General features: G+C 36.6%; 1 protein-coding gene and 1 pseudogene across 1 annotated transcript; both read right to left on the reverse strand.

Annotated features, from left to right (window-relative positions):
• Positions 1-53,930: 53,930 nt before the first annotated feature.
• Positions 53,931-83,720, reverse strand: LOC149160602 (uncharacterized; annotated as a pseudogene).
• Positions 83,721-85,568: 1,848 nt separating this feature from the next.
• LOC149160603 (plastid division protein PDV2-like) lies at positions 85,569-98,478 on the reverse strand. The gene is made up of 2 exons (XM_089434652.1): positions 98,227-98,478; positions 85,569-86,213 (listed from the first exon to the last, which is right to left on the reverse strand). The coding sequence occupies exons 1-2, from the start codon at positions 98,476-98,478 to the stop codon at positions 85,569-85,571; spliced, it is 897 nt and encodes a 298-aa protein (XP_089290778.1).
• Between the last annotated feature and the right edge of the window lie 45,701 nt (positions 98,479-144,179).

Raw genomic sequence — 144,179 nt, forward strand, 5'->3', positions numbered from 1 at the left:
TTTATTTGTTCTTCATCTAGGCTTTGTTCCTGGAATATATCCTCTTCTTTTGACCTTTCTTGCTCCTTTTCTTCTTCCTCTTCACAATCTATGTAGAATAATTTCTTCTCAGCACACTTATGACCTTTTGTGTATTTGCTATCACAATTGTAACAAAGCCCTTTTGCTCTTTTTTCTTCCAATTGTTGTGGTGTCAACCTTGTAGGTTGTGGAAGACTATGGGCAACAACACTTCCGTCTTTATAGTTGTGAGTGGTATGCTTCCTAGTTGCCATAATTTTGCTTTCCATTTTTCTTGCTAACCTGAATGCCTTCTCTAATGAATCAGGTTCCCAAAGGCGAACATCATGTTGGATATTATCCTTTAAAGACCCTATGAACACATCAATCCTATGCTCCTCTGGAATATCTTTTACCCTTATGTTCAATTTTTGGAACTCCTCAATGTGCTCCATTATTGAACCCTTTTGTTTGAGACTTATCAATTGGCTAAAAAAAGTGTTGCTTTTTGTATCCTCATAATGTGCTATCAATTCTTCCGTAAAAATTGCCCAAGTGATAAATTGTTTACGAGAACAAAGCCATTGATACCATACAAACTGATTTGGTTCCAAATATAAAGTTGCCATACGTACCTTTTGTGTGTTTTGCACATTATTGAGATCGAAGAATTGCTCCATCTGTAATATCCATGTGGCGGGATCCTTGCCATCAAACTTCCTCATATCGATTTTTGGAACATGGTGAGTCTTCGATCCAACATTAGAGTCTATGGAATCATGATTAACATTTCTTTTGTTCTCATCATGAGTTTCCTTTACTACCTTTTCACCATTAGTGACCCTTTCTTGTAGCAACTTCTTTAATTCATCCATCTTATCATCCATGCCATCAATTTAGCGTCCATGCCATTCACCTTAGCTTCCATGCCATCCATCTTAGCTTCCATGCCATCCATCTTAGCTTCCATGCCCTTTATCTTAGATTCCACGCCATTTACCTTAGATTCCACGCCATTTATCTTAGATTCCACGCCACTTATCTTAGCTTCTGTTAGCTTTTGTGAGCGTGACATTTGTTGCACTTGTTCTTGTAATTTTGATATATCATGTAGCATTTCTTCCTCTTCTTCATGAGTCATGCTAGAGCTTTCAGGTTCCTTACTAGGTGTTTGCATTTTCTTTCCTCGGGGCATCAGTTACCGATAATAATGCTTTACTATGCCCTTTGAATTCCGTTAAACCAAGCTTACACAAAAATTTAAAAAAAAACTACACACCTTTTTTCACTTTATAGAAGCCTGATATTGAATCTGATGTATCTCTGTAATTTCGGATCATCCAGTTCTGAAATTGCTACCTGTAGTAGCCTTCTGCGTCCTCTTTCCAATGCCACAAGTCTGAGCCAAATTGGATTCTCCAAGGAAGAGTTATGTGAAATCTCCCACAGTGACTTGCTTTTAGACTGGTTCAGTAGAGCGAACTTGTACGACGTGCCACGAGTCACTGTTTCAACCTTTGAATCTGAAACACACCCACAAGAAACTACAGTCCGTCCTCTTTCTGTACCTTTTTACGAAATTTCAATCCGATCCTCAGAGAGAAAGTTATGACGATTTTCCCCAGGTCACCTGTTTTGAATGTAATTCAGGAGTCTGCAAAAAGACCAACTTCCTCAGATCATATCTCCGAAAATATCGCGCGAAAAGCTCTGAAATTCGGACCCAAAGTTCAGCACCAATTCTTCTCAAATGGGTTTTTTTTGCGACTTCTGAAACGTCACAGAAAAAAAGTTATAGCGAAAATTCCACGATGACCTGTTTGGAGCAGCGAAACCCTAGAATCCAAAGCTCTGATACCAAATGTTATGAAACCAGCTCACAAAAAGATAGAAAAGATAGATCCACGCCTTAGAATTCAGCCTCTTCGAGGGGGCAACCTCCTTTACATTACATAAATGAACAATTCTTGGATGATACAAATGACAAAACCTCCTTTCTATATATAGGAGTCTAAGGAGTCACAATATAATCCAGCCGACCTAACAATAATAATATAAAGCCACAAAAATAACAATAGAGGGATTCTATGGGGCACAGAAATAACAATATGGGGGTAATAGGGGCACAACAATATAAATAAGGGGTATAACTACAATAGTAATGGGGTAATCACTAGTATTATAGGGACCCAACAAAAGGTTTTTGTGAAGTCCGATGTAGCTAAGACCGGTGCTTGGTACATTGCCTCTTTAAGATGTTCAAAGGCCTTTGTTGCTTCCGGAGTCCATGAAAATGAATCTTTCTTCAATAATGTTGTTAGAGGTGCTGCTATTCTCCCATAATTCTTAACAAACTTGCGATAATACCCTGTCAACCCAAGAAATCCTCGCAGATGCTTTATGGATGTGGGGATTTTCCATTCCTTAATGGCTTTAATTTTGCTAGGGTCTACCTTAACTCCTTCATGAGATACAATATGACCCAAATATTCCACCTCCTGGACTCCAAAGAAACATTTGGATCTTTTTGCATATAATTGTTTCTCCTCCAATAGTTGTAGCACCCTGTCAACATGTTCAACATGATCCTTCCAAGACTTGCTCTAGATTAGTATATCATCAAAAAATACTAACACAAATTTTCTAAGGAATGGTTTGAAAATTGAATTCATCAAACCTTGAAATGTTGAAGGTGCATTGGTAAGGCCAAAAGGCATGACCAAAAATTCATAATGACCCTCATGAGTTCTAAATGTCGTTTTCGGAATGTCTTCAATCTTCATTCTGATTTGATGATATCCTGAACGAAGATCCAACTTGGTGAAGTAAATTGATCCATGCAATTCATCCAGTAATTCATCAATAACAGGAATGGGGAACTTATCTTTAATAGTGAGCTTGTTGAGCTCCCTATAATTCGGACACATGCGCCATGATCCATCCTTCTTGTGCACCAATACTACTGGAGCTGAGAAAGAACTTTGACTCGGTTGAATTATGCCAGCCTCTAGCATTTCTGCAACCATATGTTCAATTTCACTTTTTTGGACATAGGGATATCTGTACGGCCTGATGTTTGGAGGAACACTTCCTGAATCAGATGAATAGCATGATCATGATCACGCATAGGTGGGAGACCTTTTGGAGTCTCAAATACCTTGGAATGATTGTCCAGGACTTTTTGGAGATCTCGAGAAATAGATGATTCCAATGTGGAAACATCTAGCGAACATAATTGTGCAATTACACCTCTTTGCTCCTTTTTTAGAAGCTTTGTCATGCCATTAGAGCTGATTAACTTCCCTAGTTTCCCTGCAATACCCCTTAATTCAACTTCCTTTCCTTCCGTAGAAAATTTGATGAAAAGTTCTTGAAAATTAAAAGCTATTGTACCTAAGGATTGTAGCCATTGGACTCCTAGTACAACATCGACACCTCCCATTGGAATGGAAAGCATTGGGCTAGTCAATACATATTCTCCCATGGATAGCTTGATATTATGGCACTTTCCAGAGCAATTTATTATTCCTCCATTTGCAATCATCACTTGACACTCTGGTGCTAGATATAGGAAGCCATTCAATTCTTTTGCTACCCTACAATGAATAAAATTGTGGGTGCTTCCTGAATCAATCAATACTATTAACTTTTTCTTCTTGATTTGTCCTTCTATCTTGATGGTTTGAGGAGTGGTAATTCCCGCTAATGCATTACAATATATGGTCGGATTTATTTGTTCTTCATCTAGGCTTTGTTCCTGGAGTATATCTTCTTCTTTTGACCTTTCTTGCTGCTTTTCTTCTTCCTCTTCACAATCTATATAAAATAATTTCTTCTCAGCACACTTATGACCTTTAGTGTATTTGCTATCACAACTGTAACAAAGCCCTTTTGCTCTTTTTTCTTCCAATTGTTGTGGTGTCAACCTTATAGGTTGTGGAAGACTAGGGGCAACAACACTTTCGTCTTTATAGTTGTGAGTGGTATGCTTCCTGGTTGCCATAATTTTGCTTTCCATTTTTCTTGCTAACCTGAATGCCTTCTCTAATGAATCAGGTTCCCGAAGGCGAACATCATGTTGGATATTATCCTTTAAAGACCCTATGAACACATCAATCCTATGCTCCTTTGGAATATCTTTTACCCTTATGTTCAATTTTTGGAACTCCTCAATATGCTCCATTACTGAACCCTTTTGTTTGAGACTTATCAATTGGCTAAAAAAAGTGTTGCTTTTTGTATCTTCATAATGTGCTATCAATTCTTCCGTAAAAATTGCCCAAGTGATAAATTGTTTACGAGAGCAAAGCCATTGATACCATACAAACTGATTTGGTTCCAAATATACAGTTGCCATACGTACTTTTTGTGCGTTTTGCACATTATTGAGATCGAAGAATTGCTCCATCTGCAATATCCATGTGGCGGGATCCTTGCCATCAAACTTCCTCATATCGATTTTTGGAATATGGTGATTCTTCGATCCAACATTAGCATCTATGGAATCATGATTAACATTTCTTTTGTTCTCATCATGAGTTTCCTTTACTACCTTTTCACCATTAGTGACCCTTTCTTGTAGCAACTTCTTCAATTCTTCCATGTCTGTCTTCAAATCTATCTTCAAATCTGCCATGTCTCTCTTCAAATCTGTCTTCGAATCATCCATCTTAGCTTCCATTCTCTTTATCTTAGATTCCACGCCACTTATCTTAGCTTCTGTTAGCTTTTGTGAGCGTGACATTTGTTGCACTTGTTTTTGTAATTTTGATATATCATGTAGCATTTCTTCCTCTTCTTCATGAGTCATGCTAGAGCTTTCAGGTTCCTTACTATGCGTTTGCATTTTCTTTCCTCGGGGCATTAGTTACCGATAATAATGCTTTACTATGCCCTTTGAATTCCGTTAAACCAAGCTTACACAAAAATAAAAAAATAAAAACTACACACCTTTTTTCACTTTATAGAAGCCTGATATTGAATCTGATGTATCTCTGTAATTTCGGATCATCCAGTTCTGAAATTGCTACCTGTAGTAGCCTTCTGTTTCCTCTTTCCAATGCCACAAGTCTGAGCCAAATTGGATTCTCCAAGGAAGAGTTATGTGAAATCTCCCACAGTGACTTGCTTTTAGACTAGTTCAGTAGAGCGAACTTGTACGACGTGCCACGAGTCACTGTTTCCACCTTTGAATCTGAAACACACACACAAGAAACTACAGTCTATCCTCTTTCTGTACCTTCTTACGAAATTTCAATCCGATCCCCAGAGAGAAAGTTATGATGGTTTTCCCTAGGTCACCTGTTTTGAATGTAATTCAGGAGTCTGCAAAAAGACCAACTTCCTCAGATCATATCTCCGCAAATATCGCGCAAAAAGCTCTGAAATTTGGACTCAACGTTTAGCGCAATTTCTTCTCAAATGGGTTTTTTTTGCGACTTCTGAAACGTCACAGAAAAAAAGTTATAGAGACAATGCCACGATGACCTGTTTGGAGCAGTGAAACCCTAGAATCCAAAGCTCTGATACCAAATGTTATGAAACCAGCTCAAGAAAAGATAGAAAAGATAGATCCACGCCTTAGAATTCAGCCTCTTCGAGGGGGCAACCTCCTTTACATTACATAAATGAACAATTCTTGTATGATACAAATGACAAAACCTCCTTTCTATATATAGGAGTCTAAGGAGTCACAATATAATCCAGTCGACCTAACAATAATAATATAAAGCCACAAAAATAACAATAGAGGGATTCTATGGGGCACAGAAATAACAATATGGGGGTAATAGGGGCACAACAATATAAATAAGGGGTATAACTACAATAGTAATGGGGTAATCACTAGTATTATAGGGACCCAACAGTAACCCATAGTGACCATGGGAATTGTGGTCAACCATGATGAAACACAATCATCTATAAGTAAGTACCAATAAACAATAGTCAACCATACTCAATATTATTGACTACGATTGACATGGCCAATGGAAGTCAACATGGGCATCATGTTAGACCATAGTCAACTATAAGCATCATCTTCAACATGCCCATAGTCAACCATAATCATCATCTTCAACATGCCCATAATCAGCTATAGGTATCATGCACATAGTCAACACAGGAATAGACATTAGTACAATCTTTTAAGTTATTAACTTTATTAAATTTAGTACTTAATATTTTATCTAATTTTAATATTATTTGATATATAAAAAATTTCAATATTTAATTTTTAATATAACTTTTGTAATTATATTATAACATTAAAAGCTCATATCATTTATAATTGTATTATGAATTACTAAATTAACATTTATATTAGTTTAACTTTAAATTCCATAGAGTTCACAATCTGATGAACAACAAACAATGTTGGAGTGTGGTGAATAACAAATGCCATTGCAATGTGATAAACAACCAATGATGTCGCACTATGAAAAACAACAAACAATGTTGCCATTGGACAAGAAAATGATCTCACATAGCTAACATGGTCAACCATACTCAACAGGATCAATCATAGTCAATCGTATCCAACATGGGAATCATGTTTAACCATAATCAACATAGGTGTCATAGCTAATCATAATCAAGATGGATGTCATGGTGAATCATAGTGACCATAGGCATCCTTAGATCATCGTGGCGTCATGGTCAACCATTGTTGACCACAATCAACTATATGTAAATGTTGACAAAGATAACCAACAATGTAGTGTGACAAACATAATTGATGTCATAGTGTCACGAAAAATAAATGATTTACCTTGTAATGCCAGAATGTGATGAACAACAAATGATTTTTCAATAAAGAAGAAAAAATAATGTCACAACATGATGAACAACAAATGAAATCACAATTTGACAAATAATGAATATCATTTCAATGTGATAAATGACGTACAATGTCGCAACATGACAAACAATAACTGTTGTTTTAATGTGATGAACAACAAATTACATCAGAATGTGAAAAACTTCAATCATCGTCACAATTAGATAAAAAGTTCATTTCTCAATGTGATCAACAAAACCATTGTCAATCATGACCAATCCTTGGTTAACCATGGTCAAACACAGTCAAACATGGTGATATGTGGTTGAGCATGGTCAACCATAAACAAAAAGTTCAACCTTGGTCGACATGGTCAAGATGGCCAACTATGTTCAATCAAGGTCAAACATGTTAAAACCACATTCAACAATTGTGTACATGATCAACATTGTTGACTATGGTTCACTATGGTCAACCATGGTTAATGTGGTCAAGATGGATAACTATGGTTAACATGGGCGTCATGGTCAGCTATGGTGAACCATAATCATCTATAAGTAAATGCTAACAACCCCAGAGTAGTATGTTCAACCAGAGTTAACTATATGATGACCATATTCAACCATGGTTGAATAAGCTCAACCATGGTCAAACATGGTCACTAAGTTCAACCATGACTAACCATGCCCATACAAGCTCAATGATAGTCAACCATGTTCACCAATGATCAATCACAATTAACGTGGACAACATGGTCAACCATTCTTAACCATGGTCACATTGTCAAACCATGGACTTATGGCCAGCAAAGACAACAATGGTCACATATGATCAACCAAATTCAAACATGGTCAAACCAAGGAAAACCATGGTTTACATGGTCAAACATCATTAAGCATGGTTAATATTTCCAACCACACTCAAAATTAATCATTTATTGTCAACTATAGTTATACAAGTACAACCATGGTCAAGCATAGCTTCACCATAATTTAACCATAGTTAGCCATATGTTTGCCATAGTTAACCATGGTTGAATAAGCTTAACCATGGTCAAACATCATCGATCTTGTTTGTCTATGGCTAAACAATCTCAACCATGGTCGACCACTTTCATACATGGTCACCCATAATCAACAATGGACAATATGGCCAACCATGGGTTACCATGGTAATTACGCCCATGAAATTAAAACATGGTCAACCTTTTTCATGTATGCCCAAACAAGCTTAACCATGGTCTACCATTTTCATCCTTAGTCAACCATAGTCAACCATGGAAAAAATGGTTGACCATGGCCAAACATCATCAAACCATGGACAACAATGGTCAACATGGATTACCATGGTCACCTATGGTCAGTCAAGGTTAACATAGTCAAACTAAGATCAACTATGGTCTCAATGGTAAAACATCATCAAGCATGGTCAACCATGATCAACCATAGTTAACCATAACCAATCATATGTTGAATTTCAATGATCTTGGCTCTAGGTTAGAATCTTAGAATCTTTGATGCTACCAAACCAAGAATCTCAACAAGAACTACTTTGCACAATGAAAAATATAAAGCAGTAAATCACATATGCACACGTATACACATTTTTTCATAGATATTGTACAATAATGTACAACCCAATATTCATTATATTAAACCAATTCTGAATAATACAAAAGTATATTGTATACAAGATACAATGACAAACACGATGTACAGACTCTATGTCGTATCTTGTCCTATCAATCCTTTGCTTCCTTATTGCTCTCTAACTACCCCTTAGTCCTTCAAAGAACAACACATAGAGACTCCAGGAGGGCTGCCACCTAACACTATTGCACATCACTTTTGTTGTGTGTACATGGGATGATCTAATCTGCTGTCTAGGTTGGCCAATTCCCTATCTCTAATATGTGAGGCTAGCAATCACCTTTTTCCATCAAAGTGTTGCACTTTCGGAACCAATCTTCACCCAACCTTCAGCTCTTCTTCACAACTTCAAGATATATTGTCTAGGGATACTTTGGGTAGCCCGCACTCTTCCCTCCACTAGACCAATGGAACCCAATATAATTACTACAAGATTTGCAACTAGTTGGAGTTTCTTCTCGCCAAAGACAACTCCAATACTTGGTTCCCATAGGCTCCTCAACAAAATAATTCAAAACAAGTCAAATATTCACCCCACACATGACACAACTGATGATCCAATTTTTTTGTACTGTTGTTGTTGGATAGGGCATGTGCAGGCTGCAACAAACCTCAAATAACCACTCAAACAACCTCCCTTTTTCTACGACCTAGGCAAGGAAGCTTCCTCCTTTTATGTGTTTTTGTTCTGGGCACTTTGCAACCCCTAACACCTCCATCGCGGGGGCTTCACTCATTGAACCTATAACATAGCACGTGTGTATGGCATACTAAACAATACCCTTAATTTGACTACATATTGGAAAATACCTCTGAAAATCAAATTATTTAACCCCCTACCAATATAAATCCAATAAACATTCCCAATTTATAAAATCCCTATTTTTACTAAATATTGTATGTATCCATTTTTTTATTCACATTTTTTATACCGTTTTATTTTTATATCCCTCGTATAGTGACATGATACCTCTCTTATGACCCCATATGCATTCTACAATGCACCTTTCGTCTTTTTATATACATTTTGAATGCATATTAGTTGCACCTTTCTTGTTTTCATAGTCATTGTAAATGCATATTAGTTCTCCCACAATGTAATTACTTAACCCACACTCAAGCACATCTCACTATGATTTGTGGCATTTAATGGCCAAGAGGATACGTACCCTATTGAGACACCATACCTGAGAGAGGAGAAGGTCCCCTAGTTTCCAACATACCTGAGAGAAAGAAGAGAGGTCTGCACCATGAGAACAGAGGGAAGTCCGCTCCACCAGACCATGAGAGAAGGAACCATCACAACTTGACACATCCACCCAACATGCACGGTACAGTACTACAACACGATATGGCATCGAATGATACACAGTGTGAGGGTTAGGCACACTGCCTGCTCATTGATAATACTTGCTACTTATCGAAGGGAAGTTCGAGCTTAGAATGAAAGTAAGGTTATTATTCTTTCTTTGAGGAATAGGAAGTGGTAATGAAAGGCCTTTCCTTAAGATCAAGCTCTTCTTTTATTTTGAGGGAAAGTGTAACCTCAAGCTCAAATTCAAGCTCAAGCTCAAGGTCAAGCTCTTCTTTTAGGGACAGAGAGGTAACATAAGGCAGTTAGCCTTTATGGGAGATTAGGTTTCAAGGCGCAGTGAACAAGCTAGACTGATTCTACTGAACAACCCATCCAAGCAATCTAGCCATCGCCATAGCCATCTCACCGTCACTGATCCTACAAGTTTCTTGCTCTTTCCTATTGATTAGTGTTGGGCTTGTTGTTCTTGTTGTAATGCTCTCTGCGTGTATTTTCTGTTCTACTTCCCTTCTTGATTAAGCTCTGTCATTGTTTTGTCATTTGACAAGAACTCGATTTTTTTTGTTTTCCATTGGTTGTTTCATAGTTGGAAGGTATCATGGGGGTGTATAATCTCTGAGAGATAACAGAAATAATGAATACAACACTGAAGTGAAGAAATACTTTCAATATTTATAAAGGAAGAGTATTATTCAATGACAGTTGGGGAGGGAGGGCCAGCCAACATGATAGGATCGACTTTATTTGATTCAGATAAGATGAAATTTCTTTGATTCCAGATATAGAAGCATTGTTTTCTCTCCTACCTAGAGAAGCATTGTTGGCTACGGCACACAAAGATCAACCATGTTTTAGGAAGATTGATTATGTGCATGTATATAAAATAACATATAAATTGACCTATATGATGATGAAAAATCAATTGATGAATCTTTATGAATAGGTTTGCACCAAATAAGGTGTTCAAGCACAAATCTAGACCCTCTAGATGCAAGACAACTATCTACAACCAAGGTTGGGGCCCCAAATCTCAAATCAAGGGTGCAATCCCAACCTAGACATGCTTAGAAGAATAGGATGGAAAAGTACCAACACATGCACTCTTAAGGGAATAACATGAAAGCATGAAATCACCTTTTGATTCACTGTCATCTCACCAATGAGATATGGACTATCACTCATAGAATATGTAAAATGCAACAATGGATTGGAGATAACACAGAGGCATTAAATGAATGGACTAGAACTAGATCATAAGACAAAATTTTGGTTGTAGAGGTGATTTGCTCCATTTGGCTAGCTCAAAACAATGGTGTATTCCAAAATAAACCTCCACACGTCTACAATATTTTGTGTATAATCTTCTTCCGGAATTATCGCATCCATTATTTTTAGAATTGACGTTTCGAGCCATCCACCATGGCTCATCATCAGGATAGATCTATAAATGTGAAAGACAGATCTCATGGGAGATGGATAAATAGAGGAGTGAGCTATGTGGCGTGTGAAATTTTGTGAGCCGACCATGCTATTATTTATAATGATAATTTTAATTAATTTAAATTTTAATTAATTTTTTTTTTTTATAATATTAATAATTTTAATTAATTTTTGTTTTTAACTAATTTTGTTTTAGAACTTTAATTAATTCTAATTAATTTTATTTTTATTTTATGATTCTAATAAGGATGTTTAGATTTCTTTTTAAGGCAAGCATTACCTTATCGTGCACCTCACTAAAGACAAGGCTACCTTGCACTCTCATACCTTTGAAATATAATTCTAAAGGTCACAACCAATCCATACCCCACATTGGTGTATGAGACCACCTTACTTGTGGGACAAGGGACCCACCTCAGCACAGTGATTTGACCGCTAAGTCAATGAAGGCATACATACTCTACCCCCTCTCATTTTAAACCTGTGACCTCTTAGGAGGAAAGACATGCTCTTAGCCATTAGGCCCACTCAATCCAGATATAGTGGATTTCTCTTTAAGGTATCTTTTACATAATGAGTGATTACATCAAAACCACATTGGAACTAACATCATATAAGAAATAAAGATGACCCTGGAAACAATATTAAGAACTAATATTACTTCCTTGAAATAGGAATGACCATAACATTTCTATAATTAGAGAATCTCTTGAAAATTTAAGCTAAACAATATTAAAGTAATGTCTTGAACACCAAGAACCAAGAACCTTATCACCCTATAACGAAGCAACCTATGCAAGATCAAATTTAAGGCCTAAAATTTCAATGAAACAGAAGGGAGACAGTTTTGTGCCGTCAAGCAAAAAGTAAATCCACACTTCCCCTAAACTCTATAAGTACACTGGTTCTTGCCACTAATATAGTGAATCCCTTTCTATTTTCCATGACCAAAGTTTATAAATAGAGGAGATACAATTCACATAAGTACCAAAACATTGATAAGTATCTATAAAAACTACAACAACCCATTAACATTATTAATAGAATTATATACAAAATAATACCACCAACTAAAGCAGTATCGTTCCCTTCCTTTCCCACCTCAATTCCTACAGGTTATCACATTCACTTCAATAGAATGTTATCCTTACTCCATCACGAAAAATGTTTCATGGTCTACATAAGGTATATCTGTTATAATACATGAAGAACACAAAGAAAGGCTTGTGGAAGATACATATGACACTTCAAATCAACAAAGCATGCATCACTAAATCAAAAGAATTCAAGGTTAAACACAAAAAAAATAGCTTTAGGACCCACTCCAACAGTAAAACATATATCAAAAATGCAGGAATTGTTTACTTTTAATTTTTAAGATGTTTTAAGGGTTCCCAATAAAATGCCTATAAATCAGCTATCTCATTAAAACAAAGAACATGATCCAACAACTTAAAAATGATACTAAGAAAATATAATGAAGCCTCTCTTTGTAGAATAAGAAAGACAAATGAACCATAATCAAGAAGGTATCAACAGAAAGACTCACCCCAAACTGATTATGCATAGGTGTTACATTTGAGATTTTCTCCTGAATCCTGCTCTGTTTAGGTCTCAAGCTTCATGAGATGCAACAAGATAGAGACCTCGTCTAGGTTAAAAATCTAAAATCAACAAAATCTCAAACAAGAAAATTAGAATATTGGGGATACACCCAAACACCTCTAGGCTTTCAAAGCTATAGATATAATGGACTCTGAGAAATAACATTTTGCATCTCCTTGCTTTAGAGAATGTATAATAGGAAATACGAACTATAAAGAATATAAATCTAACCATTTTCCATACTACTGATAAATTGAATATATTGAGAACTAAATATAGCTACATAAAAATTCATGGATAATTTGTTACATCAATAAGAAAAGACTAATAAAATCATATGCAAGGAGCTAAAAATTGTAGTGAACATTTATAAAAAGAACTAGATAAGTTAAATTTACAAAAAGTAAATTGATAAGAAATGCAAGTCAAAGAACCAAAACCATGGCAACTAATCAGTGACTATGCAACTGTAGCAAAAGTCGCTGCAAAATCCAGGTTCCATTTTCTCTGTGATATGTAGGATAATAGTAATCTATCATTGTAATATTAAAGAAACACTCCTAGAGTTCTCCTCCTCTCTTCAAACTCTAAACCTAGGGCAGAGATCCCAATGAATAATGTGTAAATTAAGAAGCTAACCTCCAACAATGCACAAATTTAAACCATAGAAGTTCAGTTGGATGCATTAAGTGGGGGCTCAAGGGTCTGTTTTACTACAGTGTGGTTGGAAATTAAACCAATCTCATCTGCCATTTTTCCTACTTGACCTTCAAGTTTTTTTTCCCTTGGGTCATGCATTTCCTTCACTGGCACTGCATGTTTGACCTGGGCACAGTTCTCCAGTGTACTCGTACCATCAAAACCATTCTCCTTCGTTACATCAATTGAATCTTTCTTGGGTTCCTGAGGCTCTCCCTTACTCTCCAAATCCCTGTGCTTTTCTTCATTCTCCAGCACATGATCTTTCTTTATGGCACCTTCTGCCCCTTGTGGTGCCATCTCTTCTACCTTCACAACCATTTTATTTATTTCTTCATTTTTGGACCCATTTATTTTTTCTTTGTTTGCTATTTCCATTTTTTCATCACTCTCTTCTTCTCCTTCCTTCTTCTTATCAAGATCATCTTCTCCATTCCCTTCTTCTTACTTTTTGTGATCAACATCTTCCCCTATTCCAGCCATATCTTCCCCATGATGGGTATCATGCATTTCCTCTTCCTTACTAGCTTCTACTTGTGATTCTTGTTTCTCTGCATCTTTTGAATCTCCTTTTTATTTTCTGGATCTCTTTGGTTTTTTCTTCAATTCACTTTCTGGTGTTTTGACTAGTGATTCCTTTACTTTTTCACTTATCCTTGAAGATATCCTTGTCAGTGTTACCTCATCTATGGTACAAAGAAAATTTCAAATTATATTTTCTAAAAGATACATGCCAATATCCTCAAAAAAAGGGTATGGATTTCAAATGACAAAGAAAACAAAGACATGTAAGAACATAAGTTCAAATCAGGGAAAACCAATAAAATAACAAACATTACCTGTGCTCTGAACATAGTTTAGATTAGGAAAAACCAATAAAATAACAAACTTTACCTGTGCTCCAATCAAATTCAGAGATAGATAGTCCTCCTGGATTTTCGTTCAAGTACTGCTCTATTTCCTTTTTTGTCTTGAATTCTTCACTTGTTGAGGTGATAAAAACAGCTTCATAATTTTTGGGTGTCCCACCCTTCTTTGGAATATCTTGGAAAAAGAATTTAGAGAATTTCAGCACAGCACAAGATAAACCATTGAATCTCTACAATCAGTTTAGAAATTCAGAAGAGCAACTCATATATGAATCCAAAACCTGTACTATGCACACTGCATCTACATTATAAAAATTCTTAAACAATTGAGCAATAAATAATCTTTAAGACATGGATTTATTTGACAGCTAGTTAGGGCTTAATCTTTTAAATTTTCCAGTCAAAATTTCAATTTTCATTGTGACAGGAGGGAAATAGCTTCCTTTGGGAATGACACAAAAGAAAATTTAAGTATTTTAGTTGGAAAAGCTTAGGGCTGAAATTTTAACACCATGTTCAAGCACCTGCGTTCTCATTGTAACTTGAGAGGCCCACGCTAACACCTTATCTATTCACTGTTTTCTCTGGCACTCCTAAAGTATGAAACTGATTTGGTGAAACATGGGGCTCAAAACCTCACTTCATGCTTATTAAGCACCCAGTCGCTAATTATTAGGCACCCACATCCTCTATGTTTTCACCTGCATTTCCAACTTACATCATTTATGTGAACACTGTTGACAGTGCCACCAATAATTGTAAAAGAGAAATGTACAGGGTTAACAGGAATACTCATCATGGATGGATATGGCTGGCACATAAGGAAAGGAGATAGGTGGAAGAATATACGCCACTGTGAAAAAAATCAGTCTATCTGGCTGAATAAACTATTAAAAATTTCATTCTACAGTTCATGTCGCATATAAGTGATGGTGGAAGCACAAAAGTATCTATGAAAATGTCTTACAGTAAGCACAAAAATATCACTTGTTGAAAATCACCTGAAAAGGGAGGTTTGATATCTAACTCAAGGTGGGCATTACATTATATTCTCTAGTGCAATCTTCAACTAATGCTGAAACATCTGCAAATTGGTTATGCATTCCACGTCCCATCAATACCCCTTTTGCCCCAAATAGCCTACGATTAGCATTGGTGGACTTCAAGGTTATGGTATCCCAGATATAAGGGGCATTGGTGGTGGTGCCATCCAAGTAAACTTGGTTGTGTTTGCAAGCCTTCATGGAACCATAACATGTTATCGATGGGGTTTGGGAAATCTCTCTGTAATCTTTCGAATTACAAGGAACATATGCTAAAGATGAGGATTTTCTGGGTTTGAAAGTGGGAAGAGGCTTTGTGGTAGCAGATCGGATCTTGGGATTGCAATTCACCCACACAAGATCACTGTGTGTGTCTGGAACCATCATAGCTTGTTGAGGAGGGGTTCCCATGTTCACACTCATAAAGTAAAGAGTAGCTCCCATGTCTACTATACCAGAGGCTATTGACATTTCAACACCTGAAGTTCCAAGCCTCCTGTGATGATAAGAAGTATTCTGGTATTGCCGGGATCTTGTTCTAATGGAGTCTACATGTAAAAGTGTCTATATCACCTTGTGTCTGCTTGTCAATTGCTCATGGATAATCTTTATCTCCATCTTCAGACTTATGTCTTCACCTCCATTTGCATGTTGCAGCAAAAACACACAATTCAGGTTGAAAAGAAACACAAACAAACCATGTTTCCCCATTTTCATGTGCATATGAAATAAAGCAAAATCAGTGTCACCCAAAACATGAACCAATCTTGCTTTGTACATGGGTAATCAATGGTTTTATTTATAGTTTAGATTAATGTTAAAATAATAAATTACAACTAATTTCAATAAATGGAAACACAATAGACATAGTCGGCATGGTGTTGAAAACAATATTTTCTTAATAATAGATACAGTGCATAAATAGTCAACAAGGTGTTACAAAGGAAAAAGAAAATAGATATAGTTATTGTATTCAATAGCAAGTTATTATTAGTAATGCTCCAAATAGCTAACCAAAATATGGCCATTTACAACACATCTACCTTATGCTGCCACATCCACCTATAGATAACATGTTGCTGGGATGGAAGTCCCATGCTCTTTGTTGCACCAGCATTTACTATGTAAAATTAGTTAAGCAATATGTAAAATATTAGGATATGACTACAAGATAACCTTGAAATAGTCAAACATTATGGATAAAAAAAATATTTAATTCATAGAAGGCAATAGAAAGTAATCAAAAGTGTACATAATACAATTTGTAATATAATAATCATTATTGAAAAACATAAAATCAAATTGAAATTTAAGAAAATACACCAATACCAGTAGTGAAGAGAGATCTGCTCTTGAGATGGCCAATAATAGACTTCTTGTAATTGTTTCAGAAGCAAGGCATGATTTGATTATAGACATCATTTCCTTACATGCTTCTATCATTTCTTTGAATAAGCCCTTGATCAGTCCTAGATGCAACTCCAGAGAGGTCTAGATATAGCTCAGCAAACCCTTCAAATTTTGCAAAAATGATAAATCTTACAAAAGGTGAGGATAAGGATACAAACAATCTACCTTGGATGTATTTTGAATATATATAGATTTCTTTTAGAAGAGCCCTGACTAGAGGCTTAAATGAGCATCATATTATTCTAGAAACCATAGAGAAAAAACACAATAATGTCCTCCAACTTCACTTAGAATAATCCCAAATTTTGTCCACAAAGATGCCATTGAAAATACTTAGGTCAAATACTACTGAGGTCTACCAAGAAGAGGGCCCAAATAGGTCCTAGAACAGGCCTGAAATTAATACAAAAATGCCTTAAATGAGGGGGTCTCAGAAAGGTCGAGAAGGGCCTCAGGAAAGGTCTAGTCTATGCCTTAAATGATCCAAAAGGAAATGCAAGATAGATATGAATTCGCCTCATAAAATAAATCATTTCATAATGACGCAAGATCCTTTCAAATTTATTCAGAAGTTCCTAGTAACAAGGGTATGAACTACATGATATTCAAAGTGTGATATTAAAATTAATTCAAAAGTGCCCTTTCAAAGTGCTTATGTAGTAAAATATCATTTATTGCAATAATTCATGAATTCTAAAATCTTACCAGATGCTGTAGCACTCATTGTCCATTGTAATTTAAGTCTTATTTTCAATTTATTACAAAATGAGAGAAAAATCAAAAACATGAAAGAAATGGTTGATTTTATATTTTCAAGGGCTTTGAAAGTAATAAACCCACGAGAAGATCTGGGTCGTTCGATCAATAGACCACAGATCCAACGGCAATCGCATAGTTAACTAAGAATGGGTTTATTTCAGAGATCAGATGCAATGATGTATCAAACACAGTTTAAATTTGCTGAAGTCCGGGTTAATCTCAGCCATCCATCAGAAGAGGCGGGATCCATCAGATATCGGGTCGCAATATCAGGTTGGAAAGTGATCAATTTTCATGTTTCGATCGGACCTGATAAATCATCAAATTCAGTTTTATTTCCTATCGGGTCCGGAGATTGGGTCAGCAAAGTCATCGGGTTCTGTCTTTAATATCAGACTTGATGAATTATTAAATATAGTTTATGTCCTATCAGGTTCGGAGATCAGGTCGGCAAAGTCATCAGGTTTAGTCCTTAATATTGGACCTGATGAATTATTAAATACAATTTTATGTCCTATCGAGTCCGTAAAGGAGTCAAAGGCACATTGAAAAGGCAGATGCGACAGGTTTTATGAACTAGTGTTAATTCTTATTATGTTCTGTGGGCCCGCCATCGTTTAAATGTCATACAAGTTCGACAAGATCGATCAAGGGATAGTTTGATAAGTCCTTTAAGGAATTTTGTGGGGAAGCAATGAGCACAAAGGTTAATCAGAGATCGATCCCCACAGTTGACTATGATGTTAGCACGGTTGACCAAAATGTGCGGCTAGGAATCACCGCGGGGTTTCAACCTCGTTGATGCTCTCACACACTCTTTACCCCCGCATTGTTCCCAAAGATTTCCACCCTTCATCCATTACTCTGTTAAGGCTCAAGATACGGCTTCGAACAAAGAATGGCCATAATCTTCTAAGTTCTGGTATTTCTTGTTATTTTATGTTCTTTGATGTGTCTTTTACCCTCTGTGTAATATTCTGTAATATTTTTTACTTTACACAGTTAGGGAAATAATTAAGTAGTTTGACAGTTTTGGTGACTACCAACTGTCTCATAATGTATAAAAAGGGAAAATTTAGAGAGAAGGAATTCGAATTTTGGAGAACTTGAATACTAGGCCAGTGAATTCCTGATACAACTGTTGATTAATGAAAGAATCAGAAGTTTTCCATATATTGTTGGGTATGATTTTGTGACTTCTCTGTTATGTTTCATCTTATGTTTTCTTCAATTATGGTAATGAAGCTGCAAGTCTTTATTTTCTTATGTAAATAAAGTTAAAATTCCTTCAAAGAGCGCTCTTATGCTTGAATTTCACACCTTTGTAATTTTTCTAAGTTATAGATAGTAGTTTCTGTGTAAGACAACATATTATCTTTAACTTCTCCAAGTGTCACGGATAGTAGATCCTGTGTAAAACAACATATTGTCTATGACTTATTCAAGCTTTTCTTCATTCATCATTTATATTCAACAATCAAATTGCATTCTGATATTTCCTTGTCACCTAAGTATTGAGGGTTAAAAACCAAGCCTCCCAGGTCCTTCATTTGAGAACACAAGATATAATTAAGAGACAAACAAGTGACAATAACTATAAACATTAATGTCTTAAGAACAATTTCTACATAGCCAAGAAATTGGTTTCTTCAGGTACAACATTAATTGGTGTCGTTGCCGATGAGAGAAGACAAAAAAACTTTTCCCTGGGTTTTCAATAGTTTCCTCTGGTTGTTCAATGAGGAGGAAATTTTTGGTTGTTTTGGATAAAAGCAATAAGTCTGGCTCTAAGACGACCCCATACAAGATCAGACACCTCTTAACAGAAAGTTCAATCCATTTTAGATCCTGAGAGGATAGTTCTGAAGAGGGTTGGAAGGCCGAAAACTCCACTTACACCAAGTCCTACACTGTCTGCACCAGGTAGCAGTTCATCACAACGAAATTGATGAATGTTGGAAGCAGTTTTCTAATTTTATGCAGGCAGAGCTACATAAGAAATATTATTTGAGATCGAGGAAAAGATCTAGAAGTCAAGAATATGAAGGTGAGAAGCAAGTTTCAGCTCCCTTACAAAAGGTGACTCCACAAGAACAAGAACCACAACCTACAAAACAATTGAATAAGAACACCAGAGGGTGATAGGTTTTAGCAGTTGGTTGTACGTTAACACCTGTGACCTTCACTTTGGATTTTTCTTTTCTAGGATTTAATGGATATCTCTGCATTCTTAGCCAATAAATTTGGCCCACTGGATTTTACTAGGATCACTGGCTATCCTCATCATATGCCTACATTTCATGAGTGGAATGAGTATCTTCCAAGATTCAGTGGAAATGAATATGAAGATCTGGTTCAGCACCTCCAAGAGTTTCATGAATGCATGGAGCAGCAGAGCATCATTCATGAAGATGTGAAGATGAAGTTGTTTATGTTTTCTTTGGACCAAGAAGCTAGGGTTTGGTACAGGTCTCTACCTCGTTCAAGCATTTCATCTTTAAAAGATTTCCATTTAGTGTTCAATTATTTTTGTAGAACTTCTTATTCACACAAGTTTCTTTTTGAAGGTTGTTGTGAATATTATGATTCTAAAGAAATTTTAAAAGCTCATGATAATCCTGCTGAAGAAACTAATGATCATGTTGATAATATATCAAGCATTCAGAGAGGTTATAACCAAATTAATTATGAGCAAGTCTCTAAAAGCAAAGAACTATCATTTTCTCAAAATGATGCGGAAAAGTTTTAAAAAAAAAATTCTTCAATAATCTCACAAGCAGAGAATTGGTTGACCCTATTCCAAGCAAATCAAGAGAGCATTCAAATGGAGAAAAGTTCAAACATGCATCAGGAATTTCTGCCCAGCAGTAGAGAAGAGGGAGAAATAATTAAGTTGAAAATAAATCCCTAGAGATCTTATTTTGTTAAATTTGATGGTCCTCCTATTTATAACAAAAATGGTTCAGATGAGGAACAGGATGAAGGTCTTCAAGTTCATCAGTTAGGTGTTGGACATAAAGAAGAAAACCAGCAAGTGGGAAATGTTGGACAACAATATATTGAGCCATTTATCGTAGCAAAAGAGGCTATCTTATATAAAAAGAAAGTTGATAAAGAGATTGTACATCATTGCATTGAAGAACACAATGGTGCCCATGGATCAGAGGTAAACAATCTATTTGAAGTTGGCCGTATGTCATATAGTGATGTGAAAATTTTTTCTTTTATTTCCTAAGGTCATAATTACAAATTATTTTCAATCGAAGTTCAAAGATGAAAAGTGGAGACATAAAGGTGACATAGATCATTTTCTTAAAGATGTTGTTGATTGTTTTATTTAGCATATTATCCCAATAGAAGGTTTATTTGAGCAAGAACCTTCATACATACAGATTTTTTCTTTTGGAGCTAATCAAGACCATATTTTCTCTTATACTTATGAAGATCACATGGTAGATTACATGGAGAAATCTATTAGAAGCCTACACATACCATTTTGTGGATATATTCCTAATTTTTGTTGTGAGTTGCCGTTATGCATAGTTTATTTTCCGTTCAGGATGAATGGTATTTTCAAAATTCACTAGCAGAATGGTTCTAGATCCGGCACTCAGATGCTAACCTAGTATCATTGGAAGATTGACTTCACCTAATTGAGGTCAGTCATGTACATAGGTAGGAACCTATACATAAATAAGCTCAGATGTTGAGCATTTGGTTTTTAGTTGCAGTTCTTCAGTTTAATTTTAGCTGATAAATAAGGGTGACTATCCCAGTTGGAAACCAATTTGCATAGGTTTTAGATTTCAAGAATGTCAGGTTCTAATCTTTCAAGTTTCAGGGTTTTCAGAATTTTGGACTCCATGCCCAACTAAGGCTACTGATATACTATTCTCAACACTTTTCTATCAAAGCACCAGCATCCAATTATTGTAGATACCGAAGTGAAATTAGTGTACAAATTCCATAGAATTTAAATTGATTAAGTAATATATGACTCCACGCCCGAGGTGAAGGCATTGATCTACAGTTCTTAGTGCTTCTGTGGCAAAAGCACTATCCCCAGGTGGAGCCAGATGTTGTAGCACTCATTGTCCATTGTTATTTATCTCTTATTTTTAGTTTATTACAAAATGAGAAGAAAAATGAAAAAACATGAAAGAAATGGTTGATTTTATAATTTCAAGGGCTTTTGAAGTAATAAACCCGCAAGAAGATCTGGGTCATCCTATCAACAGGCCACAGATCCAACGACAATCACATAGTTAACTAATAATTTGTTTATTTCGAAGATCAGATGCAACGATGTATCAAACATAGTTTAAATTTGTTGAAGTCCGGGTTAATCTCATCCATCCATCAGAAGAGGCAGGATTCGTCAGATATCAGGTCACAATATCGAGACGGAAAGTGATCAATTTTCATCTTTTGATCGGACCTAATAAATCATCAAATTCAGTTTTATTTCCTATCAAGTTCGGAGATCAGGTCGACAAAGTCATCGAGTTCTATCTTTAGTATTGGACCTGATGAATTATTAAATACAGTTTATGTCCTATGGGGTTCAGAGATCCGGTCGGTAAGGTCATCAGGTTCAGTCCTTAATATCGAACCCGATGAATTATTAAATATAGTTTTATGTCCTATTGGGTCCGTAAGGGAGTCAAAGGCGCATTGAAAAGGTGGATGTGACAGGTTTTATGAACCAATGTTAATTCTTTTTAAGTTCCGTGGGCCTGCCATTGTTTAAATATCATACAAGTTCGACAAGCGCAATCAAGCAATAGTTTCATAAGTCCTTTAAGGCACGCTGCCGAGAACCAATGAGCATGAATATTAATCAAAGATCGACCCCTGCAGTTGACCGTGACATTAGCACGGTTGACCAAAATGTGCGGCTAGGAATCACCATGGGTGTTCAAACTCATTGATGCTCTCACACACTCTTTACCCCTTGCAATGTTCCCAAAGCTTTTTGCCCTTCATCCACTGCTTCGTTAAGTCTCAAGATATAGTTTTGAATAGAGAACGACCATAATCTTCTAATTTCCATTATTTCCTGTTATTCTATGTTCTTTGAGGTGTATTTTACCCTCTATGTGATATTCTGTAATATTTTTTACTTTAGACAGTTAGAGAAATAGTTAAGTAGTTTGACAGTTTTGGTGACCACCAATAGTCTCATAACGTATAAAAAAGGGAAAATTTAGAGAGAAGGGGTTCAAATTTTGGAGAACCTAAATACTAGGCCAGTGAATTCCTGATACAACTGTTGATTAATGAAAGAATAAGAAGTTTTCCATATATTGTTGGGTATGATTTTGTGACTTCTTTGTTATGTGTCATCTTATGTTTTCTTCCTTTATGTATGGTAATGAAGATGCAGGTCTTTATTTTCTTATGTAAATAAAGTTAGAATTCATTAAAAGAGCACTCCTATGCTTGAAGTTCACAGCTTTGTAATTCTTCTAAGTTGCAGATAGAAGTTTCTGTGTAAGATAACATATTATCTTTAACTTCTCCAAGTGTCACAGATAGTAGACCCTGTGTAAAACAACATATTGTCTATGACTTATTCAAGCTTTTCTTCATTCATCATTTATATTCAACAATCAAATGGCATTCTGATATTTCCTTGTCACCTAAGTATTGAGGGTTAAAAACCAAGTCTCCCACGTCCTTCATTTGAGAACACAACATATAACTAAGTGACAATAAATATAAACATTAATCTCTTAAGCACAATTTCTACACAGCCAGGAAATTGGTTTCTTAAGGTACAACACCAACCATCTTGGAGATTTTGGGATAATGGAGAGACCAATAAGAAACAAAAAATTGGGAACTAGCTCTATGTCACCTCCCATTGACAACCTGCCTCATTGAGCAATGCATATTTTTTTCTTCTAGTTGTGTTCCTGGGAGAGCTCATAGGTATATTATGTATGAAATTTTGTGAAAAGTGGCCACCAAGTGGCCTTATTTTCCTTTTTGGAGGTGATCTGTCATACTCTAAGCACTCTGCTACGTATTTTCCTTTTCCAAACCATGAAAGAGAAATGTATGTGTTAGTGTTAGTCTTTGCAGCCTTCCTCCAATGATCAAACATGCTCTTAAAAAGTGATTTTAAGGTGTCAAGGTCAAATTTTGTCATTTCAGTGAGTCTTCAAGTAAAATTTGGTCACTAGGTATTAGGTCTAGGGTTTTCTTTTACTCCTTCCAAAGTTGTCCAAATGTTAGTCCATGTCATCATTCAGTTGAGTGTACCATCATTCAGAGGGTTGTCATCATCATGCCAGGTTCCAATGGGTCATTTTACACCTTGTTCATGCTTCAGTTGTGCCTAGGTAAGGTTCATTTCTCTCTCCTAGGATTTTGAAGGTAATTTCTCTTGGATGGTCAAATCATCAGTAAAACTTGTATCCTGATGTTCATACACCTTTCCCTATCCTTAATGTACCTTATTAAACACTTCCCATCACTGAGATCCCCCAAATTCCTCATTTTCGCACAAACCCTAGTTTCTTGCTACAACTTGGCAATTTTCTAGGCTACACTTGTGTTTTTCCCTTTTGGACCCCTTCCCCTCACTCAATATTTGAAATTATACTTTCCCCTACTTTCTAACATCCCTCCCTATTTCCCAAAATTTTCTCAAGAATTTAGAAGCCCTTTATCCCCTTCATTTCACTTCATTTCGACAAATCCCTTGTTCCACACATCAGGATAGGTTTTACTCCAATGATGTTTCTGAGCAAGAAAAGATGAATTTGGGAAAACTGAGAGAGGTTTTTTTCCACAATAGGCCAAGGAAGAAAATTTTCCTTCACTTTTTACACAGGTGTCATGGTTTTAGAGAAATGTCAAAAATACAGTTGCCTCAGGAGAACTGATGTACCTCTGAAGTGACCTTGGGAAAATCAAGTTTTCTCCTAGCTTGGTTGGCCAAATGACTTGCTTGATGAGTGAAATGATAAACAGAAACAAATATATTTCCAATGAGCTATAATGATCTCAATTTGGAGTTGAGGAAGACCTTCAAACGTTGACTGCAACAACACTCTGCCTTGAGGCAGCCTCATTTTTCACATTTTGACCAGTCTTGGGAGATTTGATTTTTGACAGGGCAAATGAACTCCAAATTGAAAAATTCTAGTTGCATTGGAAATTAGACTCAATAATATTTCCAACGCGCTATCCCACTCCAAATTTTGATACCAGGAAGGCCTCCAAAAGTCTCCTGTAAAAAGCGCTACACATTGGGTTTAGTGGCACGACGCATTGGGTTATGGCGTGGCGCCTAGAGCTGCAAGCCATTTTCATCACAAATTCATCCATATTCTCAATTTTCTTGGTTTCCTCCAGTCTAAAGTAAGTCAAAAACTCTCCAAATGCCAATGAAAGTGTGTCTTAAGATGTTTATGATGAGTTAGTGAAAAAATTTCAAAACCCTACCTCCTTGCAATTTTTGTTCAAAACATGATTGCTTAGGGTTTGGAAATTTGTTTTCGTTGCCATCACTGCCTCACCTTTTATTCCCTCACTTCTTTTCTAGTTTCGTTCACCCATTTTACTATCCCCCATATCCCTAAATTCATTCACCCCTATCCCCAAACCCTATCCATATCCCTAAACCCTACTCACATCCCTAAAACTCTTACTCCCATCCCTAAACTCTATTCACACATACATTTTTACACTCTCTTCCATGAACTCTACCCATTTCATTCCTCCACCATATTTTCACACTGTTATCCACAAAACCATCCATATACAACCACATTTTTCAAAACCAAAGGAAAACAATCGAAAGACACGGTGATTATGGGTATGAGCAAGAGATTGAACATGACTGGGAATCTTGGCTTGAGAGGACAAACTTGCACTTGGGAAAGGATGCTAGAGAAGGCAAACAACGCAAACACTATGTTGAGGCACATGGCCCATCATTACTTGGTGAGAAACAAGGTGTGCCAAGCTAGAATAAGGAGATTGAAGGCAAAGTTGAAGAAGAGATCGAGGCAAAAAGCGCAAGATAAACTTCAGATCTTGGCTAAGGCTTCCTTGGCCCAACACAACACTTGATGGAGAGCACTCAGTCCAAATTTAAAAAAAAATTGGACGCTTTTTGCATTTTTTAAATTTTTGGGCTAAAACACACAAATTTCTGCCCAATGCGCTACGCCACCTGGCGCTCGCTTTTGATGGAAGCCTCCAAATGACAAAAAACTCAAAATCTTTGGATTTTTCTTGGAAAAATATGATTGTCTACCAATGTCCAAGAAATTTTGACAGGTTTTGAGCCCTCAAAAAGGTCAAAAACACTCAAAAAATGACCTTACTGCCCCTATTTTGACACATAGGAAGCAGTTTTGGGAGAACTGAATTTTGGAGGGGTAAATGGAGGTCAAATTCAAAAATTGCACTTGGGTTGGAAAGTAGACAGGCATACCTTTCCAACAAGCACACTTGGAGCAAATTGGGATGCTGGGAAGGCCTCCAAAAGTGACTCCAAAAAATCACTACGTATAGAGAAATCAGGCGCAATGCATAGAGGAAATTTTGCTTAGTTTGACCAAGTATACTCTGTTTTTCGCCTAGCTTTTGCCATTTTGAATTTTTCACCTTCTTAGTGTCAAATTTTTGATGTAATTCAATGTACATTGATGGATCATGATGTAAATATGTCAAATTTTCACTTATGGAGGTAGAATCATCTATTAAAAAGTTGTTTGAAACTAAATGAATCAGTTCCCTTGTTTCTAGAGGCATGCTGTTCCACTACCTAATTTCTAGTTCTCAGTTTAGAATTAGTTGGAACAGCTCCTAAACATGTGAGCTCGACCCCCAGAGGCTAGGATTAGCTATGGTTTTTCTATATTATGTGGTTTTTCAGTCAATAGTTTGGTTGGACTTTTGAGAAAGCCTTGAGCTTCATTGTACACTCATATCAGCATTTTGGCTAAGGAATTGAGACCAGGATTTGCAGCACTCTTTGGGATTCATGTGACAATTTGTCTTGGTACAGTGCTTTCTTTTGTAATTTTGAATTTACTTATGTGTTATGTATGCCATTATCTATCTTATTTCTTCTTAGCTAAATCAAACAAGGGAGAAGGTAGAATCCATTGAAATTGCAGTGCTCTACCTAGGGTTTTCTTTAGTTTTTGATGTTTTCAGTTGTTTGAAGAGGATCCCTAAGCTTTCTTTCCCTCTTTAGCTCCTCACTTGTCTAATCTCTCCATATCATTCGATTTGAAGTGCAAAAATCAGTTGCCTACCTTGCCCCATTGAGATCTCTGCAAGACTGAGCCTCATTCCCCGCACCCAAAATTTGCCTTTCCATCTGAGCCAACAAAACATCATTTCATTCAATCAAATTCTTTCCCACACATACCTAGCCTAAAATCAATCAGCATATCAGTCATCTCAGGCCCTTATTGATCATATTTCGCTGAGATTGACGAGGAGAGAGCCCTCTCCCGACCTGGTAGGGCTAGCTACCAGCTTAAGCATGGTTTGATGTTGGCCCTGGATCCTACCTTTCTCAGCCTGAGGTAAATCTAGGCACTAACAATTTGCATTATTTCTTTGGAAAAAATTAAAATAAATTAAAATTTAAATACCATTCACCCTATCAAATTCTTGTCCATTCAAAAGTTGCAAAAAGCCAGGTACCATTCACCTTGAAATAGCCCTTGGATCATATGAACACATTGTAAGGCCCATCAAATACATGTATATCAATGTAGGCAAAAATAAGAAAGCAAAGTGCCATCACCCAAACAATCTACTAGAAGCACATATCTCAATAAGTTGCAAACAATTTAAAAACAAACTACCATCACATGTCCAAAATCCTTTACAGATAATAATTAATGTTAATTTTGTTTAGTGAAAGCACTGAAAGGAAATGTCTAAAATATGATTGAGGACTAAATTGACAATAATAACCAAGTGTAATTCAACTGTTGTAGACCCCATCCATATGGCCAAAACATAAATACTTCCAAAAAGACTCCGATGGCACATTTGAACTACATACTCTGATTTATATGTCCAATTTAAAAATAGGAAAGCCAACTACCACATAAACATTCAAAATAAAATGCACTTCATGTGCTAAACGTTGCTTTGGTGTAAATCTGTTGACTTGAGTGAGCAAAAACTATCGTGACTGAAGCTTGTGTCATTAGATCCTTGATATCCTTTCTAGCAAGTGAACCATTACTCTAAAAATTCAAGGAAAATGTTAACATTAGTGAGAAGAACCACATACTTATCCACAAAACATATTGATGAAAAAGGAACCACCTCTTCTTGTTTTTCATGATTAAATGGACCAACTTCAGAGGGACCAAATTAACGTTTGAATGAAACACAACTACAAAAGGATGAATGGCTAGTGAAAGAAACTTACACCAAAAAGCAGGTAGCAAAAAAAGGTTGAGTTATCCCAAACATTCACCATTTGAATTATTCACTAGACCTAAAACCAAAAAGTACAAAATTAACCTCAGATTCATACAAACAAATCAACAAAAATACAACCAATAATTATTTATAAATGATCCAACATATGGAAATACATAATGAAAGAGAAAGTAGAATGTTTTGAAAATCTACCTTGTTCAAATTTTCACAAAATCTGAAAAAACTTTGTAATCACATTCTTCTAATTTGTATGTACCATTCCTAACATTGTATCATAAGTTTGTGATTGCTATAACAGTTTCAAGTTGAATAAAAGCATGATCTGCCAAATCATACATATACATTTGTTGCCCCTTTATTCTACTATACCAACATAATTGAAGCTCGATGCCTTCTAATCTATCCAAAAGGTCAATGTCATTATGGTAATCAAACACCCTATTACCATCCTTCTTCCTTATTCTTTGAACTGTTCCAATGTACTAGGTTCCACAAGAAACACCTTGTTTTGTACTTTGAGGAACAACTTTTCTTGTAGTGTGTTCAGTGGTGGGAATTGAGTTGCTTTCAAACAACACCCCACAATCTGATCCAAATCCAAAGCCCATTGAAACACCCTTTTGTGAAGCCTTCCCATCTCGCATAAAGTAGACCCAATTTCTCACTTTTGTCAACCTATCTTTGGATAATGTTGGATTTTCATTCAACTGACTAACCAAACATGCTTTAAATGTATCCTTACCATCAAGATGCACCATTGGCTTTATCGTTTTGCTTCCATTTTCATCAATGGAATCTAAAATTCCATCCAACTCGTGTCTCCACTCACTTTCCATTATTTGCAATTCACTTTCATTGTGTACCAACGATGATGAATATTGGAATATAGAGTTGGAACAACTCGGTGGAGAAGCATCAACTACTTCATCCACAATCTAGAATGTTGGATAATTTTGATCCTCTATCTGTGGTTTAACCCACCAAGAATACTGTGTAATTTTCTCGTTCAATTCCAAGAGTTGATCAAATGTCTTATGCATCATTCAATCCAATCTTAAGGGCTTCTAAAATTTTAGAGTACGTGGATATTGAATCATATTGTGACAATATATCAATGTTTTGTATTGTTTCTTGGTGCAATCTATTCCAAATGCTTTCTTGCTTCTTATGAGATTTATGAAAATGAAGCCCTTGGGGATTTGATTCTTCTTCAACAACTCTATTAAGGGTTCCAACAACATGAAGTAATTCAGTGAAATCATAGGCCCTCTCCACTCCAACCATCCCACCAACTTTACCAAAGAAGTTATCACATACATCTCACCTAGTTAGGTGCAAAACACATGGAAAGTTAGAGTAATGATATCAAAACAATCTCATCAACAAAATTGCAAAATGGTAAGAAATTTTCACATCTTGACATGCTTATGTGCTAACGAAATTTATGTTGACATTAGTATGAGATTGTTTTTGTACCAAACATAACCATAATGTGAAGAAATGATGAACTCGTGAAGCATTTTGCACCCTTTCCCAAAGGCTCAAAACATGAGACATAAAGATCTCAACGTAGTCAGCGACAACCATTAGATACGTCTCTGTAGCTACTGTCCTCTCTAACTTTCCACTTGGTGTACTTCTCAACTCTTTCAAACACTTCTAAACATGCCTTGAAGCAATGCATTGTGCGAATACCCAATTTTGTCGATCCATCCTCTCTATATCGTCACCCTTAAGCTTGTGATCATCCACTTTAAAACTGTGATAAACCATTCTGACATGACCAAAACTTATGTAATCATTTCCTAAAACCAATTCTCATTGACCGCTAAACAAAGGATTCACTAGCTTTTTTTCATTGTGGATGTAATCTTGGTCATGCAATCCTGTTACATTGCAACCATTATATAACCCGGTTAGCCTCCACTCTTCCCAAGGCATTTTGATATCGAAGACCTGATGTTGAAGAATAATCCTTCAACATAAGTTGTCTTCTTCTGCTATCCCTATCCGAGGAATGACCAACAATAGGTCCCAAATTATTTTCCACGTGTTTCTTCCACATAGATTCTACCTTTTCCCATTGTTGATAAAAAAAATTGCATTGAACCTATTGCATGTTGGATTAACAACCACAACCAAATGAGGAAGCTTTTCATGTAAAGGGTTTGCAATAATAACAAGTTCATAATGGCTAATAACATTGTTCTTAAAATCATTTTCTATAATCTCATAGCCTACATCTTCGTCACCAACTCTCACCAAGAAATTTGATTGGCATTGATGTTCTTCTTTCGTACCACAAGACCCCACCAATGTATCACCTTTTGCTACCCACCTGACATATTTTTTCACAATTGTTTCATCTTCAATGAGAAATACAGGAATTGGGCCATCTATACCATGCTTGGATTTATAAGAAGCATAAACTTTTCCAACTTCCTCAAAAATATGCTCATTCTCCCCTCGGATATATGCTAACGACTTTCTAACTTGCCTTAGAGTCATAGATATTGAAGGACCATCCAGATTCAAGCTAATAAAGCTACGTAATCTAGGACCTCCCCATAACTTGATCATCTCATAAAGGGATTTTGTGGATGTACTATACCTTCTCCCTGCTTTTGCATGCATCAATTTATGAAAACTATCCTTGAAAAATTCCCAAACTGCATCTTTACCTTGTAATTTTCCTTGCTTATGTGCCTCACACACATCCTTGCAAAACCTAAAGACATCCTTCCTTTCTGTCGATTCAAACAACTTTTCCTTTAGGGATCTCACTCTAATAGAGAGTAAAGCAACCTTTGTCCTCTCCCACCAAAGAGATCGCATTGTTGATCTATGGTTAGCATTTGTAACCCTTACAACATTCTTCAGTTCAATTTGAGTCAAATATTCAAGTCTTCAACCTTTTCCTGTATCTCATTCACCTATTTTATTGGTGCACATTGATTCACGATATAATCGCATCCTGAAGTCATCACATTCTGGAACCAACTTACAAAAGTTGCATGTTAATGAATCAAATGGGATCCCTGTTTCAGAAGCCCTCTGGCAATGAATATGCCTATATGTACCATCAATACGACATTCAATACCCTCATAACATAACATGATCATGGTATGCTTCTCTATGACCCATAATTTTCCACCCCTTTGATCATCCATTAGGACCTTTCTTTCCATTCTCTCCCCATTTCTATCAATATAAGGATACCAATACCCCCAACATTGTAGTAACAAGGGAGATAATTGAGCTGTAATAAGATGACAACAAACAAATAAATTTGAAGTAAGATAAATAAAATAATATACAAATTCATATTCAAGTTTAGTCTAAGTTGTTAATTAACACACTTGAAGTAGAATGATCTGCACTTTTAGAACCCCTATGTAATACAGATGGTGATAATGGGACCAAGAACCCAACCAAACTTTGTTGGGACTTATAATTGGTAGGCTTCTTGGATCTCCCAACCATGCCACTCCTCAATGCAATATCCTCATGTGAACCCTCATTTGTAGTAGTAGCAGTGTTTTTCTTTGGTTTCATGTGTTCATTTAGAGAAATGACAATATTACGACTTGTCAAAACTAAACAAAACCATTTATTGCATCATGTACATTCCACTCTCACTTTTTTCTTGTCCTTATAGTCTGCAAGTGTTTCTTCCACCACCTTCAACAAATTAGGCTCTTATGTCTTGTTGAAATCATCTAGAAGTTTCATTGCTTGATCAATATGAAATTGATCTCTAATCATCACTATGTGTTGTACTTTGTTACATGAAGGAATTTCACTACTACTTGGCATTGATAGGCGTTGTTGATGGGCTCCTATTTTCATATGATGGTTTTTGAAGTTGTGTGTTGTTCGCGCTACCAAGGATACATCACTTGTTCCATAATCAATGCCACAAATTTCACAATGGATCTTTATTTTAGATTTTCCCTTTTCTGCATATACTTTGAGAGTAATTTTCTCATTGACAAACTCTTCCATTAAAATTCAAACTATTTTTTCCCAAGATGCCAATACACTAGGATCAACAACTATGGCTTGTTCCACTGACAAAGATATATTTTCAACTCTTGGTTGTTTATGCATAGGTCCCTCCACATTCACTTCAATGTTTTCAAAGATTTGTATTGTTTCCACTACATTTGAACACTCTTCTTCCACATAAAATGTGCTTAGTTTCCTCTTGATGCCTACAAGTGTTGTACAAACTTTCCATTTTTTGTCTTGCTTTGGATTTAAACCTATTCCATCCTAGATAAAATCAAAAGGGTATCCAACGATTTCGTCATCCACAATTTCATCATGAATTTCAACAAATGTACAACCTTCTCGACACTTGACCATGCCAATGATAGAATTCTCTTCACTGGTAGCAATTTTATAAAACAACTCCATCTGTTTTTGCACATAAATAAATGAAAAAGTAAGTAAAATTCCACAAGCATATTGGTTATTATAAAACAAAGAGAAAGGAACCAAGGTATGAAATTTCAATTCAAAGCTCCAAAAAACATGAAGAAATATTACTATTTGGATGAAACACCTTGATTCAAAATGTACTATTGATGGATTCCTCAAATGGAACTGAAACGAGAAATAAAACATATTACTAAAACAGATTTGAGAGTTAATTTATTGCTCCACCAAAACTCTTTTCAGCCTCTTCGGTGGGTGTTAGAACGCATGTTCTCCACCATTTAAAGCATCTAGATTGAGCAAGGCCAATGTGGTTTATAATTCTTTAACTCTGATAATTTCTTCTTTTGAAGCGCATTATGCAGTTTGGGGCAAAGAGAATGCAAAGGATAACATCAAATTTGAGTTCTATAATATCGAGTACACTCCATGTCAGGATCCAGTGAGATCACATAAGTTCGATAGAACTAGGTAGATAAACGAGTCACTATCTAGAAAAGGAGGAGGCCTTGAAATGCCCAGGTTATTGTGCATTTCAGTGTAAAAATCACCATCAGAATTTGATGGAGTTTTGATGGTGTTTTCATAAAAAAGTGTTTTCAATTTTGTTAGGACCGTGGAGAGTGGAGACTATTTTCTTTGGTTTATTTCAGTTAGAGACTCTGCCTCCAGTTTATGGTCCCTAGACCATTTTATCCTCTAAAAATGATGGTTCATTTTCTAGGATTCCTAATGAAAGAAGATTCACCCATCGTTCTTTTCTACTCTCTCAGCACATCACATATCATAGGGTCCCTATGGATGTAGATGGAGGTACATAAAAGGTTGCATGAAACCACTAGAGGTAAGGGCTATAATTCGTTTCTTGGCTTCCATTCATTGTACATAACTTAGCTATGCTGTAGATAATTCTAAACTTAAAATGTCAAATTGATTGTGTTCTTGACTTTTGCGTAGGCATAAAGGCACTTGCAACTACGTAAGGGAGCACAAAGACATTACTTGCAGTAATTTCAAGAGAAAGAAAGGGAAATTCTTGCAAGATACAACCTGGGGTTAGTTGGATTGGAAGTTACTTGTTCAAAACTTTCTGATTTGGTGTCAAAAGTGAAAAGTGAATGTTTTAAGTCTACATTCTCTGATTTGACATTCTCTATTGCCTAAAATATCTTGTCTATTTCGAGAATCTCAAATTTCGGTTCAATAATCCTAGCCTACAAAATGTTCTGGATATAGTTTCCTCACTTCGAATGGCAGAAGCTGCATATAGAGAATTTGAAGGTTGGTGTTAGAAAACAATCACGGTACCCATATGATATAATAGTGCAGTTTTAGCATGAAGAAATAGAAAAACATATGAGGCTGCAAGAATTGCCAACAGAAGAAAACTTTTCTTCTCCTTTATTTAGGGCCAAGGACTCTTCAATATTTTTTTGCATGAGAAGGCTACTAGTGACATAGCACAAGCAGAAGAAAATGGCAATCGTTTAATGGGTGAAAAGGGGAGTGTGTGAATGAATGGAGTACTTGTTGTTCGACCCATGGCAACAACATTAGGATTTTCTATTGTTGTATCTTTGCACAAAAATAACCATCATCTTCTTCTTTTCACTTTAAGTTTTAGCCCTCATTGAATCCTTTAACAGGATAGGCATCGTTCAATGATGCAAATAATGCAATTATACAACTATACACTCTGAAAATTTGATCTTCAATTGTTCTTTGTACCACGGAGTTGGTTCAAGACTTCTTTTAACTTTCAAAAGTTCATATAAATTGTAATGCATGCCTAAGTGGATTTGGTTTTCTTCATTTTCCAAAAAGAATTCATGTTTTCATGGAAGACTTTATGTATCTACTAACTAATATTGTATTTGCAAAGAATCTCATGCATTTTCATTGAATCTTGTGTTGGTGAAACTCAATATTTAAATTGTCATTAAAAAAATATTCTAGTTTAGTATGGGCATACACATCAGTCCCTCTCCCTGTATTTTACCTTAATAGAAATAGGTTGAGGTGACTTAATGAAAATTATGATTCAATAATGTAAGGCATTATGTGTTTTAACATGGGTGGGTTGCTGACTTGGCATTCATATTTAACCAGGGCTTATTATTAATATATGGTTGTAGAGTCACTATCAAATGGTTTAGTAGCAAATTTGAGGAAGTTATCAATCTTGAGTTTGTGAAGCTCATGATTCAAAACTTCTCTTCATACTTATTATGCACTCACTCAATTGTTATTAGGCACCAACATTCTCCTTTAAGTCTACACCAATAACTTATGACACTTATATGCACAATGTTGTCGATGTCAATGATCATGGTACAAGAGAAGCTTCTAGGGTTAACAAAAATATTCACAATGGATGGATATTTAATATATATCTATATATATATATATATATATGTTTGGTTATTCAGTTTTTTAATAATAATAAAAAGTACACGACAATCTGATATAATATGAGATTATTCTCCTTTTACATGAGACTATAAGAGAGAATACAGTTCGAGAGAGGACTCGAATTGGTGGAGGAAATTCATATTTTAACTAACATGGATTTCAAACTTACTAATTTCTAATTTTAAAACAGATAAGAGATAACGTTGATTTTCTGGAGAATTCACTATGACACATGATTCTTGTGCTCCAAAGCTAACTTTGAGAAAAATCTGAAAGAAGTATAAGTCTCCAATCTGAATAAATTAATGGTTTTTCACTGAGAAGATTTAAAATCTATAGGCTGAGAAAAAAATTGCCTTTCAAGGACTGGAGCTAAATCTAAAAGGTTCTTGTAGCTGAAGGTTAAACTAAAAGATATTCTAGCTTATGGGCACGCGTGTGTGCTTTGAATTGTGTTTCCAAACCTGTCTTCAAAGCAGATGAAACCTGACTCGATATTGAGAGCTTCTATTGTAGAGGAGTTTATCTCCCTATAGATGTAGAAGAAACAAATATCCAGAAATTATTTTCTTATATCCTCAATTTTTATCTTCCAATCAGCCAGATTCAGAACCTCCCGATGTTCTTTTCCATCTAACCAATCTATAACACATTTGGAGTCTCCCAAAATTTGTATGAAATTTATATTTTTTTGAGAGGCTAGGAGCAACAGAGCCCAAACAACAATGAGTTTTGGCTTTCTATTTGTTCTGAATCCTAGCCCGATTTTGAAGTGAATCGATTTTCTCCCCAGCAATTTTATCAGTCTCCCCCCTCCACATTTGAAATCTTGAGTTGCTCCGCCAAAGAAGCCCATCGGGAGATCCTGAGAGATGCAAGGAAAGGGATCCTTCTCAGTGTTTTCTTGCTTTGTTTCGAAGGATATTCCCTGAAATGAGACACAATATTGGAGGAATGAAGGAACACACTGATATTCAAATTCTTGAAAATGAAGCTATTTCCGAGTATCTAGATGCCCCAAACCACAAAAATAGGTAAGGTGCAGAGAGGTTTAAAGTTTTCCACCCAAAAAAGAAGGGTGTCTTCAAAAGAGTTTTGAAGAGCATTTTATTTTATGCCCATTTTTAGAACCACAGTCTTCCAGATTTCCTTAGAGATGCTACAACTTATGAGAAGGTGATCCACTATTTCTTCTTGAAGTCTACAAAGACAACATTGATTTGGCCCTACGAAACCTCTTCTCTAAAGATTTTCCTAGGTTAAGATTTTGTTGTGGAGGGCTAACCAAGAGAAATATTTCAGCTTTTTTGGGCCATTCCATTTCCAAATGTAGTTTTTCCACCAATTGGAATCTTGATTTACAGTGGAGTATGCAATAGCTTCATAAGCTAGGGTTGTTTTCACTCTGCCTACAGTGGCATCCCAACTCCACATGAACAAGTCCTTTGATATTTTTATGCAGACTCCATTGATGGACGATTCCTTTATGAAAGAGTCTCATTTGTCAGCCAAAGAACCCATCAATCCAAGATCAGCTGAGGACAACCACTGGCTATTTGAATTGGGAGAGTAGGTTACTCTCTTTACTTGATTTAGATATTTGTAGCCTTTGGAGTTTAAAATGGATGGATATAATTGACATGTAAGTGAAAAGGAGATAGAACAATCTATGCCACTAAGGAAATATCACTTTATAGGGTGAAATAAACTATCAACATTTGTGTTATGTACTTCCTATTCCATACAAGCGATGGTGGAATTTTTCCAAAAGGTTTCTGCCAAATGGCTTAATAGATTCCTCTTTAAAACTATTTTGTTTCTTTGGAAAATGTAGCCTTCCTTCAAGCAAGAATGTTTGTATTGTGTCATGTCAAATCCACCAAGGTACTTTCGTCAATTATATTTTGAGATACATATTTCTATATTCGATAGAAGTAGGTTGATAAATGGATAACACCACTGCCTAGACAAGGAGGAGGCCTTGAAACTCACAGGTTATAGAGCATATCAGTTTAAAAAACAACATCAGAATTTGACAAAGTTTCAATGGTAAATTTGTAAAAAAGGGTTTTCATTTCCATTGGGACTAAGGAGAGTAAAGACTGTGTGCTTTGGTTTATTTATGTTAGTGATCATGCCTCTGCTTTGTGGTCCCTAGACCATTTTATCCTCTCCAAATGATGGTTTATTTTCAGGAATAATGATGCAATAAGAGAAGGAAGATCTAGCTAACATTACATTCTTTTATCTCAACAAATTGCAGATCATAGGGACCATGTGGATGCATATGGAGGTACAAAGAAGGTGGTGCCAACCACGATGGGTAAGGGCTATCCTTTCCTAGCTTCCTTTCATTGTACATGGCTCTGTTATGCTATAGAGAATCCTGAACCTAAAATGTCACATTGATTGTGTGCCTCTCTTTTGAGTAGGTCCGAAGACACTTGCAACTCTACACAAAAGCATAAAGAAAGTACTTGCATTCATCTCAAGAGAAAGCAAGGGAAGCTCTTGCAAGTTACAACCTGGGGTCAATTGGATTGAGGACCATTGTTCATTCAAATTTGATTGATTCTTGAACACAATTAGATACCAATATAGGTGTGATTGAAAGCTAGGGCTTTCTTGGAACTTAAACGGTGGACATATTTAAGCTTTTAGTTGATATTTGTACCTCTATAGAAGAAGAGATTGACTATGTGGAAGTTTTCATTAGTAGAAGCTACCAAAACTAGATCAACCACAAATCATTTGTACCCTGAATATGCACCTAAATTTGGATGAGTTATTATTGGTTCATTGGCACTCGATCTAGAAATGAAATAGGTTCCACCTTATGAATGAGGGGGTTCAATATTTTCTTCAAACAAATAATTCTCCCTAATCTAGGTCACTCTTCAATCAAATAGTTTGGCAACTCAAAAACCTGTGAGAGAGCCTCCACCATTTTTAAAGTTAAAAAGTGAATGTGTACGAGATAAATGTGCCTAAAATTTTATTTTAAAGACATTCAGTTGCTTCTCTCTTCTCGAACACTAAAAAAGGTTTAATTTTTACAGAGAGTCCTTGAGATTATGCTAGACAAGAAAAGTGTCGGGGAGGCATAAATGGAGGGATAAGTCTTAACTAGATACATATATTCAAATATAATATAATATTACGTGACTTTTAGTTTTTGAGTTTTATTTTTTTAAGAAGCCTTTGGGATTCTCAAAGACTATTCAAGTTCATTTATGACTTTTCATATTACTTGTGGATGAATAATGCAAATTTTCCATAATGTTTAAATATCATATTTCAAACCTTTTTTCTTTTAAGGTGTATGAGAGTGAAAAAGCAGAGCTGAAACATGTAAGTAGATAGTATCCAATAGTCAAATATACTCTATGAATAAATATATTCTAGGAATATGATGTTTTAAGGAAGATCACAAACAAATGGTAGGAGAAGCCAAATTGTTTTGATGAATGGTTGTTTAAGGTTAACTAGAAACTTTAGAAATTAACTTGAAATAGTTCTTAGAATAATTACAACATACTTATAAATTGATGTCTTATGCGAAAAAGAAAGTGCTATCTAATGGTGTTTCAAATATGACCACAAATTGTTGAGTGTGTTTGTGTTGTTGATAGTAGAGAGTATTAGAGTATTTAGTAACTCTAATAACTCATCAATTTGAGTCATTTTCTCAATAATTTGAGATCAACAAATGAACGGTGTTGGCTTCTACCAAAAAGAACCTACTTACTGCAATTCAACTAGCAAGACAATTTGCAAATTACAACTCAAGTTTCACAGAATTACCTCTAACAGGTCAAAAACCCTTCTCAAAGGAAATAATTTTCAACTTTGGGGTTATTGTTGGATCACCTTTCCTTGTATCCACTCACAACTTTTTTGCTCCACAACTCAAGCATGTCTAGAAAAAAATTATGGGAATCTTAGAACTGTGAAGGAAATAATAAAAGTCACTAAAGAATTTATGAGTGAAGATAATGAATCAATGCATTGTAGACCATTGTTCATTCAAATTTGATTGATTCTTGAACATAATTAGATACAAATATAGATGTGATTGAAATCTAGGGCTTTCTTGGAACTTAAACGGTGGACATATTTAAAGTTTAAGTTGATATTCTTACCTCTATAGAAGAAGTGATTGACTATTTGGAAGTTTTCATTAGTAGAAGCTACCAAAACTAGATCAACCACAAATTATTTGTACCCTGAATTTGCACCTAAATTTGGATGAGTTATTATTGGTTCATTGGCACTCGATCTAGAAATGAAATAGGTTCCACCTTATGAATGAGGGGGTTCAATATTTTCTTCAAACAAATAATTCTCCCTAATCTAGGTCATTCTTGAATGACTATGGGTTATTTTGGTCTCCATCATCAATCAAACTTGATCAAATTGATTAAGCAATGGATCCAATCTCTTATCAAACTAATAAGAATGTGACCAATAAGGATCCCTTTTCAAAAGAGTAGGTCTCTAAAACAGATAAGAAAAACATGTCCCACTTGGTCAACTGAATTTGATCAAAATTTGAGAAATTTGAGAAATTAGAATTAATGAAAGACTATGAGATTTTTGCATATTCATCCTCCTGGGTTAACAATTCTTCTTTCAACTCTACTTTTCTTTTTCTTTTCCAACCTACAAAAACTTTCTTATGTTTCTTCTATTTCCAAAAAAGGGAGTACATATTAGAGAAGCAATTAATAACATACTATTATGCCATAAATTCTTGACTAGTGACCTAAAGGATCCAATTCAAGACATGAATGGTTGAATTTAAAAGGGTATTTAATATTATGATCTTCGAAATCCAAAGTCAAGGAATAGAGAGGTAATCTAAAATTCTTTCTGGACTAGTCCATGATCTATATCTTCCAAAAATTGCAGCAAGATGGCCTACTTTCAGGAACCTATCCAATATATTAGCTATTACTTCATCCCCAACCCTTCCATTTCTCCAGTTTGATTCCAAAGAATTAGGGATAACATCAAGGAAATTTTGTTCTTTTAACATCTCTGAAAATTAGGTTATCATGGGGATCATAATGGGCTCTAATCTTTGAAGTTTCCCTAGTAGAGGTAGTGAAGTTCAGATCCCCTGCCAGAATAAGGGACTGATCCATTAGAAAACCACTCACTTGTATATGGTCCCAATAACCATTTATCTATCCATAAGGCCCATAATAGTTGGCCAACTTTATAGGATGTGACAAACCCCTTAAAAAACCTTATATTATGATTCCTATTGAGGATGAAAAGGCCTGTAAATTTGTAGCCATGTGATCCTAGATGGAGAGTAGCCCTCTTGCCAATCTCGCAGATATTTTTGAATATACATTCCATCTATGGCATAGATTTCGAAAGGCCTCTCTTTCTTTCTCTCCCAAAACCATTATTTCTAGCATTAGAATTACAGATAGTCCTTGCAGATCACATGCAGATCAACCAGTCTCTTAAGGGAGTTGAATTTGTGGGCTCCCACTACCTGTTGATATTGATGGACATCACAATCATGAGTAGTGTTTATCTAAAAAATCGGAGGAACAACTGCAAGAAGAATTACGAAATCTCAGAAATGAGCATGCAACTTATTTTTCAACCATAAGTATCCTAGAGAGTAAGGTTGAACAATTACAACAAGAGATAGATACGAAGACAACAAAGTTTGTAGTAGATTTGGATGCATTGTTGCAATCTAAAAGGGAACAGGAACAACGGGCCAAAAGGGAAGAAGAAGAATTAAGAATGGCTCAATGGAATAATTCTACTACAACAGAATGACTTTGGGAAGAATTTAAGAGGCTTTCTCAACATATGTCATCAACATTCAATGCTAATGAGAAAGTGGCAACACAAGCACTTAAAAAGAATCTTTTGAATTCCTCCTATAGAAAACCAATCTGCAAGAATCACTCAGAAAGGCTAAAGAAGAGATTGCATCTATGAAAATTAAATATCATGACAATCTGTAAGAACTTATGAGCCAGTTAGGTCTCTCAAAGAAAGAGAGTGAAGCATTGTCATCAAAGCTACAAAACATGTTGGATGAGATTGAGAAACAAGTGAAGAATGAAATTAATTATAGGAGTCATATTGAAGAATTGTTTGTGAAGCTAGCCATGTTACAAACTGATGTTCAAACCCTTATGAGTGAAAAGAGTGAACTTACTCAAAAGGATCATGAGTATGAGAATCTAAAAGCTGGCCTAGAAGATACTAAAATAGCCTTAGATGCAACTGAAATAGCCTTAGATAGTTCCACAGTAGAGAAGACAAAGTTAGAGGCTACTTTACAAGAATCTTACCATGAAAACTATGCTCAGAGATTTGAATGAAAGCAGTAGGTCTCGCTCAAGATGGAAAGGCAGAAAGGTGGTCAGACCAAATTAAACTCAATGAATCTCACTACCCACCTGATATGGAAACACATATCCTTTTGTATCTCTTTCTGTAACCGAGTATCCATTTCATTCATCATCCCCACCTCATCTTGATTTTTTGTATTGATCGCCAATGACAAAAGCTCACCTTGCTTTCCTTTCTTAGTATTATCCTTCCATCCAAGTGCTTTTTCCTACTTACCAGGTATCTTCAGTTGCCGTAACTTAAGTTGTTGGTAGGTCTCGCTCATGTGCTCGTTGCAGTTGGAGAAGCCTGCTATTATTCCGCAGTTGATGTGGTTGTTAGAGAGAATTAGTCTAAGTGGGTAGTTGGACACGGGTTCGAACAAGCAAGAGGGAGGGCAAGGATTTGGGGAGTGGTCCTGTTTGGTTCAAACTTAGAAACACAACTCCTCTTAGGGTTTAAGCGCAGAAAAGCTTAAGGTTGTAGGTGGGTTGCAGAGAGGCTCGACTCCAAAATGCAGCTCTTTCCCTCCACCAGTGAGATGTAGCTCGATATTCTCATATTTTCCCCTCCACTTGGTGTATTTTTTCCTCCTCTTGGTCAAAAAATTGTATAAACAATACCTTAGATTATATATATTATTGTATGGTATATTAAAACCCTTTAGGCCCTCATTATAACCCCAATATATTATTTTGTGACTTTTCCATTTTTAATGCGCCAATATGAATGCACGTGATATAATATTGGTTTGTCAGTGATGCCTCTGTGACCTCCACGCTGCCTTGTTTTGGAGTGTCTAGGCTTGTGACCTACCATAGACTTGTGCTACCACCTACAATCCACCCAAAACATCCATACCTTACCTCTTTTCTGCCTCAACGAGCCCTTGAAACAACTCCTCCTTGCCTCGTCTTTCTCTCCAACATACGGATCAGACCTAAACTAGGTCTGAAATAACCCTCTCCTCCTTCGTTGGTCTACCTCTCCTTGCTGTGATCCTAGAACATAAAATCCTCTCCTCCACCGAGCTCTTTTCTTCTTGTGTTTGTTTCACAAATGGATGCTCAAATGCCTCCTCACCTCTTATTTATACACATAAGAGGGCTCCTCCAAAACTCCATCTAAGGGTTGTGCGGCAGCCAAGGAGGCTTACTAAGCTTAAGCTGACCTTGACTCTTATGGTGTCAACCCAACAATTAACTTCTAAAATTCATATCTCACTAAGGACAGCTCAAAATCCAATGTTTGTCGAGGCATTAGATTCTCCTTTCCGCCCTCTACCATCTCATGCCATCACATGTCCAAATTTCTCCATGGAAATGCCCCAAACACGATTGGTACAAAACCCAAAGCTTGGGTTTCAAGCCCACAAGTGACTTTTGTGGATCTTTTCCCTCCAAACCCAAAATCCTAGGGCTTGGAGTACCTCCCAAGCTACTAAAAAAATCAACATCATAGTCAACTATAGCTACAAATTTACAATCATTATCCACTATAACATGACCACACTTTATCATAGTTAACGAAGATGAACCATGGAAAAAATTGTCAAACCATTGTCAACCATCCTCATCACATTGAAGTATGGTCAATATGCCCGAACATAGTCAACCATGGTAAGACTTTATCAACATGGACAACTATAATTAACCACGAACAAACATGGTCAAAACATGGTCAACCATTTTTACCCATGCTCAACCATAATCACAATAGGCAACATGATCAATCATGGTCAATCATTGTCTATTATAACATATAAGAAATAACTTTGGTTTAACACGAATATTCATGGACACTCATAGTAAACCATTTTTTGAGCATAATTTACCCTTGTCATCCATAATCTTATCATATTTAATCATAGTAAACTAAGGTTAACCATTATTTCTTAATCCTCCCCATGGATTTCGACCATCAACTATGGCAACCATATATTAATGAAATGGTTGATATACACCAATCAACATCATTTTCCACCTTTTGTATGCCAATCGATGCCATTAATTTCAAAAGGTGGAAAATAATGGTGATCAATGCATATGAAAATTTTTATTAATGTGATTAAGCTACTATGTTGTCAACCGAAAATAAATGATCAATGTTGTGGATCTATATAGTAGCTTATTTGTAATTGTTAAAATATTAAAAGAAACTTAGAATTTGTATTATAATGGTTTATTTTTATTATTTTAATTAAATACATAACTAAAAATATTGATTTTTGTCTTAATAATAGTATTAATAATAATAATAATAAACTCTTTTGTTTGTCTTCTAAAAGATACGTCTCTCTTTAGAATAATTTATTTGATTATTGTAATAAAAGGTTGTTTCTACATTTTAGTGTGAGAGAAATGTGTAATTCCTTCCCTTCTCATTATGGATTTGACATATGGGATTTAAAAATATATTAATAACAAAAGAAATATCTCAATATTAGCTATAAAATATTTTTAATGACCACTTTTAAAGTAATTGAAAGTAACATGAATCACTCTTTGATGGGGGTGTGAGTTAAGAGTGGGATGTATATTTCAAAATATGTGCCACAAGCAACACTTGTCTCATCCTTGTCCTCACATCTCATGGAAATCGTTCTCCTAGAATTACCAGCTCACGTCCCCTCATTATAAATGCATGGGGGCAGTTGAGTTTTGGTGGAGGTACGATCTTATCCTTCACATCGTGGTTTATATTTTCTCCATTGCAATGAGACAGGTATGTTTGGGTGGATTGGACCCAGCCTTTGGTGAATTTGACAGTGGTTTCTATGTGTTCATTGATGAGTGTATGAGCTAAGAGAGGAATGCTTTTTTCAAAATGTGTGTCGTGATTAACATTTGTCCCTTCTAGGTCTTGGTGTGTCATGAAAAATGTTCTCCTGCTTGGGGTCATCAACACATGTCCTCTCATTATAAATGCATGGGGTTATTTGAAGGGTGGAAAATGTATGACGTTATCTCGGGTGGTGGGGATGATGCCTCCTTACCTTGCTTCTTAAGGTTCTTTATTTTGATACACTGCATGTCTGGGCTGCTTGGCTCCTTCCTTTGGTAAAATTGACAACAATTTTTGTTTTGGTAGTAAGACGATATCTACTTAGTTCATTTCCATAATTTTTAGGAGTGTTAAATTAGGTCAATCTTCTTCATTTTTTTTTGCACAGTACACTGAGTGGGTCGGTCTTCAAATTGGTGGTTGTTCTAACCACCTCAGGACTCTAAAGAAATAATTCCATAGGTATCTCATTTAACTATCCTATCTTGATTTGTGGTGTATGGTATCTGGGCAATATCTCTGTACAGTTTTAATGATAACAGTATACCTTTTAGTTTAGTAATGCAAATTCAGGTTTCCAATGTTTTAAGCCTCTTGTATCTATCAATTTGGGTCTCATTATGTGTTGGGAAATTAGTGTGTCACAAGTTTAAGGGGTAACTATTTTCATTACATCCCATTACAGATCTTAGGTGTTGAGTATATGGTCTATCTCAATCTCAAGTGAGTTATTCACCTTATAGTGCAGTTCGTTTCAATTTATTTTGATTGTCCTTTGTGGGGTTTTCAAAAGTGTTTTCATGTAGTATGTCAGGTTCAGTCAACACTTAATGTTCTTGGGTTCCAATTGTGGAGTCTAGGAGACAACCTACTTGTGCTCTAGTCAACCTTCAAATTGCTTAAGGTTTGTTCTTTTGTTTGTCCTATTGATCATTGTTTATCCCATATTTGTGTGGAAAACTCGTTTCTCTCAGTAACTATGCCTCCTCGATAGAGAATGGCTAGTCGTAGAGGATGTAGGTTTTAACCCCGTACAGAAATTACATGCATACGAATTCTAAAAACACAGAAAATAAACAATGCGAGAGCATAACACATAAAACACATATACACAGAGATTTTCCCCTAGATCCCAAAACCGGGACTACCAGCTTGATTTTTCATTATTTTCCTTTCAATGTTACAATACATATTTATACATGCCGAAGCATCCAATACCATGGACTGAAAACAATTGTGTCCAATACCATGGACTAAAAAACCATCACATCCAATACCATGGACCGAAAACCATCACGTCCAAAAAAACATGTGCGAAAATCATGCACAAAACCATAAGTGGGTCCACCCAACCTAACATAAGGTCCAAAACCAAAATTTTCTGGGGCACTGCCCAGGACCCCATAAAGTGGGGTTACAGGTGCCCTTCAAACCCCCTGTTAACTATGTGGAAAGAATATAACACAACCCAACATTCTCCCACTTGTTGTTCTCTTTCCACGGGCGGCCACAAGAGAGTTTAGTCATTTTTCCAGCTCTAAAATGCCCATTGTCTCTCTACACCAAGAGAACTTCTCAGAGCTCATAGATTTTTTCAATGCATCTGCAGTATTCTTTAAAGTGTCCATATTTACCAGCAACACCTTTTTGTCTTCTATCATATCCCTCACGAAGTGACACTGAAGATCAATGTGCTTTGTCTTTGAATGATATGTAGGGTTCTTTGCCAGGAAAATTGCACTTTAGCTGTCACAGTTATCCTTATAGCTTCTTGTACTAACCCCATACTTGAACACAATCTCTGCAACCAAATTGCTTCCTTGCTTGCATGAGTGGTTGCCATGTATTTTGCCTCTGTAGTTGACAGTGCCACTACAAATTGTTTCTTACTCATCCAACTGACTGCACCTCCAAATAAGTTAAACACATACCCACTTGTAGATCTTCTCTGATCCAGATCTCCAGCCCAGTTTGCATCAACAAAGTCATCAATATCCAACACTCTGTCCAATCCTAGTCTTCCTCAGTAGCACAAACCATAATCACTAGTGCCACGCAAATACCTCAAAACCTGCTTCATTGTTGTCCAGTGCTCCTTCCCTGGTTTCGACATAAACCTGCTCAATACTCCCACTACATGTGCAATGTCTGGTCTAGTAAAGACCATTGCATACATCAGGCTACCGACTGCACTTGCATATGGAACACAGGACATGTCCTCTTCCTCTTCTTGTGTCTTGGGACACTGTTCAGCAGATAACCTCACACCTATAGGAATAGGAACCTTCACCGGTTTACTATCCTGCATATTAAACCTCTGCAATATTGTCTCGACATACTTCTTCTAGTTTAATCAGAGCTTCCTCTTTGCCCGATCTCTTTAATTTGCGTGCCCAAAATATAGTTTGCAGCACCAAGATCTTTCATGTCGAATTTGGAGGAAAATTGGGTCTTCAAATCCTAGATAACTTCTTTGTCATTTCCAAGCAATAACATATCATCCACATACAAGACCAGATAGATAACACGGTCACCAATTAATTTATAATACACACAATGATCTACTTTGCTTCTGGTGAAGCCAAGTCCTCGTATAAATGTATCAAATTTCTGATACCACATCCTTGGTGACTGTTTTAACCCATATAGAGACTTCTTTAACTTACATACTAGTTCTTTCTTACCCTTCACCACAAAGCCTTCAGGTTGCTTCATGTAGATCTCCTCTTCCAGATACCCGTGAAGAAATTCTATCTTCACATCCATCTGTTCTACCTCAAAATCAAAAGCAGCAACAACAGATAAAAGTAATCTAATAGAAGTTACATTGGCAACAGGAGAAAAAATATCACCAAAATCAATTGCCGGCACCTGGGAATAACCTTTTGCTACCAACTAAGCTTTGTATTTCTCCACTTTTCCTTCTGCATTTGTCTTCTTTTTGAACACACATTTGCTGCCAATGGGTTTCCTTCCAGCCGGCAACTCCACCAGATCCCAAGCCTCATTTTTGTGCAAAGATGCCATTTCATCAACCATGGCCTCTTTCCAGAGTTTTCCATCCTCTGAATCTACTACTTCCTTCACAGTCCTAGGATCATCGTCAGTAATAAATAAAGAAAAATTTGAACAAAAAGCAAATGGACTATACCTTTCAGGCCGCCTTCTTTCTCGAACTGATCTTCTGATAGCCGGAGTTTGTGGCTCTTCATCTTCTGATTCTTCCTCCTTTAGCTCAAACTCTATCTTCTCAGGTTCCTTTCGTTGGACTTCATGTTTAATAACATCTTTCACCTCTCTGAACACCACATCTCGGCTATACACAACATTCTGTGTGACTAGGTTCCAAAGCTTATAACCCTTTAAACCATCCCTATACCCAATAAAGATGCACTTTTCAGATTTACTATCCAACTTGGTTCATTTCTCCTTTGGAACATGTACATATGCATCACATCCAAATACCCTCAGATGTGAAAGAGAGGGTTTCTTACCAGTCCATACCTCTTGTGGAGTCTTATCCTCCAATGCTCATGAAGGTGACCTGTTGACCAGGTAACATGCAGTATCCACCGCCTCTCCCCAGAATTCCTATCCTAACCCAGCACCACTGAGCATGCTTCTTGCCCTTTCCATCAATGTCTTATTCATTCTTTCTGCAACTCCATTTTACTGAGGTGTATATGGAGTAGTCTTCTGTCGTGATATACCACACTTTTTACAGAATTCTTCAAATTCCTTACTGCAAAACTCTCCACCATTATCTGTCCTCAACACCTTTATCTTCTTCTCTGTCCGGTTTTCCACCACAGCCTTAAATTATTTAAACCTGTCAAAGACTTTAGATTTCTTCTTAAGGAAATATATCCATGTATTCCTTGAGAAGTCATCTATAAATGATAAATAGTACACAGACTTACCCAGTGATGGAACCTTCACAGGTCCAAACACATCATTGTGCATAAGCTCTAATATATGTTTCATCCTCTTACCACCAGAGGGGAAACTCACCCGATTTTGCTTCCCATATACACAATTTTCACAGAAATCAAAATCTAGAGAGCTATTACTCATACTTCTACCATACCTTTACCATGAAGTATTCGAAGGCCCTTCTCTCCAATATGTCCAAGCCTTTGATGCCACAACATGGTATTTTCTCCAGAGACACTAGATTTTCTACTCCACTTTAAAGAACCATAGAACTGTTGCACCCATCAACAACAGTGCTACCTTGCAGCTTGTACAGAGTTCCAGTCCGAACTCCCGCATCAATACTAATGCTCCCCGAACCATCTTGTAGGTATCCTTCTCGAACACTGTTTTTACACCTGCATCATCCAACTTGTTTATAGAAATCAGATTTATGGCCAATGTAGGAATATGCAGAACACCCGAAAGTGTTCTAACCCTTCCACCTTGCAACTTCAACTTTACTTTTCTGCGACCAATGATTCTAGCCTTCCTATCATCCCCCAAGAAGACATCACCACCATCGTATTTCTTGTACTCACAAAACCACTCTCTATGGGGAGTGAAGTGAAAGGATGCACTTGAGTCAATCAACCATGCCTCATGATCTACATGTGTACTTGAAGAAGCCAAGTACACATCTCCACCTTCATCTGAGGTGGTTTTCGCCTCTACAAAAGGAGCATCATCAGATCCCTTTCCTTTATCAGGAGCTTTAGATTTACAGTCCCTTTTGAAGTGCCCTTCCTTTCTACATTTCTAGTACACCACCTTTACAAGTTTTCCTAGAGATTTAGATCTCCCACTCGATGACTTATTTTTGTTTCTGTTCTGGGATCGTCCTCGTACAGACAAGGCATCACCATTCTGGCTCTCCATATTTTTCGTCTCATCTCCTCCGTTAGCAAGGATGAGACTATTTCATCAAAATGCAAGGCAGTTGCATTGCTACCTATTGCAATAACCAGACTATACCACGAATATGGTAGAGAACACAACAAACTGATGCACTTATCTTCATCTAAAATTTTAATATCAACAGATGCTAACTGACTTACCACAGTGTTAAACGCATTCAGATGCTCTGTCACCGAGTCTCCATCTTTCATCCTCAGGTTATACAGCCTTTTCCGCATGAAAAATTTATTCACCAAAGACTTAGATTGGTACAAAGTCCCTAACTTGTCCCATAAAGCCTTTGCCGTAGCTTCCCCTAATAGATTCAGCAATACTAAATTTGAGACACACAATCGTATTGTGCTCTTTGCCTTCTGATCCAACTTCTTCCATTCTTCATCGGTCACTCCTATTGGTTTAGTACCTAGATCTACCACGATCCACTGATCTTTATCCACCAACAGATCCTCCATCTTGAGTTTCCACAACTCAAAACTCTAACCATTAAATTTCTCGATCTCTATCTTTCCACTGCTCGCCATCTTCTTTCACCACCAGAATCAATCTCACAGATCTCCCACTGAACAAGGTCTACCACAGGCCCGAGAAAAACCCCTCAGCAACAAAGGCATCCCCTTGAAGCCAAAACATCTCTGATACCAAATGTAGGTTTTAACCCCGTACAGAAATTACCTACATATGAATTCTAAAAAAATATAAAATAAACAATGCGAGAGCATAACACATAAAACACATATACACAGAGATTTTCCCTGGATCCCAAAACCGGGACTACCAGCTTGATTTTTCATTATTTTCCTTTCAATGTTACAATACATATTTATACATGCCGAAGCATCCAATACCATGGACCGAAAACCATCGCGTCCAAAAAAACATGTGCGAAAATCATGCACAAAACCATAGGTCGGTCCGCCCAACCTAACATAGGGTCCAAAACCAAAATTTTCGGGCACTGCCCCGGACCCCATAAAGTGGGGTTACGGGTGCCGTTCAAACCCCCTGTTAACTATGTGGAAAGAATATAACACAACCCAACATGCATGAGTATTTCTACCCCCATTGTCGAATGATGTTTGGTTGGGATTCAATTTCAAATTATTTTGATTTGGTCCCTCTAGAAGGCGGGAGGGAAATTCTCCACATTGAATCAAAGGAGTTTGGTGACCGTCCATACTTCTTTAACTTTGAGGTGCGAGGAGATGGCCTTAAATGGATTCCTGATCTAGAGAAATTCAGAAAAAGAAGACTACATTTTCTAAATTCTCTTATAGTACACAACAATAAATGGATACTCTATTATGTATGGTTCTTAAAGATAATAAAGTGCATAATTATAATTTTTTTGCATACAAGTGGATATTATACAACTTCTCTAGAATGTATGCTTATGCCTGAATGATATGCTCTCACATTTGAGCAAGTCCAAAAATATGTGGCCTTTGACTCTCATTTTGAGGAGCTCACCGATCCCCCAGTAGTCATCAATACTCCACTTGCTAAAATATCTCCACATGCTAATTCCTCTCTTCTTTCTCCAATTATTATATTAGATTCATGTGGGATTTGATGTTTCAGCTTTTTTACTACCTCTAGTGACATTATCACTCTACTCCCTCGAACTCTTGTAGGTGCTCTTGGTGTCTTCTCTCATGATATGATAGGCAATACCATTACCCATTCATCTCCCTGCTGAGCATTAAACAATCATTGCAAAACGCTTAAGGCATGGAGGCCACCTGTTCTACTTGTTTACAATGGAAGGATATTTGGGTGCAGGTGAAAATCCTTGAGAACAGGGTTTTCTGTTTACATAGGGCATACACGGGAATACACTGAAATAGTGGAAAATCTGACTGAAGCACCAAAGCCAGACTTCAAACGATATAAAGTCCACTCTATAATCCTCTCAGGTCTGCAAGTCGCATTGGCTACAGGTCGTAATCCCTTTGTATTCCACACTGTTGATCTGCCTTCAATCTGACAGTTCGCATCCAACCCGAAACATCAAGTAGTCGGGTCAATCTCCACCGTTGATCCACGATCTCCAATCCAACGGCTGACAGCCATTTTGGGTGGCCTACTTGCACGGAGATTACCTGACCGAAAAAGCGGTTTTCTCTGCGATCTTTGTTTTCCGATAGTTGAAGACTTGCATTTTTAGAGGGTTTAAGATCCATTTTGGATCACTTGTGTATAAAACCAACTAATATAGCCTTTCCAATCAAGCAATGAATAATAAAACCTGGGTGATAGTAATAAATATTAATGAATATGGGAAACCAATTTATTAGCCTCGAAAATTGTCTTACACATGACATGACATTAGACTTACAGATGGTGCACTAAGTGGAAAATAATTACAATAATACGGAGAGTGAGCTACAAAGACCTTTCCCCTACCTTCATATGTCCTCATCTCTCACCATTCCCGCATATGAATCATTCTCCTCTACTGGATAGGATGCATTTAAGGTAAATTGTATGGTTATTAGTTTTGACAGATCCTAATCTTTCTCCTCTAATTGTGTTGCTTATCACCCTAGTTCACTTTGGCTTAGGGTTTCCCTGTTTACTTTTTAGCCTCCCATTTCCTACAAAAGATCTCTATTTATCATGATGGAAATTCTTTGGCATCTTGATCTCAGGTGGGATTCCTAGACCAAACTTGCAAACTCAACCTCATTTCTCACTTAGGTTGTGTCTTCTTAGCTTTCATAGTTTGTTATATGCCTCTAGTACTTTCAATATTTTGTGTTTGTAAGTAAAATTGGGGGTTACATCCCCTCCATTTTAATCTCAGGTCCTCCTTTCTTCAAATTATTTGTATGACATGTCTTCTCTTGGTAAAAATGCATCCTCTTAGAAAAAATCTCTTGGTGGTGCATATAGGTAAACTCTCTTCCTCTATGTCTGGATATCTCTAGGGCTTATGGTTCGATTAGCTTCTATCCTCATTCATCCACTCATATCTTTAGCCCCTTTATGTCATCATCTTGGCCAAAAAGTGTAGTAGGAAGGCTTCAAGGAACATTAATTTAGTCACATAACATGGACTACTCCAAGTTAAGGAAGACAAAAGAAGCTTTGGAAAGTCATGAAGCTAGAATGGCCTACTTGACACCTAGTGGGAAGATATTTCTATAAAACTTGAAGGATTGGTAGCCAACCTTCATCTTCAGTGACTCAAAATCATGACAAATGAAGTTGTCATGAGTTTCTTCATCGAGCTTAGATATGGAGAATGAAGTTCATCATTTCACACAATCCATCAATCAATCCAAAGTTCATCTTTGTCATCGTGAATATGTCTTCTTAATACTCTGTTCACTCCTCCAATGGAGAAATTGTCCAAACAAGACAATGAGTAATAGTAGTAGAAGCATACCAAGATACTTTATCATTAGGTGGATGCCTCTACTGCTAACTCAACAGAGCACGAGACTCCTCATAACTAACTCTTCCTCCTTTTGAATTTTGAATGTACTTTCACGTTTGTACTCTCTTAGAACCTTTTGTAGAATTAACATCTCTAAAGTTTTCAAATTTTAATATATTGTATCCAATATTTACCAATACTTTGAGGACACTTCTTAAGATCCAACTACATTGTTCTAAAATGTATTTAAAAAAAAAAAAAAAAAAACCTAATAGTGTACTTCCTAAATTTTCCTAATTTCAATTCTAAATATATATTTTTTTACTTTGTTTTCAAATTGGTAGAAGCCTACTTTTGTAGTTTTCCTAAAGTATATTTTTAAAATATAAAATTTTCCCAATTTGGAATATATATATGAATGAAAAAAAGAGATTATGATAAGGCCAATCAAATAATTTAAAAAAATGAAAGAGATTTTCTCAAAAGGTTTTAAAGAAATTTGGGTTAATTAACTTGAAACATCAATGTCGACGATTGACGATTGTTCATTAGCTCAGTCCATGAAAACAAGGATTTAATAATTGAAGTATTTCAGATCGATCTCTGAAGATTCAAGTCGTACAAGATGAACATGTTAATAGTTATATTCAATTGTAGACATAGAAGAATCTCTCTTATTTTCTCAATTCTTGGAAAGCATAATAATGTCTTCGCCATCGCAACTCATAAGACAACCCGTATCCATTGGTAATGTCTCATATTCAGTCCTTTTTACTAGAAATTTTGACATATTTGTAAACATTGGAGGAATCTATCACTGGTTATTGAGAGTTTATTGAAAAGATAAATCACAGGTATACAGTCTGCAACTTGAGCTTACTCTATCAATGAACATCCTTTGACAAGTGAGGAAGGATGAAATTTAGGTAAAACCACAAGTACACTACTTCCTTTTTAAAGGTATTGAATTACAACTGACCTTTAAAGGAGGGATTTTTTTTTTATATAATTTTTCTTTCTTCACAAAGAATGAAGTAAGAGTCAAGATAATCACTACAAAATCAAAGAAAAGTTAAAATGATCAGTATAAAAGTCGTTCCCAATGAAACATCATGTCATTATGAGATTTGAAACCTTGAAAAAGTTATTATTAAACCCTCTCAAGTTCTTGCAATATAATTGATTAAATAATAGATTTTATAAAAACATAAAAACATAATTTGTGAGAAGTTATTATTAAACCTTCTTAAGTTCTTGCAATATAATTGATTAACATTTAAATAGTGGATGTCATAAAAGCATAATTTGTAGAGAATAATGAAATACCAAAATAATATGTAAAATAACATTACATATAGAAGACAAAAAAGCATCCTAAACCTTTCATCTTGTCAAGTAAGAAATAAATTATATTTATTCTACATTCATTTTAGGGAGATTATCATTAAGCCCTCCAAAGCTTTTAAATAATAGATTAACAATTAATTAATGGATTAACATTTAAATAATGGATTTCATAAAAACATAATTTTTACCGAAGGAACATTACAAATCTCTAGAAGACAAAGGAGGATATCGTAAACCTTTCATCTTGTAAAGAAAGAAATATATTATATTTATTCGACATGGCATATTTATTATTGTTGTTACCAAGTTATACATTGCTTAGCCAGCTCTGCAAACTATCATGTACCCTTACCAAGTTATCACTGTTCTGACAAGTTAAGGTTCTGACCAGTTGTTTGGTAGGAAAGAACTCTGGCTAAAGGAGCAAAATTCACTTTACGAATACCTTTTTTGGTTAGCTTGTTCTTTACCATAGTAGTCGAAACCACGACAGTGACAACATAGGTGACTACAAGAGCATCTTTTGCTGCCAAAGAAACAACATGACCTATTGGCTTTTGAAGCCTTTGTATGTTCTGGCATGAAACTTTGAAAAAAAAATCCCTTTCACTCTGTCTAGTCATTTTCTATGTATACATCAGGAACTAATCCCTTGCATGTTGTTGGAAATTGAAAACTAATTAACGTAAATTTGAGTAAAATTATATTAGCTATTGAAAAGTTAGTTTTATACTGAAACAACAGTTATGTACCTGAGTAAGCTCATATAAAACTGATGAATGCACAAACTATTGGAGTGGAGAATCATTTATTGATTGAATAGAAATTCCAATCCCTTGGCCCGTGGATGTTTCCTTGACACCCTGTCAGGGTTTTACCACGTAAATCTTGAGTTTTTACTTGTGTGGTTGTATTCAGTTTCATTTTCTTTCTTGTTTAGTAACCTCTTGTAACTACAAATGGTATCAGAGCAGTTGAGTTGAGTTGGAGGTCTTGGAGAAGTCGAAGCAGTTGAGCTGAGTTGGAGGTCTTGGAGAAGTTGGAGCATTTGAGTCAAACCATTGTTGTATGATCTCTGTGTGTGTGTGGTCTGATCTCTGTGTGTGCGTGAAGCCAGAGCTGTTCTCTACATGGACTGGCGAGGAGGCCCGTTTTTTGCGTGGACTAGTGAGGAGGCCGTTTGCTGCCTGAGGCCATTACATGCTGTTGTGTAGCCTGTGTGAAGCTAGAGTGCCATATGCATGTGAACCTGTGTTGACCACCATTGTTTCCCATTCAAAGTCATGGCCCTCTGCATGCTAGTTGAGGAAGAGAGCCTGTGTACCTAAGCGTCTCTGCATAGAAAAATTGTGAAGGCCTATTGATTGTCAAAAACTGGAGCAAGGTGGCCCATTCATGCCTTTGCGTGTTAGCCCTCCACGTGCTGGTCGAGGCCCATTCCAGAACCTGTCCAATTTTTGCGTGCGTCGAGGAGACCCAAGGGAACCATTGTCCAGAACCTACGTGCCGACGAGGAGAAGCGTGGACCAGGCTGCGTGGTTTTTCTATACCTATATGTTACCATTGCTAGGATTAGAGGTTGCGTGGGGTTTATACCTGTTGCTGGCCACCTGCGTGTTACCATTGATGGGATCAGAGGCAACGTTGCATGAAAAGTACCTGTCGAAGAGAGATCATCTTGGAAGGCCGAGTATTTTTTTTTCAACAAAATTTGTGAATAAATTCAGGGTTTGTTAAAAGATTTCTTTGAATTGAAGAACAAAGATTTTTTTCCCAGGAAATTTAAATTAAATAAAAGGGAATTTGTAGTTTTTCTAAGTCAATTTAAAAAAAAATGGGAAAGTAAAAATCTGATTTTTTTTCAGTTGGGGAATTTGTGAAATTTTTCCAGAAAATTGAAGTAGGAAAAATTAAAAACTTGGAAAATCCTTTGTTGGAAGAAGACAATCAAAATAATTTTTTTGAAAGAAACCCTAGTTGAAAGACCGAAACCCTAGGAGGAAAGAAATGGCCAAGATGACGAATGCAAAGTTCGAGGTGGAGAAATTCACCGGCAAGAACAACTTTTCTCTTTGGAAACTGAAAGTTAGGGATTTGCTAGTGCAACAAGGGTTACACAAAGCTTTGGACGAGGCAAATAAGAAACCTGCTATCATGAAAGATTCGAACTAGGAGGACTTGGATGCCTGAGCTCTCAGTACCATTAGGTTATGCCTGGCGGATGAAGTTCTCTTTAACATTGTTGAAGAGAGTACAACTTCAGGCTTATGGGAAAAATTTGAAAAATTATATATGACAAAGTTGTTAACCAATAGAATTTATTGGAAAAGACAACTGTACAGTCTTCGAATGAAGGAGGGTTCAAAAGTTGTAGAGCATTTAAATGTTTTTAATACACTTATATGCCAATTATTAGATATGGAAGTTAGAATTTAGGAAGAAGGCAAAGCTATAACCTTGTTGTGTTCTCTGCCTGAGTCATGGGACCACTTCGTAGCTTTAATCAGTTTGAGCACCACTGATTCTTTGAAATTTGAATCAGTTGTGGGAGCTCTCTTGTCTGAAGAAGTACAAAGGAAATCCAATACTGAAACAGATGCACCAGAAGCCATGATAGCTAGAGGACGGCCAAAGGAAAGAGGAGAAAAAACAAGGGGGTCTTCCAGATCTAAATCAAAGGGCAAAAAGTGTAAGGAAAAATTTTGGCACTGTAACAAAATTGGACACCTTAAGAAAGACTGTTGGAAATGAAAAGAGTCTGATAACCGAAAGAAGGAAGCAAATCATGTTGCTTCAGGTATTGTTAGTGTCAGTGTCTTCACACTACCATCAGCGATCAAAATTCACCCTTTTGCATTTCATACTAGTTGTCCCATTCTGATGAGTTTCATTCCATTAGGTCATGGATATGGTCGGGTTCATTTCAGTTTTTTCCCTCATGACATATATATGCTGACCTCCTTTCATACTTTTCAATCCATGATTCGTGTTTATTTTCAGTTCATTTCATCAATTTGGTTTTAGGTCTTAAGGTTTCAGTCTCAGTAGGTATTAGGGTTTTACCATGGTCAAATTTTCAGTAACTATTGATTAATAATGGTCAGTAAACACATGAGGATGACAATAATCATCAAAAAAATTTTAAATCTATTAATTTGTAAGCTTAATAAATTTTTCACCTCAAAACTAGTTTTGAGGTGAAAACAGATTATTGGTATATTATTTGTAAATTTCATGTAATTTTGTTATTTCTCATATGTAATTAATAGTTTCATGCTGCTCCTGGTTACCTACTGATATTTCCAAGTACAAGTCAAAGAAATCAAACATCAGTTCACTTGTTCAAAGCAAAAGATCAAGCATCCAAAAAATAGAGTATTAGAAAAGCAAATAGACATTAAAAAGTGGGTTTTAACATTAAAAATAAAAAGTTGAAAAGCTATATAAAGGTCATCCCTCTCTCAAGTCATATCATTGTTTGAGTTGAAGTCCATGAGCTAAAAATGTGATTTTGAAGTGTTATTGAACAAAAGGGTTGCATTCACTGTGTTTTTGGGGAAATCTGACTGGTGCTATGCACCAAAGGCGGCGCTACGCATAGAACGGGCGCTATGTACTTGGTGATTTCTACAGTGTAAAATTGAACTGGCGCTATGCACCTCGGTGAGTGCACTACACACCTGGCAGCTAGGCTCCAAATCTTTCCAACTCGCCTCAATTCGCCTTCAAACTTCCAAATCACCTCTTCGCAAGTAAGTAACACCATCATTCTTGCTAATGAGGGTTGTTGCATCAGTTTTTCGTGATTTTGTCTCTCAAGAAGTCAAACCCTAGTTTTCACCAAACTATCTCATAAATTTAAAAGTTCACTCATATTTTGTTGTCCTTTCTCATCTATTTGTTGTTCCCCAAAACCCCATCCCCTCATATATTATTCCCTAAACATCATTCCCTCATACATTTTCCCAAACCCTACACATACACCCAAAACCCTACTCACTCCCTAAATCCCTACACTATTCCGACACCTTACTCACTCCCTAAATCCCATTCCCACTCTTGTTCACCCTCACCTATTTACCTATAAAATCTCTTCATACTCATCTTACATTCATTCACCCTATCTCTTCATTCACCATAAGAGAAACATCTATAAAATAATGGAGAGGGACAGTGAGTATGAATTGAAAGAAGAAATCCTTAGTGACAGTTCCAAGGAGAGAGACACACAGGACAGGAAGCCTCATAAAGGAGGAAAACATATCAGAGAGGAGCCTACCAATTTGAGGGAGTTGCAAGCCTTCCCATTTGCCATTAATTTTTTTAAACATCAGTCATGCTTTGGTTTTTGTGAAATGGTGGAAAGGGTTAAATTTCATCATGAATTAGCAAGGTTGTTTGTGACACATTTGGACAACAATGAAGTAAACCTTGCTGGAGTTACATTCACTTTGTCACCAGCTGTTATTTCAAAGGCTACAGGTATTCCAAATGTGGGTGAAAAGTGGAACAAACTTTAGGACATTTACAGGGAGTACTATGAGCCTTACATCAAGGGTAAATACCATAACAAACTTAAGAGAGTATTCCCCTCTAAATTCTTGGAGGACAGGTTTGCTCCATTGATGAAGATCATCATCAAGTACTTTACTTGTGAAGGTAGGTTCTCCCGACTGTATGCCTACCACATTAGACTGTTGATGCATTTCACTAGGGTGAGAATGATTAATATCCCCTACATATTCAGAAACATTGAGAAGATGGCACTCATTGTAAAGAAGAAATCATACCCCGAGTAGTTAACTAGCATTTACCACTACTCTTTGATTAAAATCATTGTTTTACATCAGCTGAACCTTCTTAACATGCCATGGGAGATTTTCATATCTCATGAAATGTTCAAAGGCCCTCAAGTCTTTTCATCAGTGCCTCATGAGGAAGGTGGAACTTCAAGACATGAAAAGGTCCAAGAGACTAAAACTGTTGGAGTGCCAGTATTTGTGACATATGAGAGAGGTACTAGGAAACTTTTTGTAGCTACCAGGCGAGTATTATCTCCACAAGGTGTGTAAGGGGAGTCGCCTTCATCTTCAGGTTACAGGCAAATGTTATCTCCACAAGGAGTGGAAGGGGCTTTTCCTTCTTCTTTAGCTAAATAGGTACAAGTACACAAGGGCAAAGGTAAAGGCAAGAAAAAGATGCATAAGAAGGATCTTGGATATGGGCAAGAGAGAGATTTTGACCTTGTTGATCATGAGGAGACACAAGGAGTTGATGTCATTGACTTGGATACTTAAGATCCAAAGACTGTCAAAGACATGATCATTAAAGAGAAAGAGGCTGAGATACAAGCTTTATCTGAAAATTTAGAGAGGGCTAATTGGGTCATCAAATATCTAGAGCAAGAAAGCAAAGAATTGGTCGACAAGCAAATTCTCATGGAGCTACAAATGATTAAGGAGAACCGGTAAAAGGCTAACAGGGCAAAGGTCAAGTTGACTTCAATTGAATAAGAGATCGAGAATGACTGGGAAACTTGGCTTGAGAGGGTCAACATACACCTTGAGGGGCTGATTGAGAAGGCTAATAGAGACAAGAAGATGCTTCATCACATGGCCTACCACAACATGACCTGCAACAAAATCTGCAACATAAGAATGAGAAAGCTTAAGGCTAGGTTGAGGAAGGTCTTAAGGAGCAAAAAGGAGCAAGACAAGTTGAAAATCTTAGCTGAAGACTCACTATCCCATAAAAGTAACTAATGGTGGTGCCTTGTGCCAAATCTAGGCAAGTTTTGATAAGTTTTTGTCATTTTGAAATTTTGAAATTTTCCAACACTAAAAATTGCCCTAGGTGCATAGCGACACCAGCGCTAAGCTTTTCAGTCGAGGTCTTTTTGAAGAAATGACTTACATATCTAGATTCAACATGATGAGAACATCAATCCCAAAAAATTGCATCAATTTTGGAGCAAAACTTGGTCACCAAAAGGTCAAAAAACCATCAAAAAATGACCTCTCTGCCTCTTTTTGGACACACAGACGTAGCCTTGTGATATTTCACATTTGAGGGGAAAATGGCCTCCAAATGAAACAATTCAAGATGTTCCACAAACTAGACAGGAATACCTTTCCAATGAACTATCTTGGGATCAATTTGGCTAAGGGTAAGGCCTCCAAAAGTAGCTGTGAAGGGGCGCTATGCACCTAGCCAGTGGCGCTACGCATAAAGCTAGTTTGCTCAAAAATCCAGTTTTTGCCTAGGTTTTCTACAAGTTGACTTTTTCTCTCATCATGGATGAATTTATGATTGTAAATGATTCTATGCTATGTAAATGTAATTGTAAAATTACCTTAGAGGGCAGATTCATCATTTTGAGGTGGTTTGGGGGTTAATGAATCAGTTTCCATGCTTATAGAGGCAAGCTGTTCCACTGCCTATATTCCTGCTTCTTGTTTGGAAGTGGTTGTAACAGTTCCTTATCTCTTGGATTCGACCCCTGATGGCTAGCATAGGTGTTTTGATTGTCTATATTATGTACTTTTTTAGTCATTAGCAAAGGTTGGACTCTCTTGGATGCTTTGAGCTACATTGTACATCTTTACAGCAGTTTGGCAAGGAAATAAACTAGGATTTGCAGCTATTTTTGTGGGATTCTTCTGGTAATGTGCTTTTGCATAGTTTCTTCTTTTGTCATTATTTTTTTCTCATGTGTTATGTGTGCCAAAATCTAATTCATTCTTCTAAACTAAATGAAATCAAGATAGATAGGTAGAATACATTGGTTACAGTGCTCTGCCTTGGGAATCCATTTAGTTTTTTATGTTTTCTACAGTTTGAAGAGGATACATGATCTCTGCATGCCCTCCTTAGCTCCTCATCAGTCTTAAACCTACCATCTCACTCAGTTTCAAGTGCTAAAACACCTACCTACCTCGCCCCATAGACCACCCTGCATTCCTGACTTGATTTCCCAGACCCAAATCTGCCTGCTTCATTTGATCCAACAAAATCATCAAAATAAATCAAAAAAACCTAGAGCTGCTATACCTAGCCTAAAATCCATATTTTCAGTCATCTCGACTGAGATTGACAAGAAGAGAGCCCTCTCCCGACCTGGTAGGGCTAGCTACCAGGTGAAGCTTGGTTTGTGGTTATCCTAGGATTACCTCCCTTCAGCCTGAGGTCAACCTAGGCTCTAACATAGTGGCAACCATACTGGGGAAGAAAGACAAATCACCCCAGTACAATTGAGAAGTTCTAAACTTTTGGATGATAAGTTTAGAATTCAGTAGGCTGAAAAGTGGAAAGTTGTAAAGAAATATAAAAATCTTGAGAACTTTGAACACACTGGCTTCAAGAAGATACACCAGGTCCAATCCCAATCCCAATCCTCCTCCCGTATTTGAAAATCCTAATTTCATTCCACAGATACTTAGACAAGAAATTTTATCAAGTCCTAGACCAGTGTTCAGATCTCATTCATGCCCTGTGGAGTGGTTGTTCCTTGAAGATCTTTCTTTTAACGAATATTTTGGTCTCTCCCTGTTTATAACCACATCTGAGTGTGAATTGTTGGACATAGTTGCAGACCAGAATTCACCAGAGAGCTTGAAATCCAATGACCCAACTTGATAAGTAATCGAAATCTTGAAAACTCTCCTCAGTCGTCCCTCACTACTGATCGAATTCCTGAACTCTCTGATTCGGCTTCAACATCTTTTGCCTCTCCATCATTTCCCCATATTTCAGAGAATCATCCGACATCTCCATTTATACCTTCCCTCCCTCATCAGCCTATCATTACCCCTCAAATACCCATCACTTCTGCTACATCAACAGTTCTTGCTATCATAAATCCTCCTCTTTCCCCAAGACCAATTTCAAATCTGCCTCGAGTCATGGTTGCTAGATATGCACCTCTCGTTGCCTTAGAATTTGGATGATATGCCCACTGATTACCAAAGTAAAATACCATTGTTTGATGCCACTCAAAGTATTACAGCACAGCACCATGTTGATAGGATGAATGACTTCTTTGATCTTCATGAGGTAGATGTCGAAAATGTGTCCATGAGATTATTTGTGCAGAGTTTTGGAGGCGAGATTCGAAAGTGGTTCAAAGCATTACCAGTGGGATCTATCAATACTTTGCTAGTTCTCCATAGACAATTCCTAGACCGATGGGAGGTAAAGAAAAATCCTCTCCAAATTCTATCTGAGTATGAAAATATTAAAAGGAATGTAGGTGAAAGTGTCCAAGATTATTGCATAAGGTTCAATACAGTTTATAATGCTATTCTAGCTGACATTAAACCACCGATGGGGTTAGCATTGATCAAATTTCTCGATGGCTTCGATGTTGATATGGCGTATCAGTTGAGAGAAAGAGATCCTACCACACTTGAGGATATGCAGAAGAACGCAGTGAGTGTAGAGGCAAATTTGTTGGCCAAAAGAGCAAGGATGAAAACTAAAAAGAAGGTGACTATAAAGGAAGAAGCATCTTCCTCAGATGTTAAGGTAGATCATATACTCTGGAAAATTGAGAAAATGTTTGATTGGTTAACAATTGCAGACAAGCCTGAAACCACAATTAGAAATCCAAACTTCAGAGGACAGCAGCAACCTCAGTTCCAGATTAAAAAAAGGGACCAGAAGGGACAAGATCAGTCATCGCAGTAGCAGGTCAAAACTCCTTTGCAGAAAAATTATGTACATGGAATAGAGTCTGAAGATGATGATGATCTAGTGGTGGAAGCAAATCATTTCTTTACTGCGGATGGTTTGCCCATTTATCTCATGGAAGATGAAAAATATTCAGACATCCCTGATGTTCAAAAGTATGAAGATTACATACTGGCAAATGAAGAAGTTTTGGAGGATGAGTCAGATGACTATCAGCAAGGATATATGAACGCATTGATAGCACAGCAGAAACAATATTCATTGAGAAGCAAAGATGTACGAGTTAGCGTGATTCAAAAGAGAAAGGAACCACAACCCAAAAATGACTCCTCAAACATTTAGAAGGGAAGGAGCCTGCTGACCCAACTTCCAGCAAAGAATCATCTACAAATGAGAAGACCAATCAGCAAGGTGCAACAAAAGAGAAAGTCAAAAAGAAGGACCCTCCAGTCAAAGAGGTAGATAAAGTTTCAGATTTTAGTTTGGAAAATGAAATTGCTAAATTAAAAGTTTCAATTCCTTTCACTGAATTGATGAAAAACAACAGTTATAAAAACCAAGTGTCCAAAATTTTGAACATAGATCCTTTATCTGATATGGTCAATGTATAGGATGATCACCCTGAGCTCATCTTCATCCCTGCTTTAGAAGGTCAGTCTGAGGATAGTGAAGTTCCTCCATTTTATATAAGCCTTAGATTGCATGAGTATGTCCTCCACAATGCCATGTTTGATTCCGGAGCTTCCCATAATCTGATGCCAAAAGCCATTATGGAGAAATTGGGCCTTGACATTACTCGAAAATATCATGACCTGTATTCTTTTGATTTCGGTAGAGTTCGTTGTATTGGTCTTATCAAAGACTTGGTGGTATCTTTAGACCAAATCCCAGCAAAGAATGTTCTCATGGATGTGGTTGTTGCGGATATTCCACCACGGTTTGGTATGCTTTTGTCTAGATCGTGGGGTGCAAAGCTTAAAGGGACTTTACAACTAGATTTCTCCTATGCTACCATTCCCGTGTTTGGCCAATTGAGAAAACTATATAGGGAGAAGAAAATGAAGTACATGATTACAAGCAAGGAGAAACCACTTAATCATCCAATTAATGTTGTACATACAGATTTAGAGTCATTTGTATTATATTCAGATAGTGGTTTGAATGATGTTGATAGTCAGTTAGTTGAAGTAGAAGATGTGCTAGAGATTTCAGAAAATTTCAGAGCAGTCCTTGATCAAGAAAGACAAAAAATTGCAAGTACCTCTGAGCAGTCCACATTCCGGCAGCAGCAGAAAGGTAATGAACAGCAGCAAATTGAAGAGATCAGTCAAAGTAAGAAAGAGAATGAAACAGAATTTCAGCATTTAGAAGAAGAAGCAGGCCTATGGAGCATGGATTTTGACGGAGCCATGGGTAAGGATGGTGCCGGCATAGGGATTTGGATTCGCAACCCTGTTTTCCAGCCAAATAAAGTCCCTAGTAATGTTAGAATTTGTTCATATAAATTGGCCTTTGACTATTCTAACAATGAAGCCGAACATGAAGCGCTAATTGCAGGTTTGAAAATTCTCAAAATGCTGAATGCAAAAAGGATATCAGTATATGGAGATTCGGAGCTGATAATCAAACAAGTTAAGGGTGAATATCAGGCCAAACATCTACGGATGAGGGCCTACCAAAATGCAGTTTTGGATATCTTAAGGATGTTCCTAGATTATACCTTGAGAGTCGTACCTCGTGCCCAAAATTTTATTGCAGATTCACTTGCTACTGTTGCAAGTAATTTGAAGATTCTGATGAATTCCAATAACAAATTTGAGATCCATGTCAAGCATCGCCTTGTTGTTCCAGATAACTTAAGGTATTGGCAGGTGTTTTGGGATGATAAAGAGATAAATAATTTCTTGCAGAATGAAGGAAACTACAAGGATGCTTCCATAGATGTTGATCATGATACCGATGAACCAGAAATTGAGGTGAATCAAATGGAAATATTGTAGCTGAAGGATAATATTATTCCTAAAGGTCTCATACCTTTAGAAGAACTTTTTGATCAAGATGATGTGGCTAGGAAGCCAAGCTTGGTGCCTACAGACAAAGGTGTTGAGGATGTCAATCTTGGAACATCTGATAAGCCCAAGTTTGTGAAATTGTTGAAGACATTGTCTCTAGAGGTAAAGTCTAAATATGTTAGATTTTTATCTGAATTTTTTGATGTGTTTGCTTGCGATTATTCAAATCTAAAGGTGTATAACAAAGATATAATTCAGCACACTATTCCCATCAAGCAAAATCAGAAGCCGTTCCGACAGAAGCTGAGAAGAATCAATCCCAAATTGCTGCCGTCCATTGAAAAAGAGCTAAATAGATTATACAAGGCTGGTATAATTGTCCCAATCAAATTTTTTGATTGGATTTCGAATCTTGTTCCTGTGAGAAAGAAGACCAGGGAGATCAGATTGTGTATTGATTTCCATAATCTAAATAAAATTTCATTGAAGGATAATTACCCGTTGCCGAAGATGGATCATATCCTCTAGAGAGTGGTTGGAGCATCGTGCATGTCACTACTTGATGGATATTTAGGGTATAATCAAATTTTAGTGCATGAAAATGACAGAGATAAGACTGCATTCACCACCCCTTGCGGAACATTTCATTATGCTAAAATGCCATTTGGTTTGAAAAATGTTGGAGCCACATTTCAGCGTGCAATGGACATTGATTTTTCCAATGAAAAGGATGTATTTATGGTTGTATATTTATATGATTTGACAGTGTTTTCAAATTCAGATGATGAGCATCTTCACCATTTGAGGATTATGTTTCAGCGATGTAGGAAATTTGGGATATCACTCAATCTGAAGAAAAGTCTCTTTGCCATGGATGAGGGGAAGCTGCTTGGCCATATTATCTCAAAGGAAGGAATTCGCATTGATCCTTCAAGGGTAGAAGCAATTCAGCAGATAGATTTTCCCAGGAACAAAAAAGAGATACAAGCTTTTAATGGTAAGATGAATTTCCTACGAAGATTTGTACCCAATCTAGCTGAGCATTTGAGAGAAATTACTAATATGTTAAAGAAGGACAGCGTGGTAAAATGGACAGAGGATGCTATGAAATCATTTAATTTGGTAAAGTATGCTTTATCTACAGCCCCAATTTTGATTAGTCCCGATTATACACAAGATTTCATTTTATTCTCATTTGCATCTGAGCATACCATGGCAGCAATTTTAATGCAAAAGAGAGATCAGCTAGAAAAGCCCATTGCATTTTTCAACAGGACCATTAGAGATGTTGCTTTGCGGTACAATATAATTGAGAAACAGGCTCTTGCTCTTGTAAAAGCTTTGAAGGACTTCCAAGTGTATATTCTACACTCCCACGTCATAGCATATGTTCCCAATGCACCGGTTAAGGATGTGCTAGTACAAACCGATCCGGAAGGAAGGTAGGGAAAATGGATTGCAGCAATGTTAGAATACGATCTGGAGATCAAGCCTACAAAGCTAATCAAAGGACAAGGACTGGAAAGGTTAATGGTGGAATTAAATTTGCATGCTTTAGATATAAATATTATTCCAGCCATGTCCGAAGATGAAGAAGAAAGCTCCCTGATTCAAGTGTCTGAAATGTTCCTTCAGTCACCGTGGTATTCAGATATTGTGTATGTACTTCAGCACCTCTCACCACCTCTGGAAATGACCAAAAACAAAGGTAGAACTCTTAAACTTAAAGCTACTAAATTATGCATTTTGAATAATGCCCTTTATTGGAAGGATACAAGAGGTGTTTTGCTGAACTGTTTAATTGAATATGAAGCCCAGCAAGTGATGAGTGACTTTCACAAGGGTGATTGTGGTGGTCACTTGTTCTGGAAGACAACAACAAACAAAATATTGAGAGTAGGTTATTACTAGCCAACCTTATTTTCAGATGTTTACAAAATAGTCATGAGCTGTCATGAATGTCAGGTCTCTCAGGGGAAAAGAAAGTTGTTTCCTCTTCCTCTAAAACCGGTTGAAGTTAATGCACCATTTCAGCAGTGGGGACTTGATTTTATTGAGGAAATCCATCCAACATCATCGGCTCAGCAAAAATGGATCCTAACAGTAATAGACTATTTTACCAAGTGGATTGAAGCCATCCCAACCAGACAAGCAATTTTTGGAATCAAGTATTTTATCTCGTTTTGGTTGTCCTAGTAAAATCATCACAGATAATGCAACTGCATTCAAATCCAAGAAGATGATCGATTTTTGTAGCAAGTATAAGATCACCTTGGGTCACTCTACAACATATTATCCGCAAGGTAATGGTTTGGCTGAATCATCCAATAAGTCATTGGTGAACATCATCAAAAAGTTGCTGGAAACAAATAAGAAAGGCTAGCATAAAAAGTTAGTTAATGCTTTGTGGGCTGACAGGGTGAGCCAAAAGAATTCTATAGGTATGTCCCCATTTGAAATAGTTTATGGCACTAACACAGTCTTTCCAACATCTCTTACAGTTCCGATTATGAAACTTTTACAGGAGGCGGGTAGTGAGGAAGATGATTTTCAGCAAAGAACCAATCAGATGATCCATTTACAGTAGACAAGGGAGGAAGTTTTCCAAAACACTTTCAGATTGCATGAGAAGATCAAAAAGATCTATGACCAGAAAACAAAAGTAGATAAATTCCAGCTTGAGGATGTAGTATTACGGTGGGATGCTAGGAATGAAGATAAAGACAAGCATGGTAAGTTTGAAAACTTATGGAAGGGGTCGTATAAGATTGTTGCATACAAAGGACAAAATGCATTTCTACTCAAAGAGATGGATGGAGAAGATTGTTCAGGAGGACCAGTCAATGGTAGGCTCCTGAAGCACTACTTCTTCTAAGGTGATTTATGGAATCATGAAGTGGTCATTGTATATATCGTTTTCCTTTCATTGCAAGTGTTCAAAAGTTATAATTCATTTCAGCTTGGGGACCAAGGTGAAGGCTATAAAGTTGAGTGAAATTGTATCAATCTTTGAGTCTTGAGTCAATTTTCATACTGTCAGTTTCAGTCTTTGAAGTATATTGACCGTACTGCCCAATGGATGAGGCACTAGTCTACTTATCCCAGAGATCTATGGTTCTTGGCACCTCCAAGGAGCTACCATCCCCATTGGAGCCAATGTTAGTGTCAGTGTCTTCACACTGCCATCAGTGATCAAAATTCACTCTTTTGCATTTCATACTAGGTGTCCCATTCTGATGAGTTGCATTCCATTAGTTCATGGATCAACTGATGGTAGGGTTCATTTCAGTTTTTTACCTCATGACATATATCTGTTGACCTCCTTTCACACTTTTTAGTCCACGATTCATGTTTATTTTCAATTCATTTCATCAATTTGGTTTTATGTCTTAGGGTTTTAGTTTCATTAGGTATTAGGGTTTTACCATGGTCAAATTTTAAGTAACTATTGATTAATAATGGTCAGCAGACACATGAGGATGACAATAATCATCAGAAAAATTTTAAATCTCTTAATTTGTAATCTTAATAAAATTTTCACCTGAAAACTAGTTTTGAGGTGAAAACAGAGCATTGGTATATTATTTGTAAATTTCATGTAATTTTGTTATTTCTCATATGTAATTAATAGTTTCATGCTGCTCCTCGTTACCTGCTAATATTTCCAAGTACAAGTCAAAGAAATCAAACATCAATTCACTTGTTCAAAGCAAAAGATCAAGCACCCAAAAAACAGAGTATTAGAAAAGCAAATAGACATTACAAAGTGGGTTTTGAACATTAAAAATCAAAATTTGAAAAGCTATATAAAGGTCATCCCTCTCTTAAGTCATATAATTGTTTGAGTTGAAGTCCATGAGATAAAAACACGATTTTGAAGTGTTATTGAACAGAAGGGGTCCATTCACTGTGTTTTTGGGGAAATCAGACTGCTGCTACGCACCAAAGGCCTGCGCTACGCATAGAACTGGCGCTACGCACCTGGGTGATTTCTGTAGTGTAAAATTTAACTGGCGCTATGCACCAAACCAGCGCTACGCCCCTAGCAGCTAAGCTCGCAATCTTTCCAACTCACCTCAATTCACCTTAAAACTTCCAAATCACCTCTTTGCAAGTAAGTAACACCATCATTCCTGCAGATAAGGGTTGTTGCATCAGTTTTTCGTGATTTTGTCTCTCAAGAAGTCAAACCGTAGTTTTCACCAAACTAACTCATAAATTTAAAAGTTCACTCATATTTTGTTATCCTTTCTCATCTATTTGATGTTCCCTAAAACACCATCCCCTCATATATTATTCCCTAAACATCATTCCCTCATACATTTTCCCAAACACTACACATACACCCCAAACCCTATTCACTCCCTAAATCCCTACACTATTCCCACACCCTACTCACTCCCTAAATCCCATTCCCACTCTTGCTCACCCTCACCTATTTACCTATAAAATCTCTTCATACTCATCTTACATTCATTCACCCTATCTCTTCATTCACCACAAGAGAAACAATTATAAAACAATGGAGAGGGACAGTGAGTATGAACTGGAAGAAGAAACCCTTAGTAATAGTTCCAGGGAGAGAGACGCACAGGGCAGGAAGCCTGAAAAAGGAGGAAAACATATCACAGAGGAACCTACCAGTTTGAGGGAGCTGCAAACCTACCCATTTGCCACTTCTTGTCTTAAACATCAGTCATGCTTTGGCTTTTGTGAAATGGTGTAAAGGGTTCAATTTCATCATGAATTATCAAGGTTGTTTGTGACACATTTGGACAAAAAAGAAGTAAACCTTGCTAGAGTTACATTCACTTTGTCACTAGCTATTATTTCAGAGGCTACAGTTATTCCAAATGTGGGTGAAAAGTGGAACAAAGTTTAGGACATTGACAGGGAGTACTATGAGCCTTACATCAAGGCTAAATACCATAACAAACTTAAGAGATTATTCCCCTCTAAATTCTTGGAGGACAGGTTTTCTCTATTGATGAAGATCATCATCAAGTACTTTACTTATGAAGGTAGGTTCTCTTGACTGTATGCCTACCATATCAGACTGTTGATGCATTTCACTAGGGTGAGAATGATGAATATCCCCTACTTCGTATTCAGAAACATTAAGAAGATGGCATTCATTGTAAAGAAGAAATCATACCCCCAACAGTTAACTAGTATTTACCACTACTCTTTGATTAAAATCATTGTTTTACCTCAGATGAACCTTCTTAACATGCCAATGGGAGACTTTCATTTCTCATGAAATGTTCAAAGGCCCTCAAGTCTTTTCATCAGTGCCTCATGAAGAAGGTGGACCTTCAGGACATGAAAAGATCAAAGAGACTGAAATTGTTGGAGTGCCAGTATTTATGACATATGAGAGAGGCACTAGGAAACTTTTTGCATCTACCAGGCGAGTATTATCTCCACAAGGTGTGGAAGGGGTCTCACCTTCATCTTCAGGTTACAAGCAAATGCTATCTCCATAAGGAGTGGAAGGGGCTTTGCCTTCTTCTTTAGCTAAATAGGTACATGTACACAAGGGCAAAGGTAAAGGAAGGAAAAAGATGCATAAGAAGCATCTTGGAGATGGGCAAGAGAGAGATTTTGACCTTGTTGATCATGACGAGACACAAGGAGTTGATGTCATTGACTTGGAAACTCAAGATCCAAAGACTGTCAAAATCATGATCATTAAAGAGCAAGAGGTTGAGATACAAGCTTTGTCTAAAAATTTAGAGAGGGCTAAGTGGGTCATCAAATATCTAGAGCAATAAAACAAACAATTGACCGACAAGCAAGTTCTCATGGAGCTGCAAATGATCAAGGAGAACCGACAGAAGGCTAAGAAGGAAAAGGTCAAATTGACTTCAATTTAACAAGAGATCGAGAATGACTGGGAAATTTGGCTTGAGAGGGTCAACATACACCTTGAGGGGCTGATTGAGAAGGCTAATAGAGACAAGAAGATGCTTCGTCACATGGCCTACCACTACATGACCCGGAACAAAATCTGCAACATAAGAATGAGAAAGCTTAAGGCTAAGTTGAGGAAGGCCTTAAAAAGAAAAAAGGAGCAAGACAAGTTGAAAATCTTGGCTGAAGCCTCATTAGTCCATGAAGGCAACTAATGGTGGTGCCTTGTGCCAAATCTGGGCAAGTTTTGATAAGTTTTTATCATTTTGAAATTTTGAAATTTTCCAATGCAGAAAATTTCCCTAGGTGCATAGCGATGCTACACTTTTCATTGGAGGAATTTTTGAAGAAATGACTTACATATCTGGATTCATCATGATGAGAACATCAAACCCAGAAAATCTCAGCAATTTTGGAGAAAAACTTGGTCACCAAAAGGTCAAAAAACCATCAAAAAATGACCTCTCTGTCTCTTTTTGGACACACAAAAGTAGCCTTGGGAGATTTCACTTTTGAGGGAGCCAATGACCTCCAAATGTAAAAATTAAAGATGTTCTAGAAACTAGAAAGGAATACCTTTCCAATGAGCTATCGCAGGCTCAATTTGGCTAAGGGGAGGGCCTCCAAGAGTAGTTGTGAAGTGGCGCTACGCACTTGGCCAGTGGCACTACACATAGAGCCAGTTTGCTCAAAAATCCAGTTATCACCTAGTTTTTCTACAAGTTGACTTTTTCTCTCATCATGTATGAATTTATGATTGTAAATGATGCTATGCTATGTAAATGTAATTGTAAAATGACCTTAGAAGGCAGATTCATCATTTTAAGGTGGTTTGGGGGTTAATGAATCAGTTTCCATGCTTATAGAGGCGAGTTGTTCCACTGCCTATATTCCTGCTCTTTGTTTGGAAATGGTTGTAATAGTTCCTTATCTCTTGGATTCAACCCCTTATGGCTAGCATAGGTGGTTTGATTGTCTATATTATGTACCTTTTCAGTCATTAGCAAAGGTTGGACTCTCTTGGATGCTCTGAGCTACATTGTACGTCTTTACAGCAGTTTGGCAAGGAGATAAACCAGGATTTGCAGCTATTTTTGTGGGATTCTCGTCATAATGTGTTTTTGCATAGTTTCTTCTTCTGTCATTAGTTTTTTCTCATGTGTTATGTGTGCCAAAATCTAATTCATTTTTCTAAACTAAATAAAATCAAGATAGATAGGTAGAATACATTGGTTACATTGCTTTGCCTTGGGAATCCATTTAGTTTTTGATGTTTTCTATAGTCTGAAGAGGATACATGATCTCTGCATGCCCTCCTCAGCTACTCATCAATTTTAAACCTACCATCTCACTCAATTTCAAGTGCTAAAACACCTACCTACCTCGCCCCATAGAACACCCTGCATTCCTAACTTGATTTCCTAGACCCAAAGCTGCCTGCTCCATTTGATCTAGCAAAATCATCAAAATCAATCAAAAAACCCTAGAGCTGCTATACCTAGCCTAAAATCCATATTTGTAGTCATCTCGACTGATATTGAAAAGGAGAGAGCCCTCTCTCGACCTGGTAGGGCTAGTTACGAGGTTAAGCTTGGTTTGTGGTTATCCTAGGATTACCTCCCTTCAGCCTAAGGTCAACCTAGGTTCTAACAGGTATGACACATGAAGTCTTATCTGTAGAATAATTATGTATGATAGATGAAACTTTACCTGTATGTAATGTCTCTCAGGGTTTTGAAAGTTGGTTGTTAGACTCTGGTGCTTCTCATCACATGTGTCCACATAGAAATTGGTTTACTCCATATGAAGATGGAAATTGTAGTTTTGTGTTTATGGGTAATAATGGAACATGTCAGACTGTTGGGTTGGGAAATATCAAGATTAAAATGTATGATAACACAGTTAGAATATTAACTAGTGTGTTATAGACATTTTTGTGCCTCGCAGCATGGAGCATGAAATGTCAATAATTACAGGGATCCTCAGTCCCTAAACATGTTGTTCTTACCTCTAGAGGAACAAGGTCAGCAAACCACAGCACTTCCTATCAGTTCTCCACCTGAAAACACTTAAAAACAGGCTATTTTTTGATCATGTCAGCTGCTCCACTGAGCATCTGCGCTGAATGTCAACTGCTCCTCCTTGTACCTGCGCTGAAAGTCAACTCCAATGAAGGCTACCTGCGCTGGGCAAGATTGGCCAAGTGGCACAGTCATTCTGCAAGGTGTCAATTGCCCAGGAAGCTTCCAAACTGACACTTGGTTCGAGGAATTCGCCCTGTGATGAGTAAGAGGTACTTGATCTCCATGTGGAAGCAAGGATCTCCAAGTGGACTCAAGAACTGAAGTTTAACTGAAGGGAGAGAGGACACTAGTCAGCTTTATGCCAGCCTCAAGCTGACTCATCCTTTCTCCAAATCTCCTATATATAGAGCTCTCTCATGAGGTCTAAGGAGGCTGGAATTTTGTGCAAAGCAAGGAAGTGCTGTTGGTTTACAGTTAGAGCTATTGGGTGATTGCTTTTATAGAGGGGAAGAGGAGATTTCTTGCTGCTGGGGAGGTGCTGCTGGATTGGAGCCATTTATGGTTGTAACCTTCTCAGAACCTTTTTCTTCTATCAATAAAGCTTTGATGTTCTCCTATATACTTGTATTGCAATGATGTATTGTTTTTATCTGTATATTTGATCCATCCTAATCCATGCATCAGTTATGAGTACATGTTTCTTGTAGTTTCCCTCTCTTGTTTTTGCAGGATCTTTGTGTAGCTGGGCCGGCAAAGGGAGCAAGGAGCTGGGAACAAGAGGCAAAGAGAGAAGACAGGATCGACAAAAGCGAAAGACATCGGTTGGTCAATCTTTTCTTCCTTCTCTGTACTTTCATAAAGGAAAAATATCAAAGCTTTACTTTCAGTTGTTGCTAAGGAACTATCACCCTTAGAGTAGGGATAGGGTCATTCCGAGTCGGATACTTTTCCCCACAACATAGTGTTAGACATGTACCTGAATTGAAGAAAAATTTGATTTCTTTGGGAGTGTTAGATTCAGATGGTTATAAGTTTACAGATCAGAATGGAATGTTGAAAGTCTCTAAAGGTGCCCTAGTTGTTATGAAAGCAGAAAAAGGTCAAAAATCTTTATAGACTCAAAGGAAGTACTCAAGTCAGTGAAGCAGCGATTGTGTCAAAAAAAGAAGAAGAAGGTACTCGCCTGTGGCATCAGCGATTGGGTCACATGAGCAAGAAAGGTCTTTAGGTACTGATGAAACGTAAATCACTTCATGATCTGAAATCTTTGAAGTTGGGTTTTTGTAAACATTGTGTGTATGGAAAACAATGTAAACAGAGATTTAAAATTGGAAATCATAGTAAAGATATTTTAGACTATATTCATTCTGATCTGTGGGGACCATCTCCTGTTGTTTAATATGGATGTGCTCTATATTTTTTAATGTTTATTGATGATTTCTCCCATAAAGTTTGGGTCTTTATGCTGAAAAAGAAAGCTGATGTATTCAATATCTTTAAACAATTTAAAGCAATGGTAGAGAAAAGAACAGACAAATCAATTAAATGTTTAAGAACTAACAATGGTCGTGATTTTACTTCAATAGAATTTGAACAATACTGTAAGGATGAAGGAATTGTTAGACAAAAAACTATTGTTTAGACTCCTCAACAAAATGGTGTTGTTGAACGTATGAATCAGACTCTTATGGAAAGAGCCAAAAGCATGATCAGCAATGCTAACCTACAAAAGGAGTTGTGGGCAAAAGAAGTATCCACTACTTGTTATTTAGTTAACAAATCACCTTCAGTAGCAATTAAATGTAAAATTCCTGAAGAAGTTTGGTCAGGTCAGTCTTGTGATTATTCACATTTAAGGATATTTGACTGTGATGCTTATGCTCTTGTTCCTAAAAATCAACATTCAAAATTAGATCCAAAATCAAAATGTTATCTCTTTGTTGGGTATGACTATGCGGTGAAAGGGTACAGGTTGTGGGATCCTATGTCACAAAAGATAGTCATTAGCAGAGGTATAACATTTCATGAATCTTCTCTCTTAAAATCATATGTTGAAAGAATTGAACAAGAACAAGTATCGCCAAATCAACAAATTCAGTTGGAGGCTACACCTTTCTATGAAAGTCAAAAGGAAGATGAGACTTCTGGAGAAAAAGGTGTTGAAGATACTGTTGAAGTTTTTGAACTAGTTCAACAACCAGTCACTCTAAGAAGGTCTACAAGGGAAAGAAAAACTCCCAAAAGGTATGAAAATTTTGCTTCATCTTTTTCTTTGATTACTGAAGATGGGGAACCTTCTTGTTATCAGGAAGTAGTAGCTAATACAGATAGCAAAAAATGGAAAACAACTATCGAATCAGAAATGGATTCCTTAGCCAAGAACAATACCTGAGATCTTGTAGAACTTCCTGAAGGGAGAAGTGTTGTTGGATGCAAATGGGTCTTCAAACTTAAATGGAAAGTTGATGGAAGTATCGAAAGGTATAAGGTGAGACTGGTAGCAAAAGGGTATTCTCAGGTTCAAGGTATCGAATTTCATGAGATTTTTTCACGAGTTGTAAAACTTGTTTCTATTCGTACTGTGTTGGTAATAACTGCATTACTTAACCTTGAGTTAGAACAGTTAGATGTTAAAACATCTTTTCTAAATGGTGATTTGAATGAAGAGTTATATATGGAACAACCAGAAGGTTTTGTACAAGGTCGCAGCAGAAGATTTGTTTACAAGCTCAAGAAATCATTGTATGGTTTGAGGCAGTCTCCCAGACAATGGTACAAGAAGTTTGACTGCTTCATGGTGAGCCAAAAATTTATTAGAAGTGAGTATGATCATTGTGTATACTTCAAGAGTTTCAATGGAATATTCATTATCTTAGCTTTGTATGTTGACAATATGCTTATTGCAAGCAAAAGCATGGAAGAGATCAACAGGTTAAAGGCTCAACTCTCTAGGAAATTTGATATGAAGGATCTTGGAGGAGCAAAACATATCTTGGGCATGGAGATACACAAAGATAGGAAAAATGGTAAGCTTTGGTTATCACAGCAGAAGTATGTGGAGAAAGTACTTGAAAAGTTCTGTATGAACAATGTGAAACATGTTAATGTTCCATTAGCTTCCCATTTTAAGCTTTCTTCGGTTTTGAGTCCTACAACTGATGAAGAAAAGCAGTATATGTCTCACATACCATATGCAAATGTTGTAGGCAACTTAATGTATGCGATGGTATCTACAAGACCTGACATTTCACATGCAGTTGGAGTTGTCAGCAAGTTCATGGCAAATCCAGGTGAAGAACATTGGTGAGCAGTGAAATGGGTGCTTTGATATCTAAGAGGCACAAGCGACCATTGCATCATCTTTAATGGTAGTGAAGGATCAATCTGTGGATATGTAGATGCTGATTATGCAAGTGATTTGGACAAAAGATGATGTACCACAGGTTATGTCTTTACTCTTGCAAGTGGAGCAATTAGTTGGATGTCAAAGCTTCAAGAAATAGTTGCATTGTCCACTATCGAAGCAGAATATATAGCTGCTTCATATGTGAGTAAAGAAGCAATCTGGTTAAAGGATATACTTGGTGAGATTGGAAGGACGTAGGAGAAAGTGAATGTACTTTGTGACAGTCAGAGTGCTATTCACTTAGCTACAAATCCTGCTTATCATAGCAGAACCAAGCACATTGATGTAAGGTATCATTTTCTAAGACATGTGATCAATGGTGTAAAAGTAGCTTTTCAAAAGGTCCATACACGAGAGAATTGTGCAGACATATTCATAAAGCCAATTATAGTAGAGAAGTTGTGATGGTGTTTAGCTTCTCTTGGCTTGCAGAAGAGATGATGAATGGGCATGGGCAAGGGATTAGGAAAATTGTAGTCAAGGTGGAGTTTGTTGGAAATTGACAGCTAATTAATGTAAATTTGGTAAAATTGTATTAGTTATTGACAAGTTAGTTTTATACCGAAATAGTAGTTATGTAAATGAGGAGGCTCATATAAAACTGATGATTGCCCGAACTATTGTAGTGGAGAATCATTTATTAATTGAATAGAAATTCCAATCCCTTGCCCCATGGATGTTTCCTTGACACCCTGTGAGGGTTTTACCACGTAAATCTTGAGTTCTTACTTGTGTGGTTGTATTCAGTTTCATTTTCTTTATTGTTTAGTAACCTCTTGTAACTACACATGTTTGGGAGTTTTCCAAACTAGAATCCATTCCATCTTCATTCTCTGTTCTTTGTCCCATCAACTTCATGGCATCATTCCTCAACAAAAGGTTGGGATCTTCACATTTTTTGGCGCGTTCCTCATCTGACTTAGCAAATGAAAGGAATTTTGGTAAGAGAAAGGGGTGAGATGGTTGATGCGAGTTATCATTTTCAACAACTTCCTCCCCTGCAAATGCAGGTTCCTCCCGCACAACGTCCCATTCTCTTCCCTAATGCCTCTCAACCGCTCAAAGAAAATTCTCTTACATTCCTCAAGATCATACAAAGCTACCTCCCTGTCAGCTTGCTACTGCAACATCAAAATCTACAAAGAAACAATATATATTATTTGCATAATCAAACAATCCACATGAACTATTAATTCATAAATTAATATGTGAGCACTCCTTAATCTTAGAGTATCTGACTTATTTGTAATTCCTTTTCAATGCTTTCATCTTATATACATACACTGAATATTGAATTTGTAACAACTGAATATTGAATTTGAATTTCTGAATTTAGGCTTTTTGTGGTCCATAACTTGTATGTTAAGAAGTTTTTCAGTAAAAATCATATAAGAGAATTTTCTTGTCTACTTTTAAAATCATCAAGTGTGATTCATCTTGTCTTGTTCATCTTTAATAGAAAATAAACCACACTTAATAGGTCAAAAGCATCCAAAAAAATTCCCTTATGTGATTTTTAGTGAAAGATTTCTTAAGATTCAATTTGAATCTTATTTGTAACCCACTTTATATATGCACCCTGACATTTTCACTCATTCATGAATATGCTTATTATAAATAGTTTGGAAAAGGTTCCATTGGGGTTTCAAATGGATCGGCAATCTGGCTCAGCTTCCAAAAAGTCACAAAGATTTTCCTACAACACCTGGCTTGGAACATTAGCTAGGGCCACAACATTCTCATTGGCACCTACCACATTCTAGGTGCTGACAATATGGATATGATCAGAGCAACTTTTAAATACTCTAAATAGAAGAGGCATATACTTTTGGTGTCAAGCCATTTCACTATGGAGGGGTCCATAGTCTGAAAGAACACATGGGAATTGGGTCTATTTGTGCATTGGGACCTTGGGATCGCATTGTTGCTGAGATGAAACAACTCGGGATGTGGTGGCAATCATGATAAATTAATCTGGTCAGGGAAGATGAAGAATGATAACATTAAAGTTGCAGATATATACCTCTCTCTCTGCTCAAAGGATGCACAACTAAGTGAGAAACATGTTTTATTTTCCTTTTGAAAACTAATATCCCAAACAAAATCATTCTCTTTACTTGGTTGGTTTTCCATAATAAAAATCTTACTTGGGAAAACTTGCAAAAGCGACAATGGCAAGGACCTGGCATCTGTCCTATCTACAAAGAGGAATCAGAAAATAACAATCATATTTTCCTTACATGTCAACATACAATTCAGGTATGGAAAATACTTTCTTCATATATTGGTTTTCCATATATTCAACATGCAGGCATTGTAGATTGTTTAAGGTGGTGGAGCTCTCAAAAGTCTGTCTAGAGAATCATTCCGCCTATTCTCTTTTGGGAAATTTGGAAGTGGAGAAACAACTGCATCTTTGAGAATTGCACTGGAAATTTCTATAAGATCATTGAAAATGTTTTAATGAGCCACACACTACATACATCAAATGAAATTTTCTCCAAAACACCCCGTCAAAAGAGGACTGAACTCAAGATGGAATACGCTATGGGTTTTTTTGATGGTGCTCCTCAACGGCACACATGTGGTTCCGGGTTTTTGCTTGCCATCTCAGAGGCATACAAAACATTTTGGCATGGAGGTAGGGGCACTAGCATAAAGGCTGAAGCAATGGCCTTATGGGGCCTCTTATGGTTTACTAATTTCCTTGATATCCCTTTCATTCATATCCATGGGGATTCAAAAATTATAATTGATCAATTAATGGGCAAGGAAAACATCACAAACCCATTATTACATTGCTGGCTAAGAAGAATTGAACTACTATGGAATCAACACAACAACTCCACTATCAGCCATGTTGGCAGGGAACAAAATATGGATGCAGATGAACTATGGAAGAGGGGCTTAAATGGCAATACTGGAAAAATGCACTTAGAAATTATCGTGAATCAGATAGTCATAGACATAGGAGACTTCCCATTACCTGGCTAGTTTCTTCATCCCCTCTTCTTTTTTGTATAATTTTTTGTAACTCTACTTGTCTTATAACTGTTTTGCTTTCAATCATCTGGAGGGATGGACATGTTGTTATTTCACACTGTGCAATGGGCTAGAAGAAGCAGTTGACATGCTGAATGCTTTCTATTTTCTTTTTGGTTCTGAACTGCATACAACCTTATCATGCAAGTTTATAATTCTGGATTTGTATGTGGTCTATGGACTGTTATTTCTCCATTTATGTTTTGTAGTAGTTGACATGGTGAATGCTTTCTATTTTCTTTTTAGTTCTGAAATGCATACAACCTTATCATGCAAGTTTATAATTCTGGATTTGTATGTGGTCTATGGACTGTTATTTCTCCATTTATGTTTTGTATTTGGCAGCATGGGACAGAATGCTGAAATGGCATCTCCAAATAGATCTTTTATGATATGGAACAATTGAATGGCATTGTAATCTCCTAATTCTGAGCTATTAATATAAATCATGCTTTTTTAGTACTGAAAAAAAGAATAGTTTGGCTGCTTCAGACAAAGATGCATGTTACACAGCGAAAGATGCATGATGCAAACCTTTTGTACGAAAAACTCATAAATTTAGTGGACATAAGCTAACAAGAGCGAATTCAACTGTTTGAACAAAGGTAACTTCAGTTACATCTCTCCCAAATTTCCTGAATATTTCTGAATCTGCAACGACATTATGTTAAGGTGCAGTAAAACAGGATTTAGAAACCAGGCAATAAGAGGTTGATGTGCTCCCTAACTTGTTTTAGCACATATTTCATCGATCTATGTTATGGTATAATACTACAACTGACCGAGAGGCGAAACCACCTCTTAAACAGTTATATGGGTCCAGCACGAAAACCCAATCTCATCATTGTTGTTATTCCGACTACTTGCTTAATGTCTTATGTGTTGAAAAAATTGAACAGGCTAGTAGGAATCTCATCGGTTTTGTTATTCCAATTACTTGCTTAATGTTTTATGTGTTGAAAAAGCTGAGGATTCAACCAGGCTATTCTCGGAGCCAATGGGCTGCTTTACATCCGAGCCACATGCCTTCCTTAATGAGGGAGAAGTTGAGAGAGTGGACTGATATCACAAAATCCCCAGTGAAACCAGATCATGGGAAAGGAAAAAATAACAAGAAACATATCCCTGTAAAACACAATCTATTAAATCACCGTTCCAAACCCCTAGTGTCCCATATGTTAAAATCTTGGAGAAACTTATATCCCCGGAATTTAACAAACTAGCAAGAAAATCGGCAGTCCATGGAACTTCCCAATCCGCCGCGATACATGGAACCATTGCGCATAAGTAAGATTTAAAAATCAACAAAGCACCACACTCGGTGTAAATGAGTCCATACTCCCTCAACTTAACTTGATTGTGAATTTTGGAATACAATTTTAAGGACAGGAGTTAGGTCAGACCTGGAGTTAGGTCAAAATGTATGCCTGGATTAGCACTTGTTCCTTTCTGGTTTCAGGGTGTCATGGGTCATCAACTCAGGTCCTTTCATTGTAAATGCATGGAGTTATTTGAAAGGTGGCAAATGTACGAAATTATCTGGGGGTGGTGGGGAGGAATCCCCACCTTGCTGCTTATGGTCCACTTTGCTCTTTCCTTTGGTAAAACTGACAGTAGTTTATGTTTTGGTGGCAAGACCTATCTCTTCAATTCATTACCATAAATTTTAGGACCACTAATTAGGTCAATGTTCTTCTTTTTGTTTTTGCACAATACAACAGGTAGGGAGGTCTTCAAATTGGTGGTTGTTCTATCAACCTGGGCAATCCAACGAACCCATTCCACAAGTATCTCATTTAACTATCATGTTTTGGTTTGTGGTATAGGTTTGTGGTTTATGTTATATAGGGAATTTTTCTATATGGTTTTAGTGATAACATTTTACCTTGCAGTTTAGTAATACAATTCAAGTTTATGATGTTTTATTCTTCATGTATCTATCAATTTTGGTCTCATTATGTGTTGGGAAATTGGTGTGTCACAAATTTCAGGGCTAACTCTTTTAGTTACCTAGCATTACAAAGCCTAGGTGTCGAGTCTATGGTCTATCTTACTCTAAAGTGGGTTATTCACCTTAGAGCATCTTTTGGGGTTTTTAAGGGTGTATTTTTGTGGGGTTTATTAAACACTTATTGTTCTTGGGTTCCAATTGTGGAGCCTAGGAGAGGACCTATTTGTGCAATGGTTAGCCTTCCAGAAAGCTTAATGTTTGTTTTTCTCTTTATCTTATTGGTCATTATTCTATTCAAATTTGTGTGGATTAATCATTTCTCTTATTAACTATGTCTTTTTCTTAAAAAAAAAATGTATAATGGTAGAGGAGGGGAGAGTAATTATACCCCTCATAGTCTAAAGTTGTTTTGGTTGAGATTCAATTTTAAATTATTTTGATTGAGTCCCTCCAGAGAAATTCTCCACCTAAATCAAAATAATTTAGTGACAGACTATACTTTTATACTTTTTAGACTTTGAAGTGGGAAGAGTTTAACTTAAATGGATTCTAGGAAAATTTAGAAAATGAAGACAATAGTTTCTACATTATTTGAAGTGCACCAACAAACGAATACTCTCCTGTATGGTTCTGAGAGATATGCAAGTACAAAATTATAAAGTTTTTGCATGACAATATGATATTAAATAACTTCTTTGGAATGTACGCTTCGGCGTGGACGATATACTCTCACAATTTAGGAGGGTCAAAAAATATATGGTCTCTGACTCTTATCGTGAGGAGCTCACTAATGCCTCAATAGTCATCAATGCTCCACCTGCTAAAACCTCTCCACGTGTTAATTTATCTCCTCTTTCCACATCAGATTGATACGGGATTTGATGTTTCATCTTTTCTAGTACCTCCTTCCACATTATCACTAGGTTCTCTTGGTGTCTTATCTAAGAATATGATGGACAATACCACTATTTTCCACATCTGGCATGAAATTTGGTCTTTGTTTTTTTGCAAAAGTGGGAAATGTTGGTTTTTAGTCTTCCATGCAAGTTTTTAATTGTTTTTTTTTTATGGTGCATGGTTTTGTTTTGGTATGCTTCAAAAGCACTTTCTTGTTTATTTTGGTTTTAATTTTTTTATGCCAATGCTCGTATGGCTTATGGATATATTATGATTTCAATCTCTTGTTTTTATGGTTTTGTTCTTTGGTAATGTAGCACCTAAGTTTTCAGCTTGTTATAGATAAAAATGGTGCTTAGTTTATTTACCTTGTTGGAGGTTTACACTCCTAGGTCATTCTTTTTGGGATGCCAACAACTATATTCTATCAATGTAAAACATGTTTTTATTAATAGAAATCATTTCCATCTACTTACAAAAAAAAATGTAACATGAATCACATGTTCTTAACCATTAAGTCACTCATGCTCACTCATGTTGTACACACACAACCCAATTGAAATTAAAACATTTCTTATAGTTAAAACATTTTAATATTATGGTTTTCAGTGTCAAGGAGATATGTAATTCCTTCTATCCTCAACATGGAGTTGACATGTCACATTTAAAAATATATTAATAATACAAAAAAAAAATTCTACATCCACTAAAATATTTCAGTATAAACTTTATTCATTTAATGTAATGGTAGGTATAGGGTGTTATCTCCAACCATGGTGAGACAAAGGTACATTCCTTCACCTACAATCATAGAATATTTCAGTATAAACTTTATTCATTTAATGTGATGGTAGGTGTAGGGTGCTATCTCCAACAGTGGAGGGACAAAGATACATTCCTTCACCTACAATCATAGATTATTGTCTAATAACATGCCTAATTCAAAATTTATACTTATAAATACCATCAAAACCTTCCAGCTGACTCTGATAAAAACTTGACTCTAATCATCATATCCATGCTCTTCAACTATGAATCACAAAATTGCCTCCTAGACTTTTTCTTAGAGCACATCAAACAAACTAAAATAATCTATGACATTGGTATCCTTCTTTCACATCCTTATGCATTAAAATAACTAGGATAGCCTCTCCAATCAAGCAACGAATAAAAAAACATAGGTCTTAGTAATAAATCTCAATGAATATCGAAAACCAATCCTATAACCTAGCAAATTCTCTTACATAGTACATGATTATAGACTTACAGATGGTGCACCAAGTGGACTATAATTACAAGAATAACGAGAGGGAGTCAACAAGACCTTTCCACTACCATCGTATGTCCTCGTCTCTCACCATTCCCGCACATGAGTCATTCTCCTCTACCTGACGGGATGCATTCAAGGATAATTTTATGGTTATTAGTTTTGATATATCCCAATAGTTCTCCTCTAGTTGCATTGATTATCACCCTAGTGCATTTTGGCTTAGGGTTTCTCTGTTTGCTCTTTGTCTTTCCATTTTCTGCAAAATATCTCTATTTATTATGATGGAAATTTTTTGGCTTCTTGATCTTGGGTGGGATTTCCTAGACCCAACTTGCAAACTCAACCTTATTCTTCATTTAAGTTGCATCTTCTTACTTTTCATGGTTTATTATATGTTTTTCATATTTTCAACATGTTTTGTTTGTAATTAAAATTGGGGGTTACATCCCCTCTATTTTAATCTTGGGTCTTCCTTTCTTCAGATTCCTTGTATGACACATCTTCTCTTGGGAAATATGCATCCTCTTATAAAAAATCCCTTGGGTGGTGCATATAGCTAAACTCTTCTCTTCTCTCTCTTCATATATTTAGGGCTTATGGTTCTATTAGCTTCACTTCTCATTCATCAACTCATATCTATAACCTCTTTAGGTCACCATCTTTGCCAAAACTTGTAGTAGCAAGGGTTCAAGGAGCATTAATCTAGTCACATAACATGGACTACTCCAAGTTAAGGAAGACAAAACAAGCTTTGGAAAGTCATGAAGCTAGACTAACTTACTTGACACCCATTGGGAAAATATTTCTATAAAATTTGAGGGATTGGTAGCCAACCTTCATCTTCAGCAACTCAAAATCAAGACAAATGAAATTGTCACTAGTTTCTTCATCCATCTTAGTTATGGAAAAAGAAATTCAACACTTCATACAATCCATCAATCAATCCAAAATCCATCTCCAATAACATCAAGATGTCTTCCTAATAGCCTATTCACTCCTCAAATTGAGAAATTAACTGAAACAAAAAACAATGAGCAATAGTAGTAGAAGCATACCAAAATACTTTATAATTGGGTGCATGTCTTGACTGCTAAATCAACATCGCATGACACTCCTGATGACTAACTCTTCCTCGTTTTGAATTTTGCATGTACTTTCACGTTGTACTCTCTTAAAACCTTCCGTAGAGTTAAAATCTCTAGAATTTTCAAATTTTAATAGATTGTATCCAATCATTACTGATACTATCATGATACTTGTTAAGATCCGATTACAATGTTCTAAAATGAGTAAAAATACCCTAATATTGGACTTCCACGGTAACCCCAATGCAGCACTCTTATAATTCCTAAATTTCCCTCGTTTCAGTTATAAATATATATTTTTTAACTTTGTTCTCAAATGGGCAGAAGCCTGCTTTTGTAGTTTTCCTAAAGGTATCCATTTTATAATATAAAATTTCTTCAATTTGGAATATATATACATATATATAAAATAAGAGATGTTTATAAGGCCAATCAAATAATGTTATAAAAGGAAAGAGAGTTTATCAAAAGGGTTTAAAAAAATTTGGGTTAGTTAACGTAAAGGTTCATTAGCTCAGTCCATGAAAATGAGGTAATAAATGAAGTATTTCAGATCGATCCGTGAAGATTCAAGTTTTACAAGATGAACATGTTAATAGTGTTTTACAAGATGAACATGTTAATAGTGTTGAAGTCACTATTGCTTTTATATCAAAACCTGCAGGTGTTAGCCTTCTACACTGCCATTAATGGGGAGCCAACAATCTCCCCCAACGTGAGCTCAGTGTGTTTTGAACTCGAGACCTTTGGCTGTGATACCACTTGTTGGCATCACGATTGCCGTTACACCAAAACCCACAGGTGTTAGTAAACAGACACATGGCTAGATTTAAGCACATGCCACGAAACACATGGGGAACATTCATTAACGGGGAGCAAACATATTCACTTATAGACATAGAAGAATCTCTCCTAGTTTCTCAATTCTTGGAAAGCATAATTATGCCTTCGCCAATCGCAGCTGATAAGATAACCCGTGTCCATTGGTAATGTCCCATATACAGTCGTGTTTACTCGAAATTCTGACATATTTGTAAACATAGGAGGAATCTGTCACTGGCACTGGTCAGTGAGAGTTTATTGCAAAGATAAATCATAGGAATACAGTCTGCAACTTGAGCTTACTCTATCAGTGAACATCCTTTAACAAGTGAGTAAGGATGAATTCAGGGAAAACCACAAATACACTACTTCCTTTTTAAAGGCATTGAATTACAACCGCCCTTTAAATGAGGGATTTTAGTTTTTAGTTTTTCTTTCTTCACAAAGAAGGAAGGAAGAGTCAAGATAATCACTACAAACTTAAAGAAAAGTTAAGATAATCCGTATAAAAGCCGTTCCTAATGAAACATCATGTCACTATGAGATTTGAAACTCTGAGCAAGTTCTTATTAAACCTTCTCAAGCTCTTACAATATAATGGATTTCATAAAAACATAATTGGTAGCGAATCATCTAATACCAGAAGAACATTACATATCTCTCGAAGACAAAGGAGAACATCGTAAACCTTTCATCTTTTAAAGAAAGAAATAAATTATATTTATTCGACATGACATCTTTATTATTGTTGTTATTATTATCAGCCAGCTCTGCAAACTATCATGTAACATTACCAGATTTTCACTGCAAACTATCATGTAACATTACCAGGTTTTCACTGTTCTGACAAGTTGAGGTTATGACCAACTGATTGGGAGGAAAGAACCCTGGCTGAAGGAGCAGAATGCACTTTACGAATGCATTTTCTGCTTAGCTTATTCTTTACCGCAGTAGTCGAAACCACGACGGTGACAACACTGGTGACCACAAGAGCAGTTTTTGCTGCCAAAAAAACAGCATGACCTATTGGCTTTTGAAGCCTTTGTATGTTGTGGCATAAAACTTTGAAAAAATTTCCCTTGCACTCTGTCTGGTCATTTTCTATGTATACATCAGGAACTAATCCCTTGCATGTTTGGGAGTTTTCCAAACCAGAATCCATTCCATCTTCAGTCTCTGTTCTCCATCCCAGCAACTTCATGGCATCATTCCTCAACAAAACGTTGGGATCTTCATATTTTTTGGATTGCTCCTCATCTGACCTAGAGAATGAAAGGCATTCTGGTAAGAGCATGGGGTGAGATGGTTGATGCGAGTTATCATTTTCAACAACTTCCTCCCCTGCGAATGCAAGTGCCTCCAGCACAACGTCCCGCTCTCTTCCCTGATGCCGCCTCAACCGCTCCAAGAAAATTATCTTGCATTCCTCAAGATCATACAAAGCTGCCTCCCTGTCAGCTTGCTGCTGCAGCAGAAAAATCTACAAAGAAACAATATATAAGCTGCATAATCAAGCAATCCACATGAACTGTAAATTCATAAATTGATATGTGAGCACTCCTTAATCTTAGTGTCGTCTCTGATTTATTTGTAGGTCCTTTTCAATGCTTTCATCTTATATACAGACCCTCAATATTGAATTTGTAACAATTGAGTATTCAATTTGAACTTCTGAATTTAGGTTTATTTGATCCATAACTCTTATAGTAAAAAAAATTTAGATGAAAATCTACCAGAAGAACACACTTAATAATTCAAGACAAAAAAATTCTAAAATATAATTTTCACCAAAAAATTTCTTAACATTCAATTTAAATATGATTTGTAACACACTTTATATCTGCGCCCTCACATTTTCACTCATTCATGAATTTGAAACAACTGCTTATTATAAATAGTTTGGATGCTTCATACAAAGATGCATGTTGCAAACCTTTTGAAGGAAAATTTCTTAAATTTAGTGGACATGAACTGACATCAGCGAATTCAATTGTTTGAAGAAAGATAACTTCACTTACATCTCTCAAATTTCCCGAATATTTCTGAATCTGCAACGAAATTATGCTAAGGTGCACTAAAACAGGATTTAGAAACCTGGCAATAAGAGGTTGCTGTGATCCCTAGCTAGTTTTAGCGCATATTTCATCGGTCTATGTTATGGTATAAGTGACATAGAGGGAAAACCAGCTCTTAAACATTGATATGGGTCCAACACTAAAACCCAATCCCATCATTGTTGTTATTCCGATTACTTGTGTTAAGTGTGAAGCCAAATTCACGCACGATTCTAGATCCTTCTAGATCAGATCTTTCTAGATCTCCAGGATTTTAGATCTTTCTACACCGCCAGTAGTTTCTAGAATCGCATGCAGGATTCTAGATCCTTCTTCCGACTCTATAAATTTGTAATTTCTCTAGCCAAGGCCCAAACCTGTTATGTAATGTTAAGTTATTTCTATTCTCCAGTGATTGTTTAATCCATTCCGCTATTTTTGATTGAGTAATCTTGTTGTTTCTCCATTTGTCTGTCTCTGTGAATTGTTCTCTGCTTTTTCCGTCTAAGTCTCTGAGTATAAATTTGTTGTGTGTTATGTATGCTCTGATCTAACAACTAGTATCAGAACTAGGGTCGAATATCCACTGTGCAAGCTACTTAATGCCGTTGCCTTGCTCTGGCAGCGTTCGTTAAAACGTTGGTTGTTACCCTTGGAGCTGTTGAAGGATCTGTCCAGGAAATAGCTGAGGAACGCCGGAACTAAAACATAGTTGTTGCAAGAAAAAGAAGGTCGTGGACCTATGTTGAAACGTGTTGCTGGAGTTTGAAACCTAGAGATCTGTATGTGTTGCTAGAGTTTGAAAAGTGGAGATCCGTGGAGATTGGAGCTGGATTTTGAAAAGTGGAGATCCATGGAGATTAGAGTTGAAACGTGGTGTTCGTAAGTTTTTTTTTACATCAAGCTTGCACGTATACATCAAGCTTTTTTCCAAACCAGCATATGTATGTGTGAAATGTGAAAAGGTTAAAACATTATATATGTTTTTATATTTATTATGAAACATATATTATTATATGTTGGAATTTTAAAAAGTATATTTTAAAAGAAGCAGGAATTTTGAAAAGGGTATTTTAAAAGGATGAAGGTCATTATTACTAAATTTTAAAGAGTAATAATTAAAGTTTTATTTTTAAGTATAGTTTTTTGTGTTTTGGGGCATGAATTTGATTGAAAATGGAGACAATAGTTATAGATATGGAGAAGTTGAGCGGGGCTAATTTTACCCTATGGAAATCACAGATGGAGGATACACTGATTTTAAAGGATCAGTGTTTGCCGATTGAAGGCACAATAAAGAAACCCTCATCGATGACAAATGAAGAGTGGAATAAGCTAGATAGAAAGGCGATTGCAACAATCTGCCAATATTTATCAAAGAATGTTTATTTCAATGTGTCTAGAGAAAAGACGGCAGAAGGATTATAGAAAAAGCTCCTTGACCTATATGAGAAGAACACGGCATCAAACGAAGTGTTCTTAATGAATAAGCTTTATAATCTCAAAATGAAGGAGGGTGCTTCAGTTGTTGAGCACTTGAATGCATTTAATATTATTACTAATCAGCTTGCCTCTGTTAAAAGAATTTCAGATGATGAAATTAGAGCTATTTTGCTAATGTGTTCTATGCCAAACCGATGGGAAAATTTAATTGTAGCTATGAGCACTTCAACAACTACAGGGACCCTAAATTTTGATGATATCAGCAGCAGTTTAATGAATGAGGAACTGCGACGCAAGTTAATTGCGGAAAACCAGGGAGGAGAAGCTCTAGCTCTCGCTGAACATGGTAGGAGAATGGATCGACGATGGCAAGGGCAATCAAGATTGAGAGGCCGATCAAAATCAAGAAGAGGTAGAATCATCTGCTTTCATTGTGGCAAACCTAGGCACATGAAGAAAAAATGTCGATTCTGGAAGAAAGGACAAAAGGATCAGAGACCGTCCAGTACAAATCACAAGTCATCCAGCACAAATGAAGGTGAGACTACTGCTGTAGCCACAGATGGTGATGTGTTGTTTACTATTTCAGTAGAGGATGCATGTGTATATACATCTAGCAGTAGCTTTGATTGGATCCTTGACTCTGGGGCATCTCACCATGTAACCCCATGCAAAGATAGTTTTGTTTCATATAATCATGGTGATTATGGTAGAGTGCATTAGGGGAATAATTATTTTTGCAGTATTGTTGGAGTGGGAGATGTCCAGATCAAGATGAAAGATAGACAAGATATATTGTTGAAATATGTCAGGCATGTACCAGAAATGCGCATGAGTTTAATCTCTATGGGACGACTGGATGATTAAGACTATTCGACATGCTTTGGAAAAGGAGGCTAGAAAATTAGCAAAGGTGCATTGGTCGTGGCCAAAGGACCCAAGACAAGAACATTATACACATTGAAGACACTGATAGGAAAATCAAATTTGGCTACTGTCACAAAAGAAGGAAATTTAGCAGATCTGTGGCATAAGTGTTTGGGTCACATGAGCGAGAAGGGCTTAAAAATCCTTGCTGGTAAAAATTTATTGCTGGGTTTGAAACCCTACAATCTTGATCTTTGTGAGAATTGTATATATGGTAGACAAAGAAGGGTTTCATTCCTTAGAGGTGGCCATGATAGAAAGAAAAATGTGTTAGAATTGGTACACTCAGATGTGTTTGGGCCTGTTAACATTAAATCATTAGGAGGAGCATCATATTTTGTAACATTTATAGATGATACATCCAGGAAGGTTTGGGCATATCCTATGAAAAATAAAAGTGAAGTGTTTGGAATATTTCAAAAATTCCATGTTGCTGTTGAAAGAGAGACTAACAAATTGCTGAACTATTTAAGAATAGATAATGGTGGAGAATATTGCTCAAATGCATTTAAGGAATATTGTAACAGATTTGGCATAAAGCATGAGAAGACTGTGCCTGGTACTCCTCAACAGAATGGTGTCGCAGAAAGGATGAATTGCACCATTATGGAAAAGGTGCGAAGTATGTTGTCCAATTTTGGTTTGGAGAACAATTTTTGGGCTGAAGCAGTCAGGACCGGTTGCTACCTCATAAATAGATCTCCAATTACAACCTTGGATGGCGGTATCCCTGAAGAAGTTTGGACTTGTAAGAATTTGAATTATTCTCACTTGAAAATCTTTGGATGTGAAGCATTTGTACATATTCCCAAAGAAAATAGAACTAAGCTAGATGATAAATCTATGAAATGCATTTTTTTGGGATATGCAGATGAAGATTTTAGTTATCGTCTATGGGATCCAGTCAAACATAAAATTATTAGAAGCAGGGATGTTATATTTAATGATTCAGAAATGTTCAAGAGGACTGTAGATGAGTTGGAAGTCAAAAAGGTTATTGATAGGTTTGAAGTGCAGCAAGAAAACATACCACCAATACAAGAAAATGAACAACAAATTCAGGAGCATGAAGAACAACAAGTGGAAAATAATGAACAACAAGAAGAAAGAATCTTGCCAGAACCTTTACAGGAGATTCAACCTGATAATGCACCACCACAGTTGGTTCGCAAATCTTCTAGGCCTCATAAGCCTTCACAAAGGTATCTTCTTTCAAACAATATTTTGTTGACTGATGAAGATGAACCTAATTGTTTTCAAGAAGCTTGTAAAGTCAAGCACAGTAAAGAATGGAAGAAAGTAATGGAAGAAGAGATGAACTCTTTGTAGGAAAATAAAACTTGGGAGTTGGTAAACCTCCTAAAAGGTAAAAAGACTCTACAAAACAAATGGGTGTACAGGGTTAAGCATGAAGGTGACGAAAAGAATGAGAGGTATAAAGCAAAGCTCGTGGTGAAAGGTTTTTCCCAAAAATAAAGTATTGACTTCATTGAAATTTTCTCACATGTTGTTAAAATGTCATCCATTAGAGTCATTCTTGGTCTAGTTGCTGCTTTAGACCTAGAATGTGAACAGTTAGATGTAAAAACTGCATTCCTTCATGGTGAATTGGAGGAAGAAATTTATATGGAGCAGCCAAAAGGCTTCATAGAAAAAGGCAAAGAAGGCCTTGTTTGTAGGTTGAAGAAGAGTCTCTATGGATTGAAATAGGCACGTCAAGAATGGTACACGAAATTTGATTCATTCAATTGGAACATAGTTTTCAGAGGTTGGACGCTGACCATTGTGTCTATATCAAGAGGTATGATCAAGGAAAGCATATTATATTATTGTTATATGTGGATGACATGTTGATTGTTGGGCATTTTAAGAATAAGAACAATAGGTTGAAGAAAGACTTGGGTAGCAAATTTGCAATGAAGGATTTGGGACGAGCACAACAGATATTAGGCATGTGAGTTATGCATGATAGGAAAAACAAAAGGTTGTGGCTGTCACAAGAAAAATATATCAAGAAGGTGCTTGACATGTTTAATATGAAGGATGCCAACCCAGTTGGTACACCCCTTGCAGCGCACTTCAAGCTGAGTACTCAACTATGTCCTAGTGATGACAAAGAGAAAGAAGAGATGAGCAAGATTCCTTATGCTTTAGCAGTTGGTAGTTTGATGTATGCCATGGTATGCACACGACCAGACATTGCATATTTAGTGGGAGTAGTGAGTAGTTTCCTTGCCAATCCAAGCAAACAACACTGGAAAGCAGTAAAATGGATTTTGAGGTATCTCAAGGTACTAGTCATTATTGTTTATGTTTTAGTCATGATGAGACTCTGCTTGAAGGATTTACAGATGCGGATATGGCTGGAGATATGGATACCAAAAAGTCAACTACAGGTTATTTGTATACATTTGCAGGTGCAGCAGTATCTTGGGCGTCAAGGCTACAAAGAATAGTAGCCCTCTCTACAACAGAAGCAGAGTACATAGCTGCAACAGAAGCTTGTAAAGAGATGTTGTGGATGCAGTGATTCCTAGGAGAGATAGGAATAAAGCAGGACAAGTATGTGTTATATTGTGATAGTTAGAGTGCCATTCACTTGGTGAAAAACCTAGCATTTCATTCAAAAACCAAGCACATTGACTTATGGTATCATTGGATTCGGCATGTGTTGGAGGAAGAACAATTATCTTTGGAAAAGATCCATACAGATAGGAACCCTGCTGATATGCTCACTAAAATTCTACCACGAAATAAACATGAGTTATGTAGAGGCATGGTAGGACTCAGTGTAACTTGATTCATATTTGGCTTCAAGTGGGAGAATGTTAAGTATGAAGCCAAATTCACGTAAGATTCTAGATCTTTCTAGATCTCCAGGATTCTAAATCTTTTTACACCGCTAGTAGTTTCTAGAATCACATGCAGATTCTAGATCCTTCTTCCGACTCGTAAATTTGTAATTTTTCTGGAAGGAAAGCAAGCCAAGGCCCAAGCCTATTATGTAATGTTAAGTGATTTCTATTCTCCAATGATTGTTTTATCCATTCCGCTGTTTTTGATTGAGTAATCTTGTTGTTTCTCCATTTGTCTATCTCTGTGAATTATTCTCTGCTTTTGCCGTCTAAGTCTCTCATTATAAATCTGTTGTATGTTATGTATGCTCTGAACTAACAACTTGCTTAATGTTTTATGTATTGAAAAGATTGAATAGGCCAGTGGGTATTTCATCGGTTTTGTTATTCCAATTACTTGCTTAATGTCTTGTATGTTGAAAAAATTGAACAGGCTGAGGATTCAACCAGACTATTTTCCAAGCTAGTGGGCTGCTTTACATCCGAGCCACATGCCTTCCTTAATGAGGGAGAAGCTGACAGAGTGGACTGATATCATAACATCCCCAGTGAAACCAGATCACGGGAAAGGAAAAAAATAACAAGAAACAAACCCCCGTAAAACATAATCTATTAAATCACCGTTCCAAACACCTTGTGTCCCATATGTTAAAATCTTGGAAGAACTTATGTCCCCGGACTTTAACAAATTAGCAGGAAAACCTGCAGAGTCCATGGAACTTCCCAATCGGCTGCGATACATGGAACCATTGCCCATAAGTAAGATTTAAAAATCAGCAATGCATCACGCTCAGTCTAAATGAGTCCATACTCCCTCAACTTAATTTGATTGTGAATTTTGGAATACAATTCTAAGGACAGCAGTTAGGTCAGACCTGGCTCTTATTTATTCGATTCTAAAATTTTCTCCAATATCTGTTGTCTGATTCTAAAATTCTAGATAAAAATAATTATGCTCCATAAAAATAATTATGCTCCTTCTATCTGATTCTAAAATATTTTCAAAATCTACTATCTAATTCTGCAATTTAAATAAAAATGACCATATTAAAAAATTCCACAACATAATCATTAAAATGACTACTCTGCATTTGGATCTGCATATGGTCACCAGATAAATTTAACTAGACTTATCACCTTGGGTGTAGCTTTTCCAGCCTGTTTATGCAACATGGTAGGGTCATAGAAGAACCCTATCTCTTCTGTGAACTCTATAATAACTATTTATGACACTGGAAATGGCACTGGAAAAAGAATCTAAATATACTCTACAAACAAATATGAATGATTTTGGATTAAATGATATTTATAATTATATTATATTATATTTAAATTTTCAAAGATTTTTTAAATATCTGTAGGTTTTTACTTATTTTTATAATGGTTAATAAATGTAGATTAAACTGAATCCATACTAATGTAAAGAGTATTTAAGAAAATATTAATAAGTATTTTGTAGTGGTTAGAAGAGATCAGGAAGTGAGTAAACATCAAAATCATATTTGAAAAAAAAAATTATATTTTTGATCCATGTTACAAAAAATTGGAAATTAGATTTTCAGGATATATGATATATATCATGTAGTAATATGATAATGTAGATAGAAAGATTAACTTTAAATTTTGGAATATTTTAGAAACTTGATAAATTTAACTTAGGTGACATTAGAAATGGGATTGGGAACAAAAGGGGGCCTAGAAACAACAAAGAGTTTGAGGTAAGTAGTAGCCACCATGCCTCTAAATACTGCATGGGCTCATTGTGATATGATTGATGGCAAAATAATATGCAAATATTGCCAAAAAAATATATTGAAGGAATCTATTGAAGGAAGGGGTATTAACAAATGCTTTTGGGTCATAAACTGGATCTCTGGCCTTGGGTAGGTTGGGTGTTGTTCAAGCAACACTTGGTTGGGATAGGAAACCATGTAAATCCATGTGGAGCACCAAATGAGATTCAAGTCACTGAACCAACAGACAAGTTTGTGACTCAAGTAATTGCAAAGTTTGGGATTAGAGACTCAACCAACTAAGTTTGATCATGATGAGAAGTTTCAACTTTAGAGTGATAATGTTGATGATTAATATCATATATGTAGACTTATAGTAGGTCAATGGCCACATATCTTGTAGGCTTTGTTTTTGGACTCTAGAGGTTATTTAGAGCCACATGACTATATATTTTGTTGCTGATATATTTTGCACTTGTGTTATTTTGATATATTCATGTTTACATGGTATGTATATGAGAACACTTTTCATATTTTGTGTCTATTGGTTTGGAATTATAGTTTTATACCTTAAAAATATTTTTTCCCATTAAATACTTATTTATCATTAAAATCTAACCAGTAAGATTTAAACCTGGTTTATTAAGTGGACAAGCCTAGTCATTGGTTCCTATTTCTAAAATTATATATATATATATATTCAAATCATCTAAAATGTTAAAAAGTTCTTTTTTAATAGTTAATAAACATAGATTAAACTGAATCCATACCAATTTAAGGAGCATTCAAGAAAATAATAATAACGATTTTGTAGTCTTGGGAAGAGAGTAGCAGTGGGAAGATATCAGAAGGTGAGTAAACATCAAGATCATATTTGAAAGAAAAAGCTATATTTTTTTATCAGGTTACAATAAACTGGAAATTGGATCTTCAAGATGGATATATATACAATGTCGCAGTATGCTCATGTAATGTATAATGTATTATATACTATAGAGATAGAAAAATTAACTATAAATTCTGGAATATTTTAAAAATTCCATATACCTAACTAGATCATTAAAATTAGACATGGGAACAGAAAGGGATAGCAAAATGGGAAATTCAACCTACTTAATGAAAGCAGATTCAACCTGAAGAGTAATCTGATATAATAACGCTTCTTGTGCATCTCATTCTGCTATCCCTCCTCTATCTGCTAACTTCACTTGCATCTCTCTCAAATTTCCTGAATATCTCTGATTCTGCAATGAAATTATGCTAAGGTGCAGCAAAACAGGATTTAGAAACCAGGCAATAAGAGGTTGCTGTGCTCCCTAACTTGTTTTAGCACATATTTCATCGATCTATGTTATGGCATGATACAACAACTGACAGAGAGGGGAAACCACTCTTAAACATTGATATGGGTCCAACACGAAAACCCAATCTCATCATGTTGTTATTCCGACCACCTCTTAAACATTGATATGGGTCCAACACGAAAACCCAATCTCATCATTGTTGTTATTCCGATTACTTGCTTAATGTCTTATGTGTTGAGAAGATTGAACAAGCTAGTAGGAATCTCATCGGTTTCGTTATTCCAATTACTTACTTAACGTTTTATATGTTGAAAAAATTGAACGTGCTGAGGATTCAACCAGGCTATTCTAGGAGCCAATGGGCTGCTTTACATCAGAGCCACATGCCTTCCTTAATGAGGGAGAAGCTGACAGAATGGACTGATATCACGACGTCCCAAGTGAAACCAGATCACGGGAAACGAAAAAATAACAAGAAACATATCCCTGTAAAACACAATCTATTAAATCACCGTTCCGAACTCCTCGTGTCCCATATGTTAAAATCGTGAAGAAACTTATGTCCCCGGAATTTAACAAATTAGCAAGAAAACCTGTAGAGTCCATGGAACTTCCCAATCCGCTGCGATACATGGATCCATTGCCCATAAGTAAGATTTTAAAATCAACAAAGCACCACGCACGGTGTACATGAGTCCATACTCCCTCAACTTAACTTGATTGTGAATTTTGGAATACAATTCAAAGGACAGGAGTTAGTACAGACCTGCCTCTTATTTATCTGATTCTAAAATATTTGCTGTCTGATTCAAAAATTCTAGATAAAATAAACTATCCCTCCTCTATCTATCCCTCCTCTATCGTATTCTAAAATATTTTCAAAATCTACTATCTCATTTTGAAATTTTAAATATAAATGACCATCTATATTAAAAAATTCTACAACATAATCATTAACCAAATAAATTTAACCAGACTGATGACTTTGGGTGCAGCTTTTCCAGCCTGATTATGCAACATGGTATGGTCATAGAACCACAACTCTCCTGTGAACTCTACAATAACTGTTTAGGGCACTGGAAAGAGAATATAAATGTACTCTACAAATAAATATGAATGAATTTGGATTAAATGATATTTATGATTAGATTATATATATTTAAATTATTTAAGATTTTTTTAAATAATTAGAGAGTATTTTTGTTAATAATTAATAAATGTAGATTAAATTGAATTTATATCCATGTAACTAGTATTCAACAAAATAATAATAAATATTTTGTAATAGTGGGAAGAGATTAAAAAGTGAGTAAACATCAAGATCATATTTAAACCAAAAAAAAAAACTATATTTCTGATCCATGTTACAAGAAACTGGAAATTGGATTTTCATGATATATCATATATATGATGTAGTAATATGATAATATACTATGCAGATAGAAAAATTAACTGTAAATTTTGGAATATTTTAGAAATTTGATAAACTTAGCTAGATGACATTAGGAATGAGATTGGGGACCTTAAGGGAGCCTCAAGGAGAGGGAAATGGGAAATGGTTCTCCTACTTACTAAGTAGTGGAGCAACATAGAGATTGAGCTAAGTAGTAGCCACCATGCTTCCAAAAGCCAAGGATACTGCACCAGCTTATTGTGATAGTATTGATGGAAAATAATCTGCAAATATTGCCAAAAATCTATTGAAGGAGGGGGTATTAACACTTTCAAGCAACCCTTGGCTAGGATAGGAAACCATGTAAAGCCATGTGGAACACCAAATGAAGTAATAGGGCATATTAGGGCAGAATAACTTCACAAGTTTGACACTGAATCATTGAACCCGCAGAAGTAGTTGCAAAGTTTGGGAGTCCACCCTCAACCAACGGAGTTCATCATGATGAGAAATTTCAACTTTCAAGTGATAATGTTGATCACTAATATCATATATGTAGACTTGTAGTAGAAGAGTGGCCTCATAGCTTGTAGGCTTTGGCTTTGTTTTTGGACTCTAGAGGCCATTTAGAACCCATTGATTACATATTTTGCCGCTGATATGTATTGGACTTAGTACCATTTTGATATATTCACATTTACATGGTTTATATATGAGAAAACTTCCCATATTTTGTGTCTATTGCTTTGGAATCATGATTTCAAATCTTAAAAATAGTTTTTTCATTAAAAATTAATTATTTCATGTGTTTTTTTTTTAATGTTCAATCTCTATTTGAATGGTTCCCTTTGAAACCAGTTTATTAGGTGGACCAGACTGTCATGGGTTCTGGTTTTTAAAACTATGATATATATATATATATATATATATATATATACAAATTATGAAAGATTTTTTAAATCTTCAGAGAGTTTTTTTTAAATAGTTAATAAATGTAGATTAAAGTGAATCCATACCTATGTAAGAAGCATTCAAGAAATTAATAATAAACATTTTGTAGTAGTGGGAAGAAATCAAGACATGAATAAACATCAAGATCATATTTGAAGAAAAAAAGCTATATTTCTGATCCATGTTACCAGAAATTGGAAATTGGATTTTCAGGATATATCATATATATCATGTAGTAATATGCTAATGTAATGTATAATGTACTCTGAAGATAAGTCCTAAGGATGTGTTCCAACATATAGGTGAGAGGTTTGGTTTCCACATATTTGTGTTCCAATACTGGCAGGACTATGTATCCCTAAAAATTGCTGCAGACAAAATATATATAATAAAGATAGAAAAATTAACTAATTTCTGCATTTCAAAAAAAATATACTATGGACATACAGATAGATAAATTAACTATAAATTTTGGAAATTTTAAAAAATTTAATAAACCTAACCTAAATAAGAATAAGATTAGGATTGGGAAATAGAGAGGGCCAAATAGAAAATGGTTCTCCTACTTAAAATTAGGATTAAGATTGGTAATTAGAGATAGAGCGAAATGGGAAATGGTTCTCCTACTTACTGAAAGCAGATTCAACAGAAAAAGTAAAGAAAAGTAATTTGGTATAACGCCTATTGTGCGTCTCATTCATAATTATTTCACATTTTTATATCCAATCCTACTTACTGAAAGCAGATTCAACAGGAAAAGTAAGGAAAAGTAATTTGGTATAACGCCTATTGTGCGTCTCATTCATAATTATTTCACATTTTTATATCCAAACCTGCAAGCAATCGAGTCGATCTTCAATAACCTCCAAAGCATCTCGAATAGAAGAGAGGCTCCCCGCTTCCACTTCAGAATGCAAGAACTTACCTCCATTCACACATCCTATTTTATCACCATCCACAGAAGGTGCTATGTTTTCGCCGTTGATTTCAGTGTCAGACTGTAACACCCTCTCTATGGCGTCCTCAATTTTGGCGTGCAGTTCTGATGCCTGGCCCAACACAATTGTTATCTCATCCATCTCCATTGATATTATGATAAGATTATTGATATCCAGGTGAAATTCAGCGACTGTGGCCTTCAGTTATATAACTGATTCAAAGCTTATGAATACTGAGCAACTGACCGAGTACAATATGGAATCGAAAGCTTCGGCACCTGGTAAAACTAAGCAAAAAAATGAAGAGAAAACCTTATATTTAAGGTCAGCTAGGTTGCTAGCTTAACAGTAGAAGAGGAGGGGGGTGAACGAATTTCAAACAACAGCGTGGCTCAGTACCAACCATACACTTACATAGATTCCTTAAATGTCAGCTCGGTTGCACAGTAGAAAAGGAGGGGGGTGAACGAATTTCAAACAATAGCGTGTCTCAGTACAAGGAATTGAGGCAAAGCACATGCCACGAAGACCTTAAAAACGCAAAGGAAGGTGAGAAGTAAGAGACATCAAGCGGAGAGGGCTCCTTGAGTTGGAGTTCCCATATGAAATCGGCTCGGTACGTAATTTATTCTTGGACTTCGCAGAGGCTACTATCCCAACGCTTCAGAATTCGTCGTCCCTTGCGTTTTGCTCGGCTGATTAGACAAGTCTAGAAGACTTTGCGAGGGTTACTGTGCATTTTTTTGTACCGTAGCAACGATAATGTATTCTCTAGATTTGGCTAGAAACGTCAAGAAGGATAGCCCTTCTCTCGATTTGACTGGAAATGTCAAGAAGGTTCTCAGATTGATTAATTATTATCAACGTTGTCTTCTCGATTTGACTACGAAAATTGACTATCATGTCTAACATCCATTGTTTTGGAAAGAGTGTTGTTCTCACACCACCGTTTTATAAAGAAATTTGGTTAATGGAATTTTAAAAGATTTCCATGAAATTTTAAATATGTAGAGATCGTAAAATCTAAATAAAGCGAGAATTTTGCGCATTTATGGTGTATCACGATACTTGAAATGTGTGGAAATGGAGTGAGATGTCACGATTTTGAAACGGAGTGAATAAAATTGTAAAAATGTTAATATTAAATGTAATATATATAATATTTTTTATAATTTTATTTTTGTTTGTCAAGTTGTGTCTGATTTTTTAGATTTGATTTCTGGTTTGAGGAGTTTTTATTTAGGGGCATTTAATCTGTCAAAGTGGTCACACAAGCCCTAAGTTCATTCGATATTTTAGCATGTCTCCTCCCTAGCATAAGCACAACCACCTTTTTTGAGATTTGATGTGTGGTAGCATCGCTAAAAAAGCCCATCCTCATCAACTCCTTGCGTTAGTCTTATATTATATAAACATTCTTAGAATTTTAAATAATTTATTTGTTATAGTTAAATTAAAAGTTTTCTTTTAATATTTGAATGTTTAATGTTTATAGCAAAAATTACTACATGATTAGCGAGTTCTATAGGGAGGATTGCTGCAATAACTTACTAACAATTCTAGATACTTTTAAAAACACACCATTTATTAATTATGCTATTAAATTATTGCTCTTTTTTCCTCTGGAATTCTTGGAATTCTTTTATTTTTATTTTTTCTATGATTTATAATCTGTTTTTATAAATAATTTCCCTTTTCATCTCTTCTCATACTTTGATTTTTATTTTCCTCATCATGTATCTATTTCCCTCTTTGGGCCTCTACTTTCTTTTTAAGTTTCTAATTATATTCCTCATTAATCTTATTCTCTAATTTTTATGTCATATATTCTTCTATTTTCTTCATTGTGCTTTTATTTACCCTCCTATCCAATCCTTCAATTCTATTTATTCCTTTTCTTTTAATATTATCTTTATGTTTTTCTTTTTCTTTTTTTTTTTTGCATCTAGAGTAATCTAGAACTTGATCAAGCTCTTACTTGCATAAAATCAGGTCATTTCCAACTACTACTATTATAAACTCTCTTACTTACATAATTTACCACATCTATAATGTCTAAGTGAACCCACACTAGTGTGACACATAAACGGTGTTGACAATAAATATAACAAGAATTTTACTACTACTATTATAACCTCTCTTACTTACATAATTTGCCACATCTATAATGTTTAAGTGAACTCACACTATTGTGACACATAAACGGTGTTGACAATAAATATAACAAGAATTTTCTTTATTATAATACTATTTTAGTTTGATTTTGAATTTATAACTCTTTTATTATTACTTTAGGAAGATAGTGTGAAAAGATTTTTATTAAATTACCAAATAATTTAATATTATATTGTTGAAATAAAAAAATAAATAAAAAATTTATATATATATATATATATATGTATGTATATATTATTGAAAAAAATAATAATTTAAATAAACTAGAAATTAAATTTTAATAATAATTGAATCATTTTAATTTCAAACTTAAAATAATAATACTTTTATTAAAATTAAATAATCAAAATTTATTATTATGGATTTATTTAAATAATGAAAATATAATTATTATTAATTAATTATCTTATTTCACTTTATCATTGATAAAAATATTATAGCTTAGTAAGTTTTTTTGGATGGTCACGAATTTAATTATAAGAATATATAAATTAAGGACAATATTATTTGAAATTTTAAATTTGACCCATTATGTATTTTTGTTTATAATATATATCATTTTATTTATCTATATTTATATTTATATATAAGATGCGAATACTATTAAATTATATATATATATATATATATATATATATAGATATATAGATATATATATTTATTTATTTATTTATTTATTTTAAGAATATCAGATATTATTTTATCTATTTATATATTATAAAGATAATATGTAAATATTATTAAATTAAAAATATATGTTTATTTTAGGAAAATCTTATATATGTTAATTTTATAATTAAGAAATATTTGTTTAAATTCTAGCAAATTTATTGGATAAATGATAGAAATGGTAAATGATTAATAATATGTATTTTATTAAAGATTAAATTGATAAATAATTTATATTTAATAAATAAACAATAATTTAGTTAAAATATTTTATATTTTCATATTATAATATTTTAATAAATAAATTATATGGAAAAAAGTTGTTTTTAAATGGTCAACAAATTATTAAATTAATAAATTAAATATAAATATTTTATTGAAATAAATTAATAATTAAAAACATAATGATTTGATACTCATCATTTCTTCTCTTCTTTTCATTTTACTTCAAATTATTAAATTAATAAATTTAATATAAATCTTTTATTCAAATACATTAATAATTAAAAATACACTCATTTGATACTAATCATTTCTTCTCTTCTTTTCATTTTTCTTCAAAATTTTGAAGTACTTTATCTACTTTCAAAAAACTTAATACTATATTTATAAAATTAAATAATAAATATTTTATTGAATAATCAATTTTCAAAATCATTATAAATCATGATAACTTTATATATATTGAAAATATATATGTATAATAATGCCAAAACTACTTTCCCCTAATAAAAAATATTTATATGAATTATTTTATCAAACAACAAATATAACATTTTATTAATTAAAATATAAAATTGATGGCATGATACTTTTATTTATAAGAATAATATTAACATAAATAAATTTGGTAAACAAATACTCGGACTAACAAAAAATTAATAATATAAATATAAGAAATACTTAAAAGAATAAAAAATTAATAATGTAAATATTTTGTTGAATGTTTAAAAATCTTGATACATTGCCAACTATATTTACAAGAATAACTAATTAATAATGTGTTTTTATGCATAAAAATGAAAACATCAATAACATAATACCTTACACCATCTCAAATCTCAAAGCAATTTTGTTGAGCTACATCAAATTTATTTGCATCATTAAAAATGGTTTTTAAAAGTTCAAAATTCATGATATGATATTTTGTTACATTGCTTTTTTGAATTATTTTACCAATTTTTTAATCAAGTTTAACCTATTAATTTTATATTTAAAAAAAAATCAATTCTTAATACAATGATACACAACTTTTATCCAAAGATTACATTCATATACGTATTTTTTTTCAAACTAAAACATCTCTAAAACAATCTTACGTAAACATCTCTAAAAAAAAAAATCTACTGACATGATACCATGTATATGGCCGAACTATAATCAATCTTTTTTAACATAAACAAAAGATTAGAAACACAAATATTTGTGGATTACCTTAATACGATGTTAGGGTTAAAAGCGAACAACCACAATTCGTAATGTTTTTAACAATATTTGAATATTGTACTTTGTCGGGGGATACCTACAAGGTCGGCCAAAACGGCGTGGAAAAGGATTGAAATGCGCATCATTCTCAATCCCGATTCAATTGTCCCATTTGTATTTTGCATTTAGGTGTTTTAATTTTTCTGCATTTGTACGACCACTTAGACTCTATGTTTGTGAGTGAAATTATTTACCTTTTTCCTTAATAGGAAAAACATCTCATATATGTTATCAATCTTGTCATAATATAAAAGTTCTTATTATATAAGAATTTTTTAGTTTGAAAAAGTGATGATTATTTATTTAATGTGATAATTATATGATTGATATGGTTATACTAGGAGGGGGAGGCAATAGTGAATTTTAGGTGTTTAGAGTTTTAATGTATCGAAGGAGAGTAGGGTTTACTACGAGACCACATCAATCTGTGAGGGTTCCCACCCCATGGTGCTTTAAACTCACAAGTGTGGATTCCCTTAGTTGTTAACCTCTTAGGGGTTTTGGGTCAACGCACAGTTGCTTCAGTTTCAACATTAAGGTTTTCACTATTTTTGCCGAGATTTTTCTTGGACTATCTACCATCTCTCGGTATTCCTAGTGTTTTTGGCATTTTTTCCTTATTCATTGTTTTCCACTGAGCTGGCATATTTTGTTCTGATGCCAATGGATTTGGATCTTGTTGAATATAAACCTAAAAGTCCAATGGAGGGGTCTTTGTCTTCCATGCCAGTTTTTTCTGGAGATCTGAGCTCGATTGAGGATTTAAACGTTCTTTTAGGTTGGTGTTTTCATCAACAGCTCGATTCCTCTCCTCATTCTGCTGTACATGTCATTAAATGCTGCAAGGAGCCAGTCGTTTCCTTTGTAGACTAAGATTTATTATCAGGTATTTCATCCTCAACTGGACCCTCTGAGTGTTTTTTCCATTTACACGTGTCTAAGGCAGTGTTTCTGAAGGTAGATTTTTGTGGGGAGAATACATGATTGTTAGAAAAGTGGTCGATTCTTCTTTAAATGAGGGGGATCTTTCAGACATATTTTGGTCTCGGGGTACTTTCCCCAGTGAAGCAAGTCAAGCAGTTGTGGAAAATCAAGGGGTTTTCACATTAGATCCTTAGCGACTCACTAGGCATGAGGGTGTGTGTAACACCCTCATCCCACATCTACCCAAGTAACTAGGCAACGATGGTAAATATGTGATGGGAGGCCACTATGATGGGATTCAACCTCCTAAGTCACCTTAAGGAAGTGGAATCAATGGAAACACACCACAAAGACCTTCCATATCAACAACGGAACTCCCAGGACCCATCCCAACCACCCAGGTAACCAGCCCTTGAGACCAATTGAAGTTTTAGACCACTGAACCCCTAGACACTCCCTTGATATGGATAAGGGTGCATCTGGGAGGCTCCAGACACTCCCACATCATGGGTATGCATGCATTTGGGGACATTTCTCCTGAGACCTATGTCTGTGACTCCACGATTTGTGCCACTTTTTCAAGCCCAGAGCCCAGGTCACTGCGCAGAACTCAATGACAGGTTCATAAATGAATTTACACAACATAACAATGGTACATTTACAAAAACATTGACAAGGTCTAGACTGGACCCCTACTATCCATGATAGTAATTTTGTCAAACATGTCACAAATATGTAATCTACAGGTTTAAAAAACATATTTGAGCATAGGGGTCTCATAGTTATCTGAGAATCGCTAAGAAGCATTGATGCCTCAACACATTAGCTACAATTTCATCTATTAGGTCATAGATGCATTATTCATTCATTTACAAATCAAAACATGAGGAGAGTCATACACCATCATTGTCATTATACATGTTTATAACCAACATAATAACAACAGAAATATCAAGGATACATCAACCATAGAATCCACATATAAACGAGTATATTTGCACATAAGATATCAAAGAGATAACCTGTTATTAATGAATGGAAAAGTCAACCCAGGGTGTGACTACCTTGTTCCACTCGACCATAGATTCACTAAGCCAAATCTATCTTCAGCTAATCACTCATGTGCGATACTCCAAGCATGAATTTGGGACTCAAACCAAAAGAACCAGTGAGGGCATCCCAAGGCTAAACCACCTCACCCTCATCAATAGAAACTAGGCTTTACTGCAATCCACACTCAATCACTAGGCCAACACAATAAACATGTAATAATAGACTTTACCATTATCTCCACCAGATCACTAGGCCAAAACAAGCATGGATGCCATCGAATTTCTCCACCAATACTGTGAGGAATTTCCCTATCTCCTAGTCTCTCAGGCTTTACCGAAATCCACATTGGATCACTAGGCCCTAAACCGAGTGTCCACCCTCTAGGATTTACTATATATCCCGCCATTCACCACAAGGATTCCTAGGCCTAATCAAGGGAAACCACCTCTATGCTTTCACATATATCTCGTCATTAACCAGTCGAGGATTCCTAGGCCCACTGAGGCACACAATACCTGGCTTTACCACAACCCACAGTATGGTTCAAGGGTCACTAGGCTAGTGGCTTTACCACAATCCATAGTCTGGTTCAGGGATCACTAGGCCATGTGTTCTTTCTTTCAGAGATCCACCTCAATCAACTTCGAATCCATCTAGAAATCCAACTCAACAAAAACATGAGAACCCCATCACACCATGGCAATCCGAAAATGGAAAGGCTAGGCTGAAAACATTGTCACACCTAGCAAAACCCATGTCATGATAGCAAGGAACCACATGCAATACCATGCATGGCAAAGCTAGCAAGGAAAACAAAAATGCAAATAGATACCTGCAAAGAATCCAACTTTAGTTGCTTCAGAGAGAGAGAGATAATAATGAGAGAGCTCCAAAACTAAACTGACAAAAGGTACCAAATGATCCTCAGAAGCCTTTTTATCAGTGAGGCCTCTATTTTCTTCATTTTCCATTATTTTCGTTCATTTTCCTCCTCACATGCAACCTGTGACCTTTCACCTTCATTTTCTCCTAATTTCCATTATTTTCATAAATAAATGTGCCAAAAATGTCATTTTGTCTTTCCAAAGCCTTTGTCATTGTCTTTGCCAATTTCCTTAGCCATAATAAACCAATGAATAGCCACACTAAGATTTTTTGCCCAACATTCAGCTTGGAATAAGTGTCCCATCAATCGTGGTTATTATTTTTCCTTTATTAGCTTTTATTAGATGGAATTTTTACAATGGTTGTTACAAAACCCTCCCCCTTAAGGGACACCGTCCTCGGTGTTCAACCACACCGATACCTCAGCAAAACTATTGAAAAGAAAACATACTTCCCATGGAGCTTTATAACTTAGCTCATTGCAGTATTTACAATGATCACCATGATCAAAAGAAAACCAACATGACAACATAACAACATGACAAATATAATGACTTGACACCCATACCGCTTATTGCAGCTTTATAACATAGCTCATGGCGGTATTTACATCCATATACATATGTACATATACCTAAACATCACACCAAAACATATGCTAAAACATATACCAAACATGATAACAAAACTACTTTTTCTCAACCGACAACAATGAAGGATACATAGCTCGCGTCTGATCTACCATCTCCCATGTAGCTTCATTGGGCCCAAAGTGCTTCCAATGCACTTTAACCTACTCGATTGCTCAGTTCCAGAGCATGAGAACCTTTCTCTACAATATACACTGAGGTTCCAGGTAGAATTCTCCATCTTCCTCCACTTGCAATACAGACGAGTTAATCACGTCATCAACATCTTTAAAATACTTCTTAAGAAATCACACGTGGAAAACACCATTGATTTTCATTTTATGGAGTAGTACAATTCGATAGGCAACTGGCCTAATCCTCTCAATAATCCTGAAAGCTCCATAAAACCAGAGTGCCAGCTTGGCACATGATCGAATCCGCAAAGATCTCTTCTTCAATTTGATGTGGAAGTACACATGTTACCCAACCTAGAACTCCTTGAACAACATATTCTGATATGCATAACTCTTCTGCCTATCCTGTTTTACTTTCAAAATTCTTCTTGATTACCTACGTTTCCCACTCCATGTCTACCAACATTTATGGTCCAATCAACACCATGATAACTGGATCACTCCAACTGATGGGGGTATTACAACTCTTCCCATACAATGCCTCAAACAGACTCATCCTTAAGGATTCCAAACGCCCATTGTTGTATTCAAACTCTACCAGTAGAAGATACTCTTCCCGCTTCTGCTGCTAATGCATCACGTACATCCTCAACATGTCCTCCAATATCCTGTTGACCTTCTTAGTCTGTCCATCTGTCTGTGGATGATAAGTTGTGCTGAAGGCCAACTTTGTACCTAATCCTGCAAACAACTCCTTTCAAATATTGGAAGTGAACTTCGCATCCATGTCTAACACAATATTCTTCGGAACTCCCTGAAATCTAAATGTGTCCCTGATGACGACCTACGGTACATCACTCGTTGAGAATGTAGAATTCACTGGAATGAAGTGTGCTACATTTTTCAACCTGTCCACAGTCACTACCATGATGGAATCATGTTGTCTCACTGTCCTCCGAAAACTTGCGATAAAGTCCATGGAAATGACCTCCCATTGCCATTTTGGGATCACAATCGGCTGTAGCAGTCCACTTGGATGCTTACACTCCGCTTTCACCTGCTAAAAATCCAAGCATCTTGCCACAAACTCTGCCATATCCTTCTTCAAATTCAGCTAATAATAAAAATTCTTCAATACGGTCAATGTCTTATGATAGCCTAGGTTACATGAATATGGTTTCACATGAAACTCCCTCAAGATCACCTTCTTGAGCTCACCACTTTCTGGCACATATATCTTGTCTCTAAATCTAACCAATTCGTCTGTCGTGATATGATAGTCCACACCCTCTACACCTGCACCTATACCTATACATGTACTACTACTTGTACCCTGTTGTAACCTATGCATAAGCTCCATGTACTCGACATCCTACTGACCTACCTGCATATCATATCCTGTAGATATGTCCCATAGGAACTCATAGCTGTTATATGATTTACCTATATCCTCTTGGTAAGAGCATCTACAACCCTCCTTTCCTTTGATGTACCTAATCTCGAAGTCAAACTCACTAATCGTGGCCAACCATCTAGCTTGCCTAACATTCACATTCGGCTAGTCAAATAGATAAGTCAATCCACTATGATCACTCATCAGTACAAACTTCATACCAAGAAATAGTGCCTCCACATCTTCAATGCATGAATGATTGCTACCAACTCAAAATCATGTATCAGATACTTCTGCGCATGTTCATTTACTTTTTGTGACTCATAGCACACTACTTGTCTTTCTTGCATAAGGACTCCACCAACTCCTCTCTTTCAAGTATCTGTACATACTACAAATGCTTTGTCTGGATCTGCGATATTTAACATTGGAGCATGTGTCAAAAACTGCTTAAGTTGCTAAAAAATGGCCTCACATTCCTCTTTCCATTCAAACTTATTACCTTTCTGCTACAATGATGTAATAGGATAAGTGATCTTTGAGAAGCTTTTGATGGACCTCCTATAATATTGTGCCAGTCTCATGAAGGATCTCACCTCATCTACATTTCTAGGAGTTGCCCACTCCATGATAGCTCTTACCTTTTCTGGATCCACTATTATGCCTTCCTTGGAGACAGCATGTCCCATGTAATGTACCTTAGTCTAAAAGAAATTGCACTTGCTGAGCTTAGCACACAACTGAGGCTCTCTCAACAACATCAACATTGCTGCTAAATGTTCGGCATGCTCTTCTTCATTTTTAGAATATACCAATATGTCATTAATGAACATGATAACAAACTTATCCAAATAGGGGCGCAATACTCTATTCATCGAACACATAAAGGCAGCTGGAGCATTAGTCAAACCGAATGGAACTACAACCAACTCATAATGCCCATAACTGGCCTGGAAACTTGTCTGGTAAATGTCCTCTTCTTTAATGTGTACCTGATGATATATGGATCTCAGAGAAATCTTCAAGAACAATACAACTCCCTTCAACTAATCGAACAAGTCATCAATCCTCAGTAACAGATACATGTTCTTGATAGTCACTTTGTTCAACTGCCTGTAGTCAATGCATAACCTAAGAGTATCATCCTTCTTCTTCAAAAACAATACCAGTGCGCCCCATGACGATACACTTGGCCTAATGTATCCTTTGTCAAGTGTCTCTTTCATCTGCAACTTTAACTCTACCAACTTAGTTGTGCTCTTCCCATAAGGTGCTTTTGATGCTGAGTTGCCCCTGGCACCAACTCAATAGAAAATTTTATTTCACCGTGAGGTGGAAACTTTGAAATATCTTCAGGAAATGAATCCTGAAACTGTTGTAGAACTAGGAACCTGATGAAAACATTTCCATCCTCAACTATATTTCCTTTTTCACTAGATATATGTACTTCAAATAACACACACCCTTTCCTGTGACTATGCTTGGCCTGCATAGTTTTCACCATCTGAATTGATGTTGCTTTCTTCTTTCTCTATAAGACTCTTAGTTCCCCATTGTCATCCAAGCACTCAATGGATTTTTTGTAACAATCCACCTTGGTCCTATGAAGGTATAGTCAATCCATACCCAATAGCATACTATATGATCCCAATGGAAATACATTCAAATGTGTTATTGTAGGCATACCATTTAACTCAAATGCAGAAGCTCTTACCCAATGTTGAACTATCTTCTTTGTACTTGTAGGCAGTTGCACTAACCAAGATTATGCATTCACTTGTTTATTAAAACCACACATATCCACCAATTAAGGACTAACATAAATATAATTAAATTGAGGGTGAATCAAAATAGAAACAAGTATATCACAAAGCTTACCGTCCATCTCAATAATAAATACCTGCTAGTCTGCATGTATGTTGTCCAGTGTTGCATAGATACAAGAAACGCTTTGACCAACATTCTCAAAAGTCTCTGTCTCCTGAACACTATATAAATGAGGCCTCCTTCCTTGAATCTATGGAGAATCTCTTGTAAGATGTTCCTTACTACATGTCCAACACTCCAACCATCCAGTACAATCACCTCTATGATACTGTTGTGATCCATGTCCCTGTCTAGCTGCATTAAACTTCTTTTGTGGTGTCATATTTTCTTTCTCTTCTGCATTCTAAGGCCTTGTTCTTTTCAATTGTCATTTACCTTTACCTTTATCCTTTTTATTTCGTTTCCATCTTTGATGAGATTCATTCTTACGATTTCACTGTTCATAGCAATGCTTCAATTTCCCAATAACTTCCTCAAGTCATTGAGGCTCATCATACTCAATCAGATCGCTAAATGCTAATGGAAAACCATTGAAAATCATTGCAATTTAGCCTTCTCATCTTTAAGATATGATACATAGCTCAATAGCTCCAGGAACTCAGTCATGTACTCTTCATCTTTCATTGATCCCATCTTTTTCTCATAGAATTCTTTGGCCTTACCATCGTAGTACCTTTCTCACAAGTACTTCTTCTTGAAATTCCTCTTAAACTCATGCCAACTCAAGTCCTTTGTCCTGATGTCTCTAACTTGCTTCACATCTTCCCACTCGATATCTACTTTACCCTTAAGGCCGAAGATAGCAATTCTAGCCTTCATGCTTTCTATGTACTCATGAAACACAAAGAGCTTTTTCATCCAAAGTATCCAAGCCTGTGCATATTCTTGTTTCTTCAAGTCTCTATCAAAAGTAGGTGGATTTTCTTTTTTAAATTCATCTGGCAAGTATCGCCTATCACTCCTCTTGTAAGGGTGATAACAATAATGATCATGATGCTTGTTAGAACCAAAAATAGAATAATACATGTAATGTTGGGTTGTGTTATATTCTTTCCACAGCTAGCCCACGTAGTTAACAGGGAGGTTAGAGGAGGGGCAGAGCCCCTTCTTCGTTGCGCTGATTGCATAGCGGGAGGGTCACACAAGGTTTGAGGGGTGCATGTAACCCCCCTTTATGGGGTCTGGGGCAACACCTCGGAAAATTTTGTTTTTTAGACCCTATATTAGGTTGGTCGAACCTACCTATGGTTTTGTGCATGTCTTTCGCACATGGTTTTGGACGCGATGGTTTTCGGTCCATGGTTTTGGACGCGATGGTTTTCAGTCCATGGTATTGGATGCTTCGGCATGTATAAATATGTATTGTAACATTGAAAGGAACATAATGAAAAATCAAGATGGTAGTCCTAGTTTTGGGATCCAGGGGAAAATCTCTGTGTATATGTGTTTTATGTGTTATGCTCTCGCATTGTTTATTTTCTATGTTTTAGAATTCGTATGCAAGTAATTTCTGTACGGGGTTAAAACCTACATTTGGTATCAGAGGTGTTTTGGCTTTAAGGGGATGCCTTTGTTGCTGAGGGGTTTCGCTCGAGCCTGTGGTAGACCCTGTTTAGTGGGAGATCTGCGAGATCGATTCTGGTAGTGAAAGAAGATGGCGAGCAGTGGAAAGATAGAGATCGAGAAATTTAATGGTCAGAGTTTTGAGTTGTGGAAACTCAAGATGGAGGATCTGTTGGTGGATAAAGATCAGTGGATCGCGATAGATCCAAGTACTAAACCAACGGGAGTGTCTGATGAAGAATGGAAGAAGTTGGATTGGATGGAAAAGAGCATAATACGATTGTGTGTCTCAGATTCAGTATTGTTGAATGTATCAGGGGAAGCTACGGCGAAGTATTTGTGGGACAAGTTAGGGACTTTGTACCAATCTAAGTCTCTGCTGAATAAATTGTTCCTACGGAAAAAGTTGTATAACTTGAGGATGAAAGATGGAGACTCGATGACAGAGCATCTAAATGCATTTAATACTGTGGTAAGTTAGTTATTATTTATTGATATTAAAATTTCAGATGAAGATAAGTGCATCAGTTTGTTGTGTTCTCTACCAGATTCGTGGGATAGTTTGGTTATTGCAATAGGTAGCAATGCAATTGCCTTGCAGTTTGATGAAATAGTCTCATCCTTGTTGACGGAGGAGATGAGACGGAAAAATATGGATAGCCAGAATGGTGATGCCTTGTCTGTACGAGGACGGTCCCAAAACAGAAACAAAAATAAGTCATCGAGTGGGAGATCTAAATCTAGAGGGAGATCTAAATCTCCGGGAAAACCTGTAAAGGTGGTGTGCTGGATATGCGGAAAGGAAGGGCACTACAAAAGGGACTGTAAATCTAAAACTCCTGATAAAGAAAAGGGATTTGATGAAGCTCCTTCTGTAGAGGCGAAAACCACCTCAGATGAAGGTGGGGATGTGTACCTAGCTTCTTCAAGTACACATGTAGATCATGAGGCATGGTTGATTGACTCAGGTGCATCCTTTCACTTCACTCCCCATAGAGAGTGGTTTTGCGAGTATGAGAAATACGATGGTGGTGATGTCTTCTTAAGGGATGATAGGAAGGCTAGAATCGTTGGTCGCGGAAAAGTAAAGTTGAAGCTGCAAGGTGGAAGGGTTAGAATACTTCTGGGTGTTCTGCATATTCCTCCATTGGCCAAAAATCTGATTTCTATAAGCAAGCTGGATGATGCAGGTGTAAAAACAGTGTTTGAGAAGGATACCTGCAAGATGGTTCGAGGGGCACTGGTATTGATGCGGGGAGTTCGGATTGGAACTCTGTACAAGCTGCAAGGTAGCACTGTTGTTGATGGGTGCAACAACTCTATGGTTCCTGAAAGTGGAGCAGAAAATCTAGTGGTCTCTAGAGAGAAGACCATGTTGTGGCATCAAAGGCTTGGACATATTGGAGAGAAGGGCCTTCAAATACTTCATGGTAAAGGTATGGTAGATGGTATCAGTAATAGCTCTCAGGATTTTGATTTCTGTGAAAATTGTCTATATGGGTAGCAGAATCGGGTGAGTTTCCCCTCTGGTGGTAAGAGGGTGAAACAGATATTAGAACTTGTGCACAGTGATGTGTTTGGACCTATGAAGGTTCCATCACTGGGTAAGTCTGTGTACTATGTATCATTTATAGATGACTTCTCAAGGAATACATGGATATATTTCCTTAAGAAGAAATCTGAAGTCTTTGATAGGTTTAAAGAATTTAAGGCTCTGGTGGAAAACCAGATAGAGAAGAAGATAAAGGTGTTGAGGACAGATAACGGTGGAGAGTTTTGCAGTAAGGAATTTGAAAAATTCTGTAAGAAGTGTGGTATAGCACGGCAGAAGACTACTCCATACACACTTGAGCAAAATGGAGTTGCAGAAAAAATGAACAAGATGTTGATGGAAAGGGCAAGAAGCATGCTCAGTGGTGTCGGGTTAGGAAAAGAATTCTGGGCAGAGGTAGTGGAGACAACATGTTACCTAGTCAACAGATCACCTTCATCAGTGTTGTTGGATAAGACTCCACAAGAGGTATGGATTGGTAAGAAACCCTCTCTTTCACATCTTAAGGTATTTGGATGTGATGTATATGTACATGTTCCAAAGGAGAAAAGAACCAAGTTGGATAGTAAATATGAAAAGTGCATCTTTATTGGGTATAAGGATGCTTTAAAGGGTTATAAGCTTTGGAACCCAGTAACAAGGAAGGTTGTGTACAACCAAGATGTGGTGTTCAGAGAGGTGAAAGATGTTGTTAAACATGAAGTACAACCAAAGGAACCTGAGAAGATAGAGTTTGAGCTTAAGGAGGAAGAATCAGACTCTACAACAGAGGAGGAAGAAGAAGATGAAGAGCCACAAACTACGGGTGTGAGAAGATCAATTCGAGAAAGAAGGAAGCCAAAAAGGTATAGTCCATCTGCTTTCTGTTCAAATTTTGCTTTATCTGTTACTGATGATGGTCCTAGAACTGTGAAGGAAGCAGTAGATTCAGAGGATGGCAAACTCTGGAAAGAGGCCATGGTTGATGAAATGGCATCTTTGCACAAAAATGAGGCTTGGGATCTGTTGGAGTTGGCGGCTGGAAGGAAACCCATTGGCAGCAAATCGGTGTTCAAGAAGAAGACAAATGCAGAAGGAAAGGTGGAGAAATACAAAGATCGGTTGGTAGCAAAAGGTTATTCCCAGGTGCGAGGAATTGATTTTGGTGATATTTTTTCTCCTCTTGCCAAGGTAACTTCTATTAGATTACTTTTATCTGTTGCTGTTGCTTTTGATTTTGAGGTAGAACAGATGGATGTGAAGACAACATTTCTTCACAGGGATCTGGAAGAGGAGATCTACATGAAGCAACCTAAAGGTTTTGCGGTGAAGGGTAAGAAAGAAATGGTATGCAAGTTAAAGAAGTCTTTGTATGGGATAAAACAGTCACCAAGGATGTGGTACCATAAATTTGATACATTTATACGGGGACTTGGCTTCACTAGAAGCAAAGCATATCACTGTGTGTATTTTAAATTAATTGGTAACCATGTTATTTTTCTGGTCTTGTATGTGGATGATATGTCGCTGGTTGGAAATGACAAAGAAATTATCCAGGATTTGAAGACCCAATTGTCCTCCAAATTCGACATGAAAGATCTTGGTGCTACAAACTATATTTTGGGCATGGAAATTAAAAGAGACCGGGAAAAGAGGAAGCTCTGGTTAAACTAGAGGAAGTATGTCGAGACAATACTACAGAGGTTTAATATACAGGATAGTAAACCGGTGAAGGTTCCTATTCTTGTAGGTGTGAGGTTATCTGCTGAACAGTGTCCCAAGACATAAGAAGAGGAAGAGGACATGTCCTGTGTTCCATATGTAAGTGTAGTCGGTAGCCTGATGTATGCAATGGTCTGTACTAGACCAAACATTGCATATGTAGTGGGAGTATTGAGCAGGTTTATGTCAAAACCAGGGAAGGAGCACTGGACAACAGTGAAGCAGGTTTTCAGATATTTGCCTAGCACTAGTGATTATGGTTTGTGCTACAAAGGAAGACCAGGATTGGAGAGAGTGTTGGATATTCGTGGCTTTGTTGATGCAGACTAGGCTGGAGATCTGGATCAGAGAAGATCTACAAGTGGGTATGTGTTTAACCTATTTGTAGGTGCAATTAGTTGGATGAGTAAGAAACAATCTGTAGTGGCACTATCAACTACAGAGGCAGAATACATGGCAGCCACTCATGCAAGCAAGGAAGCAGTTTGGTTGCAGAGATTGTGTTCAAGTATGGGGTTAGTACAGGGAGCTATAGGGATAGACTATGACAGCCAAAGTGCAATTTCCTTGGCAAATAACCCTGCATATCATTCAAAGACAAAGCACATTGATGTTTAGTATCACTTTGTGAGGGATATGATAGAAGACAAAAAGGTGTTGCTGGTAAAGGTGGACACTTTGAAGAATACTGCAAATGCATTGAAAAAATATATGAGCTTTGAGAAGTTCTCTTGGTGTAGAGAAAAAATGGCCATTGCAAGGCTGGATAAATGACTAAGCTCTCTTGTGGCCCCCTGTGGAAAGAAAACAACAAGTGGGAGAATGTTGGGTTGTGTCATATTTTTTCCACAACTAGCCCACGTAGTTAACGGGGGGGGTTAGAGGGGGGGCGGAGCCCCCCCTTTGTTGCGCTGATTACGTAGCAGGGGGGTCATAGGAGGTTTGAGGGGTGCAAGTAACCCCCCTCTATGGGGTCCGGCACAGGGCCCTGGAAAATTTTGTTTTCTGGACCCTATATTAGGTTGGGCGGACCTACCTATGGTTTTGTGCATGTTTTTCGCACATGGTTTTGGACGTGATGGTTTTTGGTCCATGGTTTTGGACGCGATGGTTTTCGGTCCATGGTATTGGATGCTTCGGTATGTATAAATATGTATTGTAACATTGAAAGGAACATAATGAAAAATCAAGCTAGTAGTCCCGGTTTTGGGATCCAGGGGAAAATCTTTGTGTATATGTGTTTTATGTGTTACGCTCTCGCATTGCTTATTTTCTGTGTTTTATAATTCATATGCAGGTAATTTCTGTACGGGGTTAAAACCTACATCCTTCACCTCTCCTATGTGGACTATCCAACAATCTTCGATCTCTAACCATTTCATCCCTATATGACCTATTCCCACCATGAGATATACTTTCATATGCCCAATTTGTCCTGTCCTTATTTCCATTGTTGATCTAAAGTGACCCCTATAGCTACAATTTTGATAAACTCTAAAGGAGTATTGCATTAACCTTTGCTTGTTTCTATTGTGCTTGCATGATTTTGTCATTGTTTGCATTACAACTCCTTATTTATTCCTTCAAGCTTCTCAATGTGTCTGTTAAATCAAAATAGTGCCCAAGACCATGCTTCTCATTTGATTCATAGGGGGAATATTTATAGTCTATCATCTTACTAGTAATTTTTTATCTCTTTCCTACAAAACATACTATGTCAGCTAAACTAAATCATAATAACCAATGTACCTTAGAAAAATTCGAGGAGTATAGCTCATCTGCAAGATCAACCAATCAATGTAACACATGCATAACATAATCATGAAAACATATATACATATAACACATAAGCGCATAACCATATAACCGTCATTCTAGCTAGAGTCTAGTCATCAATGCATGACCATATCAACTACACATACCATGACATCGTGCATGAAAACAACAACCATACCAGTATACACTGACAATATACAAGCATAAACAACATGTAACCAGTCATACACTCATTAAGACACACTTAACAACAACAACAACATATTTCACATGGCGACATCACTACAACCATGACTGACACCATGCATATGCAACAAGCACATAGACCACAAGGATGATTAACACATGTGCAACTGATATGAATGCATGAACAACACACACGAACCATCCAGATTGATGGGTAAACCATGCTCTGATACCATTCTGCAACACCCTCATCCCACATCTACCCAAGTAACTAGTCAACCCTGGTAAATATGAGACGAGAGGCCACTATAATGGGATTCAACCTCCTAAGTCACCTTAAGGAAGTGAAGTCGATGGAAACATGCCACACACACCTTCCACATCAGCAACATAACTCTGAGGAGTCATCTCAACCCCTCAGGTAACCAACCCCTCAGACCAACTGAAGTTTTAGACCATTAAACCCATGGACGCTTCCTTGATATGGACAAGGGTGCGTCTCGAAGGCTCTCGACGCTCTCACAAAATGGGTATGCATGCGTCTGGGGAATTTTTTCCTCGGACCTATGCTTATTACTCTAAGATTTGTGCCACTTTTTTAGGCCGAGAGCCCAAGTCACTACCCAAAACTCAATGACAGGTTCATAAATGAATTTACACAATAGGACAATGATACATTTGCAAAAACATTGATAAGGTCTGGAATGGACCCCTACTAGCCATGGTAGGAATTTCATCAAACATGTCACAATTATGTAATCTAAAGGTTTAAACAATAAATCTAAGCATAGGGGTCCCATACTTATCTGAGAATCGCTAAGAGGCATTGATGTATCAACACATTAGCTGTAATTTCATCAAACATGTCACAATTATGTAATCTGTAGGTTTAAACAATAAATCTAAGCATAGGGGTCTCATACTTATCTAAGAATCTCTAAGAAGGATGGATGTATCAACACATTAGCTACAATTTCATCTATTAGGCCATAGATACATTATTCATTCATTTACAAGTCAAAAAATGAGGAGAGCAATACATCATCATTGTCATAATACATGCTTATAACCAACATAATAACAATAAAAATATTAGGGATATATCAGCGATATAATCCACATATAAACTAGTACATTTACACATAATATATCAAGGAGAGAACCTCTTATTAATGAATGCAAAATCCAAATCAGGATGGGACTACAATGTTCCACCTGACCATAGATTGGCTGAGCCAAATCTCTCTTTAGCCAATCACTCCCATGCCATATGCCAAGAATGAATGTGGGACTCAAACCAAAAGAACCAATCGAGCCATCTCGAGGATAAACCACCTCACCCTCATCAATGGAATCCAGGCATTACCCCAATCCACACCGAATCACTAGGCCAACATAATAAACATGTAATAACATGCATTACCATGATCTCCACCAGATTAGTAGGCCAAAATAAGCATGGATGCCACCAGATTTCTCCACCTACACCGTGAGGAATTTTCCTAACTCCTACTCACTCAGGATTTACCACAATTCACACCATATCAGTAGGTCCTAATCCGAGACTCCACCCTTTAGGTTTTATTCTATATCCTATCATTCAACAATAAGGATTCGTAGGCCTAATCAAGGGAAACCACCTCCAGGTTCTACCGTATATGCCACCATTAATTGGTCAAGGATTCCTGGGCACACAATACATGGCTTTATAGCAACCCACAGTCCGGTTGAGGGGTCACTAGGCTAGTGGCTTTACCACAATCCACATTCTAGTTTAGGGATCACTAGGCCATATGTTCTTTCTTTCGGAGATCCACCTCACTTAGCTTCGAATCCATCCAAAAATCCAGCTCAACCTAAACATGAGAACCCCATCACACCATGGTTATATGGAAATGGCAAGGCTAGGATGAAAACATCGTCACACCTGGCAAAACCCATGCCATGACAACAAAGAGCCACATGCAATACCATGCATGCCAAAACTAGTAAGGAAAACACTTGAAAATTGATACCTGCAAAGAATCCTACTATAGTTGCTTGATCCTACTCTTCCTTTCTTGATCCTTCCTTCCTCTTGCATTCTTTTCCTTTCTTGATCCAATGCCAAAGTTCTCCAAGAAAAATCTAAGTGTCCAAGAGTGAGTCAGAGAGAGAGAATAACGAGAGAGCTCCAAAACTGAATTGACAAAAGGTACCAATTGATCCTCATAAGCCTTTTTATCAATGAGGCCTCAATTTTCTTCATTTCCCATTATTTTCCTTGATTTTCCTCCTCACATACAACCTGTGACCTTTCACCTTCATTTTCTCCTAATTTCCATTTTTTTAATAAATAAATGTGCCAAAAATTCCATTTTTCCTTTCCAAAGCCTTTGTCATTGCCTTTGTCAATTTCCTTAGCCATAATAAACCAATGAACAACCACACTAGGATGTTTTTCCTAACATTCAGCTTGGAATAAGTGTCCCATCAACCGTGGTTATTATTTTTACTTTGTTAACTTTTATTACATAGAATTTTCACCAGGGTTGTTAGAGCGTGGGTTCTAAATCTTTCCCCTTTCGAAAGGAAGTGGGTGCAAATGCCTGCTTGGTGGAGATTGGTACTCATCTAATCCCCATAATTCAAGGAGAAACCTTCCCTTCGACCCCTGTGGAGTGTTCTAAAGGTGAAGAGTAGGGTGTTACATAGGTTCAGGGCAGTGGAGAAAGGAGTTAAAACAAGGGGAAAATGAAAGAAAAATCTTGAAGAGTGAAGATGGTCCTATACATTATTGTCTTTGCGTTGGTGACGACATGGAAATGTCTGAAGCTACGGAGATGGTGGAAAAATCTTTGGTTGTAAGGGCTAGAAAGAGGATTTTCATCATTGGTACCCTCGAGAAGTGGTGTGACGTGAACATCAATGGATATAACCTCAGATCGAGAAAAATCAACCCTTTTCCTGACCCTCCTCCTAGGGGTCTTGGTCCTTTTCCAAGGTCACCCCTCCCTAGTGTGGCAAGGGTAGAAAACTAAACACGTCCCTTACTCGGGCAAGAGATAGGGAGGAATTAGTATCTAACAAACAATCATCCATGGATCTGACCCTTAGAGCTTTGAAGGCCTAGTGTGGTTTGACCCAATTATTATAGTCCCTTTCAATTGTCGTGGGTTCGCAAGCCCCCTAAAAAAGCTTGCTCTCAAAAGACTCATTCAGGTGTAGCATCCTAAGGTTATTTTTTTGCAAGAAACATTGGGGTAAGGGGACTGTATTATGGATATTCTTGAGAAATATCTTCCCTTCTTGAAATTTATAGGATCACATGTTAGGGGACGGTATGGGGGAATGGCGCTAGGATGGGACTCTAGAAAAATACATGTTCATAACATATGGAGTATCCCCTCTAGTCTTGGGATGGAAGGATTATTGGTGGAATTTGGGAGGAGTTTCACATTTCTAAATATCTATGGGACGCACAAAGACCAGGTGGGGTTATGGACTAGGCTCTTCAATTCCTCAATCACAAGGATAAACAACTTAATTCTGGGATGAGATCTCAATTTGTCCATTGGTGCTGTTGAATCATGGGGTGCACAGACCAGACTAGATCGTTTGTAGATTTTTTCCTTCATCATCTTTCTTCGTCAAACCTGTTAGATTTGCATCTTATCTGACAGAAGCCCACTTGGAGGAACCATAGCATCGGGGATGATAGAGTGGAAAAATGTATAGATAGATTCCTAATTGTTGATGCCCTAGTGACTCATCTCAATCTTCTTTGCCATTGGGTGGGGGTTGAGGATGCCTTGGATCACTCACTTATCATCTTGGAGTTAAAAGGGCACTTCCCAAAGTCGGATAGTCCTTTTAAATTAAATGTTGAGTGGCTCAAGGATGAATCCTTCCTATCCCTGGTAAAATAAAATTGGAGGCCATTTGATGCAAGTGTACACTCTTCAGCAACAGAACTATTTGCTGTTAATTTGAAACACACAAAATCCATAACAAAGGCTTGGGCTTATTAGAAGAAACTTGCAAAGGAGGAGGAATTGCGAACAATTGAAAAATTAATTCTTCTTATTTTAGAATCATTAGATGAATGATTTGGTGACCATGATTCTTGGGAAGAACTAGGAAGGCTTTTCATTAGAAGGAAGGAGATTATAGCTACAAAAGAAGCGAAATGGAGGTTAAAATGTCTAGCCATTTGGCTTCAGAAAGGGGATGAAAACACTAGATTCTTCCAAGCATATGCCAAGAATCAGATGATGCTAAATGCTATATGGAAGCTAAAAGAACCCCTTGGAAGGGAAGTGTCAGATTTCAATGGTTTGGAAAAACTAGGAAAGGTTCACTGTCAGGGCTTATTTTCTACAATCGAGGGAATTATAATTGTTGAAGTTCTTAGAGTTGCATACCACTTTTCTAGGTTTGTGGTTGAGGAGGAAAATTTGAATCTGATGGAGGAGGTTTCTGTTGATGAACTTAAAGGTGTCTTGTCCAGTTACTAGAAAGACAAGAGTCTTGATCCTGATGGGTGGACTATCATTTTTTCAAGAATTCTTTCAGCTCCTTGGTGAGGGCCTCTTGCAGGTAATTAATGAATCCAGTGAGAGGGATGCATTCTTCCAACTTTCAATTCAACTTTCATCGCCACAAAACCAAAATCTACCAACCCTTCCACCTTTGAAGATTTCAGACCTATTTCTCTTTGCGATTGCATCTACAAAATAATTTCCAAAGTGATTGCCATGATGATTAAACATATCCTTTCCGAATTTATTTCCTGTGAATAGTTCAACTTCTTGGATGGTAGACAAATCCATGAAGCTATAGGGTGGCCCAAGAAGGATTGCACAACATCAAGACTAAGAATTCAAAGGGGGCAATTTTCAAGCTAGACTTATCCAAGGCCTATGACCGTGTGGCTAGCTCTTTATCCGTCTTATTCTCACTTAGGTTCGGTTTGAAGTTCCTTTCATTAATTGGATTATGGGATGCATGTCCTCAGTCTCTTTTGCAATGCTTATCAATGGGGAAACTTCCCCATTTTTTAAAGCTGGGAGAGGGTTGCATCAAAGGTGCCCTCCATCACCACTTCTTTTTCTTCTTATTGTTGAAGGGCTGAGGAGAATGCTCTAGGTGGAAAAGAGAAGAGGAGATTTCTAAGCCATTAGAATTGTTCAGAAATTGCACATCTTCCATCTTCTTTTTTTCGCTGATGTTTTAATATTTTGCAATGCCACTTTGAATGATGTTTAATGCCTTCATGATATTTTGGGGTTATTTTGCATAGCTATTGGTATGTTCATTAATGTTTCAAAATCATAAATAACCATTCATAATGTTGAGTACCAAGACATTCTGAATATCATATCTCTTTTCCCATATGTTATCATGTCCTTTGAGGCAGGCCTGAAATACTTATGCTTCCATCTAAAGCCAAACTTCTACAAAATCGAAGATTGGCACTGGCTCATTGCAAATCTAGAGAAGAGGCTCTCAAACTAGAGTCACAAATGGATCTCTTGGGTCGGAAGATTGGTTTTGGAAAAATCGGTGTTAGAAGCCATACCTGTCTATTAGATGGCCCTTGCTTGGATTCCCAAAAGTGTCTTGGAAAAAGAGAAGCGGATTTGCTTCAACTACCTTTAGGAAAGAACGATAGACAAAAATGTTTTACATTGAGTCAACTAAACAAAATAAATGGAAAAAAATAATTATTAAAATAAATATTTGAAAAATAAAATTTAATTTTAGTTTTATTTGTTGATTAATTTTACATTTTACCAAATTATATAGGATTGATTAATGTTTGCTTATATTCATTTAATATTAATTAGAATTTATAGTTTTTATTAAAAAATCGAATTACTAAAAAAATTATTATTTTTGAATTAGCTGCCGTTGTGATGCCTTATTTTATCTTTTAAATAATGTTCTTGATATATTTGTTTTGGAAATGGAATTTATTTTCACTTTCATTTGTTAGAGATTTTTAGTTGATTGGCTTTAAATGGTAATCCTCAACTTTGATTGGCATTAAATTATTAAAATGACTTTTGAAAATAAAGGTAAATTTAATTTCCATTTGTTGCGTCCTTGTGCACGAGAGTTGAAGACGTGTTTGAATAAAAATGAGAGGTACGCACGTGAATGAATGGAATCGATGTTCCTGCTACATCGGTTCGCAGTATTTTAATGGCAATTCGGTTAGTATTACTGTACAAGATGACAATCCCGTGACAATAAACGCTTTTATAACAGGGGGATTGTCCTTAGATAGCAATTTGATGTCACCTATTATAGCTTTGGCACGACTGTTTTGTTTTTAAGGATATTTTTAGTTTTGTTTTTAAGGATATTTTTATGAATATGGTTAAGATAAGAATTAATTTTCATGTTTTTTCCAGTAAAATTTTGTGTTGGTTTATTGGTAAAATATTTTGGGACAAAAGGATTTGTCACTTTCATGATATTAAGGGGTTGAAAATGAAAAATATTTTCTCTTAGATTGTTCGGCTTTTACTCACATTCGTTATCATTTCCAAAATTTTTACCCACTACCAACCTTCTTGACTTGTTAAATGATCAAAACTATACTGATCTAGGAGCTTCTTTCCCTTGATTTTTTATCATAGAAATAACATATTAAAGAGTGGCAATTAATCGCTTATTTTTTAAAAGTCCAATAGACCACAGTGATCTTAGTGGATGTTAATAATCATTATCATGATTTAGTTAAAATAATAACAATTTATATAATTTAAACATTAAAAAATATTTACGCTGTAAGGCGTTCCCTCTGGGAAGAACTGTCACTCTGCACTCTTCTGCACCCTTTGATCCAATGTTAGACAATTGAAGTTCTTCCACCATTAGATCCCACTGCTTTAACAGTCAACTGAATCTTGATTTGTCCAACTGTTCAACTTGCTAATCTTTATTATAACCCATGAACATATTGCAGGTGAGGCTAATTATATGGGGTTGGGTGCCTTAGCTCCTCATTCTTTCGCATGCTTCCATAGGTGCATTCCTCACTCACTGCGGTTGGAACTCTATGCTGGAGAGCATAAGCATGAGAGTTCCCATGATCACGTGACCCATGTTCACAGAACAACCATTTAACTCGAGGCTTGTAGAACACCTAGGTATAGCCATCCAAATGTGTGTGGATGAGACTACTGTGCCAGATGAAGAGGACGTGAAAAATGCAGTGAACATTCTTCTCGTGCAACAACTAAGCAGGCTTGCGAAAATTGTTGTGGATAACGACGGACCTTCTTACAATCACCTCAGTCTTTTGTTCAAGAAATACAGAAGATGCACAAAAGCTCTATTGCCACCACATCTGCACGAGTCAGCCCAAGTAAAAGGGTAAAAAAGGAACCATGAACCATGATGATCTCTTGAAATTTGCATATTATATACGGTCGCATGTCATAATTTATAGAACTCATTCACATTTATAGAGTAGTAGCATGAAAGTTGTGTTGTAATTTCCATTGGACTATCATTAGATCCAAACTTTCATTTAGTTTTCTAAGTTGGAGGAAGATAGGTCTATGTTAATTCTTGTGGGGATAGAATTGAATTGAAACTTTGTGTTACGGAAATTTTCTTCCTTCTATGCATGAAATTTCACTAGTCTAGCAATCTAAATCTCTCTCTTATACACATATTTTCGGTATTATAACCTGCCATATTAATCCCGTGAGATTTAGGTGTATGCTCTAATATTTGCTTGAAATTCAAAATCAATGAAATCTCATCATTTAATTCATTTATTTTGTATTAATAAAAATATAAAATATAGGGAACAAACATAGTGTAGGCTTTCAAATTAGATTTATAAAACAATCCTAGAGTAGAGCTACTATGGAATTTTAGATTTTTGATTACAAGTGTATTAGTAGAACTAATAATATGTGATATGAAATTTTAGACATTTAATTACAAATGTATTATCAATAATTATTAACTCATAATACAAAGATAATTTCTTTAAAGTTTTTAGTATTTTTTATATTAGTTAGAACTAAAGTATTGACATTTATTTTAAAGGTATTTATGTCTTTTTCTTTTAATTTAATTGAAAAGATATCATATTCACAAGTATTGAATTATATTTGATTTTTATTTATATCATTAAATTTTAATTATTTATTAAATTTTTTTGTTACATGTTTTCCTAAATGTATATATTAACTTAAGTATTAATTTTTAGCTCTATTATAATAAATTTCTAAAATAACAATTAGTCAATTTCATTGTGTAACATAAAAGAGTGTTACACATTTGTAAATGGATGTGATATACTCATATTTATTTTTTTAACTATATCTAGTACATGAATCCAAAATGGTATCATACAAAATTGTCATTGTTTTTTATGGTTTAATATTTATTATTGTCCTTTATATATATATATATATATAAATAAATGAAAATGAAAATATAACAAATATAATAGAAATGGATTTTTTTTAATATTTATAAATTTTATACAAAATAATAATAATATATTTAAGATAGATTTTAATTTTTATATAGATTGTAAATTTTATATATTTACGCCATAAGGGGTTCCCTCTAGGAAGAACTTCCCCAACTACCACTTTCCACTCTTCTGCACTATCAAATCCAATGCTAGACTGTTGAAAGTTCTTCTACCGTTACATCTCACTGCTTTAACTCTCAATAGAATCTTGATTTGTGCAACCATTCAACTTGTTAATATTTATTATAATCCATGAACATATTGCAGGTACTTCGTCACGAAGAAATTAATCCCTTCAAGCTATTAAAATTCTTCAACGAAAACACCATTTGGAGGCATTATCCATGGGGTAGTTGTTACAAATATTTCATAATCTTTGTCGATGCTACACAACATAAGGGCAAAGTTAGAGTCAGAGGGAGAGGTGTAATCTATTTTCTTCATTCTTTTGTAATTTAACTTGGCAGCATACCAGAGGGCCTTTGTTGAGAGAGCTTCATAGTCGGAAACCTAAGTTATATGTGCGTTAGTCGAGTAACTATTTAGTCCGTGCTCCATTTGGGAAGATGAATCACAAACTAGGCGACAAGAATTGTTCATCTTGTCAACATTTTAATTTCAGCTGGTGAGATTCATGTCAGAGCTATGGGGATTTCAAGCCCAGAGGGTCATATTGAATAATCAAATAACCAATCAAGAAAACATCATTTTCACTGTATTGATCCCCTTGCCTTGATTCAATTTTGATGGAAAATGTATTTATGGTCCTCTTTCTCATGTTTAGTTTTTTTTTTTTATTGTAGGACACATTCAGGGCAGGGAGTGACAGCACTGCAACGAAAATAGAATGGGAAATGACAGAACTCATCTGCAATCCATAAAAATTGAAAAATGTCCAAGCCAAATTGGAGGAGGTAGTGGGGCATGAACGAATGGTGGAAGAAAGTGATGCAAAACATCTTCCTTATCTTCGTTCCATGATGAAAGAAGTGCTTTGATTGCACCCGACGGATCCTTTCCTCATCCCTCATAGAGATGATAATCATTGTGAGATTATGTGACTCATGATACCGAAGTACTCTCAAATAATAGTCAACGTGTGGGCAATCGGAAGGGACCCTACAATCTGAAAGTAACCCTTGAAATTTATGCCAACGATATTTCTTGATAAGGAGATGAATAGTGTGGATTACTGGGGATGAAACTACGACCTAATTCGACTCGGTGCAGGAAGGATAATGTGCATGACACTTCCTTTGGCTAGCTGGATGATCCATTTGTTGTTGGCATCCCTCCTCCATCCATTTGACTTGGTTCTTCCCCGAGGCATGAGCGCTGACAAAGGGGAAATGGTCAATAGGTTTGGACTCACATTGGTGAAGGTGGTGCCACTGGAAGATATTTCAATGCCACGCCTACCTTTAGAAATGTATTTATTAGATTAAAACTAGAAAAGAAACGACTTTGCAGCAACTCCTTCCTCAACATAACTTTTATCATTTTGATCACTTTAATTGTATATGGTAATGGATTTTTGCATCCATTTGATTTTTTGTTCTATGATGACTATGATGCCTATGTAGTAATGAACTTTTTCATAGATTTGTGTGGTGTTTATTTAAAAAATTGAAAAGAGATGAGGATGGGTTTATGAAAAAATAAACTATTTCAATGGGTATTTCAAGATTGGCATTATTTTATTTATATGCAAATAATTTTTACATTTAAATTAAAGTTAGCTTTAATGTTGTTGCATTCAAACATCATGGACAATAGTAGCGGAAAAGAAAAAAACATAAAGTAATAAAACTAGGAATTGCACCACATGTTGCAAAGGAAACGTCGATGGTAGAATATGGAAGAAAAGCACAGATGAAGAGAGATGTGATGTGTTATGCTATCTAAATTTTTCCCAGTTTGGAATTGTTTCCTTTGCAACATAAATTTCAGGCTCTACATTTAACAATGTTTACATAAATGGAGATTTGTTTCCCTCAGTCTTGCTTTAAAATTAAAAGTAATAAACCTTAAAATAATATTCCATAGCATGGTTTCATACATAATAACAATTACCTAGATGACCTGTACATCTATTTTTATTAAAAGAATATCCTATAAATAATAATTGAATAGATTGATTGGACCTTTGCCTCTCTTGACACAATCTTCCATGATAAATCTACTCCCTAGGTAGTTGTTGCATATAGGAGCATTTAAATCTGATAAGAAAAGTGTGGTACTCTATTGTAATTTTATCTACAAATGTGATAGGTTGTTGTTGCATATAGGAGAATTTAAATATGATAAGAAAAGTGTGATACTCTATTGTAATTTGCTTTACAAATGTGATGACAAGTGTGCCCTCAATGTTGGTAATGTTATGGGTAATGTAGTGTAATCTAAATACAAATTTACAGTCTTCTATACAAGATCAAGAAAGTTATGCCCAATAGCCCACACCACATAGCAAGACATTTTCACCAATTCCATAGTTGCTACCAAATCTCTTTTAGTGTTGGAGTTGTTTTCTCAATAGACTTGTTTTTATTGCTCTTTAAGTGATGAAAGGCACCATTTTTTCATATAGGAGAATTTAGATATAATAACAAAAGTGTTTCATATAGGAGCATTTAGATTTGATAAGAAAAGTGCGATACTCTCTTATAATTTTCTCTACAAATGTGATGACAAGTGTGCCTTGAATATATTTTTCATAGTCCATATATTTTTACTATCTGCACAAAGACCATAAATGACCAACTTCATATTAGCTATTTAAATATAAATAATTTCATTTTAAGACACTTAGAAATACAACGAAAAATTAGTAGATTAAACAATGTTTAATAGATCAATAACCCACAAAGAAAAAAACATAGTGAGTGAGTATGAAATCAAATCAACATAAAATGGTTAACGACATCCATATAAAATCATCATCAATATGGAAGTAGGATTTGTACAGAAGATAGGTTCATTATAGTAAGAGAATGTGAATGGGGCTTCCTTTGGCCAGTCGAATGATCCATCTGATGTTGGCATCCCTCACCAATCCATTTGACTGGGTTCTTCCTCGAGGCATGAGTGCTAACAAAGTGGACATGGGTGACAAGTTTAGACTCACACTAGCGAAGGTGGTGCCACTCGAAGAGATTCCAATGCCACGTATACCTTCAGAAATGTATTTATTAGATTAATACTACAACGAAACTGACTCTGCAACATATCCTTCCTCAACATAGCTTCTATAATTTTGATCACTTTAATTGTATGTGGTAATGAACTTCTGCATCCACTTGATTCGTTGATCAATGATGATTATGATGCCTATGTAGCAATGAACTTTTTCATAGATTTGTGTGGTGTTTATTTAAAAATTGAAAAGAGATGAGAATGGGTTTATGAAAAAATAAACTATTTCAATGGGTATTTCAAGATTGAAATTATTTTATTTACATGCAAATAATTTTTACATTTAAATTAAAGTTAGCTTTAATGTTGTTGCATTCAAACATCGTGGATAATATTAGCTGAAAAGGCAAAAACATAAAATAATAAAACTAGCAATTGCACCATATGTTGCAAAGGAAATGTAGACGGTAGCATCTGGAAGAAAAGAATAGATGAAGAGAGATGCGATATGTTATGCGGTTTAAATTTTTCCCAGTTTGGAACTATTTCCTTCGCAACATAAATTTATGCCTCTACATTTAACAATGTTTACATAAATGGAGATTTGTTTCCCTCAATCTTATTTTAAAATTAAATGCAATAAACCTTAAAATAATATTCCATAACATGGTTGCATAGATAATAACAATTACCTAGACGACCTATACATATATGTTTATTAACAAAAGATCCTATAAATAATAATTGAACAGATTGATTGGACCTCAGCCTCTCTTGACACAAACTTCCATAATAAATCTACTCCCTAGGTAGTTGTTGCATTTAGGAGAATTTAAACCTGATAAGAAAAGTGTGATAATATATTGTAATTTTATCTACAAATGTGATAGGTAGTTGTTGCATATAGGAGCATTTAAATCTAATAAAAAAAATGTGATACTTTGTTGTAATTTGCATTACAAATGTGATGACAAGTGTGCCCTGAATGTTGGAAATTTCATGGTTAATGTAGTATAAGATAAATGAAAATTTACAGTATTCTATACAAGATCAAGAAAGCTATGCCCAAAATCCAACACCATAGAGAAAAAAATGTTCACCAATTCCACAATTGCTACCAAATGTCTCTCAGTGTTGGATTGTTTTTCTCAATAGACAATTTTTATTGTTCTTGAAGTGATGAAAGCCACCGTTCTTGCGTGTAGGAGAATTTGGATATAATAAGAAAAGTGTTGCATATAGGAGCATTTAGATTTGATAAGAAAAGTGTGATACTCTATTATAATTTTCTCTAGAATTGTGATGACAAGTGTTGATCAAGTTCTAAAAAAATAGCTCAAAATTCAGGTTCTCGGATCAGTGTGGAACCTGAACGATTGTGTAGTGCTCGTTGTCCTGAATCCGATGCAACTATTTTCACAAGAAACAAACACCATATGCTCCTAAAATCATGTTTTGTTCACTTTCCCAAACAGGTGAATTTTGGAAAAATGTGAGAGCCCAGTCAACATTCCATACTACTGATGTGGCACTGACTGTGCACACTGAGGTGGCAGGGTTGACTGGTCAATGGGCCTTCGGCGAATCATGTGGTGCCAAGTGGCATGATTGATGAACACCAGTATTGCAACAAGAATGCTACAACTCTTGGAGCTACCAACCTTACTTTATCAACCCAGGGTCCGTACAAACTTGGAGGTGACAGTGTTGTATATACAAGTAGATGTGATGGGCCTGCGCTTTGTCACTGCTAAGTTGGCGATAGACCACTATGGTTTGTCAAACCCGCCTTCTATTGATTCAGAAGAAGCTTGATTACCAATGAGAAAAAGGGAAATTTGCACTAAATGAAATCTTGTCTACTGTAGTAAGGAAAAGACTGAAATCAAATGCTTAAACACACCATTCATCTAACTAACTGCTAAGAGTCTTTGCTTCAAAAGAATGTTAAGTTGAAATGTGTGTATTCCTACTTTCCTAGGCATGCAATTTGAAATATCCAAACATTCTACTGTTGTGCATGTAAATGAACACAATGACTCTTTTTCCTTTTTGCCTTTTTTGTGTGAAAATGTGAATGCTAACTTATCTTGGTGATGTGGCAGATGGATTAGGGATGATGGTGAATGGTCAGATGGCTTGGGAGGCAAGTAGGGTTCTTATCCTATCTTCCCAGATGCTTTTTCCACAATTCAGCCTCAAACTAGGCCACTACAGGTCGACCTACAAGATGTCCTAATGCCTCCTAGAGGATGTCCTAATGCTCCTATAGGATCCGGCCGAGAGCAAGAGGAGGGATTTGGAAGGTGGCGTAGGGCTTAGGGAAGGTGAATGGTGGGTGAAATGAGGCAAGGTAGTGGCTAGGACTCCTTCAAAGCTCAAAACAGAGTTTGTGAGATGGTTGGATTTGCTCAACAAACTTGGAGAAGTGTTCTTATGGAATGATGAATTTGGTGAGGGACTTAGTGGAAAAAAGTGATAATCATGGATGGATGAGGTTAGGAAGGGGTTGTTGCTCATGAAATCTCTCTACATTACTGAAACTCCTACACTGTGTCAATCATTGACATTTATCCATGAATCATGTTAAACAAGAAATATTTTCAATTAACTAAAGAAAAACAGAATTTCATTATCTAGTTGCCTATCTCATGCATGCGAAAACTTGCAGAATAAGGTGAAACCTTTATGAGATATAATGCAAGGCTGAAGATATCATAAATGACAATTAAATCCTATTCTTGAAAATTAGTAAAATGTTGGCCTAAGTAACAGAAAACCCTAAATTCCATGAGAAATCAAAATTCTGTCTTTATGGGGCTACATAGGAGTTCTTTCCTCAAACCATGGTCCCTTAAGGGATGAGTGAGGCCAAATCCACCTACTAACAAATTTTTGATATTCCTTTATCTTCCTAAGCTACTGCTAAAGCAATGCACAAATGGAAGCAAACTAATCAAATCCACAACTACTTGCAATGAAATAATGCTAAAGACAATTCAACCATTAATCTATGAACTCAACTAAGCATACAAATACAAGAAGAGGAGCCTTTGATGCTAAGGTTGGGACCTAACCAAGAGATTCAGCCCTCTGTATCAACTGAGTGCTTGATCAAGGAAACGCTCATTCTCATTATCATATCAGAAAATTACATAATAATGTCTTCCATAAGTCTTGAACTTGAAAAATGCTTAGTGCTTTTACATCAAAAATTCAAATCCTAATGAGGGTCTAGGCATCCTTATTTATACAACTGAGGTCTCCAACGACTTCCTTAAATCTAGGGAGGCTCGACTACCTTTTGATCTTCATGATTACACTGCTTGCAACTCTGAGCTAGCGTGATTTGATGGAGGAATATTCAAATGTGTGAGGAGTAAATGAGGAGTATCTATCTCCTATAATCTCTCTTCCTTGTCTCACTCGATTTTCTACCCTTAATTAGCCAAAATTGCCATGATTTTCTCTCAAAAACCTACAATCAATGCACATTAGTCCACTAGGCATAACATCTCACTTTTTCTCATCTCATTAAGAAAAATATAATCAAAATATGTAAGGAATTATGAGAAGAGTTGATTTAAATAAGCTTGGAGGTGTATTAAGGTCCATATAGTTACCCAATGATGAGGCTCATCATGACCCCCCTACTGAAATTGTTGCTCATCCTTTGAGCAACTCAATCTATATCCATGTCCTTCATTGCTCTAGTGGATTCCCTAACATTCCATGCTTTTGTTGTAGTTTCCTCTTCCTGTGAATAGAATCTTGCCTTCCTCTCTATCTCTTCCCATTGCTTTCTTTCATCCTCTTCCTTCATTCCTTCCAACATTCCTAAGAGGAGTGGTGGACTGAGTCTCAAGCCAATCCAGTTGACTTTGATTCTTTGGAGAGCTTGCTTGTACATGGGTGTCCTGTCTAGTGCCTCTCTCATTCTCTGAGGAGAATGGTACTCTTTGATTTTGAGGCTGTAGGGAAAAGTGTTCCATCTCCTTTGGGAATATTACATGTTGTCATACCCTAACAACCTGAACATGTCCTCAAACTGTGTGACTGCTTGCTCTTGGGCAGCAAGGTACCTAGGTGCAAGGTTAGGGTCATTTGCAATCAGGTTGTGGGTGCTAATGACAGCCATTGGATTTGATTGCTTATCTCTTATCATGAGGGGTTTTGTCTCTTATCTTGCCATTACTTTATTCATCTTTGCAACTCTTTCCTCCTCATGATTCATCCATGATGGCAAGGCCATCAATTGCAAATCCCCTAGTTTTCAATTTGGGTCCCACACATTCATATCTGTCAAGGCCAAGTTGTGTAAGTAAAACTCAAACATTTTAGCTCTATCCTCCAAGGTGCTTTGATCGCAAAGATCAATGAATTATCTGTAATATTGGAAGGGCATAGTGACTCTCTGTGCTAAAATATTTATTTGGAACTGTAGCCATTGTTCCTTAAGATACAATGCATAAGACTTTGCTGGCATCTTGCACTAGATTGCCTTGAAGGATAAACTGGCGATGGATGCCAATTGACTTTCTCTTTCTTGTAACTGTCCCCTTAGCCATGCATTCTCTGCTTCCAACTAAGCTTTCATCATTGCCTGTTTGTCCCTTATGTGGCTCAGTTATTTGCCCATGTCCTTTAATTTCTCGTCCATGTAGCCTATATCCTCCACTCCTTTAGATTTGGCAATTTGCATCCACCTATTTGTTCTTGCCCTTTCTTTTTAAAGCTCAAAGAATAAGGGGATGGCAAATTTCTGTGGAATGACCCTACCCCCTTCAATGAACTTATAGTAAGAGTCAACATTGGGTTGAGGACTAGGTTCCCTCAGTTCTGGATCTTCCTTCTTTGTTTCTTGCTTAATGACCCCTTCTTGGTCCATTTTTTGAGTTTCCTGTAGGTTTAGCAGAGTTTCCTGTAGGATGGCCTCTGCTTCTTGTAGGTGCTTCTATTTCTCCTTTAGGGGACCTTTTCCTTTGGATGAGGCAGACTTGGTGACAAGCCTCCTAACATAAGTGATTGGAGATTTGGGAGAGGCCTGTCCTACTGATCCTTCTCCTTGGTTTTCCACAAGAGGAGCTATCTTTTCTTTCTTCTTTGGTGAGTATTCAATGACAATAGGAAATTTGGTGGGTGTTTGAGGTTTTCCTTGCCTAATCCTTGTACTTTTCTTATCCTAAAGTACAATGGGGTTTCTCTCTATCTCTTCCCTTTTTGCTTGATATGTGTACTTAGGACAGTAAGAGCAGCTGTTGCCTCTTTCTCAGTGGGTTCTGGAGATACCCTTGGTGATTCTTCCCCCATTTTTCCTTGAACTGTAGATCTCTGTTCTTCCTTGCCTTTTGCTTCCTCTTTTCCATTCTCCTTCTCATCCTTGCCTTTCTCTTGTTCTTCTCCCTCCAGTTCCTCACTTTGATCATTAGTTTCTCTTTTTGCATCTTCTTCTATCTCTTCATCACTTTCCTCCTCCTTTTCTTCCTCTTCTTCCTCCTCTGTTTCCTCTTCATCCCTCCCACTAGTAGTGGGGCTTTTGTCATATTCAAGAGCTTTTATTTCTCCATTTACCTGCATGTCTCAGAAAGTTGTCCATGTAATAGGGAGTCTTAGGTTTTGGGGGGAATATTTTAGGATAATTTTAATTAACCCATGATGGGCTAGCTGTTGATGTTTTCCTTCCTGCAGTTTGATGCTCATATCTATCAATGATTGAAGAAGAAAGTAGGGTATGCTTAGTCTGTTTTGAGGAGGTGTGTCTGCTCCAAACCTCAGTTGTTGGAGAAGCATGAAATGGTATCCATATACCACACTCTATCTTCCTTCACATGATATATACTTAATGAGGTGGTAGTTAGTTTAATTCCAAGGGTATGGAAGGGTCTCTCTTCCAACTCCATTTTTGTCCTCCATTGCCTCTCTCCTTCCAGAAAGACATTCTTCTTTGCATGTTGGCTGTTACCCTTATCTTCCTTTCTCCAAGGCAACCCTAAAGGAAGTGTGGTGATTCTGCCTATGTATTCAGGGGTGATTTCTACTGAGAGGCCTTTCACCACAGTAGTGGCATGGGTCCTAGTTAATGGTATGAGTGAGAGAGAAAAGTCTTTGGCCACATCATCATCATATCCCCTCATTTTTTCAAAGAAACCCATCCAATTGTGCCTTGTGAAGATCTCTACTACAGGACAGTGCTGATGAATTCTCAATGTGTTTGTGGGTTCCCTCTTGTTAAATCCCCGTATCATTTTTCCTCTGATGATTGTGGAGGCTTGTATGGGTCTAATTTCAAATTCTAATGGGTGAGAGATTTTAAATGAAAATTCTGTATATAATTCCCTTGGACTCCAATTTCCTTAAACAAATGGAAGGTTTTTCTATATTTTTTTTAACTTCAAAAATGTGGGAAGGTATAGCTCCTACCTCCTGGTTACTGCTTGATGAAGCCAACCTTTGATTTTTCCTCCCTAAATGCCCACTTCCAATCTTGTAGATGACTACTCTGTATCTTGTAGGTTCTCCTGTAGGATCCTGTAGGTTTTCCTGTAGGATCCTGTAGGTGCTCCTGCACTGAAAAACTACTACCTTTCTTTCCTGTAGACACTGCTTCAAGAGCCGAGAGGAACCTTGCTTCGATGTATCCTCAAGATTGCAAATGCCTCCTTTGCATGGGAATCAGAGTTTTATTTCCTCATATGGGTGATTGTGTGGGATGGTGTTGGAGACCGAAGTACGATCACCCACATTTGGACCGTTGGTCCCACTACCACTTCATCATTCCTCCTTACGTCGTAATAATCTCCCACTTTGGTCATCCGTAACTTAACCATTTTTTTCCTCATCTCCTCTTTCTCCTAATTTGACTGCTGCCACATGTGTAGTGAACTAACTGTATTCTCCTCATTGACTAGCTGAAGGTGGCCAAGTTAACTGGCCACCTTTGCTTATAAAACCAACTCTTACATAAATTTACATTTTTTATCATATTATGCTAACGAGAGAGCTTAAGCGAGATGACATACCTGTGGTAAGATGCCTTGATGGTGCTGCTTGTTGGAGAATGATATCCCTGTTGTGTATTTGCTGCATATGTTTTTTTTTTATATTGGCCTCCTTTAATGCTATTTTCTTTGATGTGAAGGTACTGGAGAGTGATGTTGATGATCCTGCTACTGCTGTTAAGCCTTGGAGGAGCTTCCTTGACAATAGTATCTCTATGCTGAAGATGACTGCAACCTGTAAAATTTATTTTTGTGGGACACACTGCTACAGGATGTCCTGTAGCTCCCTCTCCCTTAAATTTTTATTCATTCCTTTAGTTCTGGAGCATGACGATTGTTGTCATGGGTAGAGAAGGGGTCTAGTGATTGGTAGGTGAGAGGTATAACCTTTAGGTATTGTCCCCTTGTCCTCTGCTCTTATCCTCTTTTATTTGTTTGTTTTGTTTTTTTTTTTTTTTTGTTTTTTTTTTTTTGAAAACTGTAATTCTTTTGAATCTAACTTATTGGATGAATGCAGGGGTAATCATGGTGGTGAGAGGCATGGTGATGAGGTGGTGAAGTAAACATTTTATTTTTTTGACACAAGTACGTCATCCCATTTCCTCTAGGGTCACTTTCCATGGGATTCCCAAGCCACCATAATTCCTATAGGATCATGTTGTAGGTTTTCAGGGAATCTTGTAGGTTTACAGGGAATCCTGTAGAAAACACAGAACCCATGCAAACTGAGCTAGATGAGTTCATAAATGGAGGGAATGATGGGATGATGAAGAATATGGAATGGAGGAGTGAAAACATGAGCTATATAGGTCCTTCTGCTCCTCTCTTATTGCTCTGATCCTCCTCCCACTGACCCACAAACAACCTTTTCAAAGTTTTACTTTTCTCTCATTTTTTATATATTTTTTTGTCTTTTTTTTTTGTTTGAAAACAACTAGTCTGCCTCCAAGAGGTTTTCATCCTAGCTACTTGCTCTGGGTGCCTCAAAAGAGGTTTTCACCCAGAGTTCTTTTTATCTCTTTTTTTTTTTTTTTTTTGACACCATTGGGCTGCCTCAAGAGGTTTTCAACCCAACAATGGGACTCAGGTGCCTCATGGAGGTTTTCACCTGAGTCTCTTTATTTTTTTCTCTTTTTTTTTTCTTTTTTCTTTTTTTTTCATTTTTTCTTTTTTCAGTGACTTGATGGGGTAGAAGCTGAGACTTTCTCCACTACCATCACTATCTTGTTGATGCCGTTGATGAATTCTTGCTTTGACAAGGGCTTCTTGTAGAGCTTCAATCTGTGCCCATTGAAAAGTAAAGGAATAACCTCTGCATCAATGGTTCTTATCTGCACTGAACCATTATCATGAAATTTTTCTATGAAATAAGGCCCTAACCATCTAGTCCTTAACATTCCTTTAAAATCCTTGTATCTAGAATCATACAACAAAGCCCAATCACCTTCTTGAAATTATTTGTCCTTTATGTTCTTGTCATGCCAGATCTTCCTTTGAACTTGAGTCACCTCTGTGTGCAGGAGGGCCTGCATTCTAAACTCATCTAACCCATTCAGCTAGAGCAATCTCTCTTGTTGTGCCCTGGTGAGATCTAGATCTAGTTGTGCTGCCATTCTTAAGGTGTTGTATTCAAATCCAATGGACAGCAGGGCCTTCTTCCCATAGACCAACTCATAAGGAGTGAACCGACTGGTCGTCTTCTAGGTGGTATTGTAGGCTCAAGTGGCCTCAACTAATCTATCTGCCCATTCCTTTCTGCTGCTACTAATCACTTTGGTCAGAATGCCCTCAAGCGCTCTGTTGGTCACCTCCACTTGGCCATTAGCTTATGGGTGGTAAGGAGTGGATGTTCTATCCTTGATCTTATGCTGGTTAACAAATTTTCAATCATGTGAGATGTAAATTGGTTGCCTTGATCAATGACCAGTTCTCTAGGGTACCCAAACTTATAAAATACATTTTCCCTTAAGAACTCAACCACTTTCTCCTATGTTGCTTCTTTGATGGCCTTCACTTCAGCCCACTTGGTTAAGTAGTCAGTGCACACAATGATGTACTGCTTTTGCCTGGATGGAGGGTCAATGGGTCCAATGAAATCCATGCCCTACTTGTCAAATGGCTCGAAAGTCACTTGAGGTTGCATAGGCATTTCATACCTTGGGGTAGGTTTCCCCATCCTTTGGGATCGATCACACTGACTAGTATACCTCCTCACATCCTGGCGAAGAGTGGGCCAGTAATAACCAGCTTGAATGATGTCCTCTTGGTTGCAAATTGACCTCTACAGGTCCCATCATGACAGGTCAGAAGGATGTCAAAGATTTCCTACTCCCTGACACATCTTCTCAGAATTTGATCCGGGCCTAGTTTGAAGAGGTTGCCCCCAATCTAAGTGAATGGGGTGCTCTTCCTCACAATCTTGCTTTTCTCTTTGTAGGACAAGTTCGACGGAAACTGTGCAGACACCAAGTAGTTTGCTATGTTAGCAAACCATGGAGAGAGAACTGAAATGGTGAATAAGTGTTCATCCGGCAACTAATCATCAACCATTCCTTCCTCCCCTGCAGGCAAAGTTAATATGGATACAAAATCTGCAACAACATTCTCCTTGCCAGGCTTATCAATAATAGTTAGATCAAACTATTGTAATAAAAGTAACCATCTAATAATCCAGAGTATGTGTTCAATTAAATCGTCCTCATCCGATTGTCCTCCTCCCATGGTTGTTTCTAAGGTATAGAGTTGGGCTGAGTAGGCTTCATCTTCTTCCTCTTCTTCTAGCCATAAAGGTAAGTCATGTTCTAGAGATGGCTGAGCAGGAGGGTACAAGACTAACGACTTGGACATATGCCCATTTTTGATAGTCATATTTCCATCCTACAACTGATGTAGGCATCAGCAGTGGCTAACCAAGGCCTCTCGAGTATGAGAGGATAACCGGTAAGCTTGGCCTTAGGCTAGAGAATTAGGAAGTCTGCAAGGTACTCCCAAGAGTCAATGGAGACCATCACATCCTAAACAATCCCCTCAGGGGTAACTGTGGAATGGTCTACAAGTTGCAATATTGTTGTGGTCTTTCTTAATGAGCCCTGGAGATTAAGCTTGAGCATGGTATCCTTAGTCATTACATTAATGGCAGCCCCAATATCAATCAAAGTGTGTGGGACAATGGTGCCATTGATGTGAACATGTACTACAGGGCTTCCAGGGTCCAAATACTTTGGGAAAATTACTTGCCCCAACATTAAGTCAGACATCTTTCCCATGACATTAATGGTAGGGGTGTCTCTTTTTCTCCTCCTTGGATGTTTGAAACACTTATCTTTAATCAACTCGTTTTAAATAGGTACATCCTTGATGGCTTGGAGAAGTGGAATTTTGACACATAAATTTTTCAATTCACCCAGAAGTTCATTCTCTTCTGGGGTAGGCTAGACTCGATGAGTTAATCTCTCAGGAAAGGGTGGTGGATTCACTCTAGGCATGCTTTCCTCTCTTTCCTCCTCACTCTACCTAGGTGGAGGTGGAGCTTGGTTGTCCGGGAGTACTCTCCCAGAGCTCAGGTTGATTTCCCGAATCTTCACAGCATAAGCAGGGTAGGATGTCTCTCCACTGTACACTTGTTGTGCCTATCGGTTGTTTGGGTTCGAATTTGGCTGGCCATGCATCTGAGGTTTTTTAGGTGGAGGAGGGTGTAAAATTTGTGGTTGAGTAGGAGGTGAAGGCAATAACGCTGGAGCTTTGTTGTAAGGGTGCTTCCACCCCTGGGGTGGTGCATTCTATTGAGGCTGTGGTGGAGTATATGGCTGAAATGACTGGTTGGTCAACAGGGAATGGTACTGAGGTGCAAAAGACCAAGGAGGAGGTGTAGACCAGGAGGGATGAGAAGGAGGGCCCCAAGAGGGAATGGATGTGTTCTGGTTAGGGTTGTAATATGCATGGGATGACCCTTGTACGCCCTGCTATTATGACTGAGGCCCATGAGGTCTCCTTTGATTTATGTATCAAAGTTGTTCAGACACCCATTCAGTTCCTTGATACACAAATTTTAGTCCAAGTAGAGAAGGGAACTTGTCTATGGAGTGGTTTTCTTCACAGACCAAGTATATTTCAATAAGGTTTAATGGACATTCATTCCTAGGGTGCCTCCTTGTGCATCTAGGGCAGAAGATGGCTAATGCTCTTTCTTCTTCCTCCTGCTTTCTCTTGATGTGCATAGTGTCCATCTGCAGGGCAAGGGTTTGCAGCATTTCAATCTTGAAATCTTCCAGCATGTTTCCAATTTCACCTTTTATGGATGTGTTGGAAGAGGATGGGCTAGCCATTGGTTGACTACCCCTACCGTTTTTCCTAGCTTCCCAAGAATGATTCCTAAAGACAGTCTTGATGTCTTCATAGGATAGCTGGTAGATGTCCCCTCCTGCTAGCAGGTTTAGGGTATCCAGAAGATCTTCCATTACCCCTCAGAGTAGGACTAGCTTCAGTGACTCACGATCAAGTGTGCATTTGGACCTTTTGTAGCTAAGGTTGAATCTTTCTTCATAATCCTCTAGGGATTCATAATGCCCTAATGTCATCCTAGAAAAATATTCTTTAGTGTCTTTGGACCTGAAGTAGTCTCGATACTTGTTGTTGAAGGCTTGCTACATCTAAGCCCAAGTTGTGATGATATCCACAGGTAAACCCATGAACCAGCGCAGAGCCGCATCCTTGAGAGTGGATGGGAATAGTTTCCACTTCTTCTCATCAGTGGTGTAATCATATTCTGCATATGACATCAAACTCAAACAAGAAAGTATCTGGATCTTCTGAGGTCAGGCCATGGAAATGAGGAAGAGCATAGGGGCTTATGTTTTTCATCTTGGTATCCCCATTAGTTTCTTTGATGGGAAAGGCATCGTCAATTCTTTCTCTATCTCCTCTGTCATTTCTATTTTCAGCCATTAGGTCAGTTGCAATGGGTTCTCCTTCTTCTCCTCCCCCTGTAGGTTTTTCAAATATCTCTAGTTGTTCACCTAAGGGGTCCTCCAATTCACAACCACCGAAGAAGAGGGAAGGTTGGTTGTTTGAAGTGGTGGGAGTATTTGGTAGAAATTTTCCTAAGTTATCCCTATTCCTATGAGGCATGAAAGATGTGTTTTTGTTTTGTGTTTTTTTTCAAGCTTTGAGACTAATATCACTTGAATGAAAACTAACTGCTTGAATGAAATATCACTTGCAGAATGGAAGAGAAAGAAAACTAAATTACAATTAATTTTGCAGAAATGAAAGTAATAACAGAATGTCAGAGATAAGAAATGGAAGAAAGAAAGCAGAAATCACATCTTACTCAGATACCTCCCCAACAACGATGACAAAAAGTGATGAGCACCAATATTACAGCAAGAATGCTGCAACTCCTCGAGCTACCAACTTTACATTATCAACCCGGGGTTCGTACAAACTTGGAGGCGATAGTGCTGTATACACAAGTAGATGCGATGGGTCCGCTCTTTGTCACTGCTAAGCTAGTGATAGACCACTATGGTTTCTCAATCCAGCCTTCTATTGATTTAGAAGAAGCTTGATTACCAATTAGAAAAAGGGAAATTGCACTAAATGAAATCTTGTCTACTGTAGTAAGGAAAGACTGAAATCAAATGCTTAAACACACCATTCATCTAACTAACTGCTAAGAGGCTTTACTTCAAAAGAATACTAAGTTGACATGTGTGTAGTCATACTGTCCTAGGCATGCAATTTGAAACATCCAAACTTTCTATTGTTGTGCATGTAAATGAACACAATGACTCTTTTTCCTTTTTTCCTTTTTTGTGTGAAAATGTGAATGCTAACTTCTCTTGGTGATGTGGCAGATGGATTAGGGATGATGGTGAATGGTTAGATGGCTTAGGAGGCAAGTAGGGGTCTTCTCCTATCTTCCTAGGTTCTTTTTCCACAATTCGGCCTCAAAACAGGCCACTTAAAGGTCGACCTACAGGATGTCCTAATGCCTCTTAGAGGATTTCCTAATGCTCCTACAGGATCCCCTGTATTCCTATAGGATCTATCCGAGAGCAAGAGGAGGGATTTGGAAGGTGGTGTAGGGCTTAGGGAAGGTGAATGGTGGGTGAAATGAGGCAAGGTAGTGGCTAGGACTCATTCAGAGCTCAAAACAGAGTTTGTGAGATGGTTGGATTTGCTCAACAAACATGGAGAAGTGTTCTTATGGAATGATGAATTTGGTGAGGGACTTAGTGGAAAAAAGTGATAATCATGGATGGATGAGGTTAGGATGGGGTTGCTGGTCATGAAATCTCTCTTCACTACTGAAACTCATGCACTGCATCAATCATTGACATTTATCCATGAATCATGTTAAACAAGAAATATTTTCAATTAACTAAAGAAAAATAAAATTTCATTATCTAGTTGCCTATCTCATGCATGGGAAAACTTGCAGAATAAGGTGAAACATGTATCAGATCTAATGCAAGGCTAAAGATATCAGAAATGACAATTAAATATTATTCTTGAAAACCAGTAAAATGCTAGCCTATGTAACAGAAAACCCTAAATTCCATGAGAAATAAGAATTTTGTCTTTTTGGGGCTACATAGGAGTTCTTTCCTCAAACCATGGTCCCTGAAAGGAGGAGTGAGGCCAAATCCACCTACTAAAAAATATTTGATATTCCTTTATCTTCCTGAGCTACTACTAAATAAATGCACAAATGGAAGCAAACTAATCAAATCCACAACTACTTGCAATGAAATAATGCTAAAGACAATTCAACCATTAATCTATGAAATCATCTAAGCATACAAATACAAGAAGTGGAGCCTTTTTTGCTAGGGTTGGGCCCTAACCCAATAGCTTCAGCCCTCTGAGTCAACTCAGTGCTAGATCAAGGAAATGCTTATCCTCATTATCATATCAGAAAATTACATAACAATGTCTTCCACAAGTCTTGAACTCGAAAAATTCTTAGTGCTTTTACATCAAAAATTAGAATCCTATGAGGCTCTAGACCTCCTTATTTATATAACTGAAGTCTCCAATGACTTCCTTATATCTAGGGAGGCTTGGCTCCCAAAATCAATATGAACTGCCTCTTTAACTGTCACTAACTCGACTTCATTTTGATCTTCATGACTCGGCTACTTACAACTTCGAGCGAGTGTGATTTGATGGAGGAATATTTGAATGAGTGAGGAGTAAATGTGGAGGATCTATTAATGAGCCTAGGTATTGCAACAAGAATGCTGCAACTCCCAGGGCTACTAGCTTTACTTATCAACCCGGGGTTCGTACAAACTTGGAGGTGACAGTGCTATATGCACAAGTAAAAGTGAAGTTCCTACTTGTTATCACTGCTCATCTGGCAAGAGAGCCCAAGGGTTCCATGCCAGACTTCTATAGGGTCAGAAGAAGCTTAATTCTTTGATGGATGAAGAGAAAATCTATTCTAAGAGAGAGCTATTCTATTGCAGTAATGAAGAAAACAACATGTAATGCTAAACCACACCATAGCCTAACTAACCATCTAAACAACTATGCTAAACATAATTTCTAAATCAACACTAACCTAATTGTTGTAGGGAAAAGTATCCGACTCGGATGACCCTATCCCACTCTAAGGGTGATAGTGTTATAGACATTTTTGTGCCTCGCATCATGGAGCATGGAATGTCAATAATTACAGGGATCCTCAGTCCCTAAACATGTTGTTCTTACCCCTAAAAGAACAAGGTCATCAAACAACAGCACTTCCAATCAGTTCTCCACCTGAAAGCACTTCAAAACAGGCTTATTTTGGATCATGTCAGCTGCTTAACTGAGCTTTTGCGCTGTAATGCAACTGTCCCACTCTGTACCTGCGCTGAAAGTCAAAAGTAATGAAGGCTACCTGCGCTGGGCGAGATTGGCCAAGTGGCACAGTCATACTGCAAGGTGTCAACTGCCCAGGAAGCTTCCAAACTGACACTTGGTTCATGAGATTCGCCCTGTGATGAGTAAGAGGTACTTGATCTCCATGTGTAAGCAAGGATCTCCAAGTGGACTCAAGAACTGAAGTTTAACTAAAGTGGGAGAGGACACTAGTCAGCTTTATGCCAGCCTCAAGCTGACTCATCCTTTCTCCAAATCTCCTATATATAGAGCTCTCTCATGAGGTCTAAGGAGGCTGGAATTTTGTGTAAAGCAAGGAGGTGCTATTGGATTACAGTTAGAGCTATTGGGTGATTGTTTTACTAGAGGTGAAGAGGAGAGTTCTTGCTGCTGGGGAGGTGCTGCTGGATTGGAGCCATCATTGGTTGTAACCTTCTCAGAACCCTGTTACTTCTATCAATAAAGTTTTGCATGTTCTCCTATATACTTGTATTGCATTGATGTATTGTATTTACATGTATATTTGATTCACTCTAATCCATGCATCAGTTATGAGTACATGTATCTTGTAGTTTCCTCTCTTGTTTTGTGCAGGATCTTGTGTGTAGCTGGACCGGCAAAGAGAGCAAGGAGCTGGGAACAGGAGACAAAGAGAGAGGATCAAGATCGACTAAGCGAAGGATACCAGGTTGGTTGATCATTTCTTACCTCTCTCTGTACTTTCATAAAGGAAAACATCAAAGCTTTACTTTCAGTTGTTGCTAAAGACTGTCACCTTTAGAGTAGGGATAGGGTCATCCGCATCGGATACTTTTCCCCACAACAAACTGGCGACTCCACTGGGGAGCCTAGTATCTTGTTGGTGTTTGTAGTATTTTGCTATTCATTTCTTGAAGAAAAGAGTACCAAATCGAAAAGCTTTTGACTATATCAAAAGCGAAGTAGAGGGACTGCTACTCTTGCTCATTTGCTGAGCAGATTCAAGATTTGAAGAGCTTATCTACAAAAGACTCTTTACTCTTTGTGATAGATCTTCATCCTCTTGATCATCCCTTAGCCTGTACTTGACCTATAGCTTTTTATTTCATCAAAAACAGTGCATTTTTGAGCTTTTTATGACCCGAAATTCTTTGTAGATGAAACTCTCGTGAGTCAGTGCAGGCTGTACACAGGCAGTCTGCATTACAGCGCAGGTACTCCCTTCGGGAACTGCGCTGAGAGTGAAATTGGCAGACTAGAACCTGCGCTGGTCCAGTTAGCCATTGTCTTGCTTAGATTTCCCTTTGTGTCTTGGCCCTGTTTACACTTGTTTTTGGCTGATTGCTTGCTGGTTATTGTACTTGCTGTAAGCCACTTCTCCTTGACATTATTCCGCCTCAGTTGTGTGATGAAACTGTGAATGTTCTTTC

This window comes from Pinus tabuliformis, chromosome 5_2, assembly GCF_031772625.1.
Source record: "Pinus tabuliformis cultivar Carrire ecotype Pingquan chromosome 5_2, CPIR1, whole genome shotgun sequence".
NCBI lineage: Eukaryota > Viridiplantae > Streptophyta > Pinopsida > Pinales > Pinaceae > Pinus > Pinus tabuliformis.

What these genes read in the sequence shown, in the direction of transcription:
- LOC149160603 (XM_089434652.1), bottom strand. Translation starts at nt 98,478, where the DNA reads ATGGAGATGGATGAGATAACAATTGTGTTGGGCCAGGCATCAGAACTG. An exon ending in ATCGACTCGATTGCTTGCAG is followed by an intron (nt 86,214 to 98,226) that starts GTTTGGATATAA and finishes GTTTCTTTGTAG; the next exon opens with ATTTTTCTGCTGCAGCAGCA.